This window comes from Barbus barbus (assembly GCF_936440315.1).
Source record: "Barbus barbus genome assembly, chromosome: 32".
Lineage (NCBI taxonomy): Eukaryota > Metazoa > Chordata > Actinopteri > Cypriniformes > Cyprinidae > Barbus > Barbus barbus.
Window position 1 is genome coordinate 8,140,177 of NC_136760.1, and position 144,179 is coordinate 8,284,355.

At 39.9% G+C, this 144,179-nt stretch overlaps 2 protein-coding genes and 1 pseudogene across 3 annotated transcripts; all 3 read right to left on the bottom strand.

Moving 5' to 3' along the window:
• Positions 1-7,432: 7,432 nt before the first annotated feature.
• LOC306852226 (protein phosphatase 1 regulatory subunit 3C-B-like) lies at positions 7,433-11,302 on the bottom strand. Its single transcript, XM_079388931.1, has 2 exons — positions 11,080-11,302; positions 7,433-10,211 (listed from the first exon to the last, which is right to left on the bottom strand). The coding sequence occupies exons 1-2, from the start codon at positions 11,184-11,186 to the stop codon at positions 9,272-9,274; spliced, it is 1,047 nt and encodes a 348-aa protein (XP_079245057.1). The 5' UTR covers positions 11,187-11,302; the 3' UTR covers positions 7,433-9,271.
• Positions 11,303-15,840: 4,538 nt separating this feature from the next.
• LOC306852177 (MAGUK p55 subfamily member 3-like) lies at positions 15,841-31,765 on the bottom strand. The gene is made up of 19 exons (XM_079388848.1): positions 31,564-31,765; positions 28,368-28,478; positions 27,764-27,882; positions 27,604-27,681; positions 26,572-26,652; positions 25,379-25,516; positions 25,169-25,250; positions 23,995-24,080; positions 23,800-23,874; positions 23,496-23,692; positions 23,015-23,079; positions 22,157-22,177; positions 20,211-20,252; positions 18,474-18,635; positions 18,311-18,391; positions 17,990-18,083; positions 17,593-17,701; positions 17,034-17,162; positions 15,841-16,809 (listed from the first exon to the last, which is right to left on the bottom strand). Exons 2-19 carry the CDS (start codon positions 28,390-28,392, stop codon positions 16,630-16,632), a joined length of 1,764 nt encoding a protein of 587 aa, XP_079244974.1. The 5' UTR covers positions 28,393-28,478; positions 31,564-31,765; the 3' UTR covers positions 15,841-16,629.
• Positions 31,766-35,309: 3,544 nt separating this feature from the next.
• Positions 35,310-87,535, bottom strand: LOC306852361 (low-density lipoprotein receptor-related protein 2-like; annotated as a pseudogene). The gene is made up of 76 exons: positions 87,394-87,535; positions 87,201-87,326; positions 86,483-86,593; positions 86,274-86,396; positions 86,032-86,169; positions 85,251-85,361; positions 85,040-85,153; positions 84,804-84,920; positions 84,569-84,712; positions 84,162-84,278; positions 83,100-83,228; positions 82,382-82,551; positions 82,071-82,294; positions 81,796-81,982; positions 78,210-78,412; positions 77,981-78,125; positions 77,603-77,830; positions 76,916-77,108; positions 76,581-76,706; positions 76,279-76,409; positions 76,043-76,189; positions 75,416-75,694; positions 75,091-75,330; positions 74,802-74,924; positions 74,183-74,297; positions 73,492-73,872; positions 73,123-73,371; positions 65,982-66,757; positions 60,610-60,794; positions 59,520-59,748; positions 59,234-59,411; positions 59,014-59,136; positions 58,766-58,921; positions 58,153-58,296; positions 57,902-58,011; positions 57,623-57,800; positions 57,312-57,525; positions 56,751-56,987; positions 56,410-56,598; positions 55,400-56,322; positions 55,140-55,305; positions 54,479-54,637; positions 54,095-54,384; positions 53,420-53,608; positions 53,042-53,284; positions 52,558-52,687; positions 52,333-52,427; positions 52,124-52,255; positions 51,835-52,036; positions 51,431-51,726; positions 50,196-50,705; positions 49,947-50,100; positions 49,694-49,864; positions 49,133-49,356; positions 48,588-49,052; positions 48,376-48,502; positions 47,688-47,807; positions 43,995-44,115; positions 43,412-43,539; positions 43,175-43,312; positions 42,879-43,001; positions 42,004-42,132; positions 41,761-41,891; positions 41,461-41,586; positions 41,238-41,381; positions 40,380-40,545; positions 40,120-40,248; positions 39,658-39,878; positions 39,031-39,213; positions 38,422-38,541; positions 38,114-38,195; positions 37,965-38,016; positions 37,044-37,175; positions 36,727-36,840; positions 35,611-35,676; positions 35,310-35,420 (listed from the first exon to the last, which is right to left on the bottom strand). The product of its transcript is annotated as a low-density lipoprotein receptor-related protein 2-like (transcript).
• Between the last annotated feature and the right edge of the window lie 56,644 nt (positions 87,536-144,179).

Below are 144,179 nucleotides of genomic sequence, written 5' to 3' on the forward strand. Positions count from 1 at the left end.
ACCACTTAAGTGCAACTTAAGTACATCTTTATATGTAATTTCATAATTATTTCTATTTTCTTTGAAATATGGTTAAATTTCTGTCATTTCTGTTGACACATGTAGAATAAGTGATATATTTAAATGTGTGTAATTACACATTTGTAATAATATTAGCAATATTACTGTTAGAATATTTAAATATATTAACTTTAAATATAACAAATAAATGTCAAATAACTCTCTACAGTTCAAATTTTAATCAAATACAATACTTTACATGTGTTTTAGTATAATAGGCAAAAGCATGACAAAAGATTATTAAAGCAGATTTAAAATGTATGTTGAAGTAAAACTTTTAATTTGAAATTGAAAAAGTGTACTTAAGTGTGTTAAGAAACCTTGTCATTAAAGTGTACTCTCTTTAAGTACACTTAAGTGGTCTTTTACTTATGTATGCATCACTTATGTGTGTATTGTGTACTACAGCTCGGGTACAGTCTGTGGAAACAAGTTTCCTCTTTTTTGGGGACAATAAAGAATGAATCTGAATCTGAATCTGAATTTATATTATATTATGTGCAAGTACAGTTGTTTTTACATAGCTATGATTTAAAGTACACTACACGTGCACATTCAGTAAAATTTTGCACACTTCTTTTTCACAAGGTTAGCGTCAGATCAGCATGTGCTTTGAAAGCATCAGCCATGGTTCCACACCATAATGCGTTTGAAAAGAAATCCATGCATGAATTGTGAATTGCATTCCTTCAAAGCAGTCTTCACAAAACATCTTTGTCATTTGCCTGTGGCAAGGTCGATATTTTGAACACATTTCCTGTGAGATCATATGAAATTTGTTCAAAAGACAAATTGGTAAAATCAACAGGACTGAAAAATGCATTATTGTTACTCATTCTTCTTTCATGATCAAATATAGTGCAGGGTAAAGAACTTAGGGATGAGGTTTTGAGAGGTTAGTGTCAAGTTAAAGCACATACAGACCTTATCTCATGCTTTAGAAACGATGACTCCCAAAGCATAGTTCTCACGGTATGAATATAACCTAAAAACTAGGTTAATGCTGCATGTTAACCTATGATTATACTGAGGCTGATGGACATTGCCTCAATCTATTAATTAAGAATAAACCTCACTCAGTGATTATTTCACTTTCTCTAGTTCTATAAAACATTATTATATTCTTATGTACTGAGTCTTGTAAACAAGCCGATTTGTCAGGAGGAGTCTGCGTTGATAATGTTGTCATCCCTCATTCATCAGCTCTTTTGAGCTCAGTGCTACAGTCAGAATCAATCATGTACTGGTGCTTGATGAAGCAGCATATTTTGGCCGTGCCAGTTCCGCAGGCACTGAGCTGGCGCTGTCTCCAAACCAGACCCTCCCAAAAATAGGGTGCTTTGTGACTCCTTATATACAACCCAGGATGTTATACTCAGAGCTGCTTGCGATTTATGCAATTCTGTGGCACCACTATTTATGCCTAAATGAATTTGTGTAATCTGAGTAATAACTATAAATAAAACTGCAATACAAATAATAGTCATTGTGCAAATGCATTATTAAAGTTATAGTTTATTAAGTTTATTAGTTTTGACCAACTCTGCATCAAACTATGTTGTATGTACAAATACAAGTAAAAGTCGGAGATCAAAGTTATAATTATGAGGATATAAATGCTTTTAACAAGTCAGAATCTCTAAATTACAATAAATCTGTTATGAATGCACCTTTAGGTACTGTATAAACTACCAAACACAGCCAAATAACCAATGACATGAATTTGTCGTACCAACGGGAGTGCTCAGGAAATCTGTTTGAAAACAGTATTTTTTCCCTTTAAAATGATGCAAATCATGAATTAAGTTGATGAAAAATGACATTAATTCAGGATGTGCCTGATGGGTGAAATAGCGTGTTCACAAATTAGTATGTTGTTTATAATTTATTTATATTATCAGTAAATTACAGCAACAATATGCCATTTTTATTAGCAAAATCCTACACAGCTGTAAGTAAGTGTAAGAAACACTTACAGTACAATTAATTCAATGCATGCATACGCCATCTTCATTCTGATGACTGCAATGTAACATTCCTCGTTTGTTTATATCTCAGAAGGTCTGGTATAGTGAGTGCTACTCACTGGGCTAAAATATGTTGCCCTGGAAAAAAATACCCTGACCTTTTAGGTGGGCTTGACACCTCAGCACACACAGTACAAGCGTGATCACACAAATCGTCCAGATGTCAAAACATGGTATGTGTCACATGTGATGTGGGTCTGCATTTCAACACCATCCCTGTGCTATATGCAGGAGGTAGAAGAGAGTTTGCCTTGTACCCCAGTTCACAATAAACAAACTTTTGTTTTGGTCAAGTCCTGCTATCTCATCCTGTCCCCTGGCTAGGTCACAGTGCCCTTGATTTTCTTGAGAAAACAAAAGGACATTGTAGAGCGCTCTTTGTGGACAGGTTTCAGTTATCACATTTTTTGGTCAGTTTACAAGCACAACAAAGTTTGGGGCAGGTGTAGAAAGTTTTGACCTCTGTATTCCCCTGCCATCATCAGGTGTTTTTCTTTGGCATGGCTTTGTGTTGCCCTGTGTGTAAAATACTAGGGTGATGGAGAGATTTTTTTACCTTAAAGTAAGGATTTTGGAAGCCTCTGTGGAGCGTGCCAATAAGAAGACAAGAATTCAGGAAAGACTTTCACCGCCGAACTTTTCAATTTCCGTCTCATCTCCAAAAGATTACAGTGACGGGCCTTTTTCAAGATCTTCAAATGTTTGTGTTTGTGAAGGAAAGATGTGTTTTCTATTAAGGCCATGCTGTTATTGTTATGAACTCTGGTTGCATGCTGGAGTAACTTCAGTGTTAAAGACACAAGATTGCAGTAGGGATAGTATAAAAACTGCCCAGAGCATTTCATTCTGTCGGATTCTGTCGGATTTTGTTTTGTTTTCCAGTTAAATGGAAAATTTGAGGAACGATGTGAAACAATTAAGAACAATTGATTTTAATTGCCACGTTTGCTTTTTTCTTTTTGTTTTAAGCATAAATGTAACAAAATATAGTAAGGTTTATGCTTAAAATAAAAATGATATTTATTTATTTGCCAGTGGTGTGAGGAAACTACATTAACTTCAAAGGTATATTGTCTGAAAACAACTTTCAATATATGGTAGCTACTAAAAGTCGACAAAGCACCATATATATGGTAACATAGTGTTTTGTCTGTGACAGTGGTCAGAGCATAAAGGGAGATAAACACTGGCCATAATAATCCCTGGATGTGTCCTTACTTTAGAGGCCTGTGTTAGTAACAGTAACACTGTCATGTGTTAGATTTAATCTCTTCCTATACAGCACAGCAGATGATTTCTTGATTTTACAAGTACAGATTCAACTTTTGCAATTATAAAATGCAAGAAATAGATACTGACAGTGAATGTTTTAGCTAAATACAGCAATATTTGCCTGACAGGTCAGAGTTATGTTGATTTAATTGATTTAAACTCTTCTGAACCCTGGATCTTCACTGATTAAATAAAGAACATTGGCGAGCTGATTTATATTCTTTACTCTACAGTAACCTTTCATGATTACAAATCATGAGGTGACAGCCAAGTTATTGTCCATTTCATTTAATACTGACAAATGCTTCACTGCATTTGCTAAAACATCTAAACCAATTTTGGAATTAAATATATAATTTTTTAAAGCTCATTAGCATTAAAAACTTGTTTGAAGGTATATTCTATTTGTTTGTTTGTTTATTTGTTTTTACATTTTCTTTTCTTTGAGAAACAGAATTCCAGCTAATGTGCTGTTTGTGTGAAATTATTATTATTATTGGTATGAAATGTCTGACTCACTGTGAAAATCAGCAGCTCTGTATTCAAGCAGACATGTCTGTTCATGCCTGTCATCTCTGTAAAATTCAAGCACATTAATAGTTATGGCATATGCCACTGTGGTCAGCGCCTCCCTTTATTCACTCTAATCATCATAACTACAAAATGTATTAAAGTTTATAAAGCTAATTTTCTAGATCACTCGCTAAAAATTCAGAAATGTGTGTTTATGCATTTGGCAGCCATGCTGTAATGTTTGAACTAGAAATACTTATAAAAAAGTACAAAAGTTGGCAAATAAATTTTACATTGTCCTTGTTACACATTACATGTATTTACAATAGTAATACAATTATGCATCTTATGTTTTTTTTTAAAGAAGTTTCAAAATAACACTTGTCTCACACATCACCTTCTATTTGAGTTCTTTTTAATCTGAACTCAACTAGAATGCAATGTTTATTATTAGATAACTGAGGTAATAGTTTTCAGACACAAAGCAAATTTTGCTTTTGGATGTGTATCACATCTCAGCCTCCACTATTGGGTAAACACAGTGCCCTCCTTTCTTTGAAAATGTTTCAACACTTGTACCACCTGAGCTCCATAAAGACACAACCAAATGTGTGTCACCTCCCAACCTCTAATTGTTTTGGTTGGTATATATAGAGTCCTGCATTCATTGAAAATATTTCTGTTTAAATGATATACTGTAGTATATCATGAAAGATTTTTGACATTTAGTTCAGTTGCCGGCATGTCAAGACTAAGAGGTATGAGCTTAGGAGCTAAAAATAGATATGATCTACAGGGAGCAAAGGTTTCCAGCTCTCCCTACGCAAACACTTACCCAGCAGACCAATCAGTGATACACGTATGCATGGGATTTCAAGTGCTGAGTAAAACTGGGCTCAGTGTCCTCAACTGGGCTTGTAAGCTCGATCTTGACCCTTGAAGTCATACAGGGGAGTGGAAAATTCTGATGCGCTTCCAAAAGGTTGTATGCTACCTAATGTTGATGAAGTTCAGTGCAACACTTAAGAATATGCAAGATTACTCAAGATTCAACCAATTACTGCCTACTTCGCTTATTGCCTATTTTGTCCTAAATGTAAATTTCCTCTCATTAATGGATTTTACTAGTAACCATGGAGCAATATCACATGGAGGAAAAAAAACAATACCAAATAGCCGAAAGAATTTTGAATTTGAATTTTTGCAATTATGCTTTAGTGCTTTTGCTTACAAAATGACTGCGTTGCATTGAGAAACTTGTTTGCATTTGCCAAAGAAATTGTCTTCACTCTCAAAAGCATTCATAGCCTATCTAATTTTTATCCATCTCATATTATTTCCATCACCAGTTTAGCATTCTTTCAAAATTTGTATTTTATGTTCAAAATATTTGTTCGTAAAGGTTTAGGGGAGCACAAAACTTTTGAGAGTGAACGCAGAAGTGACGAAATCTCTTTTATTCAGTCTCATTTCATATTATTCTCAGTCACCATGTAACTCACTAAAAAAGTAGCCAAATGTCTAGACCATTGTGCACTGCTGTTGACCTAAACACACACACAAAAAGAGCTGTCTCTAATGATAATTTTTATGCATTCAGTGAAGAAAAACAGACTTGTTTACTTCAAAATTATTTGTGGTAGACAGCATGATGGAAAGCTGGAATTTTAATCAGTCACTTGTTTGCCAGTGTGTCTTGTTTAATCAGAGAGTCACAATGCTGTTGCTTTTGCAGGCATACTTATGTAAGCTTGCTACATTAAGTTTAAGAGAGACTGTGAAAGAGGTTGACACTTTAGTTGGTTTGACTCCAGACACTTATTAGCACGTTAGCATACATTATTTGAATTGTTATTGTACATATAAACCAAACGTGTGGTAATAAAGAGGCTCAGTGAGATACCATTAGCAGATATATGTAGCTATCACTATCACAAAAACGTCTGACTGAGTGCTCTACAAAATTGTCAGGAACCAAAAGACCATATATGGTATCAACAAAGACTAGAATGATGGGAGTAGTGGATATAATGTGAAGGGCGAATTGTTATTAATCAGAATGTGACCCATACTAAGCCATATAGTTACTGCACCGTCAATCATCTGATTAGTGCCTTTTGTGTAAAAGTCATAACAAACAATATGACAGATGCAGTGAATTTTTTTAACCAATTTGTGACTTCATGCAATTGTGATCCCTAGAGTAAAGTTAATTTATTTAGCAGTTGCTTTTATCCAAAGCAACTTACAACAGATTTATTATGAGGATAATCCTGCTCAAGGGTTCATGTCGCAGTACTTATGGGAATTCAACCAGTAACTTTCTGGTTATTAGCCCTGGGCTTTAACCACCACACCACAATACCCTGTTAAAATGTTAATAATCTATACCCCCTATTTGTGTACATTATTAGAGAACTATTATTGTTCCATCTTTTGACAAAAGTTTAATGATTTTGCATCAGGAGGTTCAGTTGCTCTGGTTTCATGGCTGGAGACTGGTTTGCTTCTAATGGAAGAAGCCTGTAATGCAGCACAGCGCCAGCCCTTTTCCCACAACTCTCTCTAATGTTCTTTTCCTTGTAACACATGATTTGAATTACTGCATCACCTTCATTAGCTACTCTGAACACAATACTATGATTGTGGAATAATGCTTAGCTGCTTGTTTGCAATTTGGTTCAATCCAGTTTTAGATTCGTAACCCTTTTTGTGGATTGTGACTTCACATAATTTTTTATCATGAATTACAATCTGATTATAAAGTTCTGCAACTTTTTTTTTAATTTCAAGAATAATAATATAATTGACAATTATACTTATCAGAGTGCATATACATCCTGACATCACAGACGTTGCTTATATATTTGCTAGAGGTGATGCATGTGGAAGATTTTGCGCATTTCCAATTTAAAGCATTTTTAATGCATTTTTTAATTAGAAATTATATTTTCTGGATTACAATTGAAGTGAAATGTTGAAAGAGTGTCTTATTATTTGCTTTATCCCTCTTTTGCATTAATGACAGCAGCACCCAAGCTGTACTCCACAAGTTTGTGTAAAACCTGATGATTATTTTCTCCAGCATGACTTGAGAATGATCCAGAAAGCTTCAGTGGAAGAACATCTGACTGTCTGAAGAGTCACATAATCAATATCACAAATTCACTTATTTGATAAATTGGCAAGACATGTCCATTTGGTATATCATTTTTAGTGCAGGATGAGGACAAGCCTAAAAACTTAACAGGATTCAGTTAACAAATTAGTAAGCAAACTGAGGTACTGAACACTAATAGCAAAACTGAACGGACAAAATATACGGCTAAACATACAGAATGTACTGACCAAATTTTCCCACAAAAACACATCACTAATTTATAAAACATCTGGTAAATGATTGTCAAGTGTAGGCTAAAAAATGTGTTCATTTCCAGCTGTAGCTATGGGAGTAAATATTTGTCAGCAATCTTAACAGCACTCTTCTCTTATTAGAAATACACTCTTCGTTCATTTAAACATTTATGCTTGTTGGTCGTCTGCACACTAGACACATTTTTATCTCTTAACAGGTGTTTATTCTTCTCATTCAGGAGTGATAGACTCTAAAAGGTCATACACATATAGATACACTCCAAATCAAAACATTCATTTTCATTAATTAGTATATAACAGAGGCCTGGTGTCATCTCATGGTGCACTCTGATATTGAAGTCATGTTATTAATGAGAAGCAGTTGAAAGCAATTGAAATAAAACATGACATTCATAATAAAACACGTCCACTCATCATAGAAACATTAGGTTTTATTTCTAACAGGAACATAGTACGAGATTCTTTCAAACAAACATCTTTCTTTGCAGTAAAAAAATATGTAGGCATACACTGTGGCTTGTGTAGGCCCCCTTTTTACATTCAACCTACGTGATCCCTCTCCGCATTTATAGCAGCTCACGCTTCATCACAGTCCATAATCACCTTCGTTCAAGACCTCAACCTGTTTTTCTGTTGTAGCGGAAGAGGGAAAAATAATCATGAAAAAAAACAACAATCTCATTCAATATTATCACTCTCCTTTGCCATATACTTCCTGACTTACTACGACCTTCATAATGTTACAAACAAATCCCTCATCTTCTATCCTCCAAATAACACTGGAGTTTCCACACACCATGGGCCATAAATCACAATGCAGCACACACAGCCACGCACAATACCATAGCAGCAAAAATGTTGTAGGAAAGTGCAGCTTTAGAAAAGTAGAATAGACGTAGGACAAATCGGAAGTGCAACAGCAGGGATTTAGCACTTAATGGGCATCATTTTCTCTCATGGACTCCCTTATAATGCATCACACTTAGTGCATTCACTAGAAAGTGACAGATAAACTGGTACTATCAAATGAGATGCACAAACTTCAATATGAAGCAATCTCATATTGTACCAGATTAATCCATAATCTGAAAATTACACACATTTTATGCACTGCTGTTAAACAGACAATTAACTCAAAATTGAGAATTCTGTCATCTTTTAATCACCCTCATGTGGTACCTGAACAACTTTTTTCTTCAGTGGAGCACTAAAGAACATCATTTGAAGACCTGTTTTGTCCATACAATGAAAGTCAGTGGGGTCCATAACAACATTTACTTTCATTATATGGCCAAAAAAAAAAAAAAAAACACATACATTTTATTCAAAATCTTCTATTGTGTGAAAATTAAGGAAATGCACACATTTGGAGGCTGAATAAATGACAGAACTTTCATTTTTGGCTGAACTATTCCTTTAAAGATGACAAATTATTAACGTTAAGTCACATTTCAAAAGCAGGATTCCCAAAATTCAGTGACTTTAGATAGAGTAACAAAATTATTACCCTTCAAGGTAACAAAATAGTATGTTGCAGAATCTATTTCAGAGCAAATGCTAGTTGTTCACTTACAAGGACATTTGGAAAGATTTCCAAAACAATGCCATTGTATAAAAGTTAATCAGAGAATAACACAAAGGAAGGCATCTATGTTATGAAAATTATCGGTTTACCCCAAGTCAGATCTACAAAATAGTGTACGTAGTGTGATAGAAAATTAGAAAATTACATAAACCAACATTTTTCATTCTGAGTAACTGCCATATGGTTAACATGGTTAGTCTCCAAGTGGCATAGAGCCCAAAGTTCTCATTTTAAACTAAATGTGTATCTCAGAATCATACACCAACATTGAATTAATTTGGACAGTATGAAAGATGGCAACACATGGCCAAAAGGGTTTTCTTTTGAGGATATCATTGCTAATTTCTACTCTTCAGACTTTTCAAAAGTCAGTTCTGAAACCATTTGCATTTGTCCTTGTTATAGCATTTACTTCAAGTTCATCGGGGGTCTTGAACTGTCACCAGTAGGGGGTGTTGTTTTCAATATTACCCCAACTCTGCCACTCGGGGAAGAATCCACTAGATGTTCTCGGGCTCCCAAATTGATCAAATTCCATCTCTGGCCGTTTTCCTTGATTCTTGAAATCTGTTGCCGTCTGTTGAGTTACACTGGTCTGGCTTGGGTCCTTCTCTGCATGTACCAGCTTGTAATTTTTCCCATCGTTATTGTCCCAGTATGTGGTATCATGAGTTCTGTAGGATATGCAGAACTCCACCTGCTCATGTGGGGGCACAAAACTTGGAAGGTCGACGGAAAACGAGAAAGTGTCAACGTCCTCGCAACCATAAACATTATTCATGTATGTACTAGGAATATCAGCGTAGCTTTTCCACGAATCAGATGTTATTCGCACATGGACCATTTTCTCAAAGCTTACGTTGCTCACTTTGACTGTGCCAGTGAGCGATCTCTCTTGAATTATACAGTTTTCCAAGCATACCAGGTTCTTCTTTAGACGGATCCGGAGGTCCAAATAGTCTGCAGCAGGCTGAGGGAAATCCAAAATCAAATTCTTCTCCTTCTCTGCTTTCAGGCCCACAATGGCGTCCTCCAAGTCTGATAATTCGAACTGCAGGTCTAACATGGGGTCTTCCTCGAATTCCTTGAATACATGGACTGCTGTCAGAGACATGCCTTTGGAGTCAGCAAAAACCACTTTCTTTTTGTTTTTGGTCTCGGGACTCTTCCATCCTATGTTATTAGTGTCCACATCTGTCTTGGTGCTGATACAGGATCTCAGAGGTTTGTACTGGTTGACTAGGCTCCTGGACTTGCAGTCCTCATATGAACTGAGGAAACTGCGAAGAGGCGGCGAATGTGCCAGACAAATTCTCATTGCCACATCCACAGGCATAATTGGACTTGGCATTGGCCTGGGGTTGAGTATCTGCAGAACCCTGTCATGAAGGCAATAATGAAGAACACTACAGTGACCAATAAAGCAGGAGATGTAAAAGACTTTCCTCAGAATTTAGAGATTAAAGTGGTTAACAAAAGCAATTTTACAATCCAACTATAGTGCAATAGCTGATGGTTTAAGCTTTTCAAATGAGAATAATTACCAGTTTTTATAAGGAATATTCATACTTCCATATTATATTTGTTATTACATATAATATTTGTATCATTACAAAATTAAGGACTGGGATAAATCCAAAAGCAACACATTATAAAATATAAATTTATCAAATATCTATTCCGGTATTTTTAGCACTAATATTCACCTTATTACACACTGCTGTGCATTTTAATTGTTACTAATAATTTTTTTGTAGAACTACTTTTAAGATTTTACCTATAAAGTAGGCAGTCTGTATATATATATATATAATAGCTGGCTAGTCATTACATAACCTACATACAGTATGACAAGTAAAAATTGTAGAAACTATTATCTAATACAAAAATAATAGTAAAGTTATAACAGAGACTTGTAACTAGAGAATACCAGTAGCCTACTTCAATGAATAATTACCAGTAAAACTGGAATATGTACTACAGCTAAATCTAAACCACAGATCCCTATAGAATTCATTGGCAAAAAAATTGCAAAAACAATGGAACTAAATGTCAACCAATTGTCGCAATAGGACTAATTACCAGCTATTAAAAATTCAGTACTAGTAGCATAAACAGATAGAAGTTAAAATCGAAAATAAAAAATAAATCGAATATAAATCATTAGTCATATTCGAACGTCATCTTTACACTTTTTTACACTAGACAAAGCCACTCGATGCACTGTGACGCACTCTGGATTCTTACCTGGTGCAGTTCATTGAAACCGGTGGTTTGTTTCCAAAGCGGCAGACACAGTTTGCTGTGTTATAGTTTGAACAAGTACAGTTTTTCCTACTTTCTTTAAACTTCATTTAACAATGTCGACCATCAAAACTAAAAACCCACTGACAAGCAGTCCTTTGCAGCGGCACGCCCCCTTCGCGGTCCAGCTGGACTGCAAAAGCTTAGAGCGCTCAGCCGGAACATCAAGCCCCTGCGCGCATTGGTTCACAGTAACTCATTCTGACAGCCAATGGGAGAGCAGGAGAGCGAGGCGCTCGTGCAATCAGCGCGCAGGAAAGAATCAGTCGGGGCCCGCGTGCACCGCAGAGAACCGAGAGAGGCGGGGAAAGAGCGTCAACCAAAATTAGATTACCTCTGACGAAGCTGTGACGAGTAATTTCGATTTAAAAGTAATTTATTTTCTGTATTCTTTTTTTTTTTAATTAATAATACAGCGGCTTTTAGGCCGTGTTACTGTAACTATTCACATATAATGAGGTTGTTAGTTTGTTTCACATGTGGGCTAAGGTTAAGTTTGGTACAAAAACAAAACTGGATCTTGAGTTGTGGCACATTGGGTATTTCGTGTGCTAACATCATGAAAAACAGGCTTAGTTCATGGAGAAGCTGGTTTGAAAGCGCCTCTGCCATGCCCCATTTTCCCTTGCTCAGCTTTCATTCAGGTCCTATAAACACAAGGCGTAGAAATCTTCATAAATGTGACCCTGGACCAAACCAGTCATAAGGGTCATTTTTTGGAATATGAGATTTGTACATCATCTGAATGCTGAATAAATAAGCTTTCCATTGATGTATGGCTTGGGATAGGACAATGTTTGGCCGAGATACAACTATTTGAAAATCTGCAATCTGAGGGTGCTAAAAAAAAAAAAAAAAAAATGGACAAAATCGCCTTTAAAGTTGTCCAAATGAAGTTCTTAGCAATGCATATTATTAATCAAAAAGTACGTTTTGATATATTTACGGTATGACATTTACAAAATATGTTCATGGAACATGAATGATTTTTGGCATAAAAGGAAAATCAATAATTTTGACCCATACAGTGTAGTTTTGGCTATTGCTACACCTGTGCTACTTATGACTGGTTTTGTGGTCCAGGGTCACAAACAGAAAAAAATATCAGGCCAGGAAATTGGGGAAAAAAAGTTCTGGATTTTTTTTTATAGCCTAGTGAATTCAACATTTTCGAATTAATTGCGCTAGAAATTACTCTTTGTAAATGTAATCACTTTTTCGAATTATTAAAAAAATGAATGCATTTAAAAAAAAAAACATTTTCATCACGAATATCTGGAAAGCATGGAAGATCAAAATGAGTGGGAACCTTGTTTATAAGTGCAAGATCACATCATACCAATTGCAAGCTGTCATTTGTGGGTGTGAAACATTTATGAAGCTGTCATGCGCTGTTGGTGTTAGACGGTCAAAATGCTGCATGTTGCAATGACCGCAGCCTATTGAGTAATGTGACCTACATTAGCAAGATCCATATTGCAACATTTTACAAAATGTATAATGCATTTATGATGATCACAAAATACAGAGTACAATACTTACATATTTCATGATAATGAAATAGGTAAGGGCACTTCTAAAACTTGAAAATAAACACATATAATATGGTTTTTAAAGACAATCCATACATCTGTAGGATGTTTATTCCATGGTGAATATTTTTTGTTATAGATAAATGTATATGCTTTGAATAAGTTCAGGAGCCAGGAAAGACAAATCATAGTTGTAGAAAAAGTTTTAAAATGCATTGTCTAATAAAAATTCTCTAATAAAATGACATTAGAAGCAGCACCCATTTAATCAACAAATACAGTCAGGTCCATAAATATTGGGACATCGACACAATTCTAACATTTTTGGCTCTATACACCACCACAATGGATTTCAAATGAAACGAACAAGATGTGCTTTAACTGCAGACTGTCAGCTTTAATTTGAGGGTATTTACATCCAAATCAGGTGAACGGTGTAGGAATTACAACAGTTTGCATATGTGCCTCCCACTTGTTAAGGGACCAAAAGTAATGGGACAATTGGCTTCTCAGCTGTTCCATGGCTAGGTGTGTGTTATTCCCTCATTATCCCAATTACAATGAGCAGATAAAAGGTCCAGGGGTTCATTTCAAGTGTGCTATTTGCATTTGGAATCTGTTGCTGTCAACTGTCAAGATGAGATCCAAAGAGCTGTCACTATCAGTGAAGCAAGCCATCATTAGGCTGAAAAAACAAAACAAACCCATCAGAGAGATAGCAAAAACATTAGGCGTGGCCAAAACAACTGCTTGGAACATTCTTAAAAAGAAGGAACGCACCGGTGAGCTCAGAAACACCAAAAGACCTGGAAGACCACGGAAATCAACTGTGGTGGATGACCGAAGAATTCTTTCCCTGGTGAAGAAAACACCCTTCACAACAGTTGGCCAGATCAAGAACACACTCCAGGAGGGAGGTGTATGAGTGTCAAAGTCAACAATCAAGAGAAGACTTCACCAGAGTGAATACAGAGGGTTCACCACAAGATGTAAACCATTGGTGAGCCTCAAAAACAGGAAGGCCAGATTAGAGTTTGCCAAACGACATCTAAAAAAGCCTTCACAGTTCTGGAACAACATCCTATGGACAGATGAGACCAAGATCAACTTGTACCAGAGTGATGGGAAGAGAAGAGTATGGAGAAGGAAAGGAACTGCTCATGATCCTAAGCATACCACCTCATCAGTGAAGCATGGTGGTGGTAGTGTCATGGCGTGGGCATGTATGGCTGCCAGTGGAACTGGTTCTCTTGTATTTATTGATGATGTGACTGCTGACAAAAGCAGCAGGATGAATTCTGAGGTGTTTCGAGCAATATTATCTGCTCATATTCAGCCAAATGCTTCAGAACTCACTGGACGGCGCTTCACAGTGCAGATGGACAATGACCCAAAGCATACTGCAAAAGCAACCAAAGAGTTTTTGAAGGGAAAGAAGTGGACTGTTATGCAATGGCCAAGTCAATCACCTGACCTGAATCCGATTGACATGCATTTCACTTGCTGAAGACAAAACTGAAGGGAAAATGCCCCAAGAACAAGCAGGAACTGAAGACGGTTGCAGTAGAGGCCTGGCAGAGCATCACCAGGGATGAAACCCAGCGTCTGGTGATGTCTATGCGTTCCAGACTTCAGGCTGTAATTGACTGCAAAGGATTTGCAACCAAGTATTAAAAAGTGAAAGTATGATTTATGATTATTATTCTGTCCCATTACTTTTGGTCCCTTAACAAGTGGGAGGCACATATGCAAACTGTTGTAATTCCTACACCGTTCACCTGATTTGGATGTAAATACCCTCAAATTAAAGCTGACAGTCTGCAGTTAAAGCATATCTTTTCATTTGAAATCCATTGTGGTGGTGTATAGAGCCAAAAATGTTAGAATTGTGTCGATGTCCCAATATTTATGGACCTGACTGTATATTACGCTAAATTTGTGAAATACTTCAAATTTGGGTGCGCTGTCAGCATATTCAAAATAATATAATTTTACCTTTTAATAAGGTCTTCTATTCCTTTTGAGATGTCTGAGTTTGTTTTGCTGAAGTCTAATCTAAACACGTCTGTATCTCAAGAGTGGAAACTTCAAGCAACTATTGGTCCATTAACCTCACTTGCCAAACAGGAAGCCTACAGACAGCCTGCACAATCAATTCAGCTACAACTGTTCATCAGCATAATGATACAAAATACACTAATCAAATCACATTCTGTTTACACTAATGACAATGGTCCATGATGATGATCAGTGAGAATTAATTTACCTCTATAATATAGTATCAAGCGAATTGCTTGATTTTCTTTTAACCAGGTGTTTTGCAAAATTTAAATGGTTAGTGCAATTACAGATTGTTTACAACATTTGGTGTTTTATTCAACATTTTGAGTATTGACATCTAGGATTATTGTTTTCACAGTAAGTGCTGTTGATTATGGATAATTTCCTGAGGTCGGTTAAACAATACAGGGTGTGTTTGCTTGATATCAGCAATCATGCAAACACGTATTAAGGGAAAGAGAGCGCAGAACAAGATAGAACTGGCAAGGATTTCTTCATTTGTCTGTGTGACTTTTTCCCATCTTTTTGTTTTTTTGCATAGTGTGGCAATATTTACAGAGCTGCTGGAAGAATATCAGTATTTAGAGAACCATCCAGTGAAATCGGATGAGAATGTGCTGCAATACATGAGCCCAAAAATATTGGTATTTTATGTGCTTATAAATGTTGGTTTCATATGATTTCGCTGATGTCAGTTCAGATAGAACGAGCCCTCTAATTCATGGACAGAAGATACTTTGGTATCTTTGAAAAAATTAAACTTCTTAAGCAGCAATAAATTCATAATAATAATAATCTAGTTTTTTGTGTATTTAAAATGATCCATTTTAACCTCATGATGCTCTCCTTGTTTTGTTTTAAGAGGTTTAAATATAGAAGTAAAAAGCCTGTTACTACCATCTGCTGCTGGGTTGCTGTATTACCAGTCACTGAAAATTCAACAAGAGCACAAGAAGATGTAATGCTCAAGGTTTGTTGGCTTAAACATTCAAAGCAATATTTATTTGTTAAATGTGTGTATATGTAATATGAATATAATAACTATTCAAATAATAATATTTTATGTTTTTATATTCTCTCTAGTAAAAGAGAAATCTGAAAGAACGAGATACAGTTAGTCATTTTTATTATAACAATTACATTCAAAAATACTCCATGTATTCTAAAAGGGCACACATTCATAACATTTTGAACAGTACTATATGGCCATAAATATGTTAACATGCTTTATGCTCTTTGACTATAATGTAGAATTTGTCTAATAAACTACACGGACATCATACAGTCATCGGTTTGATACAAAAACGTTGACAATTACAACTAAATTATGACAGGCTGTGACCAAATACGAAATTTTATTTTACACAAGTATAAATACTGAAATTGTTTGCAAATATACAGTATGATATTTTACATCATTCCCATTTGACTAAATATACACAGCCAGCACAAGTTGAAGATAACAAAACAAAAAAGACGTTCACGCTAGATTGTTTGCCTGGCAGAAACCAGCTTTGACACAGTGAGTAAACCTGAGTCAGAGTTGTCCTCTCATTCAAGTGGTCCTGTCCTCATTTGATATTTATTTGTGCAGCTCACTCAACAGAAATGAGGACAACCATTTTTTTCCCAGACAACAAATTCTCTCAGCTATTAGTGATACATTTCTTGTCAATGCTACTTCCATGCAAAATCTTAGGAACAGAAATCTTCACCACTAGCACAGTACAACAGACCTCAGTTTCAATAATTCAGACGGCACTTGTATTTTGCTTTGTATTACTTCAGTCGAACAGGATGAAACAAAAAACTGGCAGACAGCAGACTCGGAAAGAGGCAGAGAGGTCTATGTTTTCCTTACACCATATGTGAGTGTTTAAATTTACGGAAGGAGGGAGGATCAAGATCGGACCCAGCTGACAGGCACCCACTGCGGCTCCCTCTCGAGTCGTTCCAGAATATTCCTCAGCTCTACACAGGCACTGGCAGAGTCCTCCTTTACCAGGACCCTGTCCACTAGGTGGCCATATTGCTGGTCCATCTGCTCGGCTGACTGCTTCATGTCCTGCAGGTCTTCATCCTTTTCACAAGAGGATAGCGAAAGATAAATAGAAATAGAGAGTTTTGTTCACTGTGTACAATATAAGAGTTAAATGACAGAGATTTACTACACTCTAAAAAATGCTGGGTTAAGTACAACCCAGTGCTGGGTAAATATAGGACAGAACACATGCTGGGTTGTTTGCAACCAACAGTTGGGTTAAATGTTTTATTGGTAGTATGGTGATATAAATCCTGTCTCACCGTGATGTGTCCGTTGTCACCCCTTCCTGGTGATGTGGGAGAGCTACGTTGCCGACGTATCTCAGGGATGTGTGGCTTTACAAAAATCACATAGGGCTTAAACTCTGCTGTACGGAGAATTTTCAGGGCCTGAAATTTAAAAAAAAAAAAATATATAAATCAATGCATTTGTTTCCAGTTATGACCAAGTTCTCTGCTGATGGCAAAAGTTGTAGATTCAAATCAAGATTAGGTTGAGCAGAAGCATTATCACTGTGCAAGAGATCACCATTTACACATATTTGCTTATTAGCAAACAATTTTTGACTTCGAAATGAATACAATAATCTACCTGTAAACCTGTATGACTTTTTACCATGTAAAACAAAGGGAGCTATTATCAAAACATCAAAGCTATTCTTTTCAATGCAAAGAAAATGACCACAATTTCAGTGCAATTATTCATTTATTTAAATGAATTGTGTATTACTTCACATCGCATATGACCAGAGCTCAGAATCAGAAATACAGAGAAAAGCCAATACTGAAAATAATTACAATGACAGAATGTTATATTTACCTCAGGTTGAACATCTACTAGACATACTTTATTTCTCGTCAGGACACTCCGGATTGACTCCAGACTCGTCCCATATTGGTTATTCTTATATTCACCATATTCAATAAACCTGGGTATATACAATATATGTTTTGTGCCAATTCAAACAACAATGTTAAAATGAAATCGGATAACACTATTAAAAGGAACAGTTCACCCAAAAATGAAAACTGTCATCATTTACCAAACCTGTGTGACTTCTTCTTCCTCAGAACACATAAGAAGAAAATTGCCATGCAGTTACGACAGATGGTAGCCAAAAAAAAGTTTTTGGGTGAACTATGCCTTTAACAAAATGCCACAAAACTGACAAAAAGCACACCCAACATAGATATTAAAAACGTTTCATATAACATACTTATTCGATTGAACGTCAGCCTCAAAGGCCTGCTTGGAGATGAAGTGGTATTCTACACTTTCCTTCTCATGGCTCTTTCTGGGTCTTGTTGTGTCTGTTAGAAAACGATTACACAAATTATACTAGCATTTCAGTTAATGTCACATGTGATACACAATATGTAGTTATTAGAATAAATAAAATGTAAAATTTGAAGCTTTAACCTCAGGTCATCAACTTGAAGCAAAAGTATGTTCTACTTTGATTCAGCTTCTTGGTGTACAGTATCAGCAAGGACCTCCAGAGTCTCTAATGCTTGGCTAATGGAAAAAGTAAACTCACGTGGCACAGCAACACCATAGCGATGAGGATTCTCAGCAATCACCTTCTGCTTCAGCTCATTGATCCGAGCACCAAGAGATCCTGCATAAAAAAGGAAATGAGATTCTGAAGGCCGATAAAAGAATGACTCGTTTAGAATGTCCTGACATCCCTTGAATCTTACCTGTCAGCACCACAAGCCTTGGTTTGTCTTGGGGTCTCATCTGATATAGTGTCACCTCTTCATATATGAGGAACTCATTCTCTTCAGTCTCTGCTGGATGAGACTCTTTGGTTGAACCCTGGTGATCCTTGCGGCTCAGTCTGAAGCTTCTCCTTAGACCAGCTGTGAGAGCAGAAAGATTTGCCAGTTAATCAACATAGGTAAAAAAACATCTAAAAATCTAGAGAAAATCAGAAATAGACATGACAGAATTACGTGAACACGAAGATCAGACAAAAAGACAAGGATGGAAAGTGGTATGTCCTCCAGACTAAAAATACCATGTGCCTCACACTGCTGCTGATTTTATGTAACAGCTGCATCTCAGGGGAAAATAGCAACACACTGTTCATCTGCTTTGTAAAATTTAATATGCAGTGAATAAGTTAAAGCAGCAATGCATCTATTCACCTCACAAGTATGAAAGAAATATGGTACCTGAGTAAAACTCCCAGGAAAAGGCCTGGCCACAAGACGGTGCCACCGCCTTACACTTTGGAGAAACTACAACTAATGTTAGACCATCACACATCCAGCAAAGTTCTATAGAGACTATCACGAGCTATCAGCCATGCCAAAAGCCTCTGTGAGCCATTAGCCAAAAGCAATAGTTCCCTGGCTATAGCATTGCACATGTTGTTCATACTTAAAGGAAACATTCACCAAAAATAAAAGTTTCAAGCCCACAAGTTCCTTCCCTGTAAAAGCCCAATTCATTACATAAGAAAAAAAAAAATGCCTCGCTAAATTATAATTATGAGATAAAAAACATTTATGAGATACAAAGTCATACCTGAGATAAAAATCATTAATACGAGATAAATCAAAAAATTAGTAATAATTACAAAATTTTTACACATTATCACATAATTTCAACCTTGTCATATTGTCATATTAATTTTAAATTGTCATTATTATGACTTTTTATATCATAATCCTAGCTTTTTATTTTTTCTTATGTGGTGGAAATGCACTTCCATACTTTTCTTCCATGGGACACTAAAAGAGAAATGCTGGCAGTTTTTTCCCATTAAAATGAAAAAGAAAAAAATAGGAAGCTATGAAGATACAACAAAATGCAAATATGGTGCCAATGTGTCAGGTTTATGTCAATATAACATGATAAATGATTGAAATCTGAAGATTGAGTTTAATTTAATCTCATTAATTAATTATTGAAGCGTCTGCCAAATGACTAAATGTGATGTAAATATAAATGTTTATTTCTCACCCAAAACAACTGTATGACTTCAGAATACTGGCATAGATCCTCATTCAATGCTACCATATAATATTATTCAGTGTTTCTCTTTTTGTGGTCACAGAAGTAAGAAATTCATACAGGCTCAACTGGACAACATGAAGTTGATTAAATTACAGAATTTTCATTTTTGGGTGAACTGTCCCTTTAAGCAGTAAGCACCACAAACAGTAAGTGCATCAATCTGGCAATCTTCCTCGTAGCAAAAAGCACACACTAAAAACCACTAAAACTCAAAGAGGGAGCTGTCCGAAGCCGGCAGCAGAGTAGTGGGCTCAAGATGTGACCAATGGCTGGGGTCTTAGGATGTGCCAAGCGTATGAGCTCTGTGGTAAAGTGTACCGAAGAACTCGCAACAAAACCAGACGATGCGCACCACACCACACAAAAAGCATCATCCAAAGCCAAAGCCATGTGGAGTGCATTCAGTGTCTCACCTACGTGCTGTCCACTGATACTGCCCTCACTGTCACAGTCCTCTGGAGGGTGGGTGGGTCAGGAGAGCACAAGAGATGAAAGGGTACAGGCAGGAGAGGAGAATCAGTGGGGCTCACGCTTTACAAGGACATTTCAAAGGTCAGAGTTATTGGAGAGGCCAAGAGAACCACAACCGCAAAATAAAGCAGCAAGCACTGAGCGTAGGGTTTCAGCATCTGTACTGGGTATTCAGAGTCTTGTAGTTTCAAACTTTAAGGCATTCCTTTCATGGACTAGCCATGAATATAATTAGTACCTGAAATACCCATTTTACAGATTTATGAATTCATTTGAAAAGAATTTGCAAATATTTTGATTTCATTAGTTTACACTTTAGTTTACGGTGTCCTTGTCACAATACAAATAAGTACTGGGTATTATTAAGTAACAACACATTTACTATAGGGTTAGGGCTTATAGTTAGCTGCTTGTACAGCCCCATTTCCTTAAAAGTTGGGACATTTTGTAAAATGCAATAAAAACTAGAATCAGTGTTTTGTTCGGTCTCTTTAACCTTTATTTACCTGACAAAATACAAAGAAAAATCTGTTGCCACTCACCAACTTTTATTATATAAAATTTTTATTTTTAAACAATATTTATTTTGTAAATATAAACAAATTTAGATTTTAATGGCTGCAACACACTGGCATGGCATGTTTATATAATCTATTTAATTGTTTCTGAACTCATGATACTACTAACTGCTGTAATTTTGCAAATGGAATATTTGTATCTTGTTTGGTGTAAGACTTCTCTGTGGTCATCATTGTCTTATTCTCCTCTACATGAAATGCTACACAATTTCAATAGAATACAGATCTGGACTGCAGACAGGCCAGTCAAGCACATCCACTAAGTATCTACAAAACCAAGCTGGTGTTGCACGTGCAGAATGAGGGCTGAATGACTGTATGAAGTGACAATGGTTTTTCGTAGTGCTCCTAAGCTCATGTGGCTATATTTAATATAAACATGCTTTCTCATGAAGTAACATTTGAGGGCTCATAGGTTATGCACATTGAGCAGAGATTTCCAGCCTTCCCTAGATGGCTTGAGATTTCCTTAATCTTTTCACAATATTATATATCAAATATTATAAATGTAAAATATTAAGACCTAACTTCTTTGCAGTCTTGCATTGATAAATGTTATTTTTTTCAATGCTTTTACAATTCTCTCATTATAGTGATAGTTCACCCCAAAATGAAAATTGTCATCGTTCACTCACCCTGTTGTTCCAAACCTGTATGAATTTTATATTATATTATATTTTAAAGAATGCTGGTAACCAAACAGTTGCTGGTAGCCATTGACTTGGTTAATGGCTACAAACAGTTGCTTGCTTACCAACATTCTTCACTTTTGTGTTCAACAGAAGAAAGAAACTCAACTTGGAGCAACTTGAAGGTAAGTAAATATGGCAGAATTCAAATTTTTTTGAGACTTTTTTTGGTACAAAATGGCAAGCCATGATCCATCTTTAGTGGAGGATTTTTATACCCAATTATGATACTCATACCTATTACCTGTTCATCTGTTTAACTATAATCTTTTCACTTTTATTTTGCCTATGTCCAACTATTTTTGGAATGTGTTACAGTCACTGAAATCAAAATTTGTTTATATTATCAAAATACAATTAAGTCAGTGAAAACATTCTTAGTTCTTATATTCATATTTGTGTCAGTTAAATAAAGGTTAAAAATAATTAACAAATCATATTTGCTTTGATTCTTGTTTTTATAGGATAAAACAAAATGTTCCAACCTTTTTGGAAATGGGGTTGTAATTATGCATAATTTACCGTTACTACTATACTAACTGTGTGTGTGTAACAAGGACACTATAATATAAAGTGTTACCTTTGAATTATTTCATATGTAATGATTTCAAAATCACCTACCTTTTTCACAAGTTTGGTCACCTGAGGTAAGCAGAGTGAGGAAACAAACACAATTGCTGAAACATGAATAAGTATGAAAAGCAAATGAATAAGGAATCTTACAATTATTGTCATTTGTGTTAGGTCTGGGTAAAATATACATTGGCAATCTTCATTTATCCTATATAGATAGGCCTATCAGTTCTTAAAACTATTTCAGTGTGTTTATACAGCACTTTCTGCAGACTGGGAGAGTTGTGAATATAGTATTCAATGCAATGCAATAACTGTGTATTGGCAAGAAACGTCTGAGCCTTACGCAGACGCTGGTTCTTTTGGTGAATCAGAAACATACAGCGAGACCAAAGCAACCCAGTTCCAGAAACAAATAATTTTTTTTCAAAAAGACTGGCCTGTATAAGTTCCAGCATTGACAAGAAAGAATATATAATTAAAACTGACACTGTAGCCTAAATTAATTCATTTGTAATTGGAATTGAATCTTAAGAACTGTCCCAAGTTTGTGCGCTTGCAATTCCGAATCTAATCAAGAATCTGCATTGATACGCTGCATCAACATTTGAAAGCATCTGAACGTAAACAACATTTGTCCTGCAGCACAGCATCGTCTGGGTAACCTTTAACAGGATTGGACAAAAGACTGATTAATATGTCTGAATACCAGAGTTCGCTTTGGGAGGATTCCATATTTTCTATAAGGGTTAGTTGCACACCTAAATACGATGTGAGATGTTCAGCTGTCTGCTAAATAATTTCTGCATTTACACAGTGTTTGTTTAAATACTCACAAAAAACTCATGTATTTAGTTAGTAGGTAACGTACTTCTGTTAGCTATGCAGCAACCTCTAAGAACTTACATGGTGTTGCTCTAGGTGATTTAGGGCTCTGGTGTGTTCCCATTTTCATCCTATACAACAGCCGTCTGCAGATTTAGGACAAAAAGCCAAAATATAATTACAAAAAATAAATCAAACTCTTTGTTTTAGAAGACCTATAGTGGTGGACTATCACAGGGAGAAGGGTCTGAGTATTCTCAAATATTTATACAACATACAACTAAATTTTGGTCAGGGATTTAATTCCTGTTCTATTACCAGCCAATTAATATCAGACCTTTAAAACCAGATTTATTTCCATTTTAATACATCATACCTGCTTGTAATTCAAATAAAAGGAGGAAAGAAACTTAATATTAATGTATCCAAATCCAAAATTGCTGAAGAATCAGCCTCCCCTTAAAATCTGCTCTTGAACAACAGGTTCCATATTACAGACATTTGGTTTATAAGGCAATAATAAAGGTAAATGAAAGGTGTAGACATTATTTTTGTTGTGTACCTCTCCTGGAACTGTCTTGAAGGAATAAGGCCGGCACGCAGGTTGCTGTCTCCCACTCTTTTGGCCTGCCACCATGTTGGGTCGTCTTGGCTCACCACCTGCAGGAGGTCCCCACGTGTGAAAGGCAGTCCTGCCTCCTGACAAGGTGTAGCCTTGTCTTCAAATGGTGTGTAATCAAACAGGGCTCTTAAATAGACCTTAAAGAGAAATAAAAAAAAACAGAGCATATAACATTGCATGTATATTATGACGCAGCTGCTATCTGTTCTGTCCTATGATGTTCAAATTAAGTGATTACATTCACCTTACTCTCCTTGAATCTATCCTCCTCCTTAATGGCAGGGATTATCTTCAGAGTGATTGAGCCCTGAGACTGAGACTGCAGCCCGGAAAACAATAAACAATCAAGGACACTAAATCAGGTAAGTGCCTTTTCAGATAAGGAATCTTATGGGAATGACTCAGCTTTTGTAAAACAGCAGAGCAATAGTGAACACACCAGAATCTGGCTGATCTCCTCAGGACGTTTGTGTATAATGAGATTTCCATTGACCTCCCTTAACTCATCTCCTACATGCACCAGACCTGAAGGAGAATTCAATGAACAGTCATCGTGGTGCATTTAAAATACAGTGGGGTCCAAAAAAACAAAAACAAGGCTTTCATTATAATGAAAGTACTTCTATTCCATGATAAATTATCTTCATAATATTATAATATATACACTATATATTATCTTCATAATTCATAACAATTGAGCTAAGATGTTTAAAAATATTTCTTAAAAAAATTACTATTATAAGTATAATATTTTATATACTGAAATTGGCTCTCTAAATTCATTTACGAAATTATTCAACCCCCAAAAGTTAAGTTTTATAGAAAATATTTTATTCTGAAACCTCTCTAGTGGAATTTGGCTTCCAGATCACTTTTGGTTGTCATGCTGCCACTGCTTTCTTCAAATTCAATGAAATAATTCTAGTAAATTGAGGGTTTTTCTCAGTTTCTCTAAACAAACATTTCATTCCCCTTGATGATATTGTATTTTTTCTTCAACACTCTCTGATACAAGGTTTTCTGGTACACTTTTTTAATTTATTAATAAAGCTGTGTTTCTAGGAACTGCATAATACTGCATACAAACACTCATTATACAATAGGACAACCTAGTTTGCAAGGTACATGACATATTTCAACAGAATTTCCATGGCAACCATGAAATCTGCTCTGTATATTTCCAATATAATCTGTAATCCCAAAGCAAAGCATAATCTCAAGGATTTAAGTAAATATTTTGCTCGTGATAAGAAAAATCCGCTGCTCAGAATGCTATTAATTTGAAAAAAATAATGATTCTACTGTGATTACAGTCTCCCCTTGTTGCTGACATCTAATTTTCAAAATGTCGTTTTAGATATCTATTCTCAGTAAATTCTTAGCGTAACATTTAAATAAATGGTTATTCAATTTATCTCTCCATTGAGAATTGAGTCATCTGTCATGGGTTTTACAGTCAGTGTTTGATTTGCATGGTCCCTGATTGCATCATCACAGATTATGTTACATCAAATCTGCTGAGAGAGATTTTGCTGTTGTCCAGCCACAGTGTAAAAAACCACAGAGCAAAAAAAAGTAATGCTGACAAGGGGAAGGACCAGGCTGTCACTCACCACTACGGTCCGCAGCTCCTCCCCTCATTATCCTAGCAACCACTACTGCCCCAGTTACTTCGTCCCTGCGGATGGTCGCACCCTAAAGAGACATAATTGATATGCAAAATATGGGCTTATATTTAATTTCTGCAATCTTAACGATAATGGACAGTAAATTAAGAATATTAGTCCATTTTGTTGACAAAACAGCTCAATCCTGAAACTCACAAGAGGCTCCTTGTTCTTCACCAAACGCACAATCTTTACTGATTCCTCCTCCAGTTCATCGTCTAGATCATCCGGTAGAGGGGGAAGCACAGGCTCAAAGTTCTTCTGTGCCACTGTGTCATGTACTGTTAGCACTGCCTGATGGAGACAAAAATCCCAACAACAGTTGACAAGATGACCCAATGGTGCTGTGGAAGAAAGAATGTGCTCATGTATGAACGAGAGAGAGAGAATCAGCATGTACACTGCCCTCCAAAAGCTTGGAAACACCCCTGACAAAGTGTGGTTTTGGATGATATCAGCATAAATCCTTATCATTTTTTGGTGCAAATACATTAAAGTAACTTGACATTATCATTGAAGACCAGCAATAAAACATAATAATGGCAATACATACATGTCAAAGTCAGACATGCCCCTTTGCCAGCTGTGATGCCTGGTTACTGGTTTAAACTTGGCCCAGGTTTTTAAAAGATTTTTGGGTCAGCACACCTTAATACTGTATCTTCAACAATTGATTGCCAATTCAAAGTCAATGCTTGAATAAACTGACAGCTCAGATGCTCAGATTATGCAGAGCTGTAATAGCTGCTAATAGTGGATATTTTGATGAATCGAAAATTTAAGTTTTTTCTATGTATAAACTGTTTATGTAATAAAATATGTTTCCGTAGTTTGTGTTGTCCCTTATCAGTGCAAAATTATCACAAATGACAAAGGATTCATGCCAATATTGTCCAAAACCCCACTTTTCTAGGGCGTTTCCAAACTTTTGGAGGGCAGTGTAGGTGTAGATCTCTTGACAGAGAATGGGGCAAATGAGCGAGTCTAATTAGAAGGCTGTAAAATGTCATCCGATTCTATTTTGTCATGCCGCTCACTATCAAATAGAAATTAATTAAACTTAATTACGTCAAGCTTCATTTAAATACTGATTTAACAGGAATTATTGTGTCAGCATTATATCTGTTATAGAATTTACATACCCATGCTGCGGTTTTCAATTTGACAGATTATTATAATATAATGCGGCAAGTGTTTATATGCGTCTGAATTTATTTCTAAAATTATTGTAAATTGTACTTTAGGGCAATTTAAGATCAATGGAGTATTTTTCGGAAAATTCACCACAAAGACATGAATTAGTCAGTAAAATCTCTACAAAGACATGGGCACAAGTGTGAGTTTTGCACCATCACATGTGGAGTGGTAAGAAGTGTTAATAGCTCTCTCTCATCTTCTTCCAGTGGTCCATTCTGTAGCTCCTCTGCGACCTGTCAGTGCAAACCACAAGACCAATATCATCAAAAATGCAAAAACATGGCAACATTTAATACTACAGTGAAAAAACCCACACTTAATTTACATACACTAGCGTTCAAATGTTTTGGGTCAGTATGATTGTTTTCAACATGTTTCTTGAGCACTAAATAACCATATAATGAGTTGAAGGAACAAGTGGCACCGAAGAATGGAGTAAAGGCTGCTGAAAATTCAGCTTTGTCATTACAGGAATAAATTACATTTTAAAATATATTACAATAAAAACTGTTATTTTAAATATAATATAAATATTATAAATAAAATAAATAATATATAATAATTTTTGTTTCATGACCCGTTTCATAAAGTAAATGCAGTCTTGGTTTGCAAAAGAGAAACATTTCAGAAACCTTAAAAAATATCACTAACATTTTGAACAACTTTTGAAAGGTTGTATATATATTAGTATATTTATTAGGTTCTATATATAAGTCATATATAAGATATATGTACCACAAAACTAGTCATAAGGGTAAATTTTTTCAAATTAAGATTTATCATCAAGAATAAATAAGTTTTCCCTTGATATATGGTTTGTTAGGATAGGACAATATTTGGTTGAGAATCAGTTATTTAAAAATCTGGAATCTGAGGGTGCAAAAAAAATAAAAATCTAAATACTGGGAAAATTACCTTTGAAGTTGTTCAAATTAAGTTCTTAGTAATCAAAAATGAAGTTTTGGTATATTTACAGTAGGAAATTTACTAAATATCTTCATGGAACATGATCTTTACTTAATGTCCTAATGATTTTTGGCAGAAAAGAAAAACTGATCATTTTGAACCATGCAATGTTTTGTTGGCTATTGTTACAAATATACCTGTTATGACTGGTTTTGTGGTCCAGGGTCACATATAATGAAGATTTGATTCTTTGCAGTCAAAGTAGAGATGCCACTTACGTCTTCAGCCAGACAGGATGCGCTGTGGAGCACTGGGGTCGGGCTCTGGAGCTGGAACTGCCTGAGTCGCTCATGGATCTGCATGAAAGGTCACTACATATGGATAATCATTCACAAAAACAATGTTAAGATGTTAGACAGTATCTCCAGCTTTACACACTTTCATAAGATAGCTGAGGCTCCTCTCACTGAAGACCTCCCTGAGGAAAACCATGTCCTCTTTGTGATTGGCATCTGGATGCAGCTGGGAGGTGAGGAGGGCTAGCATCTCATGCAAACCTGCAAGATAAAATAAATAAATAAATAATAATAAAAAAAAACTTAAATTGTACAGTTATTCCTTTTCTGTATACTTTTTCGAAACATAAATAATATAATAATGTTGACCAATACACCAGGACTTCACATATCACATAAAAACAAAGATCTTAATTTACCAATGTAAAGGCTTTAGTCATATTTAAAATATTTTGTCAGCAAAACTGTTTCATAGTATAGTGTTTCATAATAGGTGATTAAACAAATAGTATTCAATTGATCATGTGTTCTCAGCATTTTCCAATGTAGGCCTAAAACATGAAACAATTTTAATAGGCAGTTGAAATGACCGGAATCTCATGTGAATGTACATGATTTTAAATATTTTTTATTTAAAATTCTTTATTCTTTATATGTACTTTTTTTTAATGAGGAAGAAATGACTGTTATTTATTATGATGATCAAGTGAGCTCATTTTCCAAATCACAGCTACTGTATGACGTACCTGTGGTAGGTGAGAGAACAGGCATTGCTGCTCATGAGACAGACAGAGACGAAGGAAAAATGGTTCTCCTCTTCTCTCAGGTCACTCAAAATGCGGGCTCATCTGAAAAGCCTGTTAGAAATAAAACGGCACAAGTCAACTTTAGGAAACCCTTAACATTATAACTGTTCCCTTGCGTGGTAAATAGCCGTTCAAAAATGATGTGGCACATCAAATCAATGAGGCGGATCCTGTACAACACAATTAGAGGGTAATAATATTTTATGCTCATTTGATCATTTCATTGAAATGGCTTTAAAAGCCAATGATATTTGCATGGCGAGGTTTGCTGTGTTATGAAGTAACAAACCCCATCATGGAATTTAACTTTTTTTAAATTAATAAAAATAGACTGTACCCAGTCAACACAACAAGCAGAGAAGACAAGAGAAAGGGAGAATGAAAGATATGACAATAATCATTAGGCATGGTATTAAATGACACTTATTCATCTCAGTTTAATCAGGATAGAATGTTGCTGTAAATCAGTTGAAGGAGAGCATCTCTCTTTAGAGGGGGATATAGATTCTGGTGGTCAGAACAGTTCACAGTAAATGAGCGAAGTAGAAATATGATCACTTCACTCGAAAATGAGTTCCTCTGGAAATAATCCCCATGGCAACAACAATCAATACGTTATCACTGCATTTCATCCAGAGAGACATCTCATGAAACAATATACTCTGCACTAAAGTAAGAAGTTCCTTTTACCTAGTCTGCAAATTCTGAAAATGGTCTTAAAATTGTTTTCAGTTTGATTGCAAACATGTGTATGGTTAAATCATTTAACCTTTCTACAACTCAATACAAAATAGCCCTAGACATTCAATGCACCGCTTGAAAATGAGTTTCTTGAAAAGGCAGTGCACTTTAACATAGAGTCCATTGGAGAACCTTTTTAAGTTCCAATTATAACCTTTGCATGTTCCTGTGATCCCATTGGAGAAACTTTTAAGTTGTGTGACAGTGTGAATGGTATTATGGTATTATTTGATAGCGTAGTGGTGTATGTCCATTTAAACTTAAACTTTAAAGCTATGTTTTATAATAGCTGTATAATATCAATTAACAAGTCTACTTAAACTACCAAAATCTGTTCTGTATTCTAAATGTACTAATAGCCATGATTATAATACAGGTGGTACAATAGAAAACCCCATGATGAATCAGAGTTCATCCTAAGTGGCCTGTTCAACAATAGGTGTAACACACATGAGACTAAAATAGTGCGATAAACATTAACTATATAATAATAATAATAATAATAATAATAATAAAACACACCATGAGTTACAGTACATTATAAACTACAAAAATGAGAAGAAATAAATATTTTAAAAAATATATATCTGGGAATTTCCTTTTACAATTTTTTTTTTACCGTAAATGATACGGTAAATTGTAAATTTGACTGCATTAATTTGTCATTTTTCTGTAAAATACTATGTTAAACCATTTACATTTTTTTTCACTATATGGTCAGGTATCATACATTTAAATTTAACTGTGGGTTGTTTCTGTAACATTTTTGTAATTTTCTTTCGATAAAAATTATATATAAGAGGTTATTTTCTAAACTTAAGGAAAGAACCACTTAATTTTTACTTCCGTATTTCATGATTGTATAAATTGTACATTGGTACTGATGAAAGATTTAATCTGTGACAGAGATATTTTGAATCTGTATATTTAACACAAGGAGCTTAAACCCCCAGTAAAAGTGATGAAATGTTGAGGGGTGTCATTTTCTGAAATTTTGGTACGGCTTGTACCAGACAAGCTGTAACCTTACTACAGACTTTTGGTTTTCTAAAAGCCCTTCTAATCCATGCTGATTCTCTCAAAGGCCCAAAAGTATCTCTCTATTTCTCTTTCCCTTTCGCTCTGATTATGACGTGCGTGATGGAAAGATTATGCTGCTCTGTGTCTCTCTCCATCTTCCTCATATGCTGCAGCTGCATTGAGAAGATTCTCACCAGACATATGCTGAGATCAGGGCCATCTTGCTAGTACTTTGCAGCTCAGCTTCCCAACCATTTGAAAATATCATTGGTAAAAATGTCATAGAAAATGCCACAAAACATGAATGGTACAAATGCCAAATTGCAAATGGTTACTTTTGGTTTGCAGTCTGAAGACCTCGGGCCTGTTCTGTCTGACCTTTTATCATCCTCTCTTTCTCCTGAGGAACAGGGGTTCTTTTGCCCAGTTCTCGCCCTTACAGAATGATTCATGTAAAGATGAAAACGTGCCCTGCTGGGGGACAAGGTCATTCAGCCACCCTTCTGCAACCATCTGTCCCTTTCACTATCACGCACTGCTAAAGGCGACAGCTCTAGCTCTCTTTTGGTGTGTGTATGTGTGTGTGCGCATTAGATACATAAATGCATGTACACAAGCAAACACATCAAATTAAATCTCTCTCGTAAATGACATCAGCAGGAGTCATTGAGGCATATGGGATAGAGCCTAATTCATTCAGATTCAGTAGATTATCAGAAAACACCCTGTCCATCAAATCAAAACACTTCACAATATTGCATATGAAAAACGTGTCACAAGCAGGTTCATTAGTTGACAGGTTGCACATGATCTTGCATGCCTGACTTTTCATTGACTTCTACTGGTTTTATACAGAGCACATTATAATATCTATCCCCTACATTTTATATGAACCATTTTGCATTTTTATATTGTCACTAAGACCTTATTTAGTATGTTTATTAAGCATTTTCCTCAAAACCCATAACAAAACACAAATCACAGGTGCACGGGAATACCTTCAAAACGGCTCAAAACAGTCTCAAACCAGAGTCTCGGGAGGAACAAAACAGAAAACACACAAATATACAATATTTAAATCACTATTTTTCAGTTCACCTAATTCAGTAATGCGCTTTGAATGCATTTACTGTGACAAAATAAAGGGAATCTGAGCGATATTACGGTAGCCCAGCATGCCTCTACCTCATTCCAGCGGACGTGCTTCCCAGAGTCTCTCTGAAACTATCCATCAGGGAATGTGGCCAGTGAAAAATGCATCACTGGATGCTGAGATCCTTTTAAGTGCTGAATCCTCCCCCCTGCTGTTCACTCTGTCTGCAGAGCGGATTATACAGCCAGCATGCTAAAGGGAGAACGCCCCCGTATGTCTTACCTTTCACCGCCCGTGCGTGCGTGAGAGCGTTTCCGCTTTCATGGAGAGACCCTCGGCATCTCTATGGCGATTCCTGCTACACTGGCTCAGTGTATCTCGGTTCTTCCTTCACCCCCGTCCCCACCCTCGTTCTCTCTTACATACAATCTTCTTTAATCTATCGCTCTATCACCATCCCCCACTGGTCCTCTCTCTCTCCTCTAATGATGCTCACTGTGATACGGCAAGAGCTGATCGGCAGCGCCGCTGAATCTGAACAGTGCCTTGTGCTTATGTGAGTCTTTTGCTTCCATGAAAAACCTGGTGTTTGTAACTTATCATAATAAAATTTGTTTGTAGTACATATGGGTAAAAGACTAGGATAGCAACAAAAATGGACACTGGTGTGTTCTTTCTGACAAGTGTCAGTCCTGCATCTTGTTTCCCCCTCCTCTCGTGCCCATATTTGGCCTTCCTGTTCCTGTCCTCGTTTGTCATCATTAGTTCATTTGTCTCTAGCCCTGTTGTATTGCCCCGCACCTGTTTCTGTTCTTCCCTGTTGATTTCCTAGTGTTTATAAGCCCTGCGTTTCCCTGCCCCTGTGCCCGGTATTGTACGTCATATATGTTCGTCTCTCCCCAAGCTCCTCGTCTATCTGTTGGCTCCAAATAAAGGACATTTTGGAACTCCCCTGTCTCCACTCTCCCGTGTTTCATGAGAGTCCCGCCGCCGTTCGCGGCTTCCCCGAGCCCTCTGCAACTCGCTCTTCCACTCCTGCGTCTCCGCTGGTCCCGTCCAGCTCTCCTGCGTCTCCGCTGGTCCCGTCCAGCTCAGTTCCTCAAGAGCGCCCCCAAGTGTCTGCGCTTCCAGAGCGCCCCAAGTGCCGGCTCCCCGCACGTGCCCTCCTGCGTCTCCGCTGGTTTCGTCCAGCTCCGCGCTGCAAGAGCACCCCACAAGGCCCGCTCCTCAGAGGCTCCCAGGGGGGAGCTTCCCCAAGAAAAGTTGGGGGGGGGGGGGGTCACAGCCTGTGTGGCCACAGAACCCCTCGGGCGGTCCGAAAAAATAGGGCCGTGGCCTCCCGAGTCTCCTGACCCGCCACGGCCTCCCGTGTCTCCCGTCCCGCCACGGCCTCCTGGAACGGGCCCCGCTCTGGAGGCAGGTAGCCCTGATCCCTGGAGGCCTCCAGAGCGCCCACCCCCCCTCCCCATTGGATGGTGGGGTGTTGATTGTGCAGTGGATAAGCGGTGATGGTGCAGTGGATAAGACACACCTGCAGTGGATAAGACACATGCCTTTGGTGTGAGAGACCCGGGTTCGAATCCACTGTGAGACACCAATGTGTCCCTGAGCAAGACACTTAACCCCTAGTTGCTCCAGAGGCGTGCGACCTCTGACATATATAGCAATTGTAAGTCGCTTTGGATAAAAGCGTCAGCTAAATGAATAAATGTAAATGTGTATGGCGTGAGGACACGCCTTCCGGAGGGGGGTGTAATGTCAGTCCTGTGTCTTGTTTCCCCCTCCTCTCGTGCCCATATTTGGCCTTCCTGTCCTCGTTTGTCATTAGTTAATTTGTCTCCAGCCCTGCTGTATTGCCCCGCACCTGTTTCTGTTCTTCCCTGTTGATTTCCTAGTGTTTATAAGCCCTGTGTCAGGTATTGTACGTCATATATGTTCGTCTCTCCCCAAGCTCCTCGTCTATCTGTTGGCTGCAAATAAAGGACATTTTGGAATTCCCCTGTCTCCGCGCTACCGTGTTTCCTAAGAGGGTTTTGACAATAAGCAAATCAACAGGATCATTTGAGATCGCAGGTTGTTATTATACACATGGGAATCTGGGTCATCGTTTTCTTTCCCTTTTACCTTTGTTGTATTTTATACTATATCAGCAATTTAATTAAGTTGATCTTACAAAAAAAGTATCAGGGTTAAAAATACTGAGCAGCACAGCTGTTTTCAACATTATTAATAATGAAAAATGTGATATCTGAAGGATCATGATACACTTTAAACTGGAGTAATGCTTTGCCCAATGGCAAACAGTTTTTTGCTGTATTTTTAATGCAGCCTGATATACTTTCATATATACATCTTGCCAACTTTTAAATGATTCAGTGTAAGGCACAGTTTACATTTTTTAGACATTATTATACTTTATTATTATGATATCAAATGAGACCAAGCAGCATTGCAGTTAATCGTACACATACTAAAAAAAATACACAAAAAAATTCAAAGAGTGAATGTCAATTAAAATGAATCATTGCAACAATTTACAGTCGTCTGAAGTACCTCAGTGCAAATCTTTATCTATAAAAATATATTAAAAAGAACAATCAACAAAACTATTCACAGTTTACGGCATGTTTGTTGTCCAAAACTTTGTTGTGTACCTCCCTGCAAATAGAGACCTAAATCATATGCGAGTAGACGGATGCTATACGGCAGCCATAATTTACCAGCAATACATCTTAGCTGCTGAAGTGATTGAGAGCCGATCCTGTAAGATGTGCTCAAATTGTCTTCAGATCGTAGATTCTCCCTGGCTGTGTATTCGTGGTGCATCCTGACAAGACACAAGAAATGTGTATCAGGTCTCTCTCCTCAATTTTAGACAATTTTGGACACTTCACCTCAAGTTTAGAAGAGGTAGCAGAGGAACATTTCAATTTTACTTGAATCACTACAATATTTCATCTATCTACCAAGCCGTTAGTTGCCATTAGGTGCCTTTCGTTTCTGTGATGTGGGGAAATCATGTCTCTAACGATAATTGAGCAGGAACTAAACAAAAACAGAATGAATCTGCATTTGCAAAAATCAAGCTCCTCGCAGATCTCGAAGGAGCAAATCAAGCTAGTTCTGTGTCAGCCATATTTTAAGCATCCGAGGGCCTGACCTTTCATTAGTCTATTTCAAATTAAGTATTTTGATCTAATTTTGAGACACTCAGTTATAGTTCATGCCTCACTTGCTAAACAGTGCGGTATATTGACTTTTAAATAGCACAGAATGTTATGAGAATGCTTTGATAGCTGTTAAAAAATAGAATCCAAAAGTATCATATTCATAAAACATAACCATAGCAAATGACAGTAATAAAAACATTTGCGTTTGTAGTAATTACGAAATTCATAAAATATTCTACATTTTGTATGTGGTATAAATAGCGAATCTATAATTTATTCAAATTCTATATGCACATATAATTTTAATATAATACTCAGATAATACAATAGACCTTTATATATTTAGTTGTATTTTATATGTTTAGTTACATATTTTATATATGCTCACCAAGGCTGCATTTATTTGATCAAAAATGCTGTAAAAAATGTGAAATAACATTAGTGTAAAACAACTTTTCTATTTGAATATATTTAAAACAAAAAGTAATTTATTCCTGTGATGGCAAAGCTGAATTTTCAGCAGCCATTAATTCAATCTTCAATGCCATTAATATGATGATCTGGTGCTCAGTTATTATTATTACTGGCTTTACCAATTGATATTACCAATGTGAAAAATAGTGTATCTGTTTTAACTACAGCCTTGGTGAGCATAAGAGACTTTAATAAAAAAAAAAAAAAAAAAAAAAAAAAAAAAAAATCCAAATATTCACCCTTAGTGTAAATTAAATTTAAATAATTTCAGATTATCAGATATGTCCTTTTTGTCTATAATCATGCTCTTTTCAGCAAAGATCGGTTTCATAATAGATTCCTCTCTCAATCACTTTCAAGGTCTTCCACTTTTATTTTTCTTCTTCACCAGAGAGGGAAATTCTCTTTCCCCAGAGGCCTTGACATGCCTTCACGAGCCCCTCCTTCACGGCACACTGTCATAGCTTTCATTGTATTACAGCATTCATCTTTCTGCTTTCAGCAGAATAAGGAGAGAAGGGATGTCAACAGGGCTGGCTGTGTGCTTACATCGGTGAGCCAGAACTATATTACTATTAAGACACATCCTTCCCTCGTACATCAAAATGAAACTAAATCATGGTATTTACCCAAACCCATACACAGTCCCTCACTGAACGCATTCAATCTTTAGCTTTTTTCTCACCATATATAAGGGATTGTCGAACATATCATCCATATCCACCTCGCTCTGTTGCTGTGAAGTATCAGCCTGTGTAAAAAAGGATCAAGAAATTAAGACAACCTAATGACTGACACGCTTAGAACTGACTGGCATAACACAGATCTATCTCTATAACATGCTGTGAGGTATGAAGGTCACCTGTGGGTTTGTGCTGTTTCTTATTGATGTCTCTCTAACTCCTGTGTCCTCTCCCACATACTCTATATCTTTCTTTCTGTCACATCTTCAGAATAACTCCTTGTGTGTGGGTGTGTTTAGGGTGTTTTTTTTGCTACAGTGTTTGCATGGCAGCACTATGTTGATATTGTCCAAACATTCTGTTAAGATTTGTTTTAAACCCCAGGACTTTCCCCCATTTACAGACCAGAAACCAAATCTTACCTAAAAGTGTAACACTATTTATTTTAGAGGTGTAGTACCTGTACACATTCTTGTAGCAACAAATATTTGGTACTTGTCTTTCGGTTTGGCATGATCAAACCTTGTCCATCACATTTCAATGTTTGAGCTTCCTTGTTTACCATACAATATGTGATGTGCTCTATGTGTGTGTGTTGATAATTATTTAGATGTAAATAAAAGCCTAAATCGGTTGGATCTTCGAAGTTGTGTTACCTGGACTATATATATTATATTGCATCCAAAAGTGGAAGCTTTTAAAATCTCTTCCCCCATTTAAACAGCACCATACACTGCAGTTTACTAAGAGTGCGTTACAGTGGATATAGTATAGTTTTTTCAGTATGCCACCATTTAATACAAACAAGGCAATTTTATATTTAGTTTTCCCCTGCTGTACCCGAAAACATAATGAACTGCTAATTCAAACAGAGGCAAGTATCATTTTTTGTGCACAGCTACATCCCTAATATATATTTGGTATATATACGCTTTGGTTGGGTATACTAAATCGAAATAAATGAAGGAGCTAATGGTTCATAATTGCTTGCCATCCTTCTTTATCTGAATGGTTGCTGGATTCTCAAAGGTCTGAACCAAATCACACAACCAAACATAGCAAGATCGTTTCAAGGACAATAAAGCATGCATCATGTGGTTCCTGTCACTTTGGCTAACCTTGTCAGGCTCAGTGTTGACTGGTGTGGCATCTGCTTTGACCGGGGTTGCACCATCAATTGGCTGGGTCACAAAGCTCAACTCAGCAGCATACATCGGGTTTTCGACATTCTCCTGTAAGAGAAAGTAAGAGAGAGAGAAAAAACAATGAGCCAAAAAAGCTTTTAAATGATTCAGTTCACAATTTCAGCCAACATTTAAGGGGCAGTTCACAAAAAAGTCTGGGTGAAAAAGGAACAGTTCACCAAAAATATCCAGTCTAGAACTAAAAATACAGACAACATGCAGTAAACCCTTTATGCCAGTAGAGGTCATACTTTGGCAGGCCCATTCATGACTGCAGTGGCTACAGCTGTTGGCGCAGCAGGAGATCCCTGTGCATCCTCACTGTATGCTGGGTTCTCAAAACTCCCTCCTTTTCCCTCCACTTCTACTGATGTGCTGGATTCCTGATATTGACCAAAGGACAAAAGATGTTAACATGGCAAACAATCCTCTAACTGACATGAACCTTTTGCTGTCCTTTTGCCCGTTTTCTTATTATTAATGTTTTGACAGTTGTGCTGCTAAATATTGCTGTGGAAACTGATTCTTTTTTAGTATTCTTTGATGAATAGGAATTTCAAAATGATATAGATTTTTATTTGCAACATTATAAATGTCTTTACTGTCACTTTTGATAAATTTAATGCATCCTTCTTGAATAAAATTATCAATTTATATTAAAAACTGACCCAGGAAGTGTGTATTTGTAATAAACTATACACGCTATATTTTGGATATATGTCTTTGGGAACGTTGCTGTTGTCATTCTCCGATTCAGATGGATTGTTAAAATGTTCAGTTACCACCCCTAATTATATGAAGTAAAAGCAATGGTTTATTTTGGTGCATACCACAACTGTATACAATATCTGCATAATATCTACATTCATTATATTCTCTTTTTTTCTAATATTCACTAATATTTATTATACACTTTTTTCATTCTCACCAGAAGCTGGGCCTACTGAAGTTAGATACACTAATAGGCAGATTAATGTTATGCAGAGTGTTCATAATTTTCTCCTTTTTTGCAGAATATATCAGGCAAACCAGGAAAATAACCACAACAGCTTTAACTAAGACAGGATTTGGGTCATATCGTCTTGTGTGTTTGCCTAAGACAACCGGTTGAAATGTTGCTGCAAGATTTGCTGATATCATGTACTGCTATAAATTTTACCTGAGGTTGTGACTACACCATAAACACTGGTCTCGCAGAAATCTCCTTTCCATTCAGGGGGGCAACTATAAGCAGGGAATGGACAGTTAGCATTACCACATCCACAAGTTTATCCATCCCTACTTATGAAACATGCATGTCAATATCAGAACACAAGCTTACATTGCCTTATTGTCATCAAAATAACAGGTTCCACCGTTCCTGCACTGGCATGGAGGGGGCATGGTGGGTTCAGGCTCAAACCCTATAAAATCAAACATCACAAAAACAATTGGATGGGAGCGGCTGCTATATTTAGAGCTGAACGGTAAAATGTGCCAACAGTCTTAGTGTAAGTACTTATATCTTTTATTATTACTGGAACCCGGCGATTGACGTCAACAGTGTTGGTTGCAATAGCTAAAATTAATTGGTTTATGGTCATATCGTTAAGATGACTATAAAGACAGATAAGGAGTATAAAATGGCACCTGTGTCACATTCAGTACTGCTACCAGGGAAGAAGCTGGTGCCCTCTGGGCAGGCGCAGGTGTAGCCTCCTGGCCTCAGCAGACACAGGTGACTGCATGTGCCCTTACAAGGGTTCTTCACTGTGGGGCAGAGACAGTTTAACCCACTATATATCTATAAAATCACTTTAAGTGGCTACCAACAAAATCCTAACCACCATCATGACATTTTTATATCAGCACAATAATAAAATTTAGCTCACGTTTTTAACACAGACTGAATTTATTATGGTCGCTCCAAGGAGGAATGCGGGAACCAACGGGTAAGTAGAAAAAACTGAATCTATAATCACATAAAGGTTTCAAGCTACATGAGATCATTCCATTACACAGTAACCTAACTTTAAGACTCGACAAACAAACTAAGGAACTCAAGGCTTATAAAGGAACCAGGGACAAATGAGCAAACGAGATAATTAACACAAAACAGGTGAAGGGACTAAACGATGATTAACTAATGACTGGAAACAACAGGAAATACCAAAAAAGGGCAAAACAGGAAACTAGGCAGAAACCAAACTGACAGTTATAGGTCATCCTGCTAATCTCGCTTTTATTGTGGTTACTCACAGGCTATAGAGTTGTATTTCTGCTGCTGGTAGACATTAATCTGGGTAAGCCAAGGTTCTGCTATTAGGAGTTTGGTTTTGGTGCCTTTGCCAAACTTGTCCTGTCTGAACACTTCCCCCTTCTCCTGCGTGCTCCAGTACACATGGTCCTCAAACACATTCACACTGAAAGGGTTTCTTACATCTGACAGGGAAGAAATGTGGTAGAAGATATCAATGTCCCTTTTATTTTAAAAGAATATTCTAACATTATTTTTAAGATGGCTAATTGCATGTTAATTACAATTAAAATGTGTTATTTAAATTGATGTTAAATGCAAATAGTTTAATTTTGAGTTTTTTTTTCACCTGCTCAAGTGGAACTTAAATACATGATTACATACATTTTCTAAATTACTTGTATTGTCTTTAATTAAATTATGTGGTTAAAGTGTAGTGCTGAATGAATTTAAAATATATTTATTTTTAAATGTGATTTTGAATAACACTACAGTTAAAATAAACAAGCGCTTTACATGTGCTTTCGTATATTAGTCAACACATCAAGTGCTTTTCTTTAAAGCGTGACAAGATTATAAAAACAATTTAAACAAGTAAAATTTTAAATTGAGTCAACTCAAACTCTTACCTATGAAAACTGATATTTGTCTGCTCTGTCCATCTGGTAGTATGGACTCAATGTGACTCTCCTTTGCATCTGACCAATAGATCCGGTCGTTGTTTGTGAAGTCGATGGACAGGCCTGTAGGCCAATCCAAAGCACTGTCCACCAGAACCCTTCTCTCTTGACCATCCAACCAGGAGCCTTCGATACGTGGCGTGTTGCCATTGTCTATCCAGTAGAGCATGCTGCATCACAACATGACAAAACAAAATTCAAACATTTGCATTTAAATGTAGGCGAGAGTTTTTTTGGTGCTTTTTTCTCATTTTCTTTCTTTTTTTTTTGTAAACTTTTTCCTTATATGCTCCAGAAATAAAATAACAGAATGTAGATTTAGAATGACATGAGGACACGGAAATGATACCAGAATTTTGGTGTGAACTATCCCTTTAAACACACCACAGCCAAATAGGATGTAAGTCTCACCCCAAACGAGGGTTTACAGCCACAGAATTGGGTTCTTGCAGGTCAGTCTTAATTAGATGCTTCCTGTAACGTCCGTCCAACAAGGCCACCTCCAGACGTTTGAGCTGTGCATCAGCCCAGTACAAATTCCTGTATAGTAAATTAAAGTCTCATGAGCTGTTACAGGCTGATTAATTATTTGCTTTTGCCAAAACCATCATTATTATTTTTAAATCATTCAGCTTCAGAGCAGAGTTTGAATATTTAGTTTAGTTTTTTACCTGCCAACCCAGTCCACTGCAATCCCATAAGGCTTGGTGATGTACTTGATGTCCAGTGTGACAGCAACAGCAATGTTATTATTGTGATCATCCACAGCTGGCAGATAAGCTCTTTTAATAGCACCAGGCAATGCTCCATTTCCTTCTACTGTAAAATACACCATACCTGAAACACAAGAGAGGTGACAAATCACATCAAACTCAATTAATGCAATACTGTAACTCAAATTTCATTTTGATCAAATTGAATGTTATGTGCATTTATTTAGTATATATACGTTTCTAATTCATAATTTATTATTTGTGTCTTCGGAGGAACAGCCAGGTGTTGGGCATATATTACAGAGTATGGAAGGCCATTTCTGCCACAATGGGGAAATAAAATTGTTTAGGTAATTCAGGACAAAAAAAAAAAAGTTTAAATTATGACAAAGTCGAAATTATGAAACATTTACATTTACATGTATTCATTTAGCAGACACTTTTATCCAAAGCGAATTACAAATGAGGACAATGGAAGCAATCAAAATCTACAAAAGAGCAATGATATGCAAGTGCTATAACAAGTTTCAGTTAGCTTAATGCAGTACACGTAGCAAGGTTTTTTTTTTATTATATAATAAATAAAAAAGAAAACCGATAGAATAGAAAAAGAATAGAGCAAGCTAGTGTTAGAGGCCTTAATATGTAACGTATGACATGTCAAACATTTTATATAATTATAACTATTTGTCTCATAATTATGATTTATCAAAGGATGTTTTTTTTTTCTTATTTAGAAATGGGCTTCCATAGTACAGAGTACAGGAGTAATGACATTTTTGAGGGGCTGAGGCCCTAGAATTGTAGAATACATACTAAGTCCAGTGTTGTTGTGGTCCCAGTCATAGTCCAGCGCCACAATGCGCTCCTCTTCCTGCAAAAAGTCATGATACTCCTCTGACTGGAGGTTGTAGCGTCGGATACGAATGTCCTCTGGCAGCAGGAGCAGTGGTCCAGGACCTAAGAAAGAAGAGCTTTAAGATGCTACAGAAATTGCTCAGAAATTCTTGTTTGTGGTTCCTTACAATTTCTATCCTACCTTCAGCCTCACACTGATTGCCTGTGCCCACTTTCCTGTAGCCCAGGGCACAATCACAGTCATAGCTTCCTTTAGTGTTCTTGCAAGCCTGCGGGCACGTGCCATACAAGGAACACTCATCTATATCTGCGGGGTGCAAGAGACGGGCATTAAAAACAGCGAGGGATAAGGCATACACAGGTGAAACTTTCTGTTTAAAGATTACAGATTGTGATTTTGAAAGAAATTAGACTAGCAGCAAAAACTTTCTCCACTCTGAAAAGAAAGAGAAAGGTACTTAATATGTCTGCTTGTGTCTACCATTGCAGCGGAAGGTGTTATCTGGATCCACAGCATAGCCGGGTTTACAAGAGCAGATGAAGCCAGTGCCGTTCAGGTTTGTACACTCGTGCTACATAATTTCTCATCACAGTTGCGGTTGTGGCCAAAATCTGAAAAGAGTCATTCATCAACAACTAAGGCAGTTCTCACAAAATTCAATTATAACTTAGTACAAGGATTACTACAAATACTGATCATATTTGGTAATATTTGTTGACTTACTGCACCCCAGCTCATCTGTAAGGTCTCCACAGTTGTCGTTGTGGTCACACACGTAAGGCAGAGCCACACAGTGGCCATTAGTGCATTTAAACTCATTGGGCGTACAGGGGGCGAGAGTGGGTTTCTGACCTGATTTAAAAACACAACCATTAACCATAACAACAGTAGGTTATATTACACTAGATACATAATACAGTATGCAACCACACTGCAAATTAATCAGTATTGCTTTCTTAATCAGTATTTTAGTTTTTTTTCAGAAAAAATAGATTTCCTTAACATAAAAACATAAACTACTCAACATGATAAAATTTTATTTTAATTTTGACTTACCTTATTGCCAAATTGACTTTTATTATTTCACAAACTTTGAGGTTCAAAAGTTTGGGGTTAGTAAGATATTTGTTTTAAAAAGTGCCAGTAAAAGACATTTATAATGTTACAAAAAATATATTTCAAATCAATTCTGTTCTTTTGAACTTTCTATTTTACCAAAGAATTCTGAAAAATAATACACTTAAAAAATTTAACTTTATTGTTTTTTGTCCTAAGCAGCCAACAATATTCAGCATCAAGGGAAATCCTTTAATACTGTTCATCCCAGAATGCAACTCGTGTTTAGACAAAGGGTTGCATTTTATATAAAAATATAAGATTTATTTTTATTTTCTTCAAATATGATACTTTTTAATATGTTTTTATATAACGTATAAAATAAGGATTGTGTCTAAAATAAATAATATACTCTTTTAACTGCAGCTTTGGTGAGCATAAAAGACTTAGAAACCAAGCCTAAGCTTTTGAAGTATTGTATTATGGTAAATTTAGAGAGTTTGATTTTAGTTGTTGTGAAAAGACATGTGTGAATCTCTTACAGTTGTCCTCCTTTTCGTCACTGCCATCCCCACAGTCGTCTTTTTGGTTGCACATGAGACCACTATAAATGCAGTAGCCATTGTCGCAGCGGAATTTGGCTGGCATTTCACATGTAATGTTCCCTGATCACAGAACAATTTTGACACGGTTAACAATTCCCTGCTAAAACGACCAGCATATAAGCCAACATGGGTTTAGGTTTAGACTTAACACACCTTAAAGTGACATGTATGATAACTGTAATGGTTAAAATTATCTATAAAAATAATAATTAAATTTTCTTATAATGTCTTACAGCAGAGGCTGAGTTGCTCATCTGAGCGGTCTCCACAGTCGTTGAAGCCATCACATACCCACTGCTGGTTCACACACAGCTTGTTGTCACACTGGAATTGGTTTGACGGACACCAGCGTCCTCCAGGATAACGAGTTGCTGTTGGCAAAACAAAAGGTACAGAATAATATCAAGATTTTCAGTATATGCAATAAGAAGATTTTAAACATCCATATATTTCAGGCCCAGCACACTCACGGCAGGTGGACTCATCAGAGTAGTCCAGGCAGTCAGCAAATCCGTCACATTTAAGACCTTCTGGGATGCAGTGTCCAGATGTACACTGGAATGTTCCAGGACGACAGGTCTGCACACAAAATAAAATACTGGTCAATCCAATAATAGTCTAAAATAAGGTGAATCCATGTACGGTATTTTAGCATTTTTAATGCATTTTTAATCTGTATACCTGTAGCATTTAGTAAACAGTAGCATACAGTATTTGTTGCCATAATGTCATGTATTTCTGAGTGAAACAGTATATTCCCATTAATAAATAAATAAAAATTTAAAAATGTCAGACGTGACTTGATGTCTATTTACATGTGCATGCATTTAATGGACACTTTATTCCAGAGTGACTTACAAAAGAAGAGAAAGAAAGCAAGTTGTCAAAGATTCAACAATATTTGTAGTACACAATGTCAGGTTTATTAGACAACTAGATTAGTAAGAAAGCTAAGAGAACAGTAGAAATGCATTGCTTATTAAGTGTGCTTGTGGGAAGTTGAAAAGGAAAGAGTTGAAAGAGTGAATGGGTTTAATTTATATTGACTTCAACTTACCGCAGTCTCGCTCATCAGAATTGTCCCCACAATCATTGTCATGGTCACAAACCCAAGATCCTGGAATGCACTGCTGGTTGTCACAGCGATACTCGCTCTCAGAGCAAGGTCTTGGTTCTATGAGCACATACATGAAAACTCTGAGCTCCATACAGTACATGCCTAAGAGGTAATGGATGGCTCAACGCCATGGACCAAGATGGCGGCGCGAACACATCGCGAGGCTCAGCGTCTCTCCAGTTTTTGCAATTTTGCAGTATTTTTCCTGCTCATCTCGGGTCTGTTCTCACTGAACAGCTTTGCCTTAACATCATACACCCGACAGGAGCTTTTGGATATCGGTCTGCACTTTTCCAACAGTTTTATAACCAATCATCGACTCATCCCGGAGATCTCCAGAACACCCGAGGCTACGCACTCTGCTCGGCCGGGCGGAAGTGCTCACAGGCGGCGCCGAGATCGTAAACAAAGGCGGGGGAAGCGCGGAGGACTAAGAGCTAAGCTAAAGCTAACACCGCACCGGCTCTCTTTACCCAGCATTTTCCTCGCTAATGTGCGGTCATTGGTGAACAAAATGGATGAAATACGACTTCGCATCACCCATAGTAAGAAACTTTTGGACTGCAATGTCATGGTTTTCACTGAAACATGGCTACATAGCGACATACCCAATAATGCTATTGATCTAACCGGACGCTACACGCTCCGAGCAGATAGAACGGCAGATGACTCCGGCAAGACCAGAGGTGGAGGATTGTGCATTTATGTGAAAGCTTGGTGTACGAACTCTGACATTGTTGGAAAACACTGCTCACCTAACCTAGAGTTTCTCATGGTTAAGTGTAGACCTTTCTATCTGCCGCGGGAGTTCACTTCCACCATCATAACTGCAGCCTATATTCCCCCGGATGCTAATGCCAAGCTTGCTATGAACGAACTGCATGCGGCCATTAGTAAACAACAGACTGCACACCCGGAAGCTGCATTTATTGTTGCGGGTGATTTTAATCACTCCAACTTAAAGACAGTGCTCCCCAAATTCCATCAGCATGTCTCCTGCCACACTAGAGGAGAAAAAACTTTGGATCATATTTACACAAACATCGCAGGAGCTTACATCGCGACTCCCCTCCCCCACCTGGGACAGTCTGATCACCTTTCTTTGTTTCTCACCCCCAAGTATTCACCCCTCATCAACCGTGTGAAGCCATCAGTGAAGACCATCAAAGTGTGGCCAATGGGAGCAGAGTCTGTACTTCAGGACAAATTTCAACACACGGACTGGAGTATGTTTGCTTCCCAGGCTGCCAGTGGCTCTCACACGGACATTGACATCTATACCACCTCTGTACTGGATTACATCAATACCTCCATTGACAGTGTTACAGAGAAACAGATCACAACGTACCCTAATCAGAAGCCATGGATGAACAAGGAAGTGCGGCTCCTGCTGAAAGCCCGCAACACTGCTTTCAGATCAGATGACGCTCAGGCCTACAGCATATCCAGGGCTAACCTGAAGAGGGGCATCAAGAAGGCCAAGCACTGCTACAAGCTAAAGGTAGAGGAGCATTTTTCCAACTCTGACCCCCGGCGCATGTGGCAGGGCATCCAGGTCAGTGACTACAAGCCATGCAACTCCACTCCAACGGTCACAGACGTCTCCTTCCTTGATGAGCTAAATGACTTTTATGCTCGCTTTGAGAATAACAACAAGGAGACAGCCACCAAGATCACACTCTCAGAAGACCATCAGACCCTCAAACTCACCTCCACAGATGTCTGCACAGCATTGAGCCGGATCAATGCATGCAAGGCCGCTGGCCCTGACGGCATTCCTGGACGTGTGCTCAGGATATGTGCAGAGCAGCTCGCAGAGGTCTTCACAGACATTTTCAACCTGTCCCTCACCCAAGCAACTGTGCCAACATGCTTTAAGGCCACATCCATTGTGCCAGTGCCGAAACACTCCTCCCCGACGTGCCTGAATGACTACCGCCCCGTAGCACTCACACCCATTGTAATGAAGTGCTTTGAGCGACTGGTCCTGGCACACCTCAAGAACTGCCTCCCACCCACACTGGACCCACACCAATTTGCCTACCGTAGCAATAGGAGCACTGAGGATGCAGTATGCACAGTACTGCACTCGGTACTCACACACCTGGATAATAACACTTATGCACGGATGTTGTTTGTTGATTTCAGTTCAGCATTCAACACCGTCATTCCCTCCAAGCTGATCACTAAACTCGGAGACTTGGGTGTTAACACCTCCCTCTGTAGCTGGATTATGGACTTTCTGACCAACAGACCTCAGCATGTTAGGTCAGGCCACACCTGCTCCACCACCATCACACTCAACACCGGCGTACCACAGGGCTGTGTGCTGAGCCCATTTCTCTACTCCCTCTACACCCATGACTGCAGGCCTGTGCATGGATCCAACTCCATCATCAAGTTTGCTGACGACACCACAGTGATTGGCCTCAGAGACAACGATGAGACTGCCTACAGGGAGGAGGTACAGCACCTGGCTGCATGGTGCGCTGACAATAACCTGCTCCTCAACACCAGCAAGACAAAAGGAACTTATTGTGGACTTCAGGAAGAAGAAAAGTGGAACGCATGACCCCATCCACATTAACGGGATGGTTGTTGAACGTGTCTCCAGCTTCAAGTTCCTGGGAACCCACATCTCGGAGGACCTGACCTGGACCACCAACACATCCAGCCTAGTCAAGAAGGCTCACCAACGCCTCTTCTTCCTTAGGACACTGAAGAAGAACCACCTGTCTCCAATCATCCAGCGGAACTTCTACCGGTGTGCAATTGAAAGCATCCTGACCAACTGCATCACAGTCTGGTATGGGAACTGCACAGTTGCTGACCGCAAGGCACTGCAGAGGGTGGTGAAAACCGCCCAACGCATCACAGGGACACCACTTCCTGCCATTGAGGACGTCCAGAGAAAACGCTGTTTACGTCGAGCTCGCGGCATTCTTAAGGACTCCTCTCACCCTGACCATAGACTGTTTAAATTACTGCCTTCTGGGAGGCGCTTCAGGAGCCTCCGATCAAGGACAAGCAGACTCAGGAACAGCTTTTTCCCTACAGCTGTTTCCCTACTAAACTCTGCCCAATGATACCCCCCCATCACACACCACCACAAACTCTTCACCCCTCCCCATCATTAAAATCAGTTAAAAAACAAACAAAAAAACATCCACACACTGAGTACTATGCACTGGAAATTTTTATTTCTATGCACTTTCAATGTTCATTGCACTAGTATTTATATATCTTAATGTATAGCTTATTCATATCCATTTGTAATTATATTCATAGTTTTTGCTCATAATGTATAGCTTATTCATATCCATTTGTAATTATATTCATAGTTTTTGCTCATAGTGTACATACATTTACTGTACAATCCATCTGTATAGTATGTTCATATCACCCATCTGTATATCATACTGATAGTATTTAAAAATTGTAAATTATGTCCATAGTACTACTGCCTTATCTGTATATTCTGTACATATGTAACTATTGTAGACACTGTATATCCTGTACCTCTGCTTATTGCACTTCTGGTTAGATGCTAACTGCATTTCGTTGCCCTGTACCTTACATGTGCAATGACAATAAAGTTGAATCTAATCTAATCTAATCTAATTACTCACCACAGTTTCTCTCATCGGATCCATCCCCGCAGTCATTGTTCCCATCACAGCGCCAGCGAATGGGCACACAGCGGTGATTATCACAGCGGAAATCTCCCAGAGGGTCACAGGTCAGCTCATCTGCATGCAGCAAAATGGGGAGGTTGATTTTAATTTATTTCATAAATGTTCAAAGTAAATTAAATTATAATCCCTTTTATATAATCCATCAAAAGGGATGTATGTTTATTGTTGAATCATGACAAGGGAGGCTCTAATATTAGCTGGCTTGTTACATTTGAAATCTAATATTTAAGATCTTATGCAAACAAAGTGCTTACAAAACAAAATTTTATTTTATTTTTTATATAGATGAGTTTAGTGAAGATAGTAAAATGCTGCCAAAGAGTGTCAACTCATTGAATACTGTTTAAAATCATCCCAAAATGCATCTCATGTTGGTTAGTGTGCAGAGCTGGAATCTAGACAAAGAATAATGACTTTGAAGAAGCTAAAATATGGATGTTTGCATTAATATAGAATGAGCAGGTGAATCCAAACTTGTATGCTGATTGGCATTATAGCCCATATTTGCTTTTATGCTGGCCTTGTTCTGGTACTTGAGAACTGTTTTGTTTGAAGCTTTTTTGTTTCTGTTGTGCGTCAACCTGTGAATATTTAATATTTAAAATCATTATATGGGACTTACGGCAGCTCTGCTCATCACTGTTGTCTAGACAGTCATTGGTGCCATCACACAGCCCACAGAGGTACACAACGATAGTTTGTTTTGCAGGAGAACTCAGTGTCTGCATCACACTTATGATCAGGACCCACTACAAACAAAGACAAATATCAAAAGTCAGTTAACTTCAAGCTGTTAATGAATGGCCCATTTTCCCAAAGGGACATGACACTCACTGCACTCATCATAAGGCTCATCTGATTGATCTCCGCAGTCATTCTGTGCGTCACACACATAGCTTGGTGATATGCAGAGTCCGTTTTTGCATTGAATCTGTCCAGGTTTGCATAGCACAGCTGTCAGCCTCCTCATCGCTGCCATCCGCACAGTCCTGCACGCCATCGCAGTGCCAGGATATTGGGATACAGTGCTTATTTTTACACTGGAACTGGTTCTCAGAGCAACGATGGTCGATCATTAATGAACGATCATTAAATTATCATTAGAGAATGGATTCACTTACTTCTCATTGTCTCCACAGCGGAACTGAGTGCTGGAGCAGTCGGCCACACACTGTATATTAAAGCCAACTGCCAGACCAATGAAGTGATCTGGACACTCACATCTGGCCGTCGTCCCACCCGGGCCAATCAGACACAGGTGACTACAGGTCAGGTGATGGTCATTGCAGGGATTGTCACACAGGAAAAATGTTAATAAAACAATCAATATAAGTTAACAAGTACAAGTTAAAGGTGAAGTGAATGATATATAGTCTTACTGCGTGGCTGTCTGTAAGGGTGGTAAATGTGGATGTCATTAGGGCGGTGTGTGTTGTTTCCCATTACAGCACGGTTAGCACCGGTGTATTTGTGGGCTCTCTCTACGGTGTGGGTGTTCCAGTCAGTCCAGTACAGAAAATCCTCAAACAGTGTCAGAGAGAAAGCATGGGGCATGGAGCCTGTTATAGCCCTATGTCTGTTTTGTCCATCCATATCAGCATAACTGTTGGGAAATAGACATTAGAAATATAGATTCTATACAAGATGAACTGGTACCATATATTGCTGTGCTTATAAAGAATATAAACCAGATATTTGAGGTTTAAACTACACTCTCTTAAAAGCACATTCTGTTATACTTCAACAGTACTATTTGTACTGTAATTATAATGAATTTGCTCCTTTACAATTGATGACCGCTGTGAGAAATGCTGAGAAACAGTGATACAAATGTGAAATGGTTCCCATGCTGATTCATAATACTGTGTGTGTTACATAAAGCAGGCATGTCTGTTACTGTCTGAAGATCAGGTTTGGATACAGTATAGGATACAACTTACTCAAGGAAATTGAGGTGAGCGTCAGCAAAAAAGATCTTGTTGTTGGTGTAGTCGATGGTCAGTGCATGAGGCCACACTAGCTTGGTAGTGATGATAGCTGATGTGTTGGTTCCATCCATTCCAGCCCTGCCAATGAAAGCTGTCCGCCCCCAGTCTGTCCAGTATAGCCATCTGACCGGAAATGGGAAAGGGAAAGTTTGCACACACGGTTCAACTAGACAAATAAAATAAATATGTGTTATCTTTAGCTCACCCATATTTAGGGTTAACAGCAACAGCCCGCGGATTGGTGAAGCAGTATGTAGAGTTGGCGTCAACGCAACCTTTCAGGAGTTTTTTTTCGGTAACGTCCATCAAGTTCAGAGACATGAATGGCCTCCATAATCACATCTGCCCAGTACAGCTTTCTGCAAGGAAAAACCCACCCATAGATTAACCCTGCCCATTTGTTTTTACAACATCCTCTAAGTAAATAAGTGAATCAAGTCCCTCATTAACCTACCGGCCCACCCAGTCCACAGCCAGGCCGTCTGCTCCGTCCAGGTCACTCTTCAATATCACCTCCCTTGCTGTCCCGTCTAAATACATCCTCTCAATGCGCCAGTATCCACCCAGTATAAACGCTTCTCAGTAGTATCAAAGTCCAGAGCAACAACGTTCGATAGGCTCTGCAGCACCACCGATGAGGATGATCCATCAGCGGTCAGCTTACGGATGTAGTAACGGTTGCTGTAGAGGAGGTACGGTGCGATCCCAATGTTCTTCCGGCAGGTGCGTCCATCAGGCTCTCGTAGGTATCCCGGTGCACACTTGCAATAGAAGGAACCTGCAGCATTCTCACACACCTGACTGCACACTCCCGGTTCCTCTTTGCATTCGTCTATATCCTCACAGGCCTTGCCATCTGGCATGAGTTTGTAGCCATCCCTGCAGGAGCAGTAGTAACCCGTCAGTGTATCTACGCAGTTCTGAGCACACTGGTGAATGGCTGGGTTACTGCACTCATTTATGCCTGTGGAGGGACAAAGCCAGATCATTACCTAATTTGTCCTGTTCATTAGTTCCATGGTAATTATAATTGTGTTATTTACAAATGAATTGTAATTTAATTAATTTATTTGTACAAGTGTCTGCTGTAATGACAGTATGACCTGAATTGGAAATGCATGCAGATAGAACTGTAGGTGGGCAGGGCCTAATTCATCAGTGTGTAAATACTAAAAAGTCTATTTTCCATACCACCAAATATGCCTTGTATAATTCATAGATGAATTACTCTTTTTAGCACAATTTTTCTATAATCTTTCTATTTTCTATTTCTACTTCATATTTCAATTTTAAAAAAATATATGTTCTTGAGACTCAATTAATGACTGCTAAAATTTCAGCTTTGCCATTACAGGAATAAATTACAATTTAAAAATATATGTAAAAAATAATTAAGGCTATTTTAAATCATCATGATTTCACAATATTGCTGGATTTACTGATTTTACTTCAAATGAATGCATTACATACAGAGTCATATTGTGCTTTACAGGCTCACCATTGTAATTTCAACCACATTTTAATAAAATGTTGCTTTACCCTTGTGATTGTTGGATAATCAGTTGAGTAAAAATACATAAACAGAATTCATTATTAATTTTGAAGTCCTTATTCTTGCCTTGCCAAATATTGTATTTTTTTGGCACGTCCCTAAAGTGAGCCTTTTCCTAAATACGAGTGGTGTCTTACCACAGCCCTTCTCATCACTGTTGTCAGAGCAGTCCCTTTGATGGTCGCAGACCTTGTGGATGTCAATGCACTCCCCAGAATTGCACATGAATTTTCCAGGTGCACAGGTGGGTTCTGGACTCCTGCACAAGCCCTCGAGTTCATCAGTGCCGTCCTGACAGTCTGTATAACCATCACATACATACGTTGATGGAATACACACTCCATTCTGGCAGGTGAACTCTTGACTGGAGCAGGTGCGATACACACAGCCGATCTCATCACTGCCATCCCCACAGTCATTCACACGGTCACAGCTGAGGAGGAGATTCAGATGCACAATATAGATTTTAGATTTAGATTTTGAGAAGCATTTGATTTGATACATTGTTTGCATGAAATACGGCTGAAGGGGAAGAACTCACTGGAAGGGCACCAGAATGCAACGACCATTGGGGCAAGCAAACTCGTTCATGTGGCAGGTACGGTTGGGGCAGTTGTGGAGCTCATCTCCGGCATCTGTGCAGTCCTTCTCACCATCGCACACATAACTTCATGGAATACAGCGAGGAGAGCCTGGGTAACAAGTGGGGCACGAGAAATCGCTGGCGTTACAAGTCCTTGATCCTGAAATACAAAATAATAGTCAGACTAGAACTATTATGCATTGATTTGCTGGTTTCTACCATCTTGAAAATGGATGATAGGCCTCACCGCACTGCAGTTCCTGGGCCTCGTCACTGTTGTCTCCACAGTCGTTGTTGCCATCACATACCCACATTGCCAAAATGCAGTGTCCATTCGCACAGCTAAACTGCTGAGGGTTACAAGTACGAACCTGATTCTCTGTGGAAAGAGACAAAGAGAGTATTAGATAGTGATTCCAGGATCTACTTCACAGAGATGAGGGATTTGACATGTACCGCAGGTGGGTGGCTCGTCTGTGCCGTCCAAACAGTCTGAGATTTGATCACACACCCATAACTGGGGAATACACTTCCCGTTATCACAGAGCCAGCTGTTAACAACAGGAGATAACTTTAAGGACATGCATGAGCATTTTTTTTTATATTATTCACTCAAAAATGAAATGTCTATCATCATGAAGGACATCTGCAGGCAACAGCTAAATGCTGAGACCCTGAAACTCACCACAGAAGAGTGGATTTTCATCACTGTTGTCCCCACAGTTGTTAAAGCCATTACACAGGCTACTTGAAGAAATGCAGATGTTGGTGGTGTCACATTTTACTAAGCTGGGTGCACAGGTTCTGTCCGCTAATAAATCAAATAAATAAATGTCTCTGTTACAAAAAATTATACATTTCACCTTTATTATTACACCAGCTAAAGAGAATCTTGGTCAGAGCTTGTTTTAGATAAAAGGTAACTCCATGCACCTATAAAAAGGTGTTTTCATTAATTAAAATAGAGCTAAAATAAAATAACTATTAGGCAAATATTAGGTAAAAAAACCCCAAAAAACTTAACCTTAAAAAAACTTTAGAAATGTTGTATAGGCAACATAAAATGTGTTTAGGTTGCAGTCCTAAAATTAAAACAGAAAACATTATTAAAAATATTAAGACATACTGTAATAGTATTTAAATGATACTACAATACTGCACTCACGGCAGTTAACTTCATCCGTGGTGCCGTTGTCTCGGCAGTCATCGATTCCATCACACACAAAAGCTGCACTGATGCAGCGTCCGTTAGCACAGGTGAACTCTGTGGTAGGGTTACAGGTTGGGAAGGGACAGCCATGCTCATCGCTGTTATCTCCACAGTCGTTTGCGTAGTCGCACACATAGTACAGAGGCACACAGCCTCCGTTATCACAGGTGAATTCCGTGGGTAAGCAGGTGTGGAAAGCTGTAGAAGGCACATTAATGTTTGCATTTGTTTTTAAATTTAGGTATAAAAAAAATGGTTAAACAATTAAAAAAAATTAAAATTAAACAATTTTTTGCAAACAATTTAAATTAAACAATTGGTAAGGTTACTTACCACACACTCTCTCAAGCTCATCTGAGCCATCTATGCAGTCCCTGTAGCCATCACATTTCCAGTGCTGGGACAGACAGGTGAACTGATCTGCATGGCACCGCTGCCCATTGTCAGGGATGCAGTCTTTCCCATTGTTGGCCAGATACCAGTTACCAGTGCTGGGACACTGACACTCTGGACCAGTTGGACCTGAGATAAAGTGACAGACGAAAGACATGAGATATAATCTTCCCAAAAGAGAGAAAAAAAAAATAAAATGCTCTTAGACTTTTGGACCCCACAGTATGCAAGTAAAAATGTTTCCATTTTGCATTTTTTTAACAAAGTATATATTTATATCAAACATTTTGTGATCACCATTGAAATATGACTGAAGAGCTTAATTTAAAAATATAAAAATAACATTAATATTTTCTCTTTTGCTTTAATTACAGTAACACTCAAGCTGCATGAACTCCATGTGTAAAACCAGATGGTTATGTTCTCCAGCTAGCATGACTTGAGAATGGTCAAAAGCACTTTAGTGGAAAAATATCTGACTGTATGTACAAATAGTCAAAAGATCAATTACTTGATTAGTGATACAGTGCAGAATGTTAATTCTCAGACTTTTGGCACCCATTGCATGTATATTCAACTTGTTCTTTAAAGTCAAATAAGTGCCTTTAGACCAACCTGGGACACAAACATGGCTGCAGCCTCCGTTGAACAGCTGGCAGGGACTCGAGCAGCTCTCCTGCCTGCTGACAGAGAAGAAGTGGATGTCATTGGGTTTGTATTGGAGATCGGTGGCCATTATAGTCAGACCAGAACCGTCATCCTTGTTGGCGCGGTACACGATTCGTGTGTTCCAGTCAGTCCAATAGATATCCTGCTGGAACACTGTCACAGAAAATGGGTACTGTGTCTGACTAAGAATGATCTCCCTGTTTGCTCCAGTCAAAGAGGCACGCTCAACCTTATCCCTGTGACAAAGAGAGTGAAACATTATTTTTACTGCAAAAAACAAATATTCAACAAAAAAAAAAACTGATGTAAAAATGAGGTCAGTATAAACTCAGTGTTGGGTCAGCCCAATACAGCAGTCGTTCCTCATAATCCAAAGACAGAGCATTAGGCTGAGAGAGGCTTGTGTTTACAATTGGGATCCGAAAGTTTCCACCAAGTGTAGCTCGTTCAATTTTAGCAGGGGATCCCCAGTCAGTCCAGTACAGGTATCTGAGCAAGCAGTTTTCAGAGAGTAATTCTTGTAAATATATTAACCTAATGTTAACAATTTTAACCCAGGCATTTTTAAAGCCCTAGAAGAGTAACACTTGTAATTTTGAAAGGGGGTTAACACTGCATTGTGATACCAAAGTATACAATTATAGTGTGGAGAGATGCAGTGTTTGAATATAACTCCAGCTGTTTAGCAACAAACAACTAATCACAACCTGAACACAGAAATTATCATGTTGTATTTCATTTCAGTGTAAAAATTCATTTGAGGGAAAAAACTAAATGTCAAACAGTGACAGAAAATGCACCAAGGTGAAAAAGGGGTTATTCTTTTATTCTTCCGGTTATGGTCCCAAAAGTAGAATCAGGACAAACTGGATGGTTCAGTCAGAAAAACAAATCGCTATCACTAACTTTGCAATTGGATAATCACACAAAGCCATATTGTGGTTTCAGTTATGGGGTTTAGTTGAGAATTTTAAGTGTGAACAGTTCTTACCCATAGCAGGGATCCACCACAATGGCTCTGGGGTGGTCACCATGTGCAATGAAGGAACGGTTTTGGCCATCTATTCCCATAGACTGCACACTCCGATTGTAATTATCTGTGAAATAAAGACGCTTGTGGATCCAATCATAGGCCAGACCCTCAGGATCATACAGATCTAACAGATGAAAAGAAAGCAGAGAACACTTTAACATTGTTATTGGATGGTTTCTGCTTACTAATTCTGATAATATTAAAGAGTTAGACTCTACCACTGGCTATGGTGATCGGTGGGCTTGTGCTGCTGGTGGTTAGAATATATCCTATTTTACTCATGCCTAAACCTACATACTGGGTAAAGAACACTCTCTTGTCCTGGAAGTCAAACTCTGTGGCTAAAACACCATAGCCCAGGCTAAAGGTGGGAAACGGGGTGTTGTGGTCTTCTGGGTCCAGCCTCATGCTGTTCAAGGTGTAATCCGTGGTGAAGATCAGGTACTCATCCAGGCCAAAGCCACATGAGACTCCATTGCTGAGCAGAGAACCATGTGCACAGGCACATTTGGGCTGTTGCTGCTCGGGCATTGCAAAACAAAATTGTTGACAGCGCCCGTTGTCCTCTAGGCATGGGTTAAAACCCACCAGATTGGCAGAAGTTGGCTGAACATGGGAGTCAAACACTCCAATGTCTGTCAGACCATCTATACCATCTCGGATCACATCTGGTGTGTCTGCATTCCCAGGACTCTTGCTGGCCTGGAACAGTTTGCCTAGTTTGCGATCCACCCACAGCATGTACTCGCCAAAGATGGCGACACTGTATGGCGCGGGGTAGCGACTACCGTAGCGTACAATCTGCCGCTGAGAACCATCGGATGCCATGCGGGAAATCATATCCAGCGTGTCATCAACCCAGTACAAGAAGTCATTGGTGTAATCAACTGTTAACCCTCTGGGGGATGACAGGCTCTCAGAGGCAAGAACTGTCCGATTGGTACCATCCAAAAGAGCACTCTCAATCTTGGGTGACTGGCCAGAATCAGTCCAGAAGAGGAGACGCAATTTAGGGCTGACAGCAAGATCTAGGGGACAATCCACTGAACTCTTTAGCAGGATAAGTCGAACGCTTGTGTTCAGACGTAACACCTCAAGGTATATGTTTGAGAGGTATATGTATTAGTGAAGTACAAGTTTCCTGACATAAAAAAGAAAAGTATCAGCCTGATATATAAACACATGCAACCCACTTTCACAGTATACATGGTGTCACTTTCACATTTACCTGCGATCCAATCTACTGCCAAGCCCTGAATCCTTCCAGTGCCTAACTGACTGATGACAGTAGAATAACGTGAACCATCTGTTTTTGTCCTGTAAATGCCTCTGTAGGATGAGTAGGTGCTGTTATCAATCCAGTACAGGAATCCAGAGGAGATGTGCATGTCTAGCTTGCTGAGAACTGAGTATGTTTCTGCTGAATAAAAGCAGATTGTTTTTTAGTACAAAATGCTACATAACATGATAACATTTATTATTATTTTTTTACATTTATTCATTAAAAAACATATTAAATGGAATTAATTTACTACCTCAAACTGTTTAGCATACTTTAATCATACTTACTTGCTCCCACAGGAACCATGGCCTCAGAGTGGTCAGAGCTGTTGATGTGGAATCCTCTAATAAATTTGGAAGAGGACACTATAGCATAAGAGTCATACTGCTCACAGTGAGATCCATCCTGAGATGGGATAAAACCTGTGGTGCAGGCGCATGTCTTTTGTCCATTAGGTTTTGGCAGACACAGGTGGGGACAGCCGCCGTCGTTTGTACTGCAAGCGTTGGTAGTGCCAGCAGAGTCTGGATTTAAAGAATTAATGGTAAACAGTACATAGTGAATGAATTTTAACAAAACAAAATTACACTTTCAGCTTGTCTTAAATTGTGCCTGAAAAAATGTAATAGAAAGATTACTTACTAATATTTCTGATTTTGGCATGTAGATGTCAAATATTTTGTAATGACCGCTAAACTGAATATTTAACAACTGGCAACATACAAGTGCTACTATCTTGCAGCACTCCACTTTTCAGCAAGTTAGCAGAGTTCATAGATGACATCTTGCAACTTCTGTAAAATGATCCTTTATTTAAAGTAAAGAGCAAACTGTAATGCTTCACTCACTGTCTCTGGCATACACTTTCAGTGCCCGCACGCCTGCCATGCCAGTCCTCATCACCACCATGTCTGCGCCTGTGTTCTTATGCACTCTCTCAATGACCTCATAGTCAAGATCAGTGTAGTAAAGGTAGTTTTGGTACACAGTGATGCCCCAGGGATGAGACAGGCCACTCACAATGGTCACCCTGCTCGTACCATCCATCGTTCCACATTCAATCTGCCGATCACAGAGAAGTTAAAAGCCACGATAACTTATAAAGTGCATAATATCTTATTTCCACATGTGGATTTATGAATAAGTGTATGTTTCTCACCATCCCAGACCGAGGGACACCCCAGTAGATTTTCCTGGCCTCTATGTCTGCAGCGATGAACTCAACATTGTCCAGGTTGCCAGTGTAGAGGTTTCTGAGATTTCCACCATCCATATCTGCACTTGCCACCTTTGGTGGAACTCCACTATCTGAACCTCTGTCTGTCCAGAACAGTGTCCTGCATGATGAGTGGATGATGACAGTACATTAATAACTAACACTTAATAACTTAACAACTAAGTGCAGGACAAATGTATACTAGTCACAAAAAGTGTTTACCCTCTGGCTGGATCAAGAGCTATTCCTATTGGCTCTCCAGCTCCCTCTGGTTTCCCTGTGTTTGTGATGATTGTCTTCCTGTAATGTTGAGATCCATCAACCCTAATGAACTTTTGTGGGAAGACAAGCAAAAATAAAAATAAAATTATATAACAATAAATAAACAACAATAAATAATTTGAAATAATTCAATTAATTGATATATATCATATATGATAAAGTGTGTTAATGTGTGAAGAAATGTTGTTCACCTCAATGGCTTTAACAGTGGGATTAGTGTAGTACATGATTCGTGTTATCCAATCAAAAGCAAGACCGGAGGGGGAACCAATGATAGCAGCTGGTGCAAACTGAGTTCGATTGGCCCCATCGGTCTTACTTCTATAGATTGAGCCCTGGGGAAAAACAAAAAAACAAAAACAAAAAAAACTATATTTTCGTGATAAATAGTACTATTTGATTCAATTTAATTGTTTTTCTTTCTTTTTATTTTTATAAAGATTTATTTTAGAAATGTTCATTTTCAGTATTATTTTGCTCTGCTAATTTAAATTAGAATCAGAATAAGCTTTATTGGCCAAGTGTGCCCAAACACACAAGGCATTTGTTGTGGTTTCTAAGAGATCTGGGTACATGCATACATATATACGTACAAATATATATATATATATATATAAAAAACCAGAAAATAGAAAGAACGAAAGAACGTGAAATAAAATTAAGAAAAATAAGTTCAAAACAATAAAGTAATATACATCAAGACTGCTAAATATTTTGTAATAGTTATAAAATACTGTCTATTTATGAGTAATGCCATAGGTTAATTCTAAAACAATGTTCTAAGAAACTGTCTGATTAACTTACAGTGCCTTGCACCCAATAGACAAACTGCTCTTGATCATCAAAATCAATATCTCGGCCGTTTGTGATGCCTGAAATTGGTGTCATGGCATTGTTGGATGTGTCATTGAGGTTGAGAGGAATTCCCATATCTCTGACAACCATCAAGAATGGTGTCATCTAGGAAAAATTACAGCATCATTAAGTCTAGTGAAAGGCCATTAGACCTCAAGAACTCAATTGGCACATATTACTTTTGCCAAGACTCTGACCTTTAGTACAACCATCGCTGGCAAGGGTCCAGCCAGACTGGCAGTCACACATGTAGTATCGTGGTCTTAAGGTTGATAGCAGACACAGCTGACTGCATGGATGGTTCTCACAGGGGTTAAGTCCTGTATGGGATCCAGTTGAATGTTAGTCAACCAATAAATAAAAAAAAAAAAAAAAAAAAGACACTCCATTCATTAATAACCTGCCTGAAAGCCTAACCTAAAGGTTGTTTGACGGGGTGATCCATGGTGATACCCATGCACTGGTACACACTGGTCAGAAGGGTGGTGATATTTCCTCCATGAAATTTGTTAGTCCTCATGATTTGGCTTGTGTAGCGCTCACTCCAGTATATGTTGTCTTCGAAGATGGTAATGCCATGAGGTTGACGAAGAACCTGCAGACACTGAGACGGTAGGAAGGAATGAGCAAAAAATGCAACATTAGATAAATCATACTGTGCCTTATTTTCCATGTAAAATATAGATGGACTTTAAATGGTTACCATGTCACTTGCAAAGACTTGATGCCTGTTTTTGCCATCGTAGTCACAGTAGTCAATATATTTCAGGTAAGCGTCAACAAAGTATAGTCTTCTAGTTGTGTAATCCAGTGTAAGTCCGTTGGGCCAGTATACCTTGCTAGTCACAATTGCTCTTCTTGCAGATCCGTCCATACTAGCCTGCTCTATTCGAGGGTTCTGACCCCAGTCTGACCAGAACATTACATTGGTGCTAAGAAGAAAACAGAAGGAAGTCTAATTTTATGATACGAGACTTTAAAAACCCTATGTGATCTTAAAACAATAATTCACCCACAGAAATGATAATTTACCCGTGTGTTATTCCAAACCCAAAAGACTTGTCTCCAGCTTCTTAACACAATTAATAAATAAAACCTGGAAGATTTCAGTCTCTACATTGAAAACTTTGACGTCAGAAGTTCATGAAGAGATTGTAAAAGTAATCCATATGAATCGAGTGGTTTCATAAAGTCTTCAGAAGAGACGTGATCACTTTATATAATGAACAGATTTAATGGTTGCACTTTAGTTTCTAGTATGTGTATTTACATGTGCTTACAGTGTACTTGACCTAAGAAAGCACTGGTAATATAAAGTAACTACATGGGGTAGGGGTAGGTTCAGGGTTAGTACCCTAGTTATTACCTAGTTATTGTAATTACTATAATAAGAACATAGTATGTGCATGAGGAACAGGACTGTAAAATAAAGTGCTACCAATTTAATTTAAGATAGTACTTACATATACAGTAAACATCCACATGCGTAGATTGCATAAAATATGATCAACGGAAGCTCAGATGTGCTTGCTTGACACACAAGAACCAATGACTAATGAGGTTTGTTCTTGTGCATCAGTCGGTTGAGTTTGATTGAGCTTCTGTTTACCATATTATATGCCATTTCTTTTGAACAATAAGGAATGAACAAAAGTCTTATGGATCTGAAATTACATGAGGGTAAATAATAAGAGTAATGGGTGATAATGGGTGCACTAATCCTTTTAACAGCAAAACTACTGTTGCATTCTCTCAAAATAGAAACAAATGTGTAAGTAAGTCAATATGCATACTAGTTGCGGGGGTCTAGAGCCAGTCAGCGAGGGCTGGTAACGTTCTTGGTAATCAAAACCTTCCGGAAACGGCCATCCAGAGTAGATACTTCAATGTTTTCCATGACGTAGTCGGTCCAGTAGCTGTTTCTACCCACCCAATCCACTGCTATGCTTTCAGGTACCATCAGGCCTGAAGAGAACACCTAACATACCAGCATCATCAAATTAATTAATCCCAAACTGTAGTTGATGAACATATCAGTAATATATGCATGTTATAACTCGCAATTCTGACTTTATAACTCGCAATTCTGACTTTATAACTCGCAATTCTGACTTTATAACTCGCAATTCGGAGATATAAACTCGCAATTCTGACTTTATAACTCGCAATTCTGACTTTATAACTCGCAATTCGGAGATATAAACTCGCAATTCTGACTTTATAACTCGCAATTCTGACTTTATAACTCGCAATTCTGACTTTATAACTCGCAATTCGGAGATATAAACTCGCAATTCTGACTTTATAACTCGCAATTCTGACTTTATAACTCGCAATTCGGAGATATAAACTCGCAATTCTGACTTTATAACTCGCAATTCTGAGATATAAACTCGCAATTCTGACTTTATAACTCGCAATTCTGAGATATAAACTCGCAATTCTGACTTTATAACTCGCAATTCTGAGATATAAACTCGCAATTCTGACTTTATAACTCGCAATTCTGACTTTATAACTCGCAATTCTGACTTTATAACTCGCAATTCTGAGATATAAACTCGCAATTCTGACTTTATAACTCGCAATTCTGAGATATAAACTCGCAATTCTGACTTTATAACTCGCAATTCTGAGATATAAACTCGCAATTCTGACTTTATAACTCGCAATTCTGAGATATAAACTCGCAATTCTGACTTTATAACTCGCAATTCTGAGATATAAACTCGCAATTCTGAGATATAAACTCGCAATTCTGACTTTATAACTCGCAATTCTGAGATATAAACTCGCAATTCTGACTTTATAACTCGCAATTCTGACTTTATAACTCGCAATTCTGAGATATAAACTCGCAATTCTGACTTTATAACTCGCAATTCTGAGATATAAACTCGCAATTCTGAGATATAAACTCCCAATTCTGAGATATAAACTCGCAATTCTGACTTTATAACTCGCAATTCTGAGATATAAACTCGCAATTCTGACTTTATAACTCGCAATTCTGAGATATAAACTCCCAATTCTGACTTTTTTTCTCGCAATTCTGACAAGACAAGACGTGTCCACGGACTGTTTTCTAGCTCTACAGTTTATAACAATGGAAGAGATTATAGAGGATTATTTTCGGCGCGGCTTCACTAATAGAGAAATCTTAATTTTATTGGAGGAATCACACAACATAAAGATTAGTTTCCGGACTCTTGAGAGAACATTATGCAGGAATCAGTTGTGGCGGAGACGCAATAAAACAGATGAGGCTGAAGTGGCACGCTTCATACACCAGCAGCTACAGACATCGGGACGACAACATGGCTATCGCTGGATGCATCAGAAATGTTGGCTGTCCGGCATTATTACAGACAGAGAAACTGTCCGTCAGTTGATGCGACTGTTAGATGGACAAGGAGTTGATCTGCGAGCTCGGGGTCGTCTACGGCGACGCATGTATAACAGTCGCGGGCCAAACTACGTTTGGCATATTGACGGATATGATAAGTTAAAACCTTACGGAATATGCATAAACGGATGCATCGATGGTTTCTCCAGAAAAATGATCTGGCTTGAAGCATACAAAACAAACAATAACCCACGAGTTATTGCAGGTTATTTCCTACAAGCTGTAGCTGAGAATAACGGATTTCCACAAAGAATTCGCATTGACCATGGAACTGAAAATACGCATTTAGCAGATATGCAGACATTCTTCAGAGACACTGCAAGTGCAGAATGTGTCACTCTTGGTCCAAGCACTGGGAACCAGAGAATTGAACGATGGTGGTCCACTTTGAGAAGCCAGTGCACACAATTTTGGATGGATCATTTTGAACAACTTAAAGAAGATGGACACTTTGTTGATACTTTCATTGACAAGTCTCTCATCCAGTTTTGCTTCCAACATTTTATACAGGTAACTAATTTTGTTCACTATCAGAGTTGATTTTATCCTTAAGGAGAATACTGAAGTTTACTTAGGCTATAACTTAATATTTATTGATATAGCCTTATATGTGCAGTTTTGTGAATTAATTTGGCAAGACGATGTAGAATATATGTTCCATTTCTTTTTTCATGAAGGAAGAGCTTGATGAAATAGTCAGTACCTGGAATTGCCACAGGATACGGCCAACTCACAACCCACGTGCTCCCAGTGGTCGACCTTCAATAATGTTTGCTGTTCCCAGCTTATATGGAGTGCAGAATTTCTTGCATCCAATTGAACAAACAAAACTGAGTATTTGCCAAGAGGAGTGTTTATTTAAAGACTACCCTTGTGATGAGGATGTCTTTCAACTGTGTGTCGAACTGATGGCTGAGCAAAACCTTGTCATGTCAGATGATGTTTATGAAATTACAGACCTATACCTCCAACTTCGTGAACTGATCCTTCAAGGATTGGATTTGGAGGGTTAGATTCACCGACCATTCTAATCTAATCTACAACATTGACTATGAGCTAAAGGTATTGTTTAAATTGTTTTACTATTTCAGATTGCCAAAATTGGTATTAAAGTAATACTTTCCTTAAGAGAACTTTATATCTGTGTCTGTAGGTGTTGAACTGAAGCACTTCACCAAGATGATGTTTATGAAATTACAGACATTTACCTCCAACTGGACTGGATTTGGAGGACTAGATTCACCATTCTAATCTAATCTACAACATTCGATTATATAGACAGCTATTTAAAGGTATCGTTTTTTAATTGTTTTAGTATTTCAGGTGGCCAGAATTTGTATAAAAGTAATATTTTCCTTAAGTTAACTTTATATCTTTGTCTGTAGATGTTGAACTGCAGCCTGCAGTTACTCTCCCTACCCAAGCAACCTTGGACCACTGGAGGGAATCTTAGAGCTCCTGGGATCACATGCCAATCTGTTTTTGGTTCAATCATACTTAAGAAGGACTACATTTGCAGAGTTTTGCAAGGGAAATGACTTCCCACAAACTGTCTGGCTGTGCTAATTAAGGAGCAAGTCTTCATAATTATAGTTCACATTTTCAAAAACTACCATCTGACCATAAAGATTTAAAATAGGTGTGTAATTCCTTATGCATTTGTCTTGGAATTCTTTTTGTTACACTGACACTCAAGAGTGATATTAAAAATTGTCCCTTAAATGTTTGAAGATGTAATTGTTTTTCCCCATTTCATACAGGTCACAACCATTCACAAGGCAACAGAGAGTATTTATGGCTAGACTAGTGAGCACACTTTTCATATTCTTTTATTAATTGATACATTTTCTATGATTAAGAAATAAAATATATATATATTTCTCTATGCTAAAAAAAACTAACATTACACTGGGAAAAATTAGATTTTGATATCCATGGTTGGCATTTAATCTTACATCAAATTACTTTTTTTTTTTTTGCATGATTTCAAACATTTTTGTGATACACTATCATTACTTTCATGCCTAACCTGAATGCAAAGGAAGCACAGCAAGCCTGTTTTAGATGTACAAGACAATGTTTTGAACTTCAAAACTATGCATTGAAACTGTTCAGAATTGATAGATTTCTCCCGTTTAACCTTTGAAGAGTTTAAAAGGCAGGTGATATGAAATATGAACAAAATGGTTTTATAGGTAAACTGATATGTTGTCTGTATTTTGTATTATGACTGAAATAAAATTTTAATTGGAACTGCATTTTTTATGGTATTTTGTTAATTAATTGTGCAACCTTGTTGTGGGACATATTTCGCTCCAAACAAAACCTAAAATTGTATTCTCAGTATTAACCACTGAATGGCAGTGCTCTATGTAGTCCTATAAATCATTGAACAGGCTTGATGAACCTGAATGGTTGTAATAATTTTACATGATATATTGGCTGGCAGGTTTTGTGTGCCAAAGCTACAACTGAAATAGATTTTAATAGTTCAGAATATTATTTTTTGAAAGGGCAGACTTTGAGGTGCATTATTTATTGGCTTGTGGTACTCACTCCATCTTCAATGCACACAAAAAATAATTAAAAAAACCTTGGCACCATATATGCAGGTTTTGTTAGTGTTTAATGCATGAGTGGTTAACCAAACATTACAATGTGGTACAAGTAAGAATAAAACAAACCACATTAAAACGATTTCAATCAAACAATCTTATAAAACTGTTCAAATTTTTTACCTATGGGATGTATGAAAGGTTCACAATAATGCAACACCCAATTGTATACAAGCACAAAATTAAGAACACATTATAAAACACGTTTGACAACACATAATGGTTCAAAGCCATCTATCTCACTGAAGAGGCAACATGTACAATTTAATGTAAACAGTAGTTTGTAGCTAAACAATGAAGAGAACTTTCACTACTGAAAGTAATAAAAAAAAAGAACAATGTTGTTCAACATTCAGCATAATCAGCAATAACTACGTGAACAAATTAAAGTGACTGTTTTACTTTATGTATGTGTGTAAAATATGTGTACAGTATGTAAATGTATGAAGAATGAACCATTAACACATTTTAACAGTTCAAAGACTATCTGACTGAACAGTTGACATGAACAACTTGTACAGTTTAATGTAAACACTCGGTTGTACCTAAACAATGGAGATATTTCACAACTGAAATTTAAATCTTCAAAAACAAAAAATTATGTTCAACATTCAAAGTAACCAGCAATAACTAAGTAGACAAATTAAAGTGAATGTTTTACTTTCTATACATGAAAGTAATTATGATAATTTTGATACAAATGAATTGCAAGTAATTATGATACAAAATTATTATATCAAATAATTACAAGTGTATGGAGAATGACCCAAGACAAATAGCTAGCATATGAGCTGGCCAACATTTAATTGATGTACCACTAAACTATGTCCATGACCCAGACATTACTTTCAAGAATTTTGTTCATTTCAGATCTGAAATCTGGGTAGTTGTCATAGTGCACTGAAAGCCTCAGGAAACAGCCACAGGTGTGTGCCACTGGTCTTCTCTCAAACCCTTTAAGGTCTGTGAAATCAACTGTTATAGTTTTTCCTATAAACAAATCTGACCCTGTGCAGAATCTTAGAAACAGAGACTGTCGTTTTGCATCACACTCCCGCATGTAAGTGGTCAAGTGCTTTGAAATGTCCTTTTGGTGTATATTCATTGTGTCAGGAAATTTGAGAGATCGCACAATTTTCCTCACCGTTGGTTGTAATGCACAGTACACATCTTCAATTTCCTCAAGGTCCTTGCTCAGAGGTCCAAGTATGCCTGCCCACTGTTCAAGAACATAAGCAGGCTCTTGAATGAGAGTTTTGTGTGCCAGTTCTCGCAAAATTTGCTTGAAGTTTTCTTCTGTTGGAATTCTCCGACAACTGTAGTTGTCTAAGATCTCAAGCAATTCCTCCTGGTCTGCACTACAGAAGTCTGTTCTGCAGCTTTCTAACACAGCACGCTCATTTTCTGAGACATACTTCAAAAAGTTGTCAATCAGATCACTTTTTACAGATCCTTGTATTGCTTGCTGCAAGATGGCAGGTGCAAGTTTTATTGGGAGATATTTCTCTTTCTTCCAGCCAAACAGTATTATTCGGGCTACACTTTCCCACTTTTCTTTGCCAAAATCATGTCGAAGAAAGGGAACTTTAAAATTGTTCCCCAGTGTGCACTGATCATAGAATTCATGCCAAAACTCTGATAGGCAATCCCTGAACACTCCACCAACATCATGGCCCATCTCATACTGTCCATTTGGGAGGAGCAACTTCACTTCTACTTCACTCCGAGTATGGGCAAGGGTTTCATCACAAAAATGTGCAACGAGTTCAGAAAATATCTGTCCCCGATGAACAACAAGAATTTTTTTGTGTGGAACAATGGGTTCTGGGCTCAGAGGCAAAGTGTCATCTAAGTTTTGTTCATCTATTCCAGTGATGTCACCAGTGAATACCGTCACCACATCGCTTGTGTCCGAGTAATCTGGTAAGGTCATTGAAGAACTTTGAAAATGAACATTCAGATAATTATCTGCAACATTCAGATCCTCGGTGGAATGCAAGGGAGATAAAACATAATTGCCTGGACTTTCAACAAAAATGACATCCGTGTCTGAAGCTTGAATGAAGTCATTCATTCTGCTGGAAGTGGCAAGACTTTGATCCTGGTTGTTACTGTGTACGTCCTCCGTTATGTCTGATATTTCCACTTCACTTTCCGTTTCCTCTTCCCTCTCCACCCTTTTTGTTGTCAGGTAGAACCTCATCATTGTGAGCTTGGATGTATTATACATTTCCCCCACGGTAGTTTCTTTATCTAGTGACACTTCCTGATAATTTGTTAGATCCAATTCAAACTCAGAAATACTGCCATGAGAACTTTTTCCATTTGGGAAAAACAAACGAATTGCCTCCTCCATCGGTTCTTCCCTTTTCCAGTCTTTTGGCACACTCAACTTCCTTGTTCCCCCTCCTTTTTTTGCTCTCATTTGAACAAAGCCCTGCCCATCATAATGCATCCACCCAATTTCAACTTTTCTTACAGTACGCTGAGAATAGTTTTTTCTAGTTGTTTGGGTTTCAGTTTGTGAATTGTCAGTTTTTTGTCTTTTGATCAGTTTTGATTTGAGGCGCTCAAACAGCTTTGACTTCCTGCAAGGTGGCTCACTTTCTTGCCTCCTACAAAATCCCATCACTGCCAGCCTGTCTCCATATGAAGGAAAATAGCTTCTCATCTGGTCATCAGTCATTAGCAGTAGGACACTGAAATCAATCTGCAAAAAAATATTTTTTTTCCAGTATTATGCAATACTTCAACCAAAAATGTATTATAGTCATACAATTGACCATATGCTTGGTTACTTTCTGGTTTTAGATAAGCCAGCTCAGTCATTTCCAATCAATTGTCAAAATCAGCTACAGAGTGCCCTGTGCTCGGTTTCTTTACATAATCCATTCACAATTTGAAGAAATTATTTGCTTGTCTAAGAGGACCAAATGTCCACCGATACGGTTTCAGGGATGACAAGTTCTGCGACTCATTGCTATGACTGACAGTGATAATGGAACGAGACATCTGATGAGCCGAAGTCAAAAATACAACTGTGCATTAAGTGAATCAGACTAAATTTAGAGTATCAAAGCTACAGCAGTAACAAGTCTGGGTCGGCTGAATATATTTAGCAGCTTTTACAGTTAAAGATAAAACTTAAATATAGTTGTTAAATTAAATCTAAAAATATTTCAAAATATGTAATGCATTAACTGTTATGCCATTAATAATTAACTTAATTTGTAGTTAACTAGTTAATATAGTTAACTATTTAAATAAGTAACCCTTAAAAACTGTTGGTGTCTGGGCTTATTTATTTATTTCTAAATGACATGAGACTTTGTGACTTCCTGGACTTATTATACTTTACACTTCAATACAGTAAAGTACTACATTTTTTTTCATAATAAATCCAAAAGCAAGACATGAAAAAAAAACTAGGGAGCTGAAATGGCAACTGAGCTAAATGAGTTATTCTCTGCTACCATTTACTGGAAATAATGGTAATTTCATGTCATTTTCATCTTTAAAGTCTTTGTTTTCTAACAGTAGACACATTTTGGCACATTTTTTCATATCTTCTTGATGAATAAAAAGTGAATCTTTAAAGTAAATTTTACTGCACAGCTGTAGACTTGAGAAATAATAAAAGGCAACGTTAGCCTAAACAGTTGTGATAGTGTTTAGCTGTCAGCATTTAAATGTACAATTACGTGTTTAGGTACTCTCCTGGGATTACCAGGCTGGCCATATAAAAATTATATATTGTTAAATAACATAAAACTATATGTTAATGTTAATGTGTTGCAATTATTTTATTTCTAAGTTTCTAACAAAAACGAGGCAGGAAAGGTTTCCTTGAGGGTCTCAAGAGTCTCTACTTATATATACCTCAACATCAAATGAGCTTCACCGGAAGTTTATGAGCTGGCTTATCTTTATGAAGAAGTTCTAAAGAACGCTCCATGCATTTGATAAGTAATAAGTGCTTCTAGGTCTGGGTTAATCCTACTTATCATAGACCTACATTCAAGAAGTTGTTTGCCCAAAAGGTCTGAGCTGTTGTTTTCCATAAAATAAAAAAAAAATAGTTATCTTCATAATTTTTGTTAGGCATTACGCCTCACACACAACTGAGCATTCAAGTTTTTCTGAGCAGAATATACTATAGGCTTGTCAGTACAAGAAAAAAAAAATAATATCATAGCTTTGTTTCATTATTTTGACATCAAATTAAAGTCATTTTACATTTGAGAGCAGTTTAACAAATGTTATTATTAAATTGTTATTATTTACAGATAATTTCATACATCTGAGGTGTAGCAGTTTGAATGCAGTGCATAATATAAGTGTTTGCTTGTGTAAATTTCTTAAATGTGTGTGTTTAATCTATTAAATGTGTGTAACACTTTAGTTTGGAGACCAACTCTCACTATTAACTAAATATTAATAAACTCCTAATTTGCTGCTTAAGTTTAGGTATGGGGTTTATGATTAAGGGATCTAAAATATAGACATGCAGAATAAGGCATTAATATGTGGATTATAAATACTAATAAACAGCCATTATGCTAGTACTATGCATGTTAATAAGCAACTAATTAATACTGAGAATTGGTCGCTAAACTAAAACGTGACCCTTTAATGTCATCCGCTTCCAATTATTTAAGTTGAACAAAAACAGTCCATTATGCTATTTGCTACTGCAAATTGGTATTTACTATAATATTAGTTTAATTAATGGTCATAGTCATTAACATACTGGTTTCTAGCACAAATAGAATTTACATTACCATTTACTGCACTTAGTTATTCTTCTATATTTACCTATAGCCGCTAATGAATTGGAGCCCTCACACATTCATAGAATATAGCTTACTTGCACATTGCAAATTAAAGTACATCGTTCCTCACAAGAGTTCTCTCTCATCCTACTCATCAGTCTTAACATTTCAGTGCTTGCATGCTACCTTGCTCTACTTGAGCTGAAAGTGTCAATATGCTTACTGTAATTGTGAAAAATATAAATGACATTAAGATTCCTCAATTTCTACTTTTGTGTTTAATTGACAAAGTAACAGTACAGGTTGGAAGTGACCCTATTAAGCCCAAATGTATGTTTTTCTATGTAGTCTTACAGATGTCTGAATAACTTCTTAACACAGTGCATATTAAAGGAGTCATTAAATGCATCTTATATCTTTATATTATGGCCCCCAATCAAAAAAAGCGTCCGCTTAGTTTTTATACCGATTAAATGTTTTACCTGTACAGAGTCGATTAACAATTGCATGCATAAAAAGAGCTGCTTCATCGCTTACAAATAATAGCAGACATTTGATTTGCATGTTAGGGGGCATGCAGAGGAAAATTGTTTTATCATAAATGGGGTGATATCAAATTCGGGCATTTCAAAAGGTGGCAAATGCAAAATTCATATTTCAAACTGAGATGTGAACTTTGAAGTATAAAACCTGCAGAATATTTTTTATTGAATAGCAACCTCTACAGTATATAGATTTTGATTTTCCATTTCATGACCCCTTTAAAGCATATATTTTATAAAAGAAACTCTAAATAATCCCTATAAAAAATAAAACTGTAAGTAGACTTAAATCAAATGTGGGCTTAAATTTATGGAAGCCCGTTTCCGCCAATGAATAAAGAATAAAACAAGGTAATTGCGACTTTTTATCTCGCAATTCTGACTTTATAACTCGCAATTCTGAGATATAAACTCGCAATTCTGACTTTATAACTCGCAATTCTGACTTTATAACTCGCAATTCTGACTTTATAACTCGCAATTCTGACTTTTTTTCTCACAATTGCGAGTTTATATCTCACAACTCTGACTTTCTCGCACCATAGCAAACCACTCTCCCTGTAAGGCTTTGCAGTACTTTGTTCAGTTTGCTATAGATGAACTATATATTGAACTGGATGAATGTTGCTCCGAATATGAGTTTTGAACAAACATAAAAATGACTCCTTTATTTCGGTGTTTTGCGCTCGCGGTTGGACAGTACCATTACCGCCGGGCTTTCAGACACAACATTCTTCATTTCTTTATAGTTCTGAGTTTGAGGCAGCTTCTATCACGTTATTTTAATAACAGCTGTCAAGTAAAGCGCGTATTATTGTAACACGAGAGTGCACGCAGGTGGATTTCCTTCACTCCCCATAAAGCCCGCTTTCATCTCTATGTTCTTGCTATAGAATTATCTTATCTCCTGTATTTAATGTTGTAAGATATCGACCAAGCAAGGCATCCCCAATGAAAATTATAAATAAATTAAGGATTCATTAATTTTATTATTATTATTTGGTCAATTATATATGAAGAGTTCATATGCAAAAGCTTAAATGCCATCTGAAATTTTCTTCTAAAATTAGTATTTTTCGTTTATATTCAGTTATTTTACTTTAATGACAATGAAAAGAACCTGTACCTGAGAAAAATGCTCATTTTAGAAGAACATTTCAGATGGCACTTAGAGGCTTTTGCATCTGAACTCTTCATATATAATTGACTAAATAATAATAATAAAAAAAACTTATTTCAAATTAATGAATCCTTAATTTATTTATAATTTTCATTGGGGATGTCTTGCTTGGTCGATATCTTACAACATTAAATACAGGAGATAAGATTCAGAATTGCGAGAAAAAAAGTCCGAATTGTGAGATAAAAAGTCGCAATTACCTTGTTTTATTTTTTATTCATTGGCGGAAACGGGCTTCCTTAGATATGAGATTTGAAAAGGGGAAAAAAAATGTTTGGCAAAAGGTGGGCGCGAACTCGGGTCGATCGCGTCAAAAAACGTGCGCCTTACCATCTTCGCCACTGAAACTGATGTTAAATTAGCTTCTTTTTCTATTCTTGAATAACTCAATCACACGTTAGTGGGCGGAGTTAATGTAAATAGCCTTTGCCAACAAGATGGGCTATTTGCACTTAGGCTGTGTCCAAATTCAGGGTCTGCATCCTCCTTAGGATCCTTCCTACCCGGTTGAAGGAGGAGGGATCCTCCGACGTCCGCAAAACCCGGAAGTCGGTGTTTGTGAATTTGGACAGCCTACCCTTCTTTCAGTTCCCTCCCTTACCCGTTGCTCATATCCTGTCGCCTAGCAACCGTGACAGCGCCAAGCAAGAAGCGGGAAAATGGACAAACAAAGTGTTATTCTCCTCATTTTAATTATTTTGGAAGAAATAAAGCAATTAAATAAATTAAATACTTTCTTTGCTCTTTGTCGGAGAGTTTTTTATATCAGACTACAAGACAGTCACATCCAGGTAAGCCATTATAGCCTATTTTTATTTGTTTTTAAGTATTCTACTAATTTCTCCTACAAATTCATTGAGCCGAAGCATAAACTTTAGCTTGTTTTGTCAGAGAAACTCCTCTCCCACTCCGCTACAGCTCGCTTCGTCCGCCATTACGCTCTGCCGAAAAGAATTATGGGATAGGTAGGACGGGAAAGGATCCACCACACCCATCCTTCCAATTCGGGGAAAAGGAGGACGTATTTGTGGGCCGCATTTGAAGGATCCTACGAATTTGGACAGCCTTCGTCGCGGCGCTGTGACGTAACATCCTTCAAATGAGTACTCCGAAGGATGCAGACCCTGAATTTGGACACAGCCTTTAGTGTAAATAGACACTCCGTTTTTGATTACCTGTAGATGACTTGGAAAAACACACACAAACCATAATGTCGCAATCATGCGTTTACGGTCTTCACGTTTCTTTTTATTCAGCTTAGCTACAGTAGAGATGGCTTTGGCCACAGCGATAGCTGGATTCTTACACGTCGTGAGTCGTAAGTTACTTCTATGAGGCCGTTTCAGGGATATCCGGCTTCGAGTATAAATGAAACATACACTGCATGAGTGCGTTTACGTCTCATTCCTGACCGCATCACTGTCTTTACTGGATGTTTTTAGAGAATATTTGCGCATATTCACATGCGATTGGATTAGTTACTCATATGCTCGACTGTCGTGATTTGGCTAATGCAGGACACTACTGAATGGTGCACATCAGAGGGGATTTAGAAGTGGGTATACGGAATGCCGACTCATAAAGTGGGTATACGCCGTATACCTGCGTATACCCTCCACTACACCACTGCTTGTGTCCTTGTAATTCTTATTACTTTAAATATTATATGGATTTGGTGTTAGCATTAAAACCATTGGCCATTTGACTAGAAATGCAATTCAGCAACATGTTATACTTCATATAGTCTTGGGCAGTCATGTTTGATGTGTGAGTGATGGAGATGATGCTTACAGATTGCTCTGCATGTACGTCCATCAGGCTCCAGCTGGTAACCGTTTTGGCAGAAGCATCGGAAGGAGCCACGCTCATTGTAGCAGGTTTGACTGCAGAATCCAGGGATCAGACACTCGTTTATGTCGTCGCAGGTCTTGGAGTCGTTCAGCAGCTGGAATCCTGGTTCACAGGTACACTGGGCTCCAAATGGACCCTGAATACAACCATGACTGCAGCCTCCGTTATTTACCGGACAGTCATCTTCATCTAATAAGGCAAACAGTGAGGGAAAAGACAAAAAAAAAACAAAAAACAAAAAAAACAATTTGAATAGTTCATCAGCCTCAGATACTAATACATAAATTTGTTTTCAACAGCAGTACTTACTGCAGACGGGAGACTCGTCAGCTCCATTGGGGCAGTCTCTCTGGCCATCACACACCTGAGCCTCTGTGATGCACACCTGGTCTGTGGGACACAACCACTGACCTGATATGGGCAGCTGAATGGTGGAGTGGGACAGTTGGTTTCCATCACTCATATCCCTGCAATCGTTATCCCCATCACAAACCCAGCTTTGAGGTACACAGTTTCCATTATCACACTGGAACTGGTAAGAACTGCAGGTTCGGGGCGGGCAGCCATTGTGCTCGTCAGAGCCATCCTCTCAGTCTGCATGGCCATCACATTCCCACGCTTTCGGAATGCAGAATCCATCAACCTGGCACTGGAACTCATTGTCATGGCACAGACCTGGCCCACGTGTGGCTGCACATGAAAAACCAGTCATTAGTCATCACTAGCATTATTTTATTAACATTAATTGCTAATTAATAATACAAAAATAGATTACAAACTAGATACAGTTAGTAGCTTCTATCCATATAAAAATATGATATTTATAGCTATTGATTAAAAGTGCCTTATATCAATTAAGAGAAATGTAAAGACTGCTTCACTTCCTGAAACATCATCCTAATCTGTTATTTCCCCCAAAAGTCACAGTTAACTGCAAAAAAGTGAATTAAAAGCTGAAAAGAGAAAAAGAGCTGAAAGAGTACTTCAAAACATAACTTACGACAGCCGCTCTCATCTGAGCGGTCCCTGCAGTCATAAACCCAATCACAGCGGTAACTCAGACTCACACACTGATCTCCACTGGCACATGCAAACTCATGTTGCACAGGAGTACTCTACCCAAAACACACAACATCATCCATGATAAATAAAGTCATCATGAAACAGAAGTGTAGCTACAGATCTTTTCTTTCATGTTGTGATGTACATTCAAGTGTAAAAAACTATTGACAGAAAAAATGTAGGGCCTTGGTTCTATGCATTGATTGTTGATTGCATTTTGAGATGTGGGCATTGCTCTCAAAAGTAAACGCAGAGGAACATGAGCAAGAGCGGCGTTTAAGTGGATTAAATAATTAGAGAAGTTCTGCATACATCAACAGACAGAATTCGGTCGTTGTCACCTGAAGGTCCAGTTATTTTGATTAAGCAGACACTTAAGAAAATAAGATTGATTATAAGGTGAAAACCTTTTTCTTTTAATGAAACATATGCACACATGAATTAGTCACAATAAAATCTACAACATGCATTTATAAAATGATTTTTCATTTCATGCCAACTAAGTGGGTCTTTTGAGCATACCAATACGTCAAATTCATATTAAATCACTTCCTTACCACAGTTCTTCTCGTCAGATCCGTCTAAACAGTCCTGGTCTCAATCACAGACATATGAGTTATATATACAACGGTGATCTGGACAAAGGAAGAAGCCAGGCTGGCAGGTGGTGACAGTGGAATCTGGAAGAGGACAGAGAAGAATGAGAGTGGTTAAAATTAACTGTGTACATGGGCAGTTATAGAGGTGAGCTTCTGGGAAATTGTCTTTGCCAATAAGCATTGCTGCATATTCACTGAACCTTGTTCATGTATTTTCTGAATTTCCTCCAAAATCTTCAGTACTCACTGCACTGTCTCTCATCAGAACCATCGCCACAGTCATTGAAGGCATCGCACACCCATGTTTTTGGGATGCAGTTTCCGTTAGCGCAAGCAAATTGGCTGGACGAGCAGGTAGTTGGAACACGTGCGGGGCAGTTATCCTCATCGGTCCCATCACCACAGTCATCATGCCCATCACAACGCCAACTAGCAGGGATGCAGTGCTTGTTCCCGCAAGTGAAGGCATATGGAGAGCAGGTTGTTCCTGATTAAAAAGTTGAAAGGAGATGTTCATAGACATGTCTAGGTTTTTAGATGGTGCTCAAGCACACTCAGATGTCAATACACACCTGGATCTGTGCAGTTGGCTTCATCTGTCTTGTCGGCACAGTCATTCACACCATCACAGCGGAAAGAATTCAGCACACAGTGGCCCCCGTCGCAGGGAAAGGCATAGTCTCCACAGTTATCATCTGGTGGGGGCTCAGTATCATCCTTCACACAGTCCCTCTGGTTCTGCTGCAGTTTCATTCCATAGGGACATCCGCGCACACGGTTGGACGCAGGCATAGGGAAACAGAAGTGGCTGCAGTGGCCATTTGGAATCAGATTGCATCTGCTTTTGAACGCTGTACACAGCAAAGAGATTACAGTGGCTGTTTATCCCTTACTGGGACAAATAACTTACATCTAACAAGTACCAGGGTCAATTTTATGTCCTGCCTATTAACCTATTCAAAAATACAATAAATTCATTCATTCAGTGAAACGAATAAACCTCTTCTATGAAAAGCATGTGTTTAATTTCTGAATTAAAAGTTATTTTAGTATTTTCTTGGGGTGCATAAAGTCAAAATGACGAAGTGATGCAACTGTCCTGGTATCATCAAGAACCCCCCCCCCCCACCCCACACACACTTAAAATAATTTAATTTTTGGATAAATTTGATAAAAAGACAGCAGCTTTTCTGTGTCACTCACAGTTCTGGAGATCAGCTCAGCTGAATAGGCCTTAATGTTCATTATGCCCGAGATGCCCTTTCGTAGGATTATATTTTCCCCACCATCCCTCTTCCTCATTCGAAAAACAGAATTTGTCCTCCAGTCTGACACAAACAGCTGATCTAACAAAACATGCTTTACATTGATTTAGTTAACATAATCCTAAAATCAGCATCATAATGGTCATGTGAAGAAATACAGAAGTGCCAACCTGTATGTACTGTAAGTGAGAAAGGATGGGTGATTTGTCCAATACTGGAGAAGGCCTGTCTATCTAGCCCATCTATGCTCACATGCTCAATCCGGTCTAGCTGTGCATCAACCCAATACAGCCTATCCATCCTATTGACCACAAAAATAAGCTTTTTGTTTTTTCAAGTTCAATCTGATCCTTGTTTCAGGATCAAAGCACAATGAAAAGTGAATAAACGCATCTCATTTATAAACAGAACTCTTTGAAAAATCAAAGTGTATAGGTACAGGAAACTATTAATTGTAAAAGTATCTCCTTACAGGTAGTCCAAGGCAAGTCCGTTAGGCCAGCCAAGTGTTGAGTTGATTAGTGGAACAGCATTGCTTCCATCGGTGTATGCTCTGGTGATCACAGCTGGACGGTACCAATCAGACCAGAAGAGGTATCTAGGGGAACAAAATAGAGCTGTCCAGTAAGTTCCATAAAAATCCATCTAATAAAAATCACACAAATGCTCAAATCTACAGAACAGCTGTTATTTGGGTCTTATAGTATTTAATTATGTTCCTCTGTATTTACAAGAATTGCTATAGATGTTTTATTTAGCACAAAACTTTATTCTGAATGTTGTACTCTTGCCAATGATGTCTCATACCCTGCACTGGGGTGCACGGCAATACCCCGGGGGTATTTTAAGTTCCGAACAATGTCCCGTCTTGATCCATCTGTCACTTTAAAAGCGGAAACAGTGCGATAAGTGCTGGATGTCCAGAAGAGGATGTGAGATGTCCAATCATATGCCATTGACTCCACAGAGCCCACTCTGTAACCTGTCAGGATCTCATGATCTGAGATATAACAACAGGAGCACGTTTAGTGAAAAAAACATTCTGTATTTTACAGGACTGTATTTTGTAAGAAAATAAATTCTACTTCTGTCACTGAAAATGATGAGTGAAACTAATTTGTGTTACACAATGCTAACACGAGACACAATTAAACCAATGTTCCTCAAAATGTGTGAAGCAGAAGTATGTGGAGTATGTAAAATGCCCCAGATGGTACGTGACAACTACAGTATATATATATATATATATATATATATACATACATATACACATACATACATACATACAAACATTTTCAATTAATCTAAAAAGTAATCAATATTACACTTCTGAAATGTATTTTTCCAGGTTTAATAGTAATTTTAATCTCTGATTAATTGTAACATTGCTGTTTGTATTCAATCAAAGGTGGTACTTGGCCAGTTTAGTGTTTAACTGTTAAAAAAAAAAAACAACAAACAAACAAAAAAGAAAGTGTTGTGTTTTTCACTTACTGGTTCCATTGATGGGTGATTTGTAAATGAGCTGTCGTATTCGGTCATTGTAAAACACTGATGGATCCACTGGAGTATGATGCATCCACTGATGCATCATACTCCACTCCAGAACCAGAGAAGGATTGGGCCATGCCAGCGAGTGGCAGGGTGACATCTTCCTGGGACGAAATGTTAAGAGGAATCCCCCTGACTGCTTGTGCACTTGCCACCAGTAAATAATCTAATCTCTGAAAGAAAACGTTTATTTTAGAGGATCCGGTGCAGCTGAAACTGAAAATAAAAATGTTAATGTTAAAATACACTCTCCTATCCCAGTATATGACCATCTAATTCAACAACAGTGAGTTTCATGATTTGGCAGGCAGGCTCTCTCACTCACTAAAGCAAGTGTGGTGATCATCATGAAGGTCGTATCCTAGGCGACACTTGCAGCGGTAACCCAGCCCGTCGTTGTCAGTATGGTGACTCAGAAGGCGGATTTGCTGACACCCACCATTGTGTCTCCCACATGGGTTTATCACTGCAGTCAGAAAAAGGCCAGGTATTATATACTTAATGTGGCAATGTGTCGTCTTTGTTTCACATTATCAACATAAACTCTCACCAAAGGGCTGAAGAGCTGGATGGGAAACCACAATTTGTCCAGGTCTGTTAGTAGAGCGGTACAGAAAAGTTGGGTCACTACCATTGAAGCGGTTGGGCCGAATCACACCCATCTTGACCCAGTCTGTGAAAAAGGCATGGTTCTCGAACACCGAAATCCCAAATGGGTGGGGGACCTGATGACCACCATTCAACACTGTTTTCCTAGTGGCATATTTGATAACACAAATATAAATTTAAATTCAGTATTCAGTTAAAAATAAATAAACACTATTGTTACGGGGCTGACGAGACGTGAGACATGCGGATCCATGTGCAAAGCTTTATTAGAAAACATGGTCATACAGGCAGGGTCAGGAGACAGCAAACCGGTATGGCAGAGGCAAGAGAGCAATCCGGGGCGCAAGCGTGGGTCGATGATCGGCGAACAGTATCCAAAGGGGCAAGGCAGAGATATAATCCAGAGTCAACAGCAATAATCCAAACGGGGAGCAAACACAGTCCAAACGGCAAGGCAAAGGGGTAAATCCAGTAAACACGGGCAGGGTCAGACACAGCAGGAAAACAAGGCAAGACTAAAACAATGGCTCTGTAAAGTTGCTATCGCTGGGTTAGTGATAAACGCTAACAGTACTCGGCCCTGAGCAAGAGCAAGTCCCAGACTTAAATAATGAGTGATGGTGATTGTGAAATGTGATCAGGTGTGGGCGAGATAGTGAACAGGTGTGCGTGTCGTCAGTGCAAAGGATTGTGGGAAATGGAGTCCAGTGTGTTGTGAGTGAAGTCAATGTGGTGAACGGGTGACCTCTAGTGGTGGTTGACCGGGAGAGCATGGACCAGATTCGTGACATAGCCGCCCCCCCCCCCAAAGAGCGGCTTCCAGACGCTCCCAAACAATCCAGGAGGGCGGTGGAGCAGAGGCGGAACAGGGGGAGGGGCGGAGGGCCAGGCCCGCGAGGAAGTGGGAAGACCGGGGACTGAGGCAGAACCGGCAGAGCAGGAAACCAGGGCGGAGCAGACGGCACGGGAGCCCACCAGGGCGGAGCAGACGGCACGGGAGCCCACCAGGGCGGAGCAGGCGAGACCGGAGCCCACCAGGGCGGAGCAGGCGAGACCGGAGCCCACCAGGGCGGAGCAGGCGAGACCGGAGCACACAGAGAAACACAGAGAGAGCAGAGACAGACAACACAGAGAGAGCCTTCATGGTCTCAGGAGCCGTGGCAGGGCAGGACGGGACCAGAGCGCACCTGGGTGGAGCAGGAGACCCCCCAGAGCCAGACAGCTGACCACCACCGCGGAGCAGACAGAGCCAGAGCCCACCAGTGTGGAGTAGACAGGGCAGAGGATCTCTACGGTAGAGCAGACTGCTCAGGAAGCCATGGCAGGATCAGGGATCTGGGGGAAACAGAGACAGACACCACAGGGAGAACAGAGACAGACAACACAGAGAGAGTCCCCATGGTCCCAGGGGCCGTGACAGGGCAGGTCGAGAGTTCGTAGACGGTTTCAATGGCCGTGGAAGGGCAGGACAAGGATTCACAGGCGGCCTCCTTAGCCGTCACGGGACAGGGCGTGAGCTCACAGACGGCCTCTTCAGCCGTGACGGGACAGACAGTGAGTTCAGGAACGGCCTCCGTGGCCGTGACGGGGCAGACCGTGAGGTCAGGAACGGCCTCCGTGGCCGTGACGGGGCAGACAGCGAGTACAGAAACGGCCTCCGTGGCCGTGACGGGGCAGACAGCGAGTTCAGGGACGGCCTCCGTGGCCGTGACGGGGCAGACCGTGAGTTCAGGAGTAGGTGCCACCACTTCGAGAGGTTCTGTAGCGGAAGCCGCCACCTCTGGAGGCACTGGAGCAGACTCGTGGACAGGAGAGGCCTCAGCAGCACACTCGTGGACAGGAGAGGCCTCAGGAGCACAGTGTGCAGCCCACACACTCAAAATGGCAACCACCATAACGGGAAGCACTGAGGTCAGGGGAACAGTCTCTGTAACAGCCAAGGTTGAGGCCCTGGGAATGCCAGCTACTCGCACCGACATCAGTGGTGGGTCCATCACAATGGATATCAGAACTCGAAGGACTGACCTTGAATCTACGTGAGCAGACTCTGGCTTGGCAGGCATGCCGTGAGCAGACTCTGGCTTGGCAGGCATGCCGTGAGCAGACTCTGGCTTGGCAGGCATGCCGTGAGCAGACTCTGGCTTGTTAACACAGGCGGTGGCTTGACTTGGCTCTTTGAAGTAGGCGGGGACTCGACTTGGCTCGTGACTGGCAGCAATGATGCTACGGGGTGGTGTTGTTGCCGCCATTTTGCGAGTGAGTGCGGTGTTGCATTCCTCCGCGACACCCACAGTGAATGAAGAACCCACCAACATCAAGGCATAGTCCATGAACTCAGCAAGTGACGAACGCGGACCCTCTCTAAAGAGTTTACCTCTGAGAGGTTTATTAAGGCCATCCCCAAAAAGATGAATCAAAAAACAGTCCGGCAGATCTGAGTCATTGGCTACGCTTAAAAACTCAATGCACTCCTCCAGCGATCAGGTACCCTGCTTGAACCGCAGCAAACGATAAGCTGTGTCCATACCTTCCTCCTGATCCTCTGGAAAGCTGCTGGATCCTCTTGTGGCCGAGTATTCTGTTACGGGGCTGACGAGACATGAGACATGCGGATCCATGTGCAAAGCTTTATTAGAAAACATGGTCATACAGGCAGGGTCAGGAGACAGCAAACAGGTATGGCAGAGGCAAGACAGAGCAATCCAGGGCGCAAGCGTGGGTCGATGATCGGCGAACAGTATCCAAAGGGGCAAGGCAGAGAGATAATCCAGAGTCAACAGCAATAATCCAAACGGGGAGCAAACACAGTCCAAACGGCAAGGCAAAGGGGTAAATCCAGTAAACACGGGCAGGGTCAGACACAGCAGGAAAACAAGGCAAGACTAAAACAATGGCTCTGTAAAGTTGCTATCGCTGGGTTAGTGATAAACGCTAACAATACTCGGCCCTGAGCAAGAGCAAGTCCCAGACTTAAATAATGAGTGATGGTGATTGTGAAATGTGATCAGGTGTGGGTGAGATAGTGAACAGGTGTGCGTGTCGTCAGTGCAAAGGATTGTGGGAAATGGAGTCCAGTGTGTTGTGAGTGAAGTCAATGTGGTGAACGGGTGACCTCTAGTGGTGGTTGACCGGGAGAGCATGGACCAGATTCGTGACAACTATATCAGTGATTCTCAACCTTTTGACTCTAAGGCCCCCAACTGTCCATAACACTATTCAAACGGCCCATGATAAAATGATAAAATATTTTAGAGCTTAACATAACTATAAATATGTTATATAAAATGTAATATCAATATGTCCATGGAGATGGAGTTATAACATTTCATTAATTTAGATGACTTTTAAATGTTTAGAACTACCATCTTTAAAATTGGGATTGATCCTAAATGAGAACATATGAAAATGTCCAAAATGTTTCAACAAAAGATTTATAGGCCTTCTAGTGGGCTCCAGGCCCCTGGTTGAGAACCACTGACTTGCATGTTTTGGAAAGGTTTTAATTGGTGATTTGTGGAGTACAATACCTCTCCAAGCCACTATATGTAACAGTCTCAACCAGGTTAAAATGGCTCTGTCCAGTAAACCCTCTTGGTGACCAGATCCAAGGTGATTCCAGTAGGGGAAAGCTCAAAGCGGTTACTACCATCCATGAAAGCCCGTTCTAGTTTAACATCATCTGTGTTATAGCCAGAGTCTGTGAAGAACATGTATCTGTAGGAGATAGGTTAGACCACAAGTGAATGAGTTCACTATTCCTTTACAACACAATAAATCTTATCCACAAACATACTGTACTTACCCCACTGTTGGGTCCAAAGCAAGCCCGTGAGGGGTCACCAAGTTTTCTGCGATCAGCGAGACACGGTTTCCTCCATCATAATCACATGCTTCAATTCTCTCCACACGTTCCTCAACAAGATACAACTTAAAGTTGATCCAGTCCACAGCCAGATTCTGGGCATTGTGCACTGCTTCAGACAGCACCTCCATCCTTTCACTACCATCAAAATTTATGGAGTAAACCTGAAAAATACATATATATGTTTTTTTTTTTTAATATAACTGTTTTCATATGTACAATGCAATTTCAAACTATAAACCATTAAACACCTTCTGAGAATTGGTGTCTGACCAGAAGATCCTTTGAGTGTGCCAGTTGTAACTGACACCCACAGCATAACCTTTACCATCTGATTGGATCAGAAGTCTTACAAACCGCCCATGAATATCTGCCATCTTGATATCACGGCCATCTGTGAAGATCAGCTGTGGTAAACCTCCTGTAACGACAAAAAGGACAAGGGACATTACAATGTACTATCAATAATATTAGCTAAAATGCTGTGCACGACAAAAACAATTCTATTTCTTTTCTGCATCATAGTACTATAGTGGTTCTCATCTGGTGAAGCCATCTATATGGCGGGCAGCATTGAAAAAACAAAACAAAACAAAAATCAAATAAATACAAAACATGGAATGCAACAAACAACATAATATGCATTTTGTATAACAAAATACAATATTATTTTATTAAATTGTACTTTTCTGTACTTTGTCTTTATTACTTATTAGCCAATAACAACTCTACTAAATTGCCCATTAGAAGTGCCTTCAATGTAGGCAGAAGATGGTTAACTAATGCTTTTAATGAGATTCATAGTAGTGTTGGAAAGGCTGCTGTGATCCTGTACTAAAATCTTGAACTCAAACAGTTTGAGGCACTAAAATAGATTCAAATTAAATTAATATGGTGTTACAAATACCACTAATGATGCATTACATTTGACACATTTAGCACATTAAGAAAAAGCTAGATTCCTCTCACCTGAAATATTGGCCTTGCAGACATGACCCTGCTCCAGGAAGTATCCATCTGCACAACTGCAATGATGTGTGCCAGGGCGATCCTCACAGAAATGATCACAGATACCCCAAATTTTACAGTCATCATAGTCTGAGGATAAACCACATACATGGGTCAATAACACGACTCATTACAGTTGTCCTGATGTAACCAAAAATACACTTATGCTAATGTATAGATTGTACCAAAAAAAAAAAAACCCTCTCATTTAATGGCTGGAATTGAAAATTCTTGTCTTAGTTTGGCATAATCCTTTTATCTATGCATTTATTTATTTTTTAAATAACAGTTCTCTAATCAAATACACAGTAAATCAGTTCTGTATTAAAATATGACAAACATTTGAACATTTTTCCAGCAAATCAGTCAGTGCTGCATAACAATCAATGAAAATGAAAACTAGAACACCTTAAAAATTACTTGAAAAACAATAATGATTAGGTGTACTCAAAAGCATAAGGTAATACTTTATTGAGAACTTACAGCTAGATTTTTAAAGGATTTCTCCTTTTCATAACATTGCAATCTTTTTTGTTGTTGTTATTTTTTTGCTATATTTCAGTGCTTTGTTGTATGCGTGTGCCATGTAATTTTTTTACTTATCAAAACTGTGCCGTGGCAGAAAAAAGAAACACTGCTATAAACAACTCTTTTCACGATTAGTTCATCTTGGCGGCTGTTATAGTATAAACCAGAGAACAGTGGGCATTTACATTGAGTTCTTAGTAGCAGACAAGCCCCTTCCAACTATACATTCAAATCAGAGGGATAAATTCAGGGTGGAAAACTAACATTTATATCTAAATTATGACCATTTTTGATGAACAAATCCTAAGAATTATACTTGAATATAAGACTATAAATATACCTCAGGAAACGTTATAAAATAATAAAAAAATGCATGACCTTTAAGGAACTCACAAACTCACAGTGATTATTGTTTCTAGCATGATGTGACATTATCCAGATGTAGATAGAAATCTGATTTGTAATCAGATAATAAAGGGGTCTCATGGCACTTACCCACACAAGTGCGACTGTCATTGGCCACAGTGAAGCCATCAGGGCAGTAGCACGCTCCACCCTGAGGGCTGAGATGACAGCGGTACTCGCAGCTAAGAGCAGAACACTGGTGCAAATCTACAAGAGAGACAGTTTTGTAGGTGGGCACTTGAGTTAACTCGACAAAATACACTACTTTAAATTGTCCTGTAATACAGAGGGTTTCGTTGCGGTTATGCATTTTCATTATAGGTGCACTGGCACTTTGTTATAGGCTATTAGGCTTGTTAGGGAACTTGCTGATGTTAAATTGTTAATGTTTGACTGACAACACATCATAATTACATTAACATTTATGAGTACTGTGAGGAACATGCTGATCAACTCAAAATTATGCTGATCAACTCAAAACATTTAATTTAATTTACCACAGGTCAGATGTGCTGTTCTATTGGTCTCATCGGTTGCACCAGGGCAGTCAGGATGTTCATCACACACTTTGTTTATGGTAACACACATTGAAGAGCCTGGACAGGGCCATTCGCCAGGATAACAGTCTCGGATACCTGGGTCTAAAAGTATGAGCATTAAGGGTTAACTAATTTACCATATGCTTTACTGATTGAATCTGTTGCATATTGACAGGAGAGAACTGAATCTCACCACATCCATTCTCATCACTAAAGTCCCCACAGTCATTGATGCCATCACACACCCACTGCTGAGGCATACAGCGTCCATTACTGCAGGTGAACTCTGACCCGCTACAGGTCTGATACTCTGGAAGAAGACAACATAGCAGTGCTTTATATGGCAGAAACAACTTTTACTTCCTAAAAGATTATCTTTGTAACCCATGTGGCTTTGGTAGAATGGTTGAGATGTATTGTGGAACCCACCACAGTTTTGCTCATCACTGCCATCTCCACAGTCATCCCAGTGATCACAGACAAAGGGCATTGGGATGCAGTAACCACTGGCACATTCAAACTGATGCGACTGACAATGCCTTGCTGTTTGAGGAGGGAAAGACAAGGAAATGATCATGATGTACATAGTCAAATGTTGAACATTCTTCTGAACGTACTTTACTGACATCTGACTGATCACTGCAATTGGATTCATCTGATCCATCTCGACAGTCTAGTATCCCATCGCAGTGCTGAGTGTTGTTGTAGCAAGCGCCGTTAGCACATGTCTTCTCTGTGCAGGTTGGGTAATCTGGATTCAACATGAGGAAATTAGATGCATTTTACTGGAATTTCAAAACCTGATGATGGAGACAAAATCTGACAATTCCTTGGTAACTGATTTATCTTGAGATTTTTATGTGTATTGGACAATTTAAAACAGTCATATGCTTTTTGGCTCGTAAAGATAACATTGCTAAGGACCTTTGTGGCAGTCATTACAGGCTTGTTTGCAATTAATTTTAGTTTAAATTCTGGTTCAGAGAATATCATTAACATGTTAGATGTGTTATATCTGTTAACAAATAATATAATTATTTTTTCAAATGATATTTAGAATTTTCTTTTTTATTAATATGTATTGACCAATAGGAACCTGTACTGGTAGTACTGCAACCATATTTATTTCAGTGTCTTATAGGCCTAGTTTGTACTTTTTCAATGACAGAGGTGCTAAAATAAACTTGCACAATTGTTACGAAACAGTAACAGATATTTCGATTTTTATTTAATTAAGGTTAAAATAGTAGGAGTGAATTATATACAAAATGAAACAAAATAAATAAATAATTAAATATAATTAAGATATTATAGTCAAAATTATAAAAAATGAAAAAAAAAATCATTCATTTTCTTAATGTCAGACATTTAAAAAAAAATGCATACTGATAAATAGGAGCGTTGTTACTTGTAAGTCCCACATTTCTTTTCATTGTATGGAAGAAAGAGACTCTCATCAGAGTTATCCACACAGTCTGATACATGGTCACTTCTGTATTGTTTGGGAATGCACTGCCCTTCTCGACAGGTGAACTGGTCTGGGCTACATGTCAGCCCACCTTAGAAAACAAACAATAGGGTCATAGACCACCTTTGATAATACTCACTTTTTTATTACTGAATAACTGTATTCTTTCTGTCAATTAAGGCACATAAATCATACCACAGGCTCTTTGCTCATCAGATCCATCAGTGCAGTCCAGTTCTCCATCACATACAAATGCTAAAGAAATACACTCCCCTCCTGTCAGGCATTTGAACTGCTGAGAGCTACAGGTGGGTACAGCTGAAAATATAATACCGAGATGAAAAAATGTATGACCCTTGTTAAGAGTCAATCCAACAAGCCATTGTTCACCTAGAGATACTTACGACAGTTCTGCTCATCAGAGTCATCTGTGCCGTCCTTTGTTCCATCACACCTCCAGTCTTGATTTATGCATTGACCATTACTACACTGGAACTGACCACTGGTGCACTGACCTGCTCAGAAAATTATGGGTTTGTTCAATCTAGAAAAATGTCAAAGCCTGAAGGTTGACGTAAAAGTAAATCTTAATGATTCTGTGGACTCAGGTTTATTAGGTAATTTAGGAAAAAAAAATCTAGGTTTTGCAAGGAATAAATTAGCAATGAGTAACTCTTATGGGTTTAGGAGCTACTGTGTAGAATACCTCATGTGTTCTTCATAAAATTTGCAATATTATACTTGCAAATTTTTCATTGCCTCATAGTTTTTGTTTTGTGCCAGCAAGTACATCATTGGATAGTTGTGTGTGTGTATATATGTATTGTGGCAGGTGGGAAGAATCACGCAACAAGGAGAGCTCAAAATAAATACCCCGGAGGGTGGATTTATTTAACAAGGTGAGGGTGTCGGTTGTAGAGGGGTGGCTGAGGTGCGGCGGTGCTCTTCGTGGTGTGATTTCCTCCCTAGTGCGGTGCGTCGGTGCGGTGCTCGGGGCAGGGCAGGATCGGTCACTCGCTGGGCTCTGAAATCAGGAAGAGTAGCGTGCATTAGTTTCAGCCTCTTCGGAGATGTCTCTCCCTGTTGTGCAGCCTCGCACGGCTTATCTGGCCGCGGGCAAACGAGCCCCAGGTGTGGCCGATCCGCCGTGATGAGGAGGTGCAGGTGTTTCCTCTTCGTCTCCAGGGCAACGCTGATGAGCAATCGGGACGCTCGTCACACTCTCCCCCCCTAAGCGTTGTCCTGGTCCTGGTGGAAACATAAGATGACAGTAAGGGGGAAATAGGGGGTGGGCGGGGAGTGACCCCTGACAGACCTGTACTGGCTGACCAGATCCGAGAGAGTCCGTCGGCGTTCGCGTTGGCGGCTCCGGCTCGGTGACGGATGACAAAGCAAAAGTCCTGGAGCGCGAGGAACCACCGCGTCACCCGGGCGTTGGTGTCTTTCGCCTTGGCCATCCACTGGAGGGGCGCGTGGTCCGTCAGGAGGGTAAATTTCCGGCCCAACAGGTAATAACGCAGCTCCAGGACTGCCCACTTTATCGCCAGAGCCTCTCTCTCCACGGTGGCGTAGTTTCTCTCGGCCTTGGTCAGCTTCCTGCTGATATACAAGACAGGGTGTTCCTCACCTTCCTGGACCTAGGACAGGACGGCTCCCAACCCTGTCTCGGACGCATCCGTCTGGAGCAGGAAGGGGCAGCTGAAGTCCGGGGCCCGCAGGACTGGTTCTTCGGTTAACGCCTGCTTAATCCTCTGGAACGCCTCCTCTGCCTCTGGATTCCAGATGATGCGTTCCGGCTGCCCCTTCCTGGTAAGGTCTGTCAGAGGGGCGGCTAAGGAGGAAAAGTTAGGGATGAAGCAGCGATAATAACCCGCCAACCCTAAGAACGCTCGGTGGCATTTACTAGGGTTGGTGGTGAGTCCAGCCCGTCGAAGATCCATGAGCACCCTCCGCAGACGGTCCAGGTGATCCTCCCAACGCTCCGAGTGGATGACGACATCATCCAGATACGCGGCCGCATACTGTTGGTGAGGGCGAAGAATAATGTCCATCAGTCGCTGGAATGTGGCCGGTGCCCCGTGAAGGCCAAAGGGAAGGGTCCGGTACTGCCAGTGGCCACTAGGTGTTGAAAAGGCAGTTTTGGGCTTGGCACTATCAGTGAGGGGTACCTGCCAGTACCCCTTGGTCAAATCCAGCGTTGAAATATACCGGGCCCTTCCCAATCGATCCAGGAGTTCATCCACTCGGGGCATTGGGTAGCCGTCGAATTCCGAGACTTCGTTGAGGCGCCGAAAATCATTACAGAAGCGGAGGGTGCCATCCGGCTTCGGGACCAGGACAATTGGGCTGGACCACGGGCTGCGTGATGGTTCAATCACCCCTAACTTAAGCATCTGCTGAACTTCCTCCTCAATAGCCTGCCGACGAGCCTCTGGGATGCGGTAGGGCCGTTGCTTAACGATGACCCCTGGCGGCGTTTTGATGTCGTGCTGAAGTACCTGGGTCTTCCCGGGGACAGCGGAGAACACATCCGAGAACTGACCGATCAGGTGTTGCAGCTCAGCCTTCTGCGCCGCCGACAGATCGGGGTTGGTATCCACCAAGACAGGCTCGCTGATGGTAAGGGCGGCGGTTTGCTCCTGGGTCCCTACCCACTTCTTCAACAGGTTGACATGATACAATTGCTGCGGGCTCCGTCTTCCGGGTTGCCGCACACGGTAGGTCACCGGTCCCACTTTTTCCACCACCGTGTACGGCCCGCGCCAGGTGGCCAAGAATTTACAGGCGGAGGTGGGTACCATAACTTGATCGCCCGTCTGGAACCCCCGGGGCTGAGCTGCACGGTTATAATGGCGTTGTTGGGCCTGCTGGGCTTTGGCCAGGTGTTCCCGGACAAATGGTATGACACAGTCGATCCGTTGCCTCATCTCGGAGACATGCTCGACGAGGGACCGGTGTGGGGTGGGCTGTTGTTGCTCCCAAGCTTCCTTTGCAACGTCGAGCAGTCCCCGAGGCTGTCGTCCGAAGAGGAGCTCGAACGGTGTAAAGCCAGTTGAGGCCTGCGGAACCTCCCGTATACCGAAGAGGACATAGGGAAGCATCTGGTCCCAGTCCCGCCGGTCTTCGGCTGCCACCCTCCGCAGCATTTGTTTGAGGGTCTGGTTGAACCTCTCCACGAGCCCGTCTGTCTGGGGATGGTATACGGTGGTCCGCAGGTGCTTTACCCGGAGCAGCCGGCAGAGGTCAGCCATTAGCCGGGACATAAACGGTGTTCCCTGATCGGTCAAGATCTCCGTCGGAATGCCGACCCGGCTGAACAGCAGGAAGAGCTCGTGGGCGATGGACTTGGCCGTGGCTTTTCTGAGTGGGATTGCTTCGGGGTACCGGGTGGCGTAATCAACAACGACCAGGATGTGTTCATGTCCCCGGGCTGATTTTGGCAACGGCCCCACCAGATCCATCCCGATGCGCTCGAAGGGCACCTCGATGATTGGCAGTGGAATGAGTGGCGAGGGGGGAGGTGGCTTAGGTGACGTCTTCTGGCACGTGGGGCATGCTTGGCAGAAGCGCTTTACCTCGGCCTCCAGGCCGGGCCAATGAAATCGGTCCCGGATGCGCTGGGTGGTGTTCATCGCACCGAGGTGTCCCGCCAACGGGTGAGCGTGCGCCAAGTGCAGGACCGTCTCCGTCTTCGTGCGAGGAACCACCAGCAGTTTCTTTACCTCCCCCCTTCGCTGGGCGACACAATAGAGCAGGCCGTTCTCTACGACAAAGTGGGGAAGAGGATGGGGCTTTGGCCGGGCGTCTTTCCCCTCTAAGACACACACTTGAGCCCAACAGTGTTTCAGCCGGTCGTCTTCACGCTGAGCCCGGCCGAATGAACCCCCTCCCGCCACCTGCTGATACACATCATAAAAGAGGTTAGGATTTTGAGAGGGGGACTCACCTTCTCTCCCACTGTCGGAGGCCAAGAGAACGGGGCGGCGGTCGGGCCTCTTCGCTGGCTGCCGCCCACGGCGGCCCCCACTTGGGCTGGCAGGCTGTGTGACGGCGCTCAACAGGGCATCAAAGCCCGGCCAGTCTCGTCCCAGGAGTAATCGGGACGCTCGTCACAGTATATATATATATATATATATATATATATATATAGCTCTTTTGAGTAACTTCAATGTAGTTAGCTACTTTTTGTTTGCGAAATAGTTTCCCTGAAAGAAATTCTTCCAGTTTTACAAAAAATATATAGTATTTACGTCAGTTTCACTACTTTCATTGCTCAAAATGTTTACAGTGGGATGAATTGAAAGCAGGTGATAGTAGGCCTGTTGTAGTATTGTAACATCCTTCTACTTCATACACTCTCAAAAAAAAAAAAAAGTACAAGTCATTAAGGCAGTCCCTTTTCCAATTTTGTACCTTTTAGATACTAATATGTACAATTAAAGATATCAATATGGACCCTTTAGGTACAAAGGCGTACCTTTCAAAAAGGTACTGGCCAAGTGACAGCTTTTGTAGCTTTTTATACGACCAAGATGGCGGCGCGAACACATCGCGAGGCTCAGCGTCTCACCAGTTTTTGCAATTTTGCAGTATTTTTCCTGCTCATCTCGGGTCTGTTCTCACTGAACAGCTTTGCCTTAACATCATACACCATACAGGAGCTTTTGGATATCGGTCTGCACTTTTCCAACAATCTTATAACCAATCATCGACTCATCCCGGAGATCTCCAGAACACCCGAGGCAACGCACTCTGCTCGGCCGGGCGGAAGTGCTCACAGGCGGCGCCGAGATCGTAAACAAAGGCGGGGGAAGCGTGGAGGACTAAGAGCTAAGCTAAAGCTAACACCGCACCGGCTCTCTTTACCCAGCATTTTCCTCGCTAATGTGCGGTCATTGGTGAACAAAATGGATGAGATACGACTTCGCATCACCCATAGTAAGAAACTTTTGGACTGCAATGTCATGGTTTTCACTGAAACATGGCTACATAGCGACATACCCAATAATGCTATTGATCTAACCGGACGCTACACGCTCCGAGCAGATAGAACGGCAGATGACTCCGGCAAGACCAGAGGCGGAGGATTGTGCATTTATGTAAACAAAGCTTGGTGTACGAACTCTGACATTGTTGGAAAACACTGCTCACCTAACCTAGAGTTTCTCATGGTTAAGTGTAGACCTTTCTATCTGCCGCGGGAGTTCACTTCCACCATCATAACTGCAGCCTATATTCCCCCGGATGCTAATGCCAAGCTTGCTATGAACGAACTGCATGCGGCCATTAGTAAACAACAGACTGTACACCCGGAAGCTGCATTTATTGTTGCGGGTGATTTTAATCACTCCAACTTAAAGACAGTGCTCCCCAAATTCCATCAGCATGTCTCCTGCCACACTAGAGGAGAAAAAACTTTGGATCATGTTTACACAAACATCGCTGGAGCTCCCCTCCCCCACCTCGGACAGTCTGATCACCTTTCTTTGTTTCTCACCCCCAAGTATTCACCCCTCATCAACCGTGTGAAGCCATCAGTGAAGACCATCAAAGTGTGGCCAATGGGAGCAGAGTCTGTACTTCAGGACAAGTTTCAACACACGGACTAGAGTATGTTTGCTTCTCAGGCTGCCAGTGGCTCTCACACGGACATTGACATTTATACCACCTCTGTACTGGACTACATCAATACCTCCATTGACAGTGTCACAACAGAGAAACAGATCACAACGTACCCTAATCAGAAGCCATGGATGAACAAGGAAGTGCGGCTCTTGCTGAAAGCCCGCAACACTGCTTTCAGATCAGATGACGCTCAGGCCTACAGCATATCCAGGGCTAACCTGAAGAGGGGCATCAAGAAGGCCAAGCACTGCTACAAGCTAAAGGTAGAGGAGCATTTTTCCAACTCTGACCCCCGGCGCATGTGGCAGGGCATCCAGGTCATCAGTGACTACAAGCCATGCAACTCCACTCCAACGGTCACAGACGTCTCCTTCCTTGATGAGCTAAATGACTTTTATGCTCGCTTTGACAACAACAACAAGGAGACAGCCACCAAGATCACACTCTCAGGAGACCATCAGACCCTCAAACTCACCTCCACAGATGTCTGCACAGCATTGAGCCGGATCAACTCATACAAGGCTGCTGGCCCCGACGGCATTCCTGGACGTGTGCTCAGGACATGTGCAGAGCAGCTCTCAGGGGTCTTCACAGACATTTTCAACCTGTCACTCACCCAAGCAACGGTGCCAACATGCTTTAAGTCCACATCCATTGTGCCAGTGCCGAAACACTCCTCCCCAACGTGCCTGAATGACTACCGCCCCGTAGCACTCACACCCATTGTTATGAAGTGCTTTGAGCGACTGGTCCTGGCACACCTCAAGAACTGCCTCCCACCCACACTGGACCCACACCAATTTGCCTATAGAACCAATAGAAGCACTGAGGATGCAGTAGGCACAGTACTGCACTCGGTACTCACACACCTGGAAAACAACAACACATATGCACGGATATTGTTTGTTGATTTCAGCTCAGCATTCAACACCGTCATTCCCTCCAAGCTGACCACTAAACTTGGAGACTTGGGTGTTAACACCTCCCTTTGCAGCTGGATTATGGACTTTCTGACCAACAGACCTCAGCATGTTAGGTCAGGCCTCACCTGCTCCACCACCATCACACTCAACACCGGCGTACCACAGGGCTGTGTGCTGAGCCCATTTCTCTACTCCCTCTACACCCATGACTGCAGGCCTGTGCATGGATCCAACTCCATCATCATGTTTGCTGACGACACCACAGTGATTGGCCTCATCAGAGACAACGATGAGACTGCCTACAGGGAGGAGGTACAGCACCTGGCTGCATGGTGTGCTGACAATAGCCTGCTCCTCAACACCAGCAAGACAAAGGAACTTATTGTGGACTTCAGGAAGAAGAAAAGTGGAACGCATGACCCCATCCACATTAACGGGATGGTTGTTGAACGTGTCTCCAGCTTCAAGTTCCTGGGAACCCACATCTCGGAGGACCTGACCTGGACCACCAACACATCCAGCCTAGTCAAGAAGGCTCACCAACGCCTCTTCTTCCTTAGGACACTGAAGAAGAACCACCTGTCTCCAATCATCCAGCGGAACTTCTACCGGTGTGCAATTGAAAGCATCCTGACCAATTGCATCACAGTCTGGTATGGGAACTGCTCAGCTGCTGACCTCAAGGCACTACAGAGGGTGGTGAAAACCGCCCAACGCATCACAGGGACACCACTCCCTGCCATTGAGGACGTCCAGAGAAAACGCTGTTTACGTCGAGCTCGCGGCATTCTTAAGGACTCCTCTCACCCTGACCATAGACTGTTTAACTTACTGCCCTCTGGGAGGCGCTTCAGGAGCCTCCGAACAAGGACAAGCAGACTCAGGAACAGCTTTTTCCCTACAGCTGTTTCCCTACTAAACTCTGCCCAATGATACCCCCCTCACACACCACTACAAACTCTTCACCCCTCCCCATCATTAAATCGATTAAAAAAATAAAAAAAAAACACAACAACCAATCTACACACTGAGTACTATGTACTGTAAATTTTTATTTCTATGCACTTTCAATGTTCATTGCACTAGTGTTTATATATCTTAATTTATAGCTTATTCATATCCATTTGTAATTATATTCATAGTTTTTGCTCATAGTGTACATTTACTGCACAATCCATCTGTATAGTATGTTCATATGACCCATCTGTATATCATACTGATAGTATTTAAAAACTTGTAAATTATGTCCATAGTACTACTGCCTTATCTGTATATTTCTGTACATATGTAACATATTGTAGCCACTGTATATCCTGTACCTCTGCTTATTGCACTTCTGGTTAGATGCTAACTGCATTTCGTTGCCCTGTACCTTACATGTGCAATGACAATAAAGTTGAATCTAATCTAATCTAATCTAATCTAATCTTTGTACCTTTATTTCTGAGAGTATATAGTTTGTTTAATAATCATCAGAACCATACTTTACAAAAAACCTGAATATAAATACAATCATATTTGCAAGTGCCAATACTGTACAGGAAAATATTACATTAAGAATGCAAATGATTTTCAATATTATATTAAAACATACCTTGCACGATGCAGGGTCCATGGGTTAAAAATAGCATTGCTAAAACGTAAAAACCTAATCTGTCCATTATTGCTTTATTTGGGCAAAACATTTACATTTACATTTATTCATTTAGCTGACGCTTTTATCCAAAGCGACTTACAATTGCTATATATGTCAGAGATCGCACGCCTCTGGAGCAACTAGGGGTTAAGTGTCTTGCTCACGGATACATTGGTGTCTCACAGTGGATTCGAACCCAGGTCTCTCACACCAAAGGCATGTGTCTTATTCACTGCGCCATCACCACCCCTTTTTTTTGCAAAGTTGACGATATCAGGCCATACAGTGAGAACGACTCTGTTCTTCTAATTCTCTCAGTACCCATCCACGGTGAGTTTGTTTCCAGACCAAAAATGTATTTGACGAGCTTCTCCCTTAAAATAAGCAGGGGCTGGATGAAGGAGACAAAGGTACAGCCCTTTATGCCCCCGACTCTTTATGACTTTAATCTAATATTAACCTTTTTCTAGTTAAACCTGTCAGCATCAGCAAAAACCTTTGTATAACAAGAAGGCAAGCCTTGTATTTGCTCTTTATTGGTAAGATTTCGCAACTCCTGCAGAAACATAGCCAGTAGAGTGTACTGACTGACATAAATGAGCAAAATTAGTGAAAGCATTTTATGTTCAGTGTTGGATGTAACTCATATGCGCTGTCACTAATATGTGTATGTAAAGTTATTTTGTTATTTTGGATCACTTTTTCAGCACTCGGGGATAACACTCATTTTCCCACCATACAGTTATGAATACATCGCAGAGATATTTTTACATATTTGCTTTTTGATTATACAATTTGTATATTATCTTGGGCAAAAAAAAAGGCCAAAGATAATCTTGAATTCCGTTAAATAGTTGCATGTCATCCATTTATATAGAGATAAATGGTTTTTGTTGTTCTCAAGTGGATGATGTCATATTGGTGATTGTGGCAGAGCTCATTTCATAACCATTTACAGGAAAAGCACATAATTTACATCATTTATGATGTGAATTGTCAGAAAATAAAATGCAATTTCAAATCATAATATTTTCTACAGAATCTTTTTTTTTTCCTTGTGTCACAAGACATGCACAGTTAGGTCCATATATATTTGGACACAGGCACAATTTTCTTTTATTATTTTAACTGCTGACCAAAACATATTCAAGTTACAGTTATATAATGATGCCTTAAAGTTTACACTCTGAGCTTTAATTTGAGGGTATTCACGTCAAAATTGGAGGAAAGGTTAAGGAATTACTGCTCTGTAATATGCACCTCCCCCCTATTTTAAGGGACCATAAGTAATTGGAAAATTGACTCAAAAGCTGTTTCATGGACAGACGTGGGCTATTCATTCATTATTTCTCCATAAATTAAGCAGGTACATGTTCTGGAGTTAATTCTAAGCGTGCCATTTGCATTTGTAAGCTGTTGCTGTGAACCTGCATCATGCGGTCAAAGGATCTCTCCATACAAGTGAAACAGACAATTGTCAGGCTTCAAAAACAAATCAAATCCATCAGAGAGATATCAGGAACATTCAGAGTGGCCAAATCAACAGTTTGGTACATTCTGAGAAAAAAAGAATGAACTGGTGAGCTCATCAATATACAAAGGCCTAGACATCCACAGAGGACAACAGTGGTGGATGATCGGAGGATCCTCTCCATGGTAAAGAAAAACCCTTTCACAACATCCAGCCAAGTGAAGAACACTCTCCAGGAGATAGACGTGTCACTGTTAAAGTCTACAATGAAAAGAAGACTTCATGAGAGCAAATACAGAAAGTTCACCACAAGGTGCTGGTGCATACGAGGCCAGATTTGACTTTGCCAAAAAAAACATCTAAAAAAGGCAGACCACTACTGGAAAAGCATTCTTTGGATGGCTGAAATTAATATCAACCTGTACCAGAATGATGGGAAGAAAAAAGTATTCAGAAGGCTTGGAAGAGCTCATGATGCAAAGCATACAACATCATCTGTAAAACATGGTGGAACAGTGTGATGGCATGAGCATGCATGGCTTCCAGTGGCACTGGGTTACTGGTGTTTAGTGATGATGTGACAGAAGACAGAAGCAGAAGAATTCTGAAGTGTATAGGGATATACTCTCTGCCCAGATTCAGCCAAATGCAGCAAAGTTGATTGGACGGCACTTCATAGTACAAATGTACGATGACCCAAAACATACAGCAAAAACAACCCAGGAGTTTTTGAAGGTAAAAAGTGGAATATTCTAAAATGGCCAAGTCAGTCTCCTGATTTCAACCCGATTGAGCATGCATTTCATAAAAAGACCCACAAACAAACAACTGAAGTCAGCTGCAGCAAAGGCCTGGCAAAGCATCACAATGGAGGAAATACAGTCTCTGGTGAGGTCCATGATTTCCACACTTAAGGCAATCATTGCCTGCAAAGGATTTCCAATAAAATATTAAAAAATAACATTTTATTTATGATTATATTTATTTGTCCAATTACATTTGAGCCCCTGAAAATGGGGGGGACTGTGTATAAAAACGTTTGTAATTCCTAAGCATTAAATGTTATATTTTTTGTTCAACCCCTTGAAATAAAGCTTAAAATCTGGACTTCATCTTGTTTTTTATTTTAATTCTATTCTGGTGGTATACAGAGCCTAAATTATGAAAACTGTGTCAGTGTCCAAATATGTATGGACCTAAATGTATTTCAGAATCAAATGGCAAAAATAGTGACAGCTGGAAGGACATTTTAATATGTATAGCCTATATTGCAAACAAACAAAAGATGTTTCAGTTTTAATGTTTATCCTTCTATCTTTTTTTATTCTTTTTTGTTTGTGTCTAAAGTAAGAGATCCTAATCTTTCAATAGAAGTACATATTAATGTGCTTTGTAAAAATGAGCAAAATGTGCTTTGTAAAAAATGTTGTAAAAATTATGAAAGTTTGATAAGAATATTAACAGAAAACAACAAAAATATTGGTTGGGGAAATGTTACAAATACCTTTGAAAATCAAAAATCAAATGCTTTATTGGCTATTTAAACAATAAAATACAGTTTTTATCCTTTTAAACAGATAATTAGTAATTATATAGATCCATTTTCATAGTTAGGACATTATACATCAAATTTTATAGTTACAATTCATCATAATTTCTCTCCCTGAATAAATTAGACATTGCTGCTTGAATATCTCAAAATTAACATTTATTCAGATTGATTATGTATACCTTTATGTAGTCCTAGCCCAACCATTAACAGTACTAAAACCAAACAAACCCCAAAAATGTCATCATAAATGTTTTGTAGGAATAAAAAATAAAAAATAAAAAAAAAGATTTTAAAATTATAAGATCATAAAGACAATGAAATGATGTACAGTTGTAAAAGCTAAGTCCCCTGCAACACAGCTTCCTTTCAACAGTTCAGGAAAGACTTAGATCAAGAGGAAAGCCCATGAGCTGAGTTTCATTAGCTGCTAATGCCACAGAACGTAAATATGAAGTAAATCTGAATTATTTTCCTATAGTAAGATGTACATAAAAAGGCAATAACTGTTTTTCATTACAACCTTTGTATTTTGGCCAACAAAGAAATAAAAATGTAATTAATTCCACAAGAAGATGAAGAAAAATCATCTGCATCCAATTGTCCTGGTTAAATGATGTTAATATCTGTGCATTCTGTTGTCATCTTGTCGAAAGTATGGGTTGTGGACCCCACTATTTTCTACTCCTCTCCCACTGTAGCCGGAGTATGCTGGAACTTGACGCCTATAGCTCACATCCTCATCATACTCAGTGTAGCGCTACAAAAACAAAAAACAAATAATGTTTTTAAATACTCACAGATGCTAATATTGAATTCTTGTATAATGAGTATATAATAAATGAATAATTAATTGCAGTCTTACCCCTTTGGTCACCAGTGCCTGGTTGCTCACACTATTGGTCATCTCCAGATTGTTAGAGCTCCAGCTAGCATCAGGGTTGGCTCGAGGAATCCTGGGAATTCCGTTAGGTTTAGGTAATTCCTTATTTCCATAGCTTGAGCTAAAGTCTACTTGGGACGAGGAGCTTTCCTTCTGATTCCTACAGCTGTAAAAGGATTCACAGACAAAAATGAGCATGTTAGGTAACAATTTATAATAACTTTCATTAATAAATAATTAACAAACGTAACTAGAAATATAAGATAAGCTTGTTAATGTTTACTAATATACTTATTAAACATTATCTAATGATTAACAGATTATTGTTGGTCATCAGTGGGCATTGAACTGTTGTAACAGCATTAGGGTGGTTAGTTAAGTTTATGCTTGCTAAAGACATAACACACATTGTAATCTGGGTGCAAAACGTTTTAATTGCCTAAAACACTTAAACACTTACATTAGTATACTATTGTATATCATTAAACATACATTCCTTGAGTCATACATCAACAGGAGAAAATAAAATCTTTTTTTTTCAATAAGATACTTAATTTATCAAACAATGTAATATGAACAGATTGAACTGTTTCCTTATAGTACTCAAATTCACCCCTTAACCAACCCATACCACCAAACTTGTCCATAACCTTACCCATCTCACACCTCAATAGCAGCAAAAGAGTTAACAAAAGTTTTTAATAATTGCATAACGTGTTAAAATTATCAAGATGTGCATGATCATATGAGTTAATAGTTTAATGACATTTATATGCATATTACTGTAACTTACATGTACATACAATAATTATCTGTTAATCATTATGTAATGTTTAATAAGTTTATTAGTAAACATTAGCAAGCACATTATCTGTTTTAGCTATTTCAAAATAAATTGATAATAACTATTGATCCATTAAGCACTATATAATGCTTGATAATGGTTTATGAATGTTATTATAAAGTGTTACCATATGTTACATTATAAAAAAATAGTTTAAAAAAGCCTGGAAAATGTGCCGTAGACCCTCACCTGACGCTTATAACAAAGGCCACAATAAAGATGATCAGTAATGCACCCAACACAGTGGACACCACGATCACAACCAAAAGATACGCTACAATGAGAATTTGTATTACAAACAGATGCATAAATGTTCCTCAAAACAATTCAGATGATTGTGGAGGGATGACTTACGATCATTGCAGTTGAACCCAGCAAAGCCATATGGACACCTAAAATGAGCAAAAGAGCTCTTAGTGATATTGTGCGACCACAACATCCATAACAATATTTATATTACGTTTATGTTTTTTTTTGCCAGATGTTTTTTACCTACAGTTTTAAACTGTAAATGATGACTAAAACCAGCTGTTTATGTTTTTGCCTAATACAATTCTTAAAAACTGGTGTAACTGGTGAAGTCTTGTGTATTCGGGTTGAAACAGAAGTTGCGATGGTCTTTTCTTTCCTATTGTGACATATACACTACCAGTCAAAAGTTTTTGAACGGTAAGATTTTTTAAAGAATTCTCTTCTGCTCACCAAGCCAGCATTTATTTGAAATTTTATTTGCATTTTATTTTGCTGAAACAAAATACAATGATATTGTGAACTATTTTACCATTTAAAATAACTGCTTTTAATTTGAATACATTTTAAAATGTAATTTATTCCGGTGATCAAAGCTAAATTTTCAGCATCATTACTCCAGTCTTCAGTGTCACACGATCCTTCAGAAATCATTCTAATATGCTGATTTGCTGCTCAAGAAACATTTATTATTATTATTTTAATTATTTTTCAGGATTCTTTGAAGAATAGAAAATACCCAAATATGTAAAATACACCATACCATTCATATACAGTATCTCACAGAAGTGAGTACACCCCTCACATTTTTGTAAATATTTTATTATATCTTTTCATGCGACAACACTGAAGAAATGACACTTTGCTACAATATAAAGTAGTGAGTGTACAGCTTGTATAACAGTGTAAATTTGTCCCCTCAAAATAACTCAACACACAGCGATTAATGTCTAAACCGCTGGCCACAAAAGTGAGTACACCCCTAAGTGAAAATGTCCAAATTGGGACCAAAGAGTCAATATTTTGTGTGGCCACCATTATTTTCCAGCACAGCCTTAACCCTCTTGGTCATGGAGTTCACCAGAGCTTCACAGGTTGCCACTGGAGTCCTCTTCCACTCCTCCACGACGACATCACAGAGCTGGTGGATGTTAGAGACCTTGCGCTCCTCCACCTACCGTTTGAGGATGCCCCACAGATACTCAATAGGGTTTAGGTCTAGAGACATGCTTGGCCAGTCCATCACCTTTACCCTCAGCTTCTTTAGCAAGGTTGTCTTGGAGGTGTGTTTGGGGTCGTTATCATGTTGGAATACTACCCTGCGGCCCAGTCTCTGCTTCAGTATGTTGGCATTCATGTTGGCATTCATGGTTCTCTCAATGAACTGTAGCTCCCCAGTGCCGGCAGCACTCATGCAGCCCCAGACCATGACACTCCTACCACCATGCTTGACTGTAGGCAAGATACACTTGTCTTTGTACTCCTCACCTGGTTGCTGCCACACACGCTTGACACCATCTGAACCAAAAAAGTTTATCTTGGTCTCATCAGACCACAGGACATGGTTCCAGTAATCCATGTCCTAGTCTGCTTGTCTTCAGCAAACTGTGGGCTTTTTTGTGCATCATCTTTAGAAGAGGTTTCCTTCTGGTACACCTTCCGGGAGGGGGCGTAATGTCAGGATTGTGGACCGTTTTGTGTGTTTGTTTGCTCCCCATGTGTTCTGTGACCCAGTTTCTCCCTCATGTTGATTGTTTAATTTAATTCCAGGTGTGTCTTCTTAGTTCCCATGTTATCCTGTCTTTAAAAGCCCCAGTCCTTTCAGTTAGTGTTTGTCGGTCCTAAACGTCTATCCATGTGTTCCTGTGTCTCCTACTTTCCCTGTGTACCCTTTTGGACATTAAAGACTTGTTTTTGTGAATTGCTCGTCTCCTCGTTCCGTGATTTCCTGACTTTGTGTGAAGTGTGACAAAGGTGTCATTTGTTAACATTAATATATTAACTAACATGAACAAACAATGAACAATGCATTTACTACACTATTAATCTTTGTTATTGTTAGTTAATGAAAATACAGTTGTTAATTTCTTATTGCTCATGGTAGTTCACAGTACATTAACTAATGTTAACAAACACAACTTGCGATTTTTATTAATGCATTAGTAAATGCTGAAATGAACATTAACTAAGATTAATAAATGCTGTAGAAGTATTGTTCATTATTATTTCATGTTAACTAATGTAGTTAACTAATGTGAACTAATTAACCTTATTGTAAAGTGTTATCCAACATTTTACTGTTTTTGCTGTACTTTGGATCAAATAAATGCAGGCTTGGTGAGCAGAAGAGATTTCTTAAAAACATAAAAATTCTTACTGTTCAAAATATTTTGACTGGTAGTGTATATCTGAGCTAAACAGTTTCTTGAACAAGAAAAAATGTAGGGCAGGATTTAATTGGATCATTGGATTGTTGTTGTTTGCTGTAGACCAACAGGTTAGATGCTATATTAAATTTAATGTGAATAAAAATAAGGCTGTGAGGGATAGACTTACAATCTTTACAATGGCACACACTGTATAAAGGTCCTAGATAATGTCATTTTCACAACTAACAACTTTCTGAACTGTTCTATGGAGTTTTTGTCTACCAAAGTTTTTTTTTTTTCAGGGTTTTCAGTATGTTCCTGTTTATCAATGGTCAGTTGAAGGCAATCTACTCCTATCCCTCACAGGCTCTTTTTTATTCCTGTCAAAAATTAAATATGGCTCTCAGAGGTGGGTAGTAACGAGTTACATTTACTTCGTTACATTTACTCGAGTACATTTTTTGGGTAACTAATACTTTTAGAGTATATTTTAAAATGGGTACTTTTACTCTTACTCAAGTATATTTTTAGAGAAAAAACGGTACTTTTACTTCGTTACTGTGGGCGACTCTCCTCTCGTTACTGTATCTTAATGCAATACAAGTTAAAAATGCTTCGGTTTATTCCAAACGCGCCGTCTACTTTTCTCTGGGCAATGAACGATGCCGATTCGCGAATGATTCATTCTTTTGAGTCGATTCTGTTTAAAGGCTTTATCAAACCAATTGGCAAACCAGTGAATCGGTTCGCGAATCAGTTTGAATGATTCGTTCAGTTCCCTGCCGCACGCGCTGAGTCTCTGAAGCGGTTCTCACTCAGATAACAGAGAGTTTAAGAACATCAAGAGCGCTGAAGACGTGGCTTTGGATCTACAGTCAGTTGAAAGCAAATCTGCAAAGGCTTGTTTGCTAGAGGTATATGAAGATCTTTTATTAGATGAACACCACGTGTGCTGTCTACTGTTCCACGGGTATAGGCCACGATACCACTACGACATTACCAGTTTGTTGTACATGTACCTTACATTAAATACAATGTATAATTTATACATTAAATAAGCTGTCACAGAGTATGAAATGAACACCCGCGGAACCCACGTTAGCTCTGCGCAGCGGCGCGCGGCCTGTTCTAGACACAATTAATATTAATATTTTTACAATATTTAACGTTACGCTTGCAAAAATATAGGCTACATTTGTTTACATTTTGCAGAACAGAAGCTCCGTCAATATGCATTTGTTTCGTTATGTTCAGAGCAGTCATGTGAGGCTTTTTCAGAGGTTTCAGTGTCAGAGGTTATAAGATAATGCATAATTAATTTACTTTAAAATATAATTTAATTCAGTGATGCAAATCAGAATTTTCATCAGCTGTTACTCCAGTTTCCGGAGTCATATGATCCTTCAGAAATCATTATAATATATCGATTTATTACCAGTGTTGGAAACAGTTTTGCTGCTTAATATTTTTTGGAACCTGTGACATTTTGTTCAGTATTCTTTGATGAATAGAAAGCTAAAAAGAGCAGCACTGATAATAAATCAACATGATTTCTGAAGGATTATGTGACTCTGAAGACTGGGGTAAAGGCTGATGAAAATTCCGATTTGCATCACTGAAATAAATTACATTAAAATATATATATTTTTTTTTTTGAACGGCTGTGTGTGTGTGTGTGTATACACATACACATTACATAAATGTAATCTATATATCTAAATAAAAATAGACTATATTCAGTACCTATATGATCCAAAGTAACTAGTAACTAACTACTTGAGTAGTTTTTTTTATCCGATACTTTTGTACTCTTACTCAAGTAACTATTCAGACTATTACTTTTACTTTTACTTGAGTAAATGTTTCTAGAAGTACTTTTACTTTTCTTGAGTACAGTTTTTGGGTACTCTACCCACCTCTGATGGCTCTACTCCGACTTGTCACGAGTCTGATCTGTTTTTGTTTATTTATGTCTCTGTCAACCTGCCTAGTTTGTCCCAATGATTATTAGTTAATTAATCCCGCACCTGTTTCTGTTCTCCCGTGATTACGTTGAACCTTTATAACCGGAGTTGTCCCTTGTTCCCATGTCCGCTATTGTTTGATGTTACACATGACGTTTTCTTCAAGTAAAGTTTATAGTTTTTGATATACCTGCCTGCCTGCCTTGTCTTGCTTTGCATTCTTGGGAGCACACGTAACATCGCCAACCTGAGCAAGCAGTGTAAGGCACGCCTACCAGCGAACGGTCCCAAGGAGAATTTCGCCGCTTGTGTGGAGTGGGTGCTGGAGAATAATGGACTGTTTTTCCATAGCCCAGCCAGATCTCACCATCTCGCTGCACGGAGTGTTCGCCAGAGCCCACCGCAGCCGCAGAGCCCGAGCCGGCTGCGAGGATAGAGCCATCACCACGGAAAGTGACAGAGCCACTCATCGCCCTGGAAACTGTACTCGACGCGACTGACCGGGTGTGTGAGCCGGCAACAACGTGCGTTGTGGGAGTATTAGTGGAGATCGAGGGAATGGATAAATCCCCAGCCCACACTTCCACCACTGAGGGTGAGCAGCAGCTGGTTTCTGGAGACCATTTTGAGGAACTGTTGGACATCTTTGAGAGGGATCTTATTGACTAGTTTGAGGAGGTAGTACCCAGTCCTGAATCTCCCGTGTCTCCGCTGGTCCCGTCCAGCCCTGAATCTCCTATGTCTCCGCTGGTTCCGTCCTGTACCCCTTCCTCAGCCAGCTCCTCGAATGTCTTGAAGGTCCCTCCCAGCCTCCCTCTCCCTCCTCCTCTGTACCAGTCAGCCAGTCCATCAGTCCTTCCTCAGCTGCCTCTGAAAGACCCCTCAGCTCACCCTCAGCACGCCATGTCCGGTGGATCGGTTGAGCTTCAGGTCTCCCTACGATCAGCTACCTCGGGGTTGGAGGATTGCCTCTGGACTGGCCTCTGGACTGCCATCTGGCTTCTCCTGCTCCGGGCTCCTCCCTGGCTCCTCCCACCCTCCTCTCCCCCCTGGCTTCATCCTTTGGGCTGTTTTTGTTCATGCCCCTGGTCAGTGTCACGTCTCCCTCCTACTCCATGCCCGCCTCCTGAACCCCCACCCTCCCTCCTCTGTTGGACTATGTTTTTCGGCGCGGGGATGCGCCGTTCCGGGAGGGGGCGAACTGTCACGAGTCTGATCTGTTTAGTTATGTCTCTGTCAACCTGCCTAGTTTGTCCCAATGATTATTAGTTAATTAGTCCCACACCTGTTTCTGTTCTCCCGTGATTACGTTGAACCTTTATAACCAGAGTTCTCCCTTGTTCCCATGTCCGCTATTGTTTGATGTTACACATGACGTTTTCTTCAAGTAAAGTTTATAGTTTTTGATATACTGTACCTTCCTGCCTGCCTTGTCTTGCTTTGCATTCTTGGGAGCACACGTAACACGACTAAGGTCTATTGCTGCAATAGATAAATATTCTAATATTCTATCTATGCAATATGTGAAATGTTATTGTTCTTCCCTCATGTCAGTAATCACAAGGACAATCACATCAGAGAAAATAAGAGCTATTGTTGCAAGTTATTTTGATGAAAGATTATGAGGACACATGAATTTTGAAAATTGATTGATGTGCACTGAAAATAATTTATATAGTAAACACTCAATACTCCATAAAAAAATGTCAATTTTGATTTAATGGTGACTTTAATATATATTTTACAGATCTGTCACTTAAAGTTTTCTTGGATGGGCGTAATGAGTACACTATAGCATTGAGGGCACTGTAGTGGGCCCGGGGCAACATGGATTTTTTTTATGAAATGTTTGTAATAAGACATGTATTTTTCATTTAGAATCATAAAAAAAATATATCTGCAAATGACATGTTGCAAGCTTACTTTTCACAGATTTCTGAATCCACTGCCATTTCCCCATTTGGACAAGCTGTATGGAGAGCACAATCGTAAAATGATGAGAACCAGTGTTTTGAAGTTGTGTGTAAATAACAGTGAGTAAACAAAGATTGACGTTTCAAGACATTTACCAATGCAGGCCTGAGATGTGGACTGTGACCTGACGTATCCTTCTTTGCATGTGCACATTGCAATACCACTAACCACTTCTTCACATTTTGTGGTGCTACTGTCACAAGTTCCGAGATCACACACTGAGTTTTCTGTGAATTAAGTAAAAACGTCAGACTTACTGTTTGTTTACTAATGTATGCTTCTTTCTAATGCTTTATAAACAATTCATTACTCTGGTACTACTGGAAAACAAATGACAAGAAGCATCAGACATACCTTTGAATTCAGTGGCACCTGATATTTTTTGTTCATTAACTGCTGTCTGAATCTGAGATTTAACATTTTCTTTTGTGACAGTGGATGACATGACATAGAAATTCTGCACTTCTGCAATTATACTGCCTTGACTGTAAAAGTGGATGCAAAGAAATTAAGATGAAAAGCACACGATATCCAACTCATTTTATATGAAATAATGCCTGTGGGGATGCAAAACACTCTTAGCAGTTTTCAACTCGTTAGTTTTTAGCTAGCTACCATATTGAACTTCAGAACACAACGCTAGTCAAAGTGGCAACTATTATTTGCATCTTATATTCTTCAATAAGTAAAATAAAAATTAAGATTCTGTGCTTTGTAAGCAACTATGAGATAAACAGATACATTTTTAAAGCAGTGGTCATCAAACTTGGTCCTGGAGTGCCGGTGCCCTGCACAGTTTTGCTCCAAGATGCCTCAACACACCTGCTGTCATGCCCATGGACTGTTTGGCTGTTTCTCAATTCCAAGAACGCAGAGAACAGACGTGTGTTCTCGTGGAGAACGAACTCGGGAGGACGCGAGAACACAGAACACACCCTTGTGAGAATTGAGATGTACTGCGTTCTTGTTTAACTGACCGCATAGTCTCAGCATAAGCAGTGGCCAATGAACAATAAATATAACATAACATTACAAACAAATGTCATAACTTATTTAAACATGTCATACTATTATAGATATTATTTTCATATAATTGTATATCATATTATTTTACAGTGCTATATGTGTCACGGTTCATGAATTCACTGGTTTCTTCATGTCTCGTGTATTGTTGTTCTCTGTGTGTGTGTGTGAGTGGGCGTGACCGCTCACTCCAGTCATCAGCGCGCCAGCTGATCTCAATTCCCGCACCAGCTGCTGCCAATCTACTCACCTATAAAGTCTCACCGCACTTTCCTCTCCTTGTCAGATCGTTGTTTGATGTCCTCCGTATCGTGCTTCGTGTGTTGTCTGCTACCTGGTTCCTGGTCCTTGTTTCGTCGTCGTGGTTCGTCTCACCTGGATGTACACTGTCTCTGGATTCACCTACTCCACTCATCACCTGCACGCTGTTTGTCGAGACCCTGCGCCACCTGCCCACCCGAGAGACTGTGATTAAGTGTGTTTTGTCTTCTGACCCTAATAAACCCCTTGGTTACTTGCATCCTTGCTTCCGCCTGATTTCTGCCGTGACAGAACGATCTGACCAGGATGGAAGCAGCAAGAGGGTCCTCTTCTCCGCTAGAAGAATTCATCCGCGCCAGTGGGTCGCGGATGGACACACAGGAGAGGAGTATGGCGGAATCGGGTCGGGCGATTCAAGCTCTGGTGACGCAGGTGTCCGAGCTCACTCAGCAATTACAACATCTGCGAGTTCCCACTGTGCCACCCACACCGCCTACTCCCCTCGTAACATCTGAGAGCGTCTCCCAGTCAGAGCCCCGCCTACCAACTCCGGAATTATACAGCGGTGAGCCGAACTATTGCAGAGCATTCATCACACGATGTTCTATGCATTTTGCTCTGCAGCCCAGGACCTTCGCCAACGACCAAAGCAAGGTGGCGTTCGTGCTCACGCTGCTGACTGGGAGAGCAGCACTATGGGGAACAGCGGTGTGGGAGAACCAAGATCCCTGCTGTGCCTCGTTTCAGACGCTCTCCGCCGAGATGAGAAGAGTTTTTGACCGCGCGGTCGCGGGTAGAGAAGCGGCGCGGATTCTGGCGGATCTCAAGCAGGGAGAGAGATCCGCCTCTGATTTCTCAATCGAGTTCCGGACCTTGGCGGCAGAGTGTCAGTGGAACGAGGAGGCGCAGTGGGATATGTTCCTGCATGGGTTGGCTGACCGTGTCCAGAGGGAGATATATGCGTTGGACTTACCAACCACCCTCAACGGACTGATAGAACTGGCTCTTCGGGTGGACTCGCGACTCTCTCGAATCGAGCAGCGGAGGTTACCAGCGCGTTGCTGTGGAGAGAGACCGACGGTAGGAGCCAGCGACAGGGACGCGGTCAGCTCTGTCTACGATCATGAACCCATGCAGGTCGAGCGAGCTCGGCTTTCCCGGGAGGAGAAGGAGAGGCGGAGATCCCAGGGCTTGTGCCTGTACTGTGGCACGGCAGGACATTTCGCCTGCTACTGTCCAGTAAAAGGGGCAAGCCCGGCAGTAAGTCTGAGGCTACTGTCGGGTGGGATCTCCGCTGAAAAGACCTCATCGACATCTACACTCCTCCCGGTAAGACTACGATGGTCAGCCCACACTCAGGACTGTCACGCACTGCTGGATTCTGGGGCTGAGGGTAATTTCATGGACTCTGGTTTTGCACACAGGACTCAAGTTCCCCTTCTACCCCTCACACAGACCATCGCAGTTCACGCCCTCAATGGCCAAGCCCTTCCCATCATTTCCTTCACCACCGGACCCGTCACACTCATCGTATCTGGCAACCACTCTGAAACCATCTCCTTCTACATTCTGGACTCCCCCCTCGCACCCATTGTTTTAGGTCACCCCTGGCTCACCAAGCACAACCCCAGAATCGATTGGCAGCAGAGAACAGTATCGGAGTGGAGCAGTAAATGTTATGAGTCTTGTCTTATGTCTGCTTGTCCGTCTGTTTCTGTTTCTACGTTTCAGGAGGAGGCAGTGGATTGGTCAAACGTGCCCACGGAGTATCACGACCTGAAGGAGGTGTTCAGTAAGTCTCGTGCTGCTTCTCTCCCTCCGCATCGTCCCTATGACTGTGCTATAGAGTTACTGCCAGGTACGTCTCCGCCTAAGGGCAAGTTATATTCACTTTCTGTTCCAGAGAGAGAGGCTATGAAGAAATATATTTCTGATTCTCTAGCAGCGGGGTTCATCCGTCCCTCCTCTTCTCCAGCGGGGGCGGGGTTCTTTTTTGTGGGGAAGAAGGACGGGTCCCTGCGACCTTGTATTGACTACCGGGGGCTGAACAACATCACGGTAAAGAATACGTATCCTTTGCCGCTGATGTCCTCAGCCTTCGAGAGGTTGCAGGGAGCGTCAATCTTCACTAAACTGGACTTACGTAACGCTTATCATTTGGTCCGCATTAGGAGGGGGGATGAATGGAAGACTGCCTTTAACACCCCCAGGGGGCACTTTGAATACTTGGTTATGCCCTTCGGGCTGTCCAACTCCCCGGCAGTCTTCCAGGCACTCGTCAACGACGTGCTGCGAGATATGGTCGATCAGTTCATATATGTTTACCTGGATGACATATTGATTTTTTCTTCTTCTCTCCAGGAGCACGTGCAGCACGTTCGACGAGTGCTTCAGAGGCTGTTAGAGAATGGGCTTTTTGTCAAGGCGGAGAAATGCGCTTTTCACGCACAGTCTGTTCCCTTCCTAGGGTACATTGTGTCGTCTGAGGGAGTGCGTATGGATCCTGAGAAGGTTAAGGCTGTGGTGGATTGGCCAAGTCCAGATTCCCGTAAGGCCCTACAGAGGTTTCTGGGGTTCGCCAATTTCTACCGGCGGTTCATTCGCAATTTCAGCCAACTAGCCTCGCCTCTGACCGCCTTGACCTCCCCCAGAACTACGTTCAGGTGGTCAAACGCAGCCGAGGCTGCGTTTGCCAAACTGAAAGGCCGCTTTGTTTCAGCCCCCATCTTAGTAACCCCTGATCCATCACGTCAGTTCGTGGTGGAGGTCGATGCGTCAGAGGTGGGGGTAGGTGCAGTGCTATCCCAACGTTCTCCGGCAGACGACAGAATGCATCCATGCGCGTTTTTGTCTCACCGTTTGTCCCCTGCCGAAAGTAATTATGACATTGGTAACCGAGAGTTGTTGGCAGTCAAATTAGCATTGGAAGAATGGCGTCACTGGTTAGAAGGGTCGGGGGTACCTTTTATCGTATGGACCGATCATAAGAATTTGGAATACATTAGAACTGCTAAAAGATTGAACTCCAGGCAGGCTCGGTGGGCACTTTTTTTCGGACGTTTTGACTTTACTCTCTCGTATCGCCCGGGTTCCAAAAACATCAAACCCGATTCTCTATCACGTATTTTTGACCGTTCCGATCGCCCGTCTACTCCCGAGTGCATTTTTCCGGAGACCCTAATTGTCTCCACACTCACATGGGAGGTCGAATCGAAGGTCAAGACGGCCTTACAAGGGGTAACGCCTCCGGTCGGATGCCCACCGAACCGGTTATTTGTGCCAGAGGGATTACGGTCCGACGTTATTCAGTGGGGACATTGTTCCAATGTGGCTTGTCATCCAGGAGTCAGTCGCACTACATCTTTAGTCAAGCAACGATTCTGGTGGCCACTCATGGCTCGCGATGTTCACAGTTTTGTTTTGGCTTGCTCAGTTTGTGCCACTGGTAAGACTTCCAATAGACCCCCAGATGGGCTCCTTCAACCGCTGCCGGTCCCTTCGAGACCCTGGTCCCATATCGCTCTAGATTTTGTCACCGCCCTCCCACCCTCTCAGGGTAACACGGTAGTTTTGACCGTGGTGGACCGATTCTCGAAGGCGGCCCACTTTATTCCCTTGCCCAAATTACCCTCAGCCAAGGAGACAGCGGTAACAGTCGTTGACCACGTCTTTCGGTTACATGGCCTCCCGACGGACGTGGTTTCCGACAGAGGACCCCAATTTGTGTCCAAATTTTGGCGAGAGTTTTGTAAATTGCTGGGTGCTACGGTTAGTCTGTCCTCAGGGTTTCATCCTCAGAGCAATGGTCAAACTGAGAGAGCCAACCAGGATTTGGAGAGAACGTTGCGATGTCTGGTCTCCAAGAATCCTTCCTCATGGAGCCAACAACTGTCAATGGTGGAGTACGCCCACAATTCGTTACCAGTGTCATCTACGGGCCTGTCTCTGTTTGAATGCAGTATAGGTTACCAGCCACCAATTTTTCCTAGTCTGGAATCCGAAGTCGCGGTTCCCTCCGCCCACGCCTTTGTCCAGAGGTGTCATCGCACTTGGACTAGAGCCCGCGAGACTCTACTCCAGGTGGGAGCGCGCACCAAGGCCAAGGCCGATCGCCACCGGTCTAGACCTCCCGTATACGTCGTCGGTTCCAAAGTGTGGCTTTCTACCAAGAACATTCCTCTCCGCTCCGTATCGAATAAACTTGCTCCTAAATTCATTGGCCCGTTCTCTGTCACCAAGATCATTAGCCCAGTGGCAGTCCGCCTCAACCTTCCTCCAGTGTACAGGAGAATTCATCCCGTGTTCCATGTATCCAAGATCAAACCCGTCTTTTATGCCCGTATTAATCCGCCAGCCCCGGTTCCCCCACCGCCGCGACTCGTAGAAGGGGAACCCGCTTATTCGGTTAATCGTATTCTGGACTCAAGGCGGAGGGGACGCGGATTTCAGTACTTGGTGGACTGGGAAGGTTACGGTCCGGAGGAGAGAAGTTGGGTGCCTGCTAGAGACATTCTGGATCCCTCCCTTATTGATGATTACAATCGACAGGTAAGGGAGTCTGGGAACACCAGGAGGTGTTCCTAGGAGGGAGGGTACTGTCACGGTTCATGAATTCACTGGTTTCTTCATGTCTCGTGTATTGTTGTTCTCTGTGTGTGTGTGTGAGTGGGCGTGACCGCTCACTCCAGTCATCAGCGCGCCAGCTGATCTCAATTCCCGCACCAGCTGCTGCCAATCTACTCACCTATAAAGTCTCACCGCACTTTCCTCTCCTTGTCAGATCGTTGTTTGATGTCCTCCGTATCGTGCTTCGTGTGTTGTCTGCTACCTGGTTCCTGGTCCTTGTTTCGTCGTCGTGGTTCGTCTCACCTGGATGTACACTGTCTCTGGATTCACCTACTCCACTCATCACCTGCACGCTGTCTGTCGTGTCCCTGCGCCACCTGCCCACCCGAGAGACTGTGATTAAGTGTGTTTTGTCTTCTGACCCTAATAAACCCCTTGGTTACTTGCATCCTTGCTTCCGCCTGATTTCTGCCGTGACAATATGTTTAACTATGACTATGCTAAGAATAATTTTTATATGCCAATAAAAATACTGCAGACTTTCTCCGGGTCTTACCACTTTATTAAAATTAAGCAAAAAAAAACAAAAAAAAAATAAATGTTTACTTTCAAGAGCCGTCAAGTATTTGCGAGAGCGAGTTTAAAGTCCGCGTGAAATCAAAATGGACTATTTATTTTGTTAGCGCACATTGCTAGTTTTGTGGTGAACAATTCATCCATGCAAGTCAATCCGCAAAAAAAAAAAATTTGCCTTTATATTCTTTAATCCAAATCTGAAAATGCTCCTCCCCTCTAAAATGATGGGTCTTCTCTGATGACATCAGTTTGACGGCTTGGGCATGAGCATGACATCCTAAGCCATGTCCTTCCAACTGTCAGTGTTTATTTCTGAATGAAACGCCTACTTTACTACATCCAATCAATTCGCAGAAGAAAAAACAAGCCATGCCCTCTAGTTTCCTTATTCAATATTCTGTTTCTCTCAGAAGTACGTCACAATACGGAAGTAAAAACGGTCGCAAACTTCCGGTTCAAGTGGACTTTAAAGCTTACAGGCTTCCGTACACCAGCCACCTGCAGCGTCTTCTGGGATTTGTAACGGCTCGATTCTCTCAAGTCTGCACTCGATGCAGCCTCTATATCAAGAACACATCCGGGAACTTTCATGCATCCTCTGTACTTGCGTTCTTGAGAATTGGAACTGAACTTCCACGGATGATGATGATGTAGAACGAGAACACACGGACGCAAGATCGCTGAAGAACGCATATTGAGAAACAGCCTTTGTGTTTGTGCTCTCCGTGACCCAGTTTCTCCCATGTGATTGAGTTTATTGATTCCAGGTGTGTCTTGTCATTACCCCCTCGTTTAGGTGTGTATTTATAGTGTTTTCTTGATTCCCTGTCCGGTGTTATATTTCTTCTAGGCTCCTACGTTGTGCTACGTGAATGTTCCTGCTTGCCCTGTGTTTCCCTGTGGATGTTTCATTAAAGACTGTTGTTTTGAGTTTACTCCTTGTTTCCTCGTTCCTCGCTCCTCTCAGTAGCAGTAACCGTGACACCTGCCTGGAAGTTTCAACTATACCTAGTAAGACCTTAATTAGCTGGTTCAGGTGTGTTTAATTAGGGTTGGAGCTAAACTCTGCAGGACACTGGCCCGCCAGGACAGAGATGATCCCTGGTTTATAAAAAAAAAACTAGTATTGTAACAATTGTTACTCACCGTAGACTCAAAACGATGGAACAAATGTAGCCATTGCCGTTAAGGACTATACTGAGCTGTATTTGGGTTGAGAATATAGAAAACAATGCTTTTTGACATCAGCTGTTATCTATTTACAACCAATTATTTATATCACTCATCCTTTACTAAGCAGGAAAAATTACTAAACTTCAATCCTCCCCCAAAGGAAAAACAGTGTCTTACCTCATGCTCTATTCGCTCTGATACCATTTGAAACTGCTCAGTCTCCCTGTCAGTCATTTCTGGTTTAAACATGTCAGACAATGTTAAACTAACAGGGAAGACCTTTGCTGCAATTGATAAAAAAAGAGTATAAAACATATTAATATGTTTAATGATACCAAATGTATAAAATATGTAAATGTGTTCATTTCTTCCAAATGCATTATGGTAAAACATCAAGGTAGTTGTACTTGAATTGTTATATTCTAAGGTCACACAACATGAAAGAAATTTGAGTCACCAGATTCTTAAATTATTTAAGCTTAATTTCTCTATCAAGGCTGCCTGTTTTATGCATATCACTGTGTGTCACACATTTACACTGATGTATTAATGATTCAAAAAGGAACCAGTCATACTTTGAACACAGCCGCTTATTTCCTCGTAAATCAGCCCAGGCCGGCAGATGCAAACAAATGTGCCGTCAAACCGTGCTTCACAGGTACTCTCTCCAATACAAGGACTTGAATAACACGGATCTTTAAAAGGAATAAACAATACGGTTATTCTAAGAGGACATTTGAACCTATGGGGACACTTCTTGCTTTAAATCCTCAGTCCCCATTCATTGCAAGTGCATGGAAAAGAGCCAGTACAGTTTGTCAAAATATGTTCTTTTGGGTTCCACATTTGAAAGAAAATCATACAGAGATGGAATGAAGTAATGGTGGGTAAATAATGACAGAAGCTTTATTTTTTTGTGTGTGAGCTATTGCTTTAAGGATTACTTTATCCTTTTATTAGACGTTACTATGTAGCCTTTGGTCCCGCTAGTGGAGTTGCTGGCTTTGGGTGGGTACCTTGTGATATAGTGGCAGGAGTGTCTGTGGTATCAGTACCCGACCCCTCAGGAGCTGAAAGATAAAACAATGATAAAATATTAATCTTGATTCAGTTCCATATCAAAACAATTGTCTGTATACAGTGCTTAAAAAAGTAAACAGAATTTGAACCATCAAAACAACAGTAAACAATGACAGAATTAGCATTTTTGTGTAAAGTGTCCCTTTAAGAATAATGACTTTTTATGATTAAAAGTTACTATTTAGCCATTAAGTTTGCTAGTGGGGTTTCAGACTATGAAGATGGAGGTACCTTCTGGTGTAGTGGCCATGGTATCATCAGTGCCCGACCCCTCAAAAGCTGGCAGATAAAACAATGATAAGATATTAATATTGACCCAGTTCCATGCCAAAAACTATTGCCTGTATACTGTGGTGGGAAAAGTCCGAATCCTACACAGAAGCAGTAGATACTAGATAATGACAGAATTTGCATTTTTGGGTGGACTGTCCCTTTAAGGAAGAGGACTTCTTATGATTAACAGTTACTATGATGAGCACTGGAAGAACATGAAATATGTTACCTGGGAACAGAGTGACACATTAGCATAACTCTCTCTACTGCTATATCACTAAAACAGCTGGGAAAATTCCAATTCCAAAATATCAAACATCATCTCTTCCATAGTCTGCCTGATTAAAAAAATAAATAAAATGTCTCACTATCTATCCTATGTGTGAGTTTACCAAAAGTGCCCAAATACGTTTTGGGCTTACGGTATTTGATCATATGTGTATGTTAACAGAAATGTTACTATGAAATATTAATACTCTAAAAATGATGGAATTTTAGTGTTTGTGTATGTGTGTGTGTGTGTGTGTGTGTGTGTGTGTTTTATAACATGAAATAACTGTTTTGTAACGAATTAAGTTCTCCAGTTGTGAAGCATAATCACATCACATCAAATCAGTGAATATTAATCTGGTAAAACCAATACAAATTAGTAAGGACTTTGAAAGCAATAAAATGTCAGCAGTTACTCAGACACTTTATGATTAAGATCATAAAGTTCACATTGATATTTCCTATCCACAATGAAGTGCCAGAGTACCAGGTCAAGGTTAACTATTCAAATTTAATAATAAAAGAACATGAATAATAAAAAAAAAAAAAATAATAAAAAAAAACAACATTCAAACACACAAACACACACACACATATGTATGTGATAATGTTTTTGAATAAAATAAACAAAACACAGCAAAGAAACTTGAGGTTGCACAACTCATCGGTTGCCTATAACCATTATGAATATAATATGCAAAATTATAATTTAAGAAAGATATAAAAATCAAGAAAATTACAATTAATCATGTTTTTCAACATTAAGTAAAGCCTTCTCACACTGTGTGATTTTGGCCACAATTGGGCCGTCTGAAGCACTAAATACATGTGTTTAGGGCTTAAGACAAATTTTGAAAATCCTATCCTAGGCTAAAATTTGTAGTCTTTGATCGTTAGTTTGACATGTTCACCGATAGCCGATTAATGGCCGTTGCAATCAAATTTTACCTCCGACGAAAATCTGGCAGTGTCAGAAGATTTGGCGCATGGTCCTGCAGTGTGACTTGTCCTACGACGAACATCAAACTGTCTTTATTTTTCAAGACAAGCCATGATCAGAATTAATGCTAGGGATTTCTCCTATAAACTCCGGTGCTCCTGTCCTCTGCTCACGGAATTCGTCTGATATGTTGCCTTTGCTATGGTAAACACCGGTTGCTCGGCTGTTTTCATTTGGGTGTGTGTAGTGCTGCTTACACTATTCTTCTTAAATACACCGGTATTGCCGCCGTTCATGGACTTTTCATGATAGCCAACATTTTAGCCCCGCATGCAATGCAGCTCGCGGTCACTTAAGGTGTGTGGGTTAACACGTCTTGACTGTCGTAGAGTCTCACATTAATAACAACTGAGACCCCACAGTGTGACATGATCATCATGTTCGTACAGTCTGACAAGTACAAGTACAATCCTAAAGGACTTTTTAAAAAATCGCACATGAGGTGTTAGGTATTAGGAGTAAAGGCAAACAAACACATCACCCCCTATGGCAAGCCGTTTTGACTTTTATTCCTTCTCAGGATATGAATTCTTGATATCAACAATTACATATTTACTAGTTAAAATGTTAATTCTTGATAACAGAAATTAAATTTCTACTAGTAACAATGGCTATTGTTGATATCAGCAATAACATTTCCACTAGTAACAATGTTAATTTTTGATATCAACAATTACATTTTCACTAGTTAAAGTGCCAATTCTTGATATCAAGAATTAAATTGTTGACATCTGTAATTGTATTTTCACTAGTTAAATGTCACCATAGGCTGCCATTCAAAATCAATTGTTGATATCAAGAATTAATTTCTTACTAGTTGAAATTCCAATTTCACATATCAGAAATACAATTCTTACTAGTAAAAATTAATATTCTTGATATCAACAATTAAATTATTGATATCAACAATTTAATTGCCACTAGTGACAATGTTAATTTCTGATATCTGAAAATGTATTTCTGATATCAACAATTGGGAGGGTAATTTCTGATATCAACAATTTAATTGTTGATATCAAGAATTAAATTGTTGATATTAGAAATTAACATTGTCACTAGTGGCAATTAAATTGTTGATATCAAGAACTAAATTGTTGATATCAACAATTTAGTTCTTGATATCAAGAATAGACATTTTTACTAGTAAGAATTGTATTTCTGATATGTGAAATTGGAATTTTATCTAGTAAGAAATTAATTCTTGATATCAACAATTGATTTTGAATGGCAGCCTATGGTGACATTTAACTAGTGAAAATACAATTACAGATATCAACAATTTAATTCTTGATATCAATAATTAAATGGTTGATATCAAGAATTAGCATTATTACTAGTGGAAATGCAATTGCTGATATCAAAAATAGCCATTGTTACTAGTAGAAATATAATTCCTGATATCAAGAATTAACATTTTTACTAGTAAAAACTGAATTGTTGATATCAAGAATTCATATCCTGAGAAGGAATAAAAGTCAAAATGGCTTGCCATACACCCCCTCATTGATGACTCAAGGTTAGTGAAGTTAAGAATCACATTTTTACATCACACTGATCGAAAACTCAAATAAATGGTTTACTAGCCAGAAAATATGTTCTTCCTTTATTCAGAACAATAGTTCTAAAATTATTTAGGATTATTAATTACACTTCAATAGCAAAAGTTGGCACATCTATTTTACAGTTTGCTCTCCTTTAATAATAATCTGATAAAAGCACAGGGCCTCAGCCATGTAAAAATCAAGATTTAACAACCAAACAGTGTAGATGTCAGTAGCTACGAGTAAAGGAATTCTTACACTTTTTGTTAAGCTACATATTATAAAATTATAGACTCTAATATTAGGCTATAGAAAAGGAAAACGCTCACAGTCTTGTGCAGTCGTTGAAGCCACCAAGCAGAAGATCAAAAGCATCTTTAGTGGTATATTCATTTTCAGATTTCAGTCCGAGTTACAGTGCAATACGTGGTAGGAAAAATGTCAGACCAGTAAATGCCGAGATCAGATGGGAACGCTAAATATGAATGCGGACGTAGGTTGACGTCGACGGCAAAGTCACGCCTCCTGGCATGAGGTAATAGCCTACAGTTGAGCTGACGAGACTGAAGCTCATAAATAAAACATTATTTATATTAAAACATTATAAATAATGTTATGCTTTATTTGTGAAAAAAGAAAGAAGAGATCAAAAATGTGTTTTATTATAAAGTGAGTATTTTTTTTATTAGAAACTACAACAAAACAGAAACACATAGCCTACAATTCTAACAAGACATCCAAATAATAATAATACAACAAACTAAAATAAGTCACCTTAACGTTTTTGCCTGAGAGTGCAAACATATCAGTTCATTTCTGAGTAATTCTGTCGCTCAAAAAATAAAGATAAATTACAAAGAAATTAATTAATAAATAAAAAATTATAAAAATAAATACAATTATATGTAAGAAAAAAAATCGTGGTGTGTGTTCGGCATTCTATTTATAGGCTATTCGAGAGAACGGAGGAGATTGTTGACAGGGATAAACTTGTCAACTTTCGCCGAAAAACATCGTATTGAAATTTGAACTGAAAATAGGACGTTTAGGCCTATGTGATTCCTGTCACGTAGCAACGGTGCGTGAAGAGAGCTGCCTTGGATGCTATTTGTTAATGAAAATGAAAATAGCCTAACTATGGAGACTGAATTGTTAGTTTTTGACTTTTAATTACCGAATTACAACATGTTAGTATTGGGTTTCGACTTACCTGAATATTGCAAAGACATGAAAAATTACAAAATATAAAGCGGTTTAAAGTTGACTTATATCTAACCAAAATGTGATTTTGTGTTGTTTATTTTATTATTGATTATTGTGTACATAAATGGACCATGGTGAACATATTTAAACAGGTTTTCAACCCTGTTTAGTTTTATGAAGCTGAATATAAAAAGTCCACTTACAAACTTTACTGCTGCTAGGAAGCAACCTTCATTATCGGACGCTAATAATTACATCAATAAACTTTGATCCTTTCATTTGCAAAATAAAGTGGTGTAGTGTAACAAAATAAATTCCTTGTATTCACAAAGCCTACAGATCATTGAGTTTTGTTTTGTTTTGTTTTTTTCCCCCTCACAGGACAGCAATACTACAAAAACAAGGTATTTTACGATGCACTGTTGTACATTGAACTGCCCAGCAGTAGTCTATATAAAGTATTTTAAATGTAACAACCTTGAACAAATTCAGAAGTAAAATGCAACATACACAGTATAGTGCAACAGTAATATTAAATTAAGACCATCATATATAAAGTTTTTTTCCCCTGTAGAATACACATCTTTACTTTCACTCTCCATACGTTAAGTACATTACAGTAAGATAATACTTTTAATTAAGGGTTTACATGCATGCAGTTTTTCCTCAGTGCACTGTTAGTAGTTACTGAAAGTACTTTACTAAAGTAATTTAATATTTCTTCCACCAATTACTTCGTTATAGCTCTACACAATCCTTTCCTCCTTTCCTTAAATCAGACCAGACCCCTGTACTACAGGATAAACCTGAACATCCCAGTGCTGGACAGTGGAAATATGCACTCAAACACTCTGGAGACAATCCCAGATGTTGTCCACTGACAGAGCCCATGCAGGCTCTCTATGACTAGCCCGTCCAGGTCCAGACTCCACCAGGGTCTCCCTGCTCAGCTGAATGAAAGTGTACATAGGCCTACAATTTTTTTCCCCCATCTGTTTTATGTACTGTTCATTTATTTTAATGTCATTTTTCTGATGTAGAATTGAAGTTATTTTGTAATTAGTTGTAAAAAAAAAAAAATGTATTGCCTTTTGCTTTACAAAAAATAAACAATTTATTTTCCCCCCGGCCGGCGGCGGGCATGGGAGAGCGCTTGACTTCGGAGCTGCGGACGGGCTGGACGGCGGGCTGGTTCTTGATCGGGCTGGACTGGACACTCTCCAGACACTGGAGGATCCACTCCAGCTCAGTCCTGTGGTGTCTAGGAGGTCCACGGGGAGATGGTAATTTGCCCTGATCCAGAACAGGGAGTTTACGGTGGTGTCGTCGAGAGGCGTATTCTCGGCGATCCAGCACAACTCCCATGCGTAAAACTTTCAAAAAACGGGGAAAATAAAATGGGGGAAAAGGCGCCGCTCACTTTTGTTGTTGGTCTGCTGTTCTGTCAGGTTACGCTGGGAATGAAGGAGTGAGTGAAACGAGGAGACTTGGAATTCTTCAGAATATAAATATTTAATTTCATACATGGAAGACATTTAAGATCAGACACAAGAGACAGGGAAACACAGGGCTTAAGTAAGGAAACTAAACAAGGATTAAACTAGATAAAGACACACGGCTGGGGACTAATAAACTAATGATGAGAACAGAAAACAGGAAAAACCAAATATGGGCACAAGAGGGAGGGAAACACAATATTTAATTGAGTTTTAGAGATTGCATTTGTAACAAAATATGGATGTTCCCGCCATATCTTATATCATGGAATGTAATTGCAATAATATTAAATTTTTAACACAAATAAAGTGGTTATATTGTGGGTAACACTTTATTTTGATGGTCCTTTTTGAACATTCTGTTGACACTAAAGAATGTTGCAACTACATGTCAACAAACTCTCATTAGATTATTAGTAGACTGTCTGCCTCATATCTGCTAACTCTTTATTGTGATGGTCTTCCAACAGACACTCTAATAGAATGGTCGAGATGTATTGTGGAACCCACCACAGTTTTGCTCATCACTGCCATCTCCACAGTCATCCCAGTGATCACAGACAAAGGGCATTGGGATGCAGTATCCACTGGCACATTCAAACTGATGCGACTGACAATGCCTTGCTGTTTGAGGAGTGAAAGACAAAGAATATGAAAGGAAATGATCATGATGTACATAGTCAAATGTTGAACATTCTTCTGAACGTACTTTACTGACATCTGACTGATCACTGCAATTGGATTCATCTGATCCATCTCGACAGTCTAGTATCCCGTCGCAGTGCTGAGTGTTGTTGTAGCAAGCGCCGTTAGCACATGTCTTCTCTGTGCAGGTTGGGTAATCTGGATTCAACATGAGGAAATTAGATGCATTTGACTGGAATTTCAAAACCTGATGATGGAGACAAAATCTGACAATTCCTTGGTAACTGATTTATCTTGAGATTTTTATGTGTATTGGACAATTTAAAACAGTCATATGCTTTTTGGCTCGTAAAGATAACATTGCTAAGGACCTTTGTGGCAGTCATTACAGGCTTGTTTGCAATTAATTTTAGTTTAAATTCTGGTTCAGAGAATATCATTAACATGTTAGATGTGTTATATCTGTTAACAAATAATATAATTATTTTTTCAAATGATATTTAGAATTTTCTTTTTTATTAATATGTATTGACCAATAGGAACCTGTACTGGTAGTACTGCAACCATATTTATTTCAGTGTCTTATAGGCCTAGTTTGTACTTTTTCAATGACAGAGGTGCTAAAATAAACTTGCACAATTGTTACGAAACAGTAACAGATATTTAGATTTTTATTTAATTAAGGTTAAAATAGTAGGAGTGAATTATATACAAAATGAAACAAAATAAATAAATAATTAAATATAATTAAAATATTATAGTCAAAATTATAAAAAATGAATGAAAAAAAAATCATTCATTTTCTTAATGTCAGACATTTAAAAAAAATGCATACTGATAAATAGGAGCCAAAAGTATGTCCCACATTTCTTTTCATTGTATGGAAGAAAGAGACTGTTACGGTTGGTGGTTGTAGAAAAGGGAGCGCACGACGAAGAATAACAAAAGGAGACTTTATTAGGCATCAACTCACATATGACCACTACTAACTTAAGATCCGACAAAGGACTAGGGAAAACTCAGGACTTATAAAGGGAAGGAGCAAACAAGGAAACAAGGTAGTTAATTAAACACAGGTGATGACGATGACTGATTAACAAAAACTAGGACAGGAACTAAAACAGGAAGAACCAAATATGGTCAAATCAGAACTGAACAAAGACAGACACGTAACAGTTATCTCCCCCTCCTGGAAGGCGCGTCCCGCGCCGTAACAACAACAACAACATAACAGGCGGGGGGGGGGGTGGGCGCCCTGGAGGCTGGAACAGGGCCAGTACAGGGAGGAGACCATGGAAGCCTTCAGGGCGAATCAGGGGCCTTAGGAGGCCATGGCGGATCAGGAGACACAGAGGGCCATGGCGGATCAGGAGACACGGGAGGCCATGGCGGATCAGGAGACACCGGGGGCCATGGCGGATCAGGAGACATGGGAGGCCATGGCGGAACTGGAGACTTGGGCAGCCATGGCATGACTGGAGACTCGGGGAGCCACGGCGGGACTGGAGGCTCGGGGAGCCACGGCGGGACTGGAGGCTTGGGGGCGCACGGGAGGCGCGGAGCTGGACAGTACCAGTGGAGACAAAGGAGAGCTCGACGGGACCAGCGGAGAGGCAGAAGGGCGCTCTAGCAGCGCGGACACTTGAGGGCGCTCGGGAGGCGCTGACACTTGAGGGCGCTCGGGAGGCGCGGAGCTGGATGGAGCCAGCGGACAAGCAGAAGAGCTGGACGGGACCAGCGGGAACTCAGGAGGGCTGGACGGAACCAGCGGGAACTCAGGAGGGCTGGACGGAACCAGCGGGAAATCAGGAGGGCTGGACGGAACCAGCGGGAAATCAGGAGGGCTGGACGGAACCAGGGGGAACTCAGGAGAGCTGGACGGAACCATCGTGAACTCAGGAGAGCTGGACGGAACCATCTTCGCCGCAGACGGCGTAACGTTCATCGCCTCTTGCGGCGGTATCCTCTTCGCCGCGGGCGGAACATTCTTCGCCTTGTACGGCGGTTTCCTCTTCGCCGCGGGCGGCGGGTTGGTTCTGGATTGGGGCTGGACACTCTCCAGACACCGGAGGATCCCTTCCCTCCAGCTGAGTCCGGTGGTGTCTGGGAGGTCCACGGAGCGATGGTAATTTGCCCCGATCCAGAACAAAGAGTTCAGCGTTGCATTATCAAACCCCGTCCGAACTGCGAGTCTGCTGAACTCCCTCGCTAACTCAATCAAAGGCAGTTCTCGGCAGGCCAGGGCATAAATATACTCTGCGAACTCCATCCTCTGTTAGGTCGGATCTTCTGTTACGGTTGGTGGTTGTAGAAAAGGGAGCGCATGACGAAGAATAACAAAAGGAGACTTTATTAGGCATCAACTCACATATGACCATTACTAACTTAAGATCCGACAAAGGACTAGGGAAAACTCAGGACTTATAAAGGGAAGGAGCAAACAAGGAAACAAGGTAATTAAAACACAGGTGATGACGATGACTGATTAACAAAAACTAGGACAGGAACTAAAACAGGAAGAACCAAATATGGTCAAATCAGAACTGAACAGAGACAGACACGTAACAGAGACATTCTTACTGCAGTTTTTCTCATCAGAGTTATCCACACAGTCTGATACATGGTCACTTCTGTATTGTTTGGGAATGCACTGCCCTTCTCGACAGGTGAACTGGTCTGGGCTACATGTCAGCCCACCTTAGAAAACAAACAATAGGGTCATAGACCACCTTTGATAATACTCACTTTCCGTCTGTTCCGCAAAATGTAAACAAATGTGGGCTTTATTTCTGCAAGTGTAAATACTGTGAAAATATCAATATTAATTGTGTCTGCAAAGGCATTCATCCTGGAACTAACGCGGGTTTGGCGGGTGTTCATTTCATACTCTGTGACAGCTTATTTAATGAATAAATTCTGGATTGTATTTAATGTATAAGGTACATTTATAACTAACTGGTAATGTCATAGTGGTATCTGTAAGGGAACTGTTGTGTGTGTGTGTCATGTGTTCCTGCCTCTTGTGCCCTTATTTGGTTTGTTTCATGTCATTAGTAGTTCATTCTTGTCCAGCCTTGTTTGTCTCATTAGCTATGATTTACCTGTGTATATTAGTCCTGTCTGTTGAGTTACAATTGGTCTGGTCTACTCGTTAATCCCGGTGTGTGATGTCCTTGTCTGCCTTGCCTTGTCCTGTCCTGATGTCTTGTCCTAGTAAAGTATATTATTTGAAGTTATATCCTCGTCTGCGTGTTCCTGGTTCCTCCCTCGTGTGTGCACCGTGACAGAAGACCAGACCTAAACAGTAAGCGGCGCCCCTTCACCTCGTTTTGTTTTCCGTTTTTTGAAAAGTTTTTTGTTTGTTCCGGTTCTGTTTGTCCCTCGCGGTATGGAAGTCGCCACTCGTCCTTCTGCCCTAGCCCGCGTCAAGTCGGCGTGGGAGTTCGGCAGGATTACCGCGAGTGCCGCGAGTCCACTGGCCACGAGCCCTCCAGTCTGCCGATCGCGGGAGAAGTTCGCCGTTGTCCGCGGCTCATCCAACCCGCCGATCGTGAAGCTATCCGCCGCCGTCCGCGGCTCCCAACCTCGCCGCTCACACCGAGCCCGCCGTTCGCGGGAGGTCACGCCGCTACCTGCGGTTCACCAAGTCCGCCGTCCGTGGGGAAAGCCAACCCACCGTCGGCGGCTTCACCGAGCCCGCCGTTCGCGGGAGATCAACGCTGCCGTCCGCGGGGAAAGCCAACCCGCCGTCGGCGGCTCCCCCTATTCACGCCGCCGTCCGCGGCTTCCCTGTGCACGCCGCCGGTCCGCCTCTGACTCAATGCCCGCCGGTCCGCCGCTGACTCAATGCCCGCCGGTCCGCCGCTGACTCAAGCCCACCGGATTGCCGCGGACTCAAGCCCATCGGTCGCCTTTACCCTCTCCGTGGATCTAGTCCACACGTCATGGCCAGGAGTGCCATATGTATGTCTCGTTGTGCCCACAGGAACATTTTAAACTTACCATGTCTTGTCTTGTCCATGGAGACTCGTCTGGGGCAGGCGGCTCCTTCGGTTGTGGCCATGGAGGCCAGTCGCAGCCGCTTGCCCCCCCTGTCGCAGAAGTGGAGGAGGTCGCTGAGGGACCCTGTGAGGGCCCCTGACTCCTCGTCATGCCCAGAGGAAGACTCAGCTTCCTAGCCGGCCCAGGAGGGCTTCTGGTTCCTGTGGGATGTCCTGTCCTGTTTGTCTGACCCTGGAGGGTTTCTGTCGTGTCTTGTCGTGTTTTGTCTGTCTAGCCCCGGAGGGCTCCTGATACCCCCTGGATTCCCCATGGAAATTTTGGGGGGGGGTAGTAGAGCTCTGGGTGGAGTGGGTGGGCCGAAGAAGGATGCCATGGCCACAGTTACCACCTGCCATGGCCTCCTGAGCTCCCTGCTCCGCCATGGGTCCTGTCTGTCTGTTCCGCTCTGGAGGTCCCCGTCCTGTGGTCCGTGTCTGTCCTGAGAGGCCTCCAGAGCGCCCACCCCCCCTCCCTGATGGAACTGTTAAGGCTCGGGACGAGCCTTTCGGGAGGGGGGAGTAATGTAAGGGAACTGTTGTGTGTGTGTGTCATGTGTTCCTGCCTCTTGTGCCCTTATTTGGTTTGTTTCATGTCATTAGTAGTTCATTCTTGTCCAGCCTTGTTTGTCTCATTAGCTATGATTTACCTGTGTATATTAGTCCTGTCTGTTGAGTTACAATTGGTCTGGTCTACTCGTTAATCCCGGTGTGTGATGTCCTTGTCTGCCTTGCCTTGTCCTGTCCTGATGTCTTGTCCTAGTAAAGTATATTATTTGAAGTTATATCCTCGTCTGCGTGTTCCTGGTTCCTCCCTCGTGTGTGCACCGTGACAGTATCGTGTAGTCAGTGCAATCGAATCTATACCTGTGGAACCGACAGCACTGTTCATCTAATAAAGATCTTCATAGCTAGCAAACCATAGCCTTTTCAGATTTGCTTTCACCTGACTGTAGATCCAAAGCCACGTCTGCATCGCTCTTGATGTTCTTAAACTTTCTGTTATCTGAGATAGAACCGCTTCAAACGACACTGAACGAATCATTCAAACTGATTCACGAACCGATTCACTGGTTTGCCAACAGGTTTGTTCGAGCCTTCGAACAGAATTGACTCAAAAGAATGTATCATTCATGAATGGGCATCGTTCATTGCCCAGAGAAAAGTAGACGGCGCGTTTGGAATAAACTGAAGCATTTTTAACTTTATTATTACGTATTGCAATAAGATAAAGTAACAAGAGGAGCGTCGCCCACAGTAACTAAGTAAAAGTACCGTTTTTTCACTAAAAATGTACTTGAGTAAGAGTAAAAGTACCCATTTTTAAATATACTCTAAAAGTATTAGTTACCCAAAAAAATTACTCAAGTAAATGTAACTCGTTACTACCCACCTCTGCAAAAAGGTACTGCCCAAGTGACAGCTTTTGTACCTTTATTTCTGAGAGTATATAGTTTGTTTAATAATCATCAGAACCATACTTTACAAAAAACCTGAATATAAATACAATCATATTTGCAAGTGCCAATACTGTACAGGAAAATATTACATTAAGAATGCAAATGATTTTCAATATTATATTAAAACATACCTTGCACGATGCAGGGTCCATGGGTTAAAAATAGCATTGCTAAAACGTAAAAACCTAATCTGTCCATTATTGCTTTATTTGGTCAAAACTTTTGCAAAGTTGAAGATATCAGGCCATACAGTGAGAACGACTCTGTTCTTCTAATTCTCTCAGTACCCATCCATGGTGAGTTTGTTTCCGGACCAAAAATGTATTTGATGAGCTTCTCCCTTAAAATAAGCAGGGGCTGGATGAAGGAGACAAAGGTACAGCCCTTTATGCCCCCGACTCTTTATGACTTTAATCTAACATTAACTTTTTTCTAGTTAAACCTGTCAGCATTAGCAAAAACCTTTGTATAACAAGAAGGCAAGCCTTGTATTTGCTCTTTATTGGTAAGATTTCACAACTCCTGCAGAAACATAGCCAGTAGAGTGTACTGACTGACATAAATGAGCAAAATTAGTGAAAGCATTTTATGTTCAGTGTTGGATGTAACTCAAAAAAAAAAAAGAAAGAAAGAAAGAAAGAAAGAAAGAAAGAGAAAGAAAGAAAGAAAGAAAGAAAGAAAGAGAAAGAAAGAAAGAAAGAAAGAAAGAAAGAAAGAAAGAAGTGACTCAAACAAAGTGTTTTGGTGTGCATATTTACTCGTAACATTTCCATGAATGTTTAAAAAATGTAATATGTGTCTTATAAGTGTCCTTATAATAATCATTTTGGTTTTAATAATCCTTTTTACTACTGTTACTGTAATATGGCTAGGCCTATAGTATATTTAAAATATGTGTATGTAAAGTTATTTTGTTATTTTGCTCATTTTTACAAAGCACATTAATATGTACTTCTATTGAAAGATTGGGATCTCTGACTTTAGACAAAAACAAAAAAGAATAAAAAAAGATAATAATAATAATAATAATACATTTTATTTGTAATGCGCCTTTCTTAAACTCAAAGCGCTACAACATGTACAAACAAAATAACAAATCAACCAAAACTACATAATATAAAAATAAAATCACAGTAAATAATCACAAATTAAAAGCTTTACTAAAAATATGCGTCTTAAGAAGTTTCTTAAAACAAACCAAGGAAGCCACATTCCTAATGAATGCAGGTAATGCGTTCCATAGCTTAGGCCCGTTATAATATATTGCAATCTCTTAACAGAACTTGCTGGCAAACCCCCAAAGAGAGAATTACAATAATCAAGCCGTGATGTGATGAAGGCATGAATAAGCCTCTCAGCATCAGGCCTGGAAAGAAAGGGTCTAATGCGAGCAATGTTACGAAGATGGAAAAAAGCGACTTTAGTTATGTTTTTGAAATGAGAATTAAAAGTCATCTGAGCATCAAAAATAACGCCTAAATTACGCACCTGGGCATGAGGAGATATTTAAGTATTGTCAACTAGATTAAACATTAAATTAAAACATCTGAAAACTGAAACATCTTTTGTTTGTTTGCAATATAGGCTATACATATTAAAATGTCCTTCCAGCTGTCACTATTTTTGCCATTTGATTCTGAAATACATTTAGGTCCATACATATTTGGACACTGACACAGTTTTCATAATTTAGGCTCTGTATACCACCAGAATATAATTAAAATAAAAAACAAGATGAAGTCCAGATTTTAAGCTTTATTTCAAGGGGTTGAACAAAAAATATAACATATAATGCTTAGGAATTACAAACGTTTTTGTACACAGTCCCCCCATTTTCAGGGGCTCAAATGTAATTGGACAAATAAATATAATCATAAATAAAATTTTATTTTTTAATATTTTATTGGAAATCCTTTGCAGGCAATGATTGCCTTAAGTGTGGAAATCATGGACCTCACCAGAGACTGTATTTCCTCCATTGTGATGCTTTGCCAGGCCTTTGCTGCAGCTGACTTCAGTTGTTTATTTGTGGGTCTTTTTATGAAATGCATGCTCAATCGGGTTGAAATCAGGAGACTGACTTGGCCATTTTAGAATATTCCACTTTTTACCTTCAAAAACTCCTGGGTTGTTTTTGCTGTATGTTTTGGGTCATCGTACATTTGTACTATGAAGTGCCGTCCAATCAACTTTGCTGCATTTGGCTGAATCTGGGCAGAGAGTATATCCCTATACACTTCAGAATTTTCAGCCATCCAAAGAATGCTTTTCCAGTAGTGGTCTGGCTTTTTTAGATGTTTTTTTGGCAAAGTCAAATCTGGCCTTGTATGCACCAGCACCTTGTGGTGAACCTTCTGTATTTGCTCTCGTGAAGTCTTCTTTTCATTGTAGACTTTAACAGTGACACGTCTACCTCCTGGAGAGTGTTCTTCACTTGGCTGGATGTTGTGAAAGGGTTTTTCTTTACCATGGAGAGGATCCTCCGATCATCCACCACTGTTGTCCTCTGTGGATGTCTAGGCCTTTGTATATTGATGAGCTCACCAGTTCATTATTTTTTTCTCAGAATGTACCAAACTGTTGATTTGGCCACTCTGAATGTTCCTGGGGCCTGTACCATGATGGTAGATGAACAAAGTCAGAGTTATAGGATAAGTTTTGAGTTGACAAATCCAAACCACTCCAATCTGGCTTTGTCGGTACCATGAAGCTGATCATCAACTTTCTCTGTCAACTCAGGCTTAATCCTGAGTTAATGGAGCGCGTGCACATGAATGTGTGACATCAGCGGCGAACAGCCAATCACACCACAGCGTAAGTGTGATTTACTTCTCGCGAGAGCCAGCGAGATTCAGAACTATTTTGTTAAAGGTTAAGAGATTAAAGAATATGAGGAATTTAAACGCATTTCCACTGAAGTACTTGTCCATGAAAGAGGACAAATAAAGGAAATTATCTTGCTCTATATGTGCAGTCACAAGTTAAACTTGTGAAGTTAGTTTATATAGTTGATAATATATAGTGATAGAGACTCAAACATGTAAGGTCACATTTTAAAGCATTATCTATTGATTCTACCACTTATTTATATTACATATGATCTGTATATATTAATATTTATTTAAAATGAATGCTTTATAATAATTGTTAAACTAAAGGTGCTTGTGTGTAATTATAATATAAATATTATAATAATTATATAAATCATACGTAAATTGTAATTATCAGTGAAGCCAGACAATTTTGTTGTATCTTTTTTAAGGTACTTCATAGTGACCTTTAATTTGTAGAAAGAGAAACTGGGGGAGTGACTTTTTTTGTGTCATACATGTGTCACTTTGCTCACATCTGATTGGTCCAATTTCATTTTGCAATCTCTAACTCAGAACATAACCTGCCCCAGAGCAGGTTAGCCGTGGAGTGTAAGTTACTATGGCAATGAATGCAGCTAAAAGCCAAGCCACTTTCATGGTATCTAAAACCCAGGATTGGTGCAAACTAAACTGAAACTTACCTGGCTAGCCAGCTAATCCGGCTTCATGGTACAGGCCCCTGATATCTCTCTGATGGATTTGTTTTGTTTTTGAAGCCTGACAATTGTCTGTTTCACTTGTATGGAGAGATCCTTTGACCGCATGATGCAGGTTCACAGCAACAGCTTACAAATGCAAATGGAATGCTTAGAATTAACTCATTTAACAGAACATTTACCTGCTTAATTTATGGAGAAATAATGAATGAATGGCCCACGTCTGTCCATGAAACAGCTTTTGAGTCAATTTTCCAATTACTTATGGTCCCTTAAAATAGGGGGGAGGTGCATATTACAGAGCAGTAATTCCTTAACCTTTCCTCCAATTTTGACGTGAATACCCTCAAATTAAAGCTCAGAGTGTAAACTTTAAGGCATCATTATATAACTGTAACTTGAATATGTTTTGGTCAGCAGTTAAAATAATAAAAAAAAAATTGTGCCTGTGTCCAAATATATATGGACCTAACTGTGCATGTCTTGTGACACAAGGAAAAAAAAAAGATTCTGTAGAAAATATTATGATTTGAAATTGCATTTTATTTTCTGACAATTCACATCATAAATGATGTAACTTAAACCTAACAGGATTTATCACAGATTTATTTATTTTTTTATGACAGTCATTGTTTTAGATTTATGTGTGTTTTTCCTGTAAATGGTTATGAAATGAGCTCTGCCACAATCACCAATATGACATCATCCACTTGAGAACCACAAAAACCATTTATCTCTATATAAATGGATGACATGCAACTATTTAACGAAATTCAAGATTATCTTTGGCCTTTTTTTTTGCCCAAGATAATATACAAATTGTATAATCAAAAAGCAAATATGTAAAAATATCTCTGTTGTAAAAATGATGAAAGTTTGATAAGAATATTTAATTTGTTTAATATGTCATTAACAGAAAACAAAAAAAATTGGTTGGGGAAATAAGTTACAAATACCTTTGAAAATCAAAAATCAAATGCTTTATTGGCTATTTAAACAATAAAATACTGTTTTTATCCTTTTAAAAAGATAATTAGTAATTAAATAGATCCATTGGCATAGTTAGGACATTATACATCAATTTTTATAGTTACAATTCATCATAATTTCTCTCCCTGAATAAATTAGACATTACTGCTTGAATATCTCAAAATTAACATTTATTCAGATTGATTATGTATACCTTTATGTAGTCCTAGCCCAACCATTAACAATACTAAAACCAAAAAAAACCCAAAAATGTCATCATAAATGTTTTGTAGGAATTAAAAGAAAAAAAAAAAGATTTTAAAATTATAAGATCATAAAGACAATGAAATGATGTACAGTTGTAAAAGCTAAGTCCCCTGCAACACAGCTTCCTTTCAACAGTTCAGGAAAGACTTAGATCAAGAGGAAAGCCCATGAGCTGAGCTTCATTAGCTGCTAATGCCACAGAATGTAAATATGAAGTAAATCTGAATTCTGTTCCTATAGTAAGATAGGAATAACTGTTTTTCATTACAACCTTCGTATTTTGGCCAACAAAGAAATAAAAATGTAATTAATTCCACAAGAAGATGAAGAAAAATCATCTGCATCCAATTGTCCTGGTTAAGTGATGTTAATATCTGCACATTCTGTTGTCATCTTGTCGAAACTATTTTCTACTCCTCTCCCACTGTAGCCGGAGTATGCTGGAACTTGACCCCTATAGCTCACATCCTCATCATACTCAGTGTAGCGCTACAAAAACAAAAAACAAATAATGTTTTTAAATACTCACAGATGCTAATATTGAATTCTTGTATAATGAGTATATAATAAATGAATAATTAATTGCAGTCTTACCCCTTTGGTCACCAGTGCCTGGTTGCTCACACTATTGGTCATCTCCAGATTGTTAGAGCTCCAGCTAGCATCAGGGTTGGCTCGAGGAATCCTGGGAATCCAGGGTTGGCTCGAGGAATCCTGGGAATTCCGTTAGGTTTAGGTAATTCCTTATTTCCATAGCTTGAGCTAAAGTCTACTTGGGACGAGGAGCTTTCCTTCTGATTCCTACAGCTGTAAAAGGATTCACAGACAAAAATGAGCATGTTAGGTAACAATTTATAATAACTTTCATTAATAAATAATTAACAAACGTAACTAGAAATATAAGATAAGCTTGTTAATGTTTACTAATATACTTATTAAACATTATCTAATGATTAACAGATTATTGTTGGTCATCAGTGGGCATTGAACTGTTGTAACAGCATTAGGGTGGTTAGTTAAGTTTATGCTTGCTAAAGACATAACACACATTGTAATCTGGGTGCAAAACGTTTTAATTGCCTAAAACACTTAAACACTTACATTAGTATACTATTGTATCATTAAACATATATTCCTTGAGTCATACATGAACAGGAGAAAATAAAATCTTTTTTTTTCAATAAGATACTTAATTTATCAAACAATGTAATATGAACAGATTGAACTGTTTCCTTATAGTACTCAAATTCACCCCTTAACCAACCCTTAAACCAACCCATACCACCAAACTTGTCCATAACCTTACCCATCTCACACCTCAATAGCAGCAAAAGAGTTAACAAAAGTTATTTTTAATAATAGCATAACGTGTTAAAATCAGATTATCAAGATGTGCATGATCATATGAATTAATAGTTTAATGACATTTATAAGCATATTACTGTAACTTACATGAATTAATTATCTGTTCAAGAGTTCACACTTACATATATTTAACACGAGTTACGTATTGCGTATTTGGCGAGTATGGTAATGCGTAGTTGGCGTGATGTCCTGGGGAAGGGCTCTGAGTTCTGGAATGGCCCGAACCCAGAGTATCCCCCAAAAAGCAATGGGTGTAGGACAGCCGCCAGACTGAGATACCCCCCAAAATACGCACTAGAGATCTGGCGGGAGCTAGTTACGAGGAGTGACCAGTATTGCGGGGCCAGGGGAGCCTATGAGCTCTGAGGGAGCGTATTGGCATGCATGGTTAGGCTCCACCGGTCGCTGGTGTGAACTGCGTGGTTTAGGGCGACCAGTTGGGGAGGGCTCGAACCGAAGCTCAACGGTGTGCTCATCACGTTGGAACGGGTGAGCCCTGCCCGCCGATGGAGGAGCAGCATGGTTAAGGCCCTGACCAGGAGGACCGGAGTTGCCTGCAGTGGGATAGTTCATGGAGTCGGCGTACGGGCTCTACTGGCCATCAGCCCCTGCTAATCAGAGGACAGAGGGCGGTTGTCTGGCCGAGGGGGCCCATGAAGCCTCCGGCTTGAGCTCAATACTCCAACGTCGGACAAGTGGGTCCCATCGCCTTGGCAGATAAAAACATTTTTGGCCGCCCGACAAGGACGCCCTCGCGACATCCGACAGGAGATCAAGACTCACGACATCGAATGGATGAGCCTCACTTGCGGGCGACAAGCATAGGAGCCCACCAGGAGACCAGAGTCAATGACTGACACGAGATCAAGACTACAATGTCAGACGGATAGCCTCGCCAACGAGTAGGGAGAAGAGAAAACCCGGAACTGTGAGGGCTCTCGCAGCATCCGATGGGAGATTGAGACTCACAAAGCATCGAACGGGTAAGCCTCGCCATGCGGGGGGAAAAGGTGTGAGGCTAGAAGAGGCGGGTGGACGAGACCCGTAGCAACTGAAGGCTAGGCCTCGTCGCCCGTCGGACAGAAAATTAGGTGGGTGGCCAAGACCGACGCCGACACTCTATGGGAGGCCAATACTCACCGACCGTAGGATGAAGCGGTAAGTTGTCTGGCTGTGAGGCTCTCGCCGACGCCCGACGGGAGCACAATACCCACTGTGTCGGACAGGTAAGCATCTCCAGCTTGGGACTTGAAAAGGAGAGGTTGTCTGGCCGGGAGGCTCTCGCCGGCATCCGATCAAGACTCACTGTGTCGAACAGGTAAAGACGGAAAGGTAAAGTTTGGTCGGGACGCTTAGCCATCATCCAACTGGTGGGCGTGCTCACCCGTTTGATGGGCCAGTGGCGCTGACGTAGGAGGAAAAGGTGAGATTGTCCAGCCGGGAGGCTCTCGTGACATCCGACGGGAGATCAATACTCGCGAGTCGGATGGTTAAGCCTTGCCGGTGGTGGACTGAAGGCTAATTACTTGACCGACCGGGTATGTGGCTTTCGACGAGGGTTTGATATTGTGGCGTGAGCGAACGGAAAATGTAAGTCTGTCTGGCTGGGAGGCTCTCACCGATGCCCGACGGGAGCACAATACTCACTGTGTCGGACGGGTAAGCCTTGCCGAGCGTGGGACTTGAAAAGGTAAGGCTGTCTGGCCAGGATAGCTCTCATCGGCGTCCGTCAGGAGATCAGGCTCACCGAGTCGGACAAGTGAAGACAGAAAGGTAGAGTTTGTGTGGTCGGGAGACTTCGCAGACATCTGTCTGGAGACTGGCACTCGCAGCATGGATGGGTAAGTCTCGCCGGCCGTAGGATGGAAAAGGTAAGTTTGTCTGGCTAGGGGGCTGTCGCCGACGTCTGACGGGAGCTCAATGCTCACTGTGTCAGATGGCTAGGCCTTGCTAAGCATGAGACTTGAAAAGGCAAGGTTGTCTGGTCGGGAGGCTCTCGCCGGCGTCCGTCGGGAGATCAAGACTTACTGTGACGGACAGGTAAAAACGGAAAAGATCAAGTTGTGTGGTCGGGAAGCTCTTGCCTAGCATCCGATTGGAGATGAAACTTGCAGTCTGGATGGGTAAGTCTCGCCGGCCGTGATATGGAAAAGGTGAGTTGTCTGGCTGGGGAGGCTCTCGCCAACGCCCGACGGGAGCACAATACTCACTGTGTCGGATGGGTAAGCATCGCCAAGCGTGAGACTTGAAAAGGTAAGGTTGTCTGGCAGGGAGGCTCTCGCCGGCGTCCGTCGGGAGATCAAGACTCGCTGTGACGGACAGGTTAAGGTAAAGTTGGGTGGCCGGGAGGCACTTGCCGTCATCTGACTGGAGATGGAAGCTCGCAGCCTGGATGGGTAAGACTCTCTGGCCGCAGGGTGGAAAAGGTAAGTTGTCTGGCTGGTGTTCGACGAGATGTGAAGATTCACGGTGTCAGAAAGCTGAGCCTCGCCAAGCGTGAGACTTGAAAAGGTAAGTAAAAAAGGCTGGAAGGCTCGCACCAATTTTTTACAATTTTTTATTTATTATTATTTTTTTAATAAAATGGTTCGCTATAGGTAGATGGTAGATTTGGTAGAGCTGGTAGACTTCATCAGATCAGCACAGTGCTCAGACAACACATTTTTTGGGGGAAATTAAGACTCATTCCCAGCAGTTTACATTCCAGAGACAGAAAAACACAGCTGTCTACATTCAAACAGATGAGATAAAATGCCTCTCGTGGAATCTATTTGCTGCAGAAACTGCCACAGACTTCTACAAAGGATTGTGGTTCTTGAAACAAAGTTACTTGCTGGACTTCCAAAACAGGCGGAACACACAGCAGATGGTCATCACGGACCCCCTCAGCATACAGCCGGTGAGTCCTGTGAATCTAGTGAATCTCAACAGTTTATACAAATTGTAGAGGAAAAAGCCGAAACAGATCGACAGACAAATCGATGGCACAAACAGGGAGCGAGACCCAAAGGCAATCGAGACATCAGATTATCACGAGTATCTCGTATTGCCGCCGTAGCATCCTCTACCCCAGATACGGCTATGACAAGACAACACTGGTATCCTACCACCCCCTATACATCTTGAGAACAGATTTGAAGCATTAATGAATGTGTGTGAGGAATCCGCAAATGTGACTAAACACGGATCGAATCAGCCAGCAGCTAACATCGCTGCTAACAGGCGCTCAAGGTCGAGCAGACAGCGGCTTTCAGCTCAGAGCGCAGCCGAGCCCAGGACTCTGATAGTGGGTGACGCTATTATCAGAAACATCAGTAGCAGGACTACAACTACATACTGCTTTCCTCAAGCAACCGTCTCTGATGTGAACAAAGAATTTCGGAACATTCTGATGAAGCACAAGACTGCAAATCGAGTCATCATCCATGTGGGGAAGAATTATATTCGGAAGGAGCAGTCAGAACTCCTTAAGAAGGATTTCAGTGAACTCTTTGAAACTCTTCAAAGTCTTGAAGTTCAGCCGTTCATCATTGGACCACTCCCAGCAAGGGGAACTAACATGTTTTCACGGTTGCTTGGGCTAAATACATGGCTACAAAGAACCTGCAGTATAAAAGGAGTCAACTTCATCGACAACTTCAATCTTTTCTGGGGCCACAGACAACAGTTTAAACTGGATGGCCTCCACCCAAACAGACTCGGTGCAAGAGTGCTAAAGGACAATATCTATTTCTCCCTCCGTCATCCTTCAGCGGTGTGTGCCAATCTACTCGGCCTGAATGGCACACACACACCTGGACAGAATATGAGTGACCACAGGACTTCATGTCAGCTTTTGAGTCAACATGTGGTTGACACATCCCACAAGGATACTGATAACACTACGCAGCCACAACTAGCACTGCTCATGGACATCCCGGCTGAGCCCTACCCACAGAGCTCAATCACATGCAGACTGTGACGTATTACAACAGCTCCAAGACTCAGCACCCAAGGACGACTTTCTGGAAAACAGCCAGGGAAGCCAGGACAACATCTCACAGCCACCGGAGACACCAGAGCCAGAGCCCTGCTCACCAGACACACTTTCCCTCTCTACAGCATCTCCACTTCTAAGCTTCTCACAGAAAATGGAGGAACTGGTGTATGCTGGGACCAAACTCTCCCACTCTTTCGCTGCAAGCCCCCAGATATCAACCAGGCCCAGCTCACCCTCCTCCTCCTGCGAGAGCTCTCCGGCCGCTGCCACAACGCCAGGGCCCAAACCCCTCTCCATCTGGTGTAGGTGAACCAAAAACAACTGATAACAGCTCTCAGTGATATGTGTCGGGTCCCCACTATATTAGCCACAACATTCACAAATGTTTACAGAAAAAGTGGGAACCCAGTGTGCCTGTAGCCTCCTCTATTTCTGTTTTATCACGCAATAGAAAGTCTAAGGCCTTCTCAAGCCGTACGGCTGACCCATCTAACCTGCGGCCTATAATGCATCAATCTAAGATTGCTGTAGAGACAAAATGTAATTCCATCAAGTTAGCATTTTTAAACATTCGCTCACTTAAAAATAAATAATTTCTGATCAACGATTTAATAACCACAAACAACCTGGATTTTATGTTTCTAAATGAAACATGGTTAGAAGACAGCTGCAGTGCAATAGTCCTCAATGAAACAGCCCCTCCTAACTTTAATTTTATAAGTGTCTGCAGGACTGTTAGGAGAGGTGGAGGTGTAGCTGCTCTGTTTAAAGATGTTTATCAGTGCAAGCAAATGTCATTTGGTCAGTATTTGTCTTTTGAATACCTAGGTATTGTGCTGAAAGGTGCTCCACGCACCGTTTATCATTATTTACAGGCCTCCAAAATATTCTCCTTTGTTGATGAGTTCACTGAACTGTTATCAATGATTTCCTCAATGATTTCCTCAGAGTTTGACTGTTTTGCTATTGCAGGGGATTTTAATATTCACACAGATAATGCAGAAATCAAAACTACAAAAGAAATTATAACTGTTTTAAACACTTTTGACCTGAGTCAACATGTGCACGGACCCACACACAATCGTGGACACACTCTAGATTTACTCATCAGTAGAGGTCTAAACATCTCATCCATTGTAATTAACCTTTTAACGCGTACGATCACACCGGTGTGATCAGCCTTGGCTGGTCCCTGGAGCGTACGATCACACCGGTGTGATTAGAACCTTCAGTGAGTCACGTCATCAACTGCTGAATTCAAATCTGCTTTCGCGCGTTGGCTGCCGAGCGCTTGTCATATTATCACAAATATTCAGTGTTTTCAACCATATAATGCTTATTTTAGGTTTCAGACATTTAAATACACATAAGTACTAGCAAAACCATAAATTTACAGTTTGTAAAATACACGCTGATGTCTATGGAAGCAGCAATAATGATCCTTACAAATATAATCTGACAGCATGTTTTATTGATATCATATACAGATTGTGTAGATAACTTTAAAGTTTACTCTGCTCTTCTCCCAGTTTAACCGGAGACTTACTTTAACGTTTTTCGGGAAGAGAGGATGAATTTACATGGTCATATTCCCACAGCTCGGATTCAGCGCGAACAAACATGGCGGCGCCCATCACCCGGTATAGATCAACTAACACGGTCATTATAAAAGTATTTAAACTACCAAATAAATGTACTTGCACATATTTGAGAATCGGAATATCAGACATTTCATAATATTGTGAGTATGTTTGTGAATATTAATAATAAAAAAGGAAAAAACGAAGTAAAAGCGATCCATGTGTCATACAGCGCTATTGGTGCTGCGGTGTGTCACATGACAAGCACGACGCGTCGCCATGGAAACAATAAGGCTATACATTCTAAAATAACGGTCGCCTGAAAAAACTCACGCTGGGGGCTCAGCTAGAATATTTTAAACTCACGTGTGAAAAGGTTAAGGATGTAGCACTATCTAATCACTTCTGTATTTTCTTTGATATATTGATCTCAGTCACCACTGAATCTAGATCTGTCTCTATCAGAAAGAGATTAACGAGAACACTAGTGCGCTATTTATGAAGGCAATATCATTAACACCAAGCATTTCTGCAGACCCTGTTGATCTTCTCCTGGAGTCATTTAACTCAAAAGTTAAGAATGTTATTGATGATATTGCTCCGATAAAGGTCAGCAAGAAGACTGGCAGACAAAAATCAGTTTGGAGAAAATCAACAGCAGTTCAGAGCATGAAAAGACAATGCAGAAAAGCTGAGCGGATGTGGCGGAAGACGAAACTCGGAATTCACTATAGCATCTATAAAGACAGCCTTCATGCTTTCAATGTGGAACTAGCCACAGCTAGACAGACTTTCTTTTCAAACCTTATAAACAGTAACTTAAACAACACTCGCACTCTTTTTGCGACTGTTGAGAGACTGACAAACCCCCCAAGTCAGATTCCCAGTGAAATGCTCTCCGACAGCAAATGCAATGAGTTTGCTTCCTTCTTTTCTGAGAAGATCAATAATATCAGAAAGGAGATTGGCACATCCTCAAGTTATGCAGAGGTCACACAGATTCGACCGCAATTTCAAAAAGAAGTGACATTGTGTGTTTTTAAAAAAATTGATAACAAAATTTTGGAAGAAATAGTACAGCACCTTAAATCTTCAACCTGCTATCTTGACACACTTCCCACATCCTTTTTCAAAATTGTGCTTAACTGTTTAGAAGCTGATCTATTAGAAGTAGTGAACGCCTCACTTCTTTCTGGGACTTTTCCAAACTCCCTTAAAACTGCAATTGTTAAGCCCTTTCTTAAAAAGTGCAATCTTGATAACACCATGTTGAGCAACTATAGACCCATATCAAATCTTCCTTTCATAGGTAAGATTATTGAAAAGGTAGTTTTTAATCAGCTGAACAACTACTTAAACTCAAATGGATACCTGGACAATTTTCAATCTGGTTTCCGAGCACATCACAGCACAGAGACAGCACTCATTAAGATAATAAATGATATTTGCTTCAATTCTGATTCTGGCAAAATATCAGTGCTGGTACTACTAGATCTTAGTGCTGCATTTGACACTGTCGATCATAACATACTTCTAGAGAGACTGGAAAACTGGGTCGGGCTTTCTGGGATGGCACTCAAATGGTTCAGGTCATACTTAGAGGGGAGAGGTTATTATGTGAGTATAGGAGAGCATAAGTCTAAGTGGACGGCCATGACATGTGGAGTCCCACAAGGCTCAATTCTTGCACTGCTCTTGTTTAGAATGTATATGCTCCCACTAAGTCAGATAATGAGGAAGAACCAAATTGCCTATCACAGCTATGCTGATGATACCCAGATTTACCTAGCCTTATCTCCAAATGACTACAGCCCCATTGACTCCCTCTGCCAATGCATTGATGAAATTAACAGTTGGATGTGCCAGAACTTTCTTCAGTTAAACAAGGAGAAAACTGAAGTCATTGCATTTGGAAACAAAGATGAAGTTCTCAAGGTGAATGCATACCTTGACTCTAGGGGTCAAACAACTAAAGATCAAGTCAGAAATCTTGGGGTGATTCTGGAGACAGGCCTTAGTTTCAGTAGTCATGTTAAAGCAGTAACTAAATCAGCATACTATCATCTCAAAAACATTGCAAGAATTAGATGTTTTGTTTCCAGTCAAGACTTGGAGAAACTTGTTCATGCCTTTATCACCAGCAGGGTGGATTACTGTAATGGTCTCCTCACCGGCCTTCCCAAGAAGACCATTAGACAACTGCAGCTCATCCAGAATGCTGCTACCAGGATTCTGACTAGAACCAGAAAATCTGAGCATATCACACCAGTCCTCAGGTCCTTACACTGGCTTCCAGTTACATTTAGGATTGATTTTAAAGTACTTTTACTTGTTTATAAGTCACTCAATGGCCCAGGACCTAAATATATTGCTGATATGCTCACTGAATATAAACCGAACAGACCACTCAGATCATTAGGATCGAGTCAGTTAGAAATACCAAGGGTTCACACAAAACAAGGGGAGTCTGCTTTTAGCTATTATGCGGCCCGCAGTTGGAACCAGCTTCCAGAAGAGATCAGATGTGCTAAAACATTAGCCACATTTAAATCAAGACTCAAAACTCATCTGTTTAACTGTGCATTTGTTGAATGAGCACTGTGCTATATGTCCGAACTGACTGCAATGAATTTTAAGTATAATCATTTTCTTTAAATTTATTTTAAATCAATTTCTATATCATTTTAAAATTCCTTGTTTTTATTATTTTTATTTCCATGTTTTTATTGATTTTTAATGTCTATTTCACTTTCTTTTATGTAAAGCAGTAAATTAAGTTTCCACAATATATTTATATATTGCAGAACCTTAATATATTTAACTTATGGCAACATTTGGTAATTCTGTATGCTGTCTGTATATTGGCATCCTCTGAGGGGTTGGCATTATCTTTTCTCAGGTGTTCAGTCATATCAGATTATTTAAGGGTTGGATCCAGACTGAAGTTTCTGTAATTCCTAGTTACCACAGGATGTTAATCCTGTGGCAGAAACAGAGAAACAAATAGAGACATAATTAGCATAGCTGCTGTTCCATCTAAGCAAAAATAATTTGTTCAACCCAAGCTAAAGAATAATAATAATAATAATAATAATAATGCACATTTGATCAGATATAACTGCATTACAAGATTATAAAATGCATTATGTGAATGCTTGGCTAAAGAGATGTGTCTTTAATCTAGATTTAAACAGAGAGAGTGTGTCTGAACCCCGAACGTTATCAGGAAGGCTATTCCAGAGTTTGGGAGCCAAATGTGAAAAAGCTCTACCTCCTTTAGTGGACTTTGCTAACCTAGGTACTACCAAAAGTCCAGAGTTTTGTGACCTTAGGGAGCGGGTTGGATTGTAGCATTATAAAATCCAGTCTTGCGGGTCTTTAGCGGGACAAAGGTGGTATCGAGCGAGGCGATTTCGGGGCTTTCCTCGATCCTTTCCTTTTGGCGGCTGGAGTGGATGTAGGAGAGAGGTTGGGTGGTTTGCGGGGTGACAGAAAATCGTGCAAATCTGCTTGTTTACCTTCCGCGAGGACAGTGCGTTGGAATTAATCAGTGTTTGCTTAAAATACGATCTACTTTCCGATCGGAGGAATTGTTGGAACGGATGAAATCCGTGCATCCGAATAACACGCACCGGCGGAGAGCGTGTGGCTGGTTGAGCAGAGAGCAGCAGCCGCGACGAAGCCTGGGGCTCAGCGGCCGTGTCTGGAGGAGAAAGACTGATCCTGGGGCCGGCAGATCCGAAAAGATCCCCAGCATAGGTCTCGTGGTTTGAACGGGAGAAGCTGAGTCTGTGATGTAATGGCAAGAGGTGCGGACCGAATGCTGATAGACCGTCAAATGAGTGGAGGTATGTCAGCTGTATTTATATCCGTGAGTGGATTGACTTGATTGCGTGCCACTTGTGTTTAATTAGGCTAAGTATCTGACGTGCTCCTCCCGAACTTCATCATTACACATCATTAAACATCATTTAATCATTATGTAATGTTTATTAAGTTTATTAGTAAACATTAGCAAGCACATTATCTGTTTTAGCTATTTCAAAATATATTGATAATGACTATTGATCCATTAAGCACTATATAATGTTTGATAAGGGTTTATGAATGTTATTATAAAGTGTTACCATATGTTACAATGGAAAAAAATAGTTTAAAAAAAGCCTGGAAAATGTGCCGTATACCCTCACCTGAAGCTTATAACAAAGGCCACAATAAAGATGATCAGTAATGCACCCAACACAGTGGACACCACGATCACAACCAAAAGATACGCTACAATGAGAATTTGTATTACAAACAGATGCATAAATGTTCCTCAAAACAATTCAGATGATTGTGGAGGGATGACTTACGATCATTGCAGTTGAACCCAGCAAAGCCATATGGACACCGAAAATGAGCAAAAGAGCTCTTAGTGATACTGTGCGACCACAACATCCATAACAATATTTATATTACGTTTATGTTTTTTTTTGCCAGATGTTTTTTACCTACAGTTTTAAACTGTGAATGATGACTAAAACCAGCTGTTTATGTAAGGAGCTCTTTTTTGCCTAATACAATTCTTAAAAACTGCTGTAACTGGTGAAGTCTTGTGTATTTGGGTTGAAACAGAAGTTGCGATGGTCTTTTCTTTCCTATTGTGACATATACACTACCAGTCAAAAGTTTTTGAACGGTAAGATTTTTTAATGAATTCTCTTCAGCATTTATATGAAATTATATTTGCATTTTATTTTGCTGAAACGAAATACAGCAAAAGCAGTGATATTGTGAACTATTTTACCATTTAAAATAACTGCTTTTAATTTGAATACATTTTAAAATGTAATTTATTCCGGTGATCAAAGATTTCAGCATTATTCAATCAATTTTCAGCATCATTACTCCAGTCTTCAGTGTCACACGATCCTTCAGAAATCATTCTAATATGCTGATTTGCTGCTCAAGAAACATTTATTATTATTATTATTATCAATATTTAAAAAAATTTCAGGATTCTTTGATGAATAGAAAATACCCAAATATGTAAAATACACTATACCATTCATATACAGTATCTCACAGAAGTGAGTACACCCCTCACATTTTTGTAAATATTTTATTATATCTTTTCATGCGACAACACTGAAGAAATGACCCTTTGCTACAATGTAAAGTAGTGAGTGTACAGTTTGTATAACAGTGTAAATTTGTCCCCTCAAAATAACTCAACACACAGCCATTAATGTCTAAACCACTGGCCACAAAAGTGAGTACACCCCTAAGTGAAAATGTCCAAATTGGGACCAAAGAGTCAATATTTTGTGTGGCCACCATTATTTTCCAGCACAGCCTTAACCCTCTTGGGCATGGAGTTCACCAGAGCTTCACAGGTTGCCACTGGAGTCCTCTTCCACTCCTCCATGACGACATCACAGAGCTGGTGGATGTTAGAGACCTTGCGCTCCTCCACCTTCCGTTTGAGGATGCCCCACAGATGCTCAATAGGGTTTAGGTCTGGAGACATGCTTGGCCAGTCCATCACCTTTACCCTTAGCTTCTTTAGCAAAGTTGTCTTGGAGGTTGTCGTTATCATGTTGGAATACTGCCCTGCGGTCCAGTCTCTGCTTCAGTATGTCACAGTACATGTTGGCATTCATGGTTCCCTCAATGAACTGTAGCTCCCCAGTGTCGGCAGCACTCACGCAGCCCCAGACCATGACACTCCCACCACCATGCTTGACTGTAGGCAAGATACACTTGTCTTTGTACGCCTCACCTGGTTGCCGCCACACATGCTTGACACCATCTGAACCAAAAAAGTTTATCTTGGTCTCATCAGACCACAGGAAATGGTTCAAGTAATCCATGTCCTTAGTCTGCTTGTCTTCAGCAAACTGTTTGTTGGCTTTCTTGTGCATCATCTTTAGAAGAGGCTTCCTTCTGGTACACCTTCCGGGAGGGGGCGTAATGTCAGGATTGTGGACCGTTTTGTGTGTTTTTTTGCTCCCCGTGTGTTCTGTGACCCAGTTTCTCCCTCATGTTGAGTATTTAATTTAATTCCAGGTGTGTCTCCTTAGTTCCCATGTTATCCTGTCTTTAAAAGCCCCAGTCCTTTCAGTTAGTGTTTGACGGTCCTAAACGTCTATCCATGTGTTCCTGTGTCTCCTACGTTCCCTGTGTACCCTGTTGGACATTAAAGACTCTCGTTTTTGTGAATTGCTCGTCTCTACGGTGGCCGAGAGAGCTCAATGCGCTGCAACTTCAGAAAACACATGCAAATAGACAAAACACCAGCAAATCAAGAAAACATCTTCATCATTTTGACAACACATG

Excerpts from the sequence above, each read along its gene's own strand:
- LOC306852226 (XM_079388931.1), bottom strand. The coding sequence starts at position 11,186 with ATGAAGTTTAAAGAAAGTAGGAAAAACTGTACTTGTTCAAACTATAAC. Across the intron at positions 10,212-11,079 it reads GTTTCAATGAACTGCACCAG|GGTTCTGCAGATACTCAACC; the intron begins GTAAGAATCCAG and ends CCTTCATGACAG.
- LOC306852177 (XM_079388848.1), bottom strand. The coding sequence starts at position 28,392 with ATGCCTGTTCTCTCACCTACCACAG. Across the intron at positions 26,653-27,603 it reads CATCCTGTCTGGCTGAAGAC|GTCGCAGAGGAGCTACAGAA; the intron begins GTAAGTGGCATC and ends TTGCACTGACAG. Across the intron at positions 23,875-23,994 it reads AGGAGATCAGCCAGATTCTG|TCTCAGTCTCAGGGCTCAAT; the intron begins GTGTGTTCACTA and ends TCCGGGCTGCAG.